This window comes from Xenopus laevis, chromosome 4L (genome assembly GCF_017654675.1).
Source record: "Xenopus laevis strain J_2021 chromosome 4L, Xenopus_laevis_v10.1, whole genome shotgun sequence".
NCBI lineage: Eukaryota > Metazoa > Chordata > Amphibia > Anura > Pipidae > Xenopus > Xenopus laevis.
Window position 1 is genome coordinate 13182640 of NC_054377.1, and position 144179 is coordinate 13326818.

Genomic DNA, 144179 nt, shown 5'->3' on the forward strand with positions numbered 1-144179 from the left:
TTGCCTAGGGCCAGGTTCAGCTTGGTGCCAGCAGGGTTGGCCTGTATTCTACTAGCCTGGCAGGTAAAAATTATGATTGGTCCCAATGTTATTAATAGGGAAAAAAGATAAATATATAGGAAGGCCGGTATTTTTTTCCAGAAAAGGTGGCAACCCTAGATATTTATCTTTTTTCCCTAATAACATTGGGACCAACCATCATTTTGCCAGGCCTGGGGCAACCCTAGTGTTGGCTTGTCATAAAGTTTTCCAGAGGCCCAAACAATGGTCAATAAGCTGCTGGTCCCTGTGTGTCCCACTGAACTGAAGCAGCTCTCAGTATTTCTTGGGCCTCTGTCTGTTCTTGACTTGCCCTATTTACACTCCCAGTCAGGATTTAGGCCCAGTGCCGCCTCAGCCCCCCTATTGCACAATACGTGTTGTTTACACTCCCTCGTGGCGTTTATTGAAGAAGGGAGAGGGTTGAGGTGTAGGACAAACAGACTGTACAACATGAGGGGGGTAATTGGAGGACTGACGAGGGGCCCACTTCACATTTTACAGACAGGCTTGTTGGCAGGGAAGTTTTCTCCCGCAGCGTAGGGGTTAGGTGGAATGACATCACCCTAGCGCTGGGCCTTCCAGCGGTTGCTATGGCAGCGCTACTGCGCTACGGACGCCAGGCGGTGGCGCTGTTGAGCCGGTCGCGATCTGATATCGGCTGGTTCTGTCTGTTTCCCTCGGGCGGCCCGAGCGACATGTTAGGAAGGGAGCGGGCGGCGGTGTGTGCGCGGCGGGACCGAGCGAGCCGAGGAAGCCGCGTTGTGACAAGTATGGACTCTCTAGCGCGGTGCTGAGCGCCCACAAGTCCCTGCAGCCGCCCTGGGGATACGCGGGAAGGAAGGTGACGGAGCTCAGGGCCGGGACAAGATGGCAGCGAGCTGAGTATGCAGAGGGGCCCCGCGCACTGCCTGACATGTCCGGCTCAGCCCTGCACGTTGCACCTACTGCTGCTCTATGAAGGTAACGCGAGGGTGTGGGGAGGAGAACTAAGCGGAGAGTGTGGGGAGAGCGGGACACGAGGGCCACAGGTTGTACATTGCTCAGACTCCAACTTACTTACAAATGTGCGTCTGGCTGAGCTGGAGAGTTAGGGGGTGAGTAGTGTTTTACTGACTGACACTGTGGCCAGAGAGCTTGCTGAACTACACAGGCACTTAGTGCTTCTGGGCTCAGCAATGGAGGAGAAGCAGAAGCTCAAGGGGAACTGAGAAGGGGAGTGAATTTCTCAGAATAGTGATCACTAGTGAGTAGGGCCATCAGCTGGGAGCGAGCGATCAGGAGGCTGTTGGACTAGAAGAGCAAGCGATCAGCTGGGACATGAGCTACAAGGGGAGCGAGCGATCAGGAGGGCACAGAAATAAAAGGGGAGCGATCAGGAGGGCACAGAAATAAAAGGGGAGCGATCAGGAGGGCACAGAAATAAAAGGGGAGCGATCAGGAGGGCACAGAAATAAAAGGGGAGCGATCAGGAGGCCAGAAATAAAAGGGAGCGATCAGGAGGGCACAGAAATAAAAGGGGAGCGATCAGAGAGGGCACCGAAAATAAAAGGAGAGCGATCAGGAGGGCACAGAAATAAAAGGGGAGCGATCAGGAGGGCACAGAATAAAAGGGGAGCAACACTCAGGAGGGCACAGAAATAAAAGGGGAGCGATCAGGAGGGCACAGAAATAAAGGAGAGCGATCAAGGAGGGCACAGAAATAAAAGGGGAGCGATCAGGAGGGCACAGAAATAAAAGGGGAGCGATCAGGAGGGCACAGAAATAAAAGGGGAGCGATCAGGAGGGCACAGAAATAAAAGGGAGCGATCAGGAGGGCACAGAAATAAAAGGGGAGCGATCAGGAGGGCACAGAATAAAAGGGGAGCGATCAGAGGGCACAGAAATAAAAGGGGAGCGATCAGGAGGGCACAGAAATAAAGGGGAGCGATCAGGAGGGCAACAGAAATAAAAGGGGAGCGATCAGGAGGGCACAGAAATAAAAGGGGAGCGATCAGGAGGGCACAGAAATAAAAGGGGAGCGATCAGGAGGGCACAGAAATAAAAGGAGAGCGATCAGGAGGGCACAGAAATAAAAGGGGAGCGATCAGGAGGGCACAGAAATAAAAGGGGAGCAACACTCAGGAGGGCACAGAAATAAAGGGGAGCGATCAGGAGGGCACAGAAATAAAAGGAGAGCGATCAGGAGGGCACAGAAATAAAAGGGGAGCGATCAGGAGGGCACAGAAATAAAAGGGGAGCGATCAGGAGGGCACAGAAATAAAAGGGGAGCGATCAGGAGGGCACAGAAATAAAAGGGGAGCGATCAGGAGGGCACAGAATAAAAGGGGAGCGATCAGGAGGGCACAGAAATAAAAGGGGAGCGATCAGGAGGGCACAGAAATAAAAGGGGAGCGATCAGGGAGGGCACAGAAATAAAAGGGGAGCGATCAGGAGGGCACAGAAATAAAAGGGGAGCGATCAGGAGGGCACAGAAATAAAAGGGGAGCGATCAGGAGGGCACAGAAATAAAAGGGGAGGCGATCAGGAGGGCACAGAAATAAAAGGGAGAGCGATCAGGAGGGCACAGAAATAAAAGGGAGAGCGATCAGGAGGGCACAGAAATAAAAGGGGAGCGATCAGGAGGGCACAGAAATAAAAGGGGAGCGATCAGGGAGGGCACAGAAATAAAAGGGGAGCGATCAGGAGGGCACAATAGAGCGATCAGGAGGGCACAGAAATAAAAGGGGAGCGATCAGGAGGGCACAGAAATAAAAGGGGAGCGATCAGGCAGGGCACAGAAATAAAAGGGGAGCGATCAGGAGGGCACAGAAATAAAAGGGAGCGATCAGGAGGGCACAGAAATAAAAGGGGAGCGATCAGGAGGGCACAGAAATAAAAGGGGAGCGATCAGGAGGGCACAGAATAAAAGGGGAGCGATCAGGAGGGCACAGAAATAAAAGGGGAGCGATCAGGAGGGCACAGAAATAAAAGGGGAGCGATCAGGAGGGCACAGAAATAAAAGGAGAGCGATCAGGAGGGCACAGAAATAAAAGGGGAGCGATCAGGAGGGCACAGAAATAAAAGGGGAGCAAACACTCAGGAGGGCACAGAAATAAAAGGGGAGCGATCAGGAGGGCACAGAAATAAAAGGAGAGCGATCAGGAGGGCACAGAAATAAAAGGGGAGCGATCAGGAGGGCACAGAAATAAAAGGGGAGCAAACACTCAGGAGGGCACAGTAATAAAAGGGGAGCGATCAGGAAGGAGAATAAAAGGGGAGCGATCAGATCAGGAGGGCACAGAAATAAAAGGGGAGGCGATCAGGAGGGCACAGAAATAAAAGGGGAGGCGATCAGGAGAGCACAGAAATAAAAGGGGAGCGATCAGGAGGGCACAGAAATAAAAGGGGAGCGATCAGGAGGGCACAGAAATAAAAGGGGAGCAAACACTCAGGAGGGAAATAAAAGGGGAGCGATCAGGGAGGGCACAGAAATAAAAAGGGGAGCGATCAGGAGGGCACAGAAATAAAAGAGAATAGAAATAGGGGAGCGATCAGGAGGGCACAGAAATAAAAGGGGAGCGATCAGGAGGGCACAGGAGGGCACAGAAATCAGCGATAGGAGGGCACAGAAATAAAAGGGGAGCGATCAGAGGGCACAGAAATAAAAGGGGATCAGGAGGGCACAGAAATAAAGGGGAGCGATCAGGAGATCAAACAGAATAAAAGGGGAGCGATCAGGAGGGCACAGAATAAAAGGGGAGCAACACTCAGGAGGGCACAGAAATAAGGGGAGCGATCAGGAGGCACAGAAATAAAAGGGGAGCGATCAGGAGGGGCACAGAAATAAAAGGGGAGCGATCAGGAGGGCACAAGAAATAAAAGGGGAGCGATCAGGAGGGCACAGAAATAAAAGGGAGCGATCAGGAGGGCACAGAAATAAAAGGGGAGCGATCAGGAGGGCACAGAAATAAAAGGGGATGCGATCAGGGGAGCACAGAAATAAAAGGGGAGCGATCAGGAGGGCACAGAAATAAAAGGGGAGCGATCAGGAGGGCACAGAGAAATAAAAGGGGAGCAAACACTCAGGAGGGCACAGTAATAAAAGGGGAGCGATCAGGAGGGCACAGAAATAAAAGGAGCGATCAGGAGGGGCACAGAAATAAAAGGGGAGCGATCAGGAGGGCACAGAAATAAAAGGGGAGGCGATCAGGAGGGCACAGGAAATAAAGGGGCCAACGACTCAGGAGGGCACAGAAATACAAAGGGGAGCAACACTCAGGAGGGCACAGAAATAAAAGGGGAGCGATCAGGAGGGCACAGAAATAAAAGGGGAGCAACTCAGGAGGGCACAGAAATAAAAGGGGAGCGATCAGGAGGGCACAGAAATAAAAGGGGAGCGATCAGGAGGGCACAGAAATAAAAAGGGGAGCGATCAGGAGGGCACAGAAATAAAAGGGGAGCGATCAGGAGGCACAGAAATAAAAGGGGAGCGATCAGGAGGGCACAGAAATAAAAGGGAGCGATCAGGAGGGCACAGAAATAAAAGGGGAGCGATCAGGAGGGCACAGAAATAAAGGGGAGCGATCAGGAGGGCACAGAAATAAAAGGGGAGCGATCAGGAGGGCACAGAATAAAAGGGGAGCGATCAGGAGGGCACAGAAATAAAAGGGGAGCGATCAGGGAGGGGCACAGAAATAAAAGGGGAGCGATCAGGAGGGCACAGAAATAAAAGGAGCAGGGGAGCGATCAGGAGGGCACAGAAATAAAAGGGGAGCGATCAGGAGGGCACAGAAATAAAAGGGGAGCGATCAGGAGGGAACAGAAATAAAAGGGGAGTGAGCACTAAGTTAGAAGGTTGTTAAGCTACAAGGGGAGTGAGTGGTCAAGAAAGGACTGTGAGGACCTGAACTAGAAGGAAATCAAGGGCTCTGGGGTTGAACAGGCGTCGAGCTAAGGAAAAGCGAGTGTGTTGTGCAGTCACATTTTAAACTTAATTTGACCCCCCCTATAACTGTGCAAATGGTTTTAATAAAGTGCACACAAATGATAATTAGTGCACTCAAAGCTCCAACAAACTAAAAGGAACATTTGAGCTGAAAATGGAGCCAGTGCTGTGGGCCCTGGAGCCCTACTGACGCTGGAATAGCAGCCCCCCATGGCTCCATAGTAGCTTATTTTTATACACTATTTATAACAAGGAACACTACATCTAAATGCATGTGACGCCCTTTCATTCTTTGCTGAAATTCTGCACCCTTTTGAAGATATTTCAAGAATTCCTGCTCCCCTCCCTAGCAGCGGGGCTGGTTCCCTGGCACATGCATCTACTGGGGCTGCGGTGGAGCTCAGAGAACCGACTCTCATGCGGTGGCTCATTGCAAAAAAGTAAACCCGGTTACTGACCAGTTCGTTTTACTTCGAACCAAGGACGAGAATCACAGAGTCAAGGGAATTTAACACTTTTTCCATATTGGTTTAAAGGAGAAGGAAAGGCTAAAATTAAGTAAACTTTATCACAAAGGTCTATATAAATATACCAGTAAATCCTCAAAGTAATGCTGCTCTGAGTCCTCTAAAGAAACACAGCATTTCTTTCCTTCTATTGTGTACTCATGGGCTTCTGTATCAGACTTCCTGTTTTCACCTTAAACCAGAGCTATGAGTGAGCAGGGACAGACTCGAGCAGGAAGTGATGTCACCGCCAGCTAATATGGCAGCTGCTATCCTAAACAAACAGAGAGAGCTTCTAGAGCTGTTTACTCAGGAATGGTAAATCATTCTACAGTATAAATATAGTGTTATAGCTTGCACTATTGTGGCTAATCTATTGGCAATAAACTGCTGTGGTAGCTTTCCTTCTCCTTTAAATGAATTGCTCACTTTCATGGTAAGCTTTTAGGGTAAGGTCACACAGGGAGATTTAGAAGCGACTAATCACCTCTTCTTTGGGGCGACTAATCTCCCCAAACTGCTTTCCTCTGCTTTCCGCCTGCTTGAATGAAAAATCGCCAGCGGCATGGCACTCGCAGTGCTTCGTTTTCTGAAGTTGCGTCATGAGAAAACTTTGGGCAACTTTGGAAAATGGAGCGACACGAGTGCCATGCCGCTGGAGATTTTTCATTCTTGCAGGCGGAAGGCATGGGAAAGCAGTTTGGGGGGAGATTAGCCGCCCCAAAGAAGAGGTGAGTAGTCGCCGGGTGACCTTACCCCGAATCTCCCGTGTGACCTTACCCCTAAGTGTTATCATGTTAATGTGCCTCCCTGTGTAAGTGAATTGCTCTGATAACCACTAGATAAACTGGCTCTGTTGTTGGTAGTTGAGAAATACCCCAGTTCTTTCCTAATTGCACATATTTCTGCTCTTCTTCAGGGAAAACCTTCTAAAAGCAGATCCCGCTCAGTGTTGAGATTCATGATTGTTGATGATCAGGCGTTTTTCTAAGTGCTTTTTTGTAGTTGAGTCAACATGCCGTGGCCTGATGGGTTTGATGGGGGGGGGGGTGGAGATGAGGAAGGCGTGATGGAGGTGTTAGCTCGGAACTGCTGAGCCCATCGCATTCCACAATGTTCTGGGGCTGTGACTGGCCAAGCTTTCTGTCCAGCAGAGCAAAACGATGGCAGAATGGGGCTGCTGTTCTCTCCTGTTCACTTGTGGTATCAGTTTACTTGTGGCATCAGCTCCTTAAAAAAAAAAAGAAAATGTTACTGACTTGTGGCTGTTCCTCACATGCCTTTGTGTATTTTGGAATCTTGCCGCTGCCTCTGTTCTTGTGTATCACGTACAAGGGCATGTAAAAGTTCTCTTAGAATCCCATCATACTCTTTAACATATTATCAAGGTTTAAAGCATGCTGGGAGGCGTAGTCTTGCAGCATCAGTGCTGGATTTGTACCGATTACTCAATAGACATTTGCCCAACTCTCCAGGGCCAGTGGCCAATTGACGCAAGAGGTGCCTCCAGTAAGAGCATTGTGTACACCCAACTCCTTGTACTATATTCATGGATCGTTGTTGGAGGCATTAACCCTTCCCCACAACACCCTGCAACACATTTAACCTGCTGATTTTAATATTATTGCTGGTCTGGAAATGGTTAAAACCTATTATCCCCCACCCCCAACTCTGAACACCCTGTGTCAACCTTCCTGCTATTTAATTACGGTGTAATATGAGCCGGCAGAATTAAGGATAATCTTTCTGTCATATAACCGCAAGATGATAGCCATTGCACTGGCCAGGAGAATCTTCATTGGCAAATGTCACCTGCGTCCGTAATTAAATTTAAAGGGGCAGGGCCGCAGGCAGAAGTTTCCAGAAAGGTTTATGTCCCCTTTAAAGGAGAACTAAAGCGTAACTAAAGAAGTAGGTAGAAATGTTGTACATGATGTTTTGTGCTTCTGTACCAGCCCAAGGTAACCACAGCCCTTTAGCAGTAAAGATCTGTGTCTCCAAAGATGCCCCAGTAGCTCCCCATCTTCTTTTCTGCTGATTCACTGCACATGCTCTGTGCTGCTATCACTTACTTACTATGAACACATAGAATATAAATGTCACAATATAAGGCTGATTAGTAATTAATACAGATAATTACTACATGGCAGCACAAAACCAGTGCAATTAGCATCAGAATTTAATAATCAGCAAACCTGTAGCATCAGCTTATATTACAGCCAGGGAAGCTCATTTTCTGCTGGATAATTAGTGACGAGCCCTAAGCTTAGCTTCTCAACAGCCAATCAGAGCCCACTGAGCATGTGAGTGTCACAGACACTTTCCAAGATGGTGACCCCCTGTGACAAGTTTGAAGTCCTGGATCATTGCTGCTATTGACAAGCTGACACTTTAGGCTGGTGTAATAAGTGCAGTATATAAAATATGGCATTTTTAGCCATATTCATTTTTAGGGTTTAGTTCTCCTTTAAAACCCCAGCGATATTTCCGAGCGCTTACATTGTTATATTGCTAGGTATTATGTACACACGCTCCTAGTTAATCATTTCTGCTGTATATGTTGGAAAGCTGGAAAGACTGGAACAGATGTCGGAGGCTTGTGAGATTTTTGCATTCGTCAAATACTTTGAGGCTTCGTTCAAACCTTAGTGGTAGATTTCCAAATACTTCCCATCTTGTGTAATAACAGCATATAAGGTAACAGTTACTGGATGAGAGGAGGGGATGCTGTTTTGTGACACACAAAGTATGCTGCCTGCCATGTGGCGTAACATTGGGTGGTTCGCTCATCTCCCTCTCATTGGCCAGTTCTAGCCGTGCCAATTTTACTAGACAACCAGCCAGACTGACGTTTGGTTACAGAAATGTTGCGACTGTCAAGAAGTAATATGTATGAAAAGGCAGTACGGGTGCTTTTGTCGTTTCCTGTTTATGCTGCTCTAACGAACACGGTTTGAACAAGGCAGTAATTGAGTCGAGCATGACACCCAGGCTTCTGTCTCCACAACAGCAATTTAGCTCTTATATCTCGTTGAGTCTGCGTTGTGTCTACAGGGTAGCTTGTACGTTGGCCAAAGCCTGCGGGTTTTTTTTTTGCTGTTGAGAAATAAGGCAGAAAGGTATAAAATAACAGACAAGCCCATGTAGATTTGCCTTGTACAAATAAATAAAAAAAGAACCAGTTGTCGAGGGATGACTTTAGGAAAGAGGGACCCGTAGCTTTGCAGGCCCCATCAGGAGGTACAATTATATATATCAACATCTCCTGATGGGGCCTGCAAGGCTAGAGGACCGTCTTTTCAGTACGTGAACTTCAAACTTTATGATGGGGGTCAGGGCAAATGCTCAGTGTTTACCAATCATCATATTCTGGGCAGCCCGTGTCCATCTGGCAGTTTTGGGCAGACCATTTGCCTCTGCAGTGGGTGGTGGGCCTGACTCGCCCCAGACCAGCCCCTTTGATGTTCTCTGCCCTCTGCAAACCTCACTGTTTTTCCAAAGCTGCTTTATATATGTAGAAATGCCCTCTCCGATGACCTCAAGGATGTGCTGATCAGACATGCATATTATAAGTGAATGTTGTGCGGCAACCCAATGTTGAGCCTGGGTTGGGTGAGGATGGGTTTGAGTTGGCACGTGCCTCACTAGTTCCCAAGGTGTGGGTTCAAAGCAGTACGAGGACGGTGCAAAGTAAAGGGAAATTGTTCATAGTTCATATTTATTGTCTTATGTATCTTTGGAGTTATAGGAAAATGACTTGGGGCCAAATGTTCTAGTATCTATAACCTTTTTATTAGGGATGCACCAAATCTGGGATTCGGCCGAATTCCCTAATCCTTAGTGAAAGATCCGGCCTGATACTGAATCCGAATCCTAATTTGCAAATGCAAATTTGGGGAGGGAAAGGAATAAGTGGGGAAAAATCTTTTACTTAAATGTTTTTTAAAAATGATTGGCCGGTAAAAATGATGGTTGATCCCAATGTTATTAATAGGGGAAAACATAAATTATATAGGAAGGCCGGAATTTTTTTCTGGAAAAGGTGGCAACCCTTACTGCAGCCCTGAGACCTCCCTGTGTGCTGTTGCCCTTAAACTTTATTTGCCATAAAGGCTGGCCTTGCATTGTTTGTCTGATACAAAGCTAAGAATTCTCCATTCTTTCCTAGTCCAAGAGAGCAGCCCTTGGAATGTGGGCTTCAAAAGATCTGGGAGTGTCTAACGTTAATGGCTTGATTGCGGTTGCAATGTACTCTCTCAGATCAAGTAAAAATAGTACAAAAATGTGAATGTTCTCTTTACACTTACACTTCATGGATGTCAAAATAGCTGCACACTCCCTGCATTTATTTGGGCTTCTATGAGTAGTGCCGGTGGCCAAAATGAAATGCAGAATCTGGATAATGACAGCTGGGAATTGTGTATAAATTGGTACGTGTATAGAGATGCATTTGATATGCAGTTTTTCTAGGGTCGGTGGTAGGGTTGCCACCTGGCCGGTATTTTACCAGCCTTGCCGGTAAAAATGATGGTTTATCCCAATGTTATTAATAGGGAAAACAGATAAATATATAGGAAGGCCGGTATTTTTTTCCAGAAATGGTGCAACCCTAGACGGTGATGAACTGGGGGTCCTGTTCAAAGACTGAAAAGTGTAGACCTTCATTCCACCATGTGAATGGGATGTTGCTATGATCAAGCCCCCTTTCTCTATATTGAACCCTGAGCTCCGTGTATTTCTTACTGTTGAGAAAATGTTTATCGAAACCATATTTTTCAACTTTACTTGAGCGTAGAATCGTTTATCATCAGGAGCAGTCACATTTGTAAAAGTCAGATGCCAGACAGGAGCCAAAGAGGTAGACGTCTTATATAAACTGGGATTGAGTAAATCCTGTTTATAATTTTATGATTAAATCTTGCATTCTTTTAGACCGGGCTCTTAGCTTTTTATCCTTTCGTTTGGACTCTCTATTAAAAACATAACCAAGCCTCTTTGCGACCTGTTAATGGTAAAATCGGGGTCAGAAAGTGACCCCTGCAGCTGTCCCTGTTCACTGTTGCAGATGCCTTTTGCGTATTATTACTATTAACATGTATTTTTAGAGCACCAACATTGAGCAGCGCTGTAAAATATATGTGTTATTGTAAATGTTCACTGAAGTCATAGTAAAAGAAAACAAAACGAAATAAAAGAAACCCAAAATTCCAAGTAATTTGAAGTTTCAACTAGTGATGGGCGAATTTGCGCCGTTTCGCGAATTTCGCGCGAAACGGCGAAAAATTCGCAAAACGGCGCCGTTTTTGACACCGGCGTCCGTTTTTTCGGAAAAAAATTTTTTGACGCCGGCGAATTTTTTCCGCGAATTTTCGCGGGCGTTTTGCAAATTTATTCGCTGGCGGTGAATCGCGCAAATTCGCCGCAAATTCGCGCCTGGCGAATAAATTCGCCCATCACTAGTTTCAACTAATTGATTCATGAATATCTAGTGAGTTTGACCTGTTCTCTTTACCTATTCCTTCTGCAATTACAGTGTTGTGCCATACAAATGATTGCTAATTGTAGTCATTAGCAAGGAATTACACATTTCAGAACATATCCTATTGATGAGTGGGGGATACATTCCCTTAAATGGCACCTAAAGTTACAAATCAGAAACATGGATTTCACCTCATTTATCTTCTACATCATTAACGTAGAATCCCACAGAAGTACAGTATCTCGTATATGGAGACATAGGATCTTACAAGTATACAGTAAAGGTGGCCATACACGTGCAGATTCAGGTCCTTTAGACCAATTGGGCAGCTTATCTGCCTGTGTGTGGGGCGTTCCGACGGGCCTCCATGACCGATGTCTTGGCAAAATCGGACAGATATCGATCGGGCAGGTTTGATTTTCCCCTGCGATTGAGGAGGCTGATGTGGTCCTCGTCCCGTCGGCACCTATTCACGTCGTCGTACTCTAGAGCCGAACGATTGGATTCGTCAGATATCGCCCTGCCCTGCATCTGTGAAAGATCTGCTCGTTTGGTATGGCCAACTTAAGACTTTATGGGTCAGTCCACATTTTATACTTCCTTGTTTTGTGACAAAAAGTCACACGGTTTCCATCCCCGCCCCTAAGTTGCATATGCAAATTAGTATTCGCTTTGGCGGGGGAGAAAGATTTTGCTGAATCCCGAACCAAATCCGGTGCACTTTGCCGTTTCAGCAGTCTGGTTGCCAGGGTCCAACTTACCCTAGCAACCATGCATTGATATGAATAAGAGACTGGAATATGAATAGGAGAGGGGCTGACTAGTAGTATGAATACATTTGTAACCTTACAGGGAAAAAAAACCCCATGTGAAAGCTGGAAAGAGTCAGAAGAAAAAGGCAACTAATGAAGACCAATTAAAAGTTGCTTCGAATTGGTCATTCTATAACATACTAAAAGTTGAGCGACTCCCATAAACCGTAATTATTTTGCTAACTATATGTAGCAACACCAACCTTGTTGATAAATGCTGCAGAATACATGTTTGTTCCTAAATTTGTATTAAAGCTCAAATGACTCCAATATACTCGGCAACTGGGACACATCTATGGTTAACTATATAGGTATAGGTATAGGTATAGGATCCCTTATACGGAAACCCGATATCCAGAATTACGGAATGGCTGTCTCCCATAGACTCCATTTTATCCAAATAAGCCACATTTTTAAAAATGATTTCCTTTTTTCTGTGTAATTATAAAACCGTAGCTTGTACTTGATCCCAACTGAGATATAATTAATCCTTATTGGAAGCAAAACCAGCCTATTGGCTTTATTTAAGTTTTAAATGAATTTCTAGTAGACTTAAGGCACGAAGACCCATATTACGGAAAGATCCGTTATCCGGAAAACCCCAGGTCCCGAGCATTCTGGATAACAGGTCCCATATCTGTACTTGCATCTACTGTTGCCATCTACATTTGTATGTTGCTGTTGCCTTAGAATTGTGGAAGCCATGGAAATCACACTATGACATTATAGCTTAGAAATAAAGAAATATTTCGTTTGGACTCTCCATGCTTGGCCAGGAGTCAGTTCAGTGCAAGAGAAGAGGAGTCTGACTATTCAGAGAAATACTGCTGTAAACAATCCCTTTCAGATCCGCAGTGGCCCATGCCAGAACGGCTGCATTTGAAAGGAAGGAGACACGGCCACCTGAGTAACAGGAAATACACTTCCTTATTCAAGCACAGAATAGACTAGATTTTTTTTTATTTTTTTTTTTTTACCAAAAACAGCTTAAAAGGGGAAGGTTGGTGGTTGACAGCAATATTTTGTAAAACAATTGTAATCGATATTTTGCATTCAATGATTCATTTTTTATAATTCTCCCTTTTATCCAGACGCCTCTCGTAGTCTGCTTTCGGTCGGATAGAGGATTCGAACATGGGTACCCGTAAGGTTAAAGTTGTATCGTGCATGGCTGCATTTAAAGGATAGCTTTAAAAATAATATTGCTGTATACATACATGTGTGTGTGTATATGTATATATATATCAGTGGCTGCTATTGAGAAGCTTAGGGGAAATCATCAGAATGTCAGATAGAAGCTGATATTACTGATCTGGATTCTATACTGCCTTGTACAGGTATGGGATCTCTTATCCAGAAAGCTCTGAGTTATGGAAAGGCCATCTCATATCATCCACATTTTTAAAAAATGACTTCCTTCTCTGTCATAATAAACCCATTTTCCAGATACCCGTTATCTAGAAATCTCCGAAAAGCCATCTCCCTCAGACTCAATTTTATCCAAATAAGCCACATTTTTAAAAATGATTTCCTTTTTCTCTGTGATAATAACAGTCGCTTGTACTTGATCCCAACTAAGATATAATTAATCCTTATTGGAGGAAAAACCAGCCTATTGGGGTTATTTAATGTTTACATGATTTTCTAGTAGACTTAAGCCACGTAGATCCAAAGTATGGAAAGATCCATTATATGGAAAACCCCAGGTCCCGAGCATTCTGGATAACGGGTCCCATACCTGTACTTTATCTCAGCTAAGATATAATTAATCCTTATTGAAAACAAAACCAGCCTATTCAGTTTATTTAATGTTTACATGATTTTCTAGTAGACTTAAGGCACGTAGATCCAAAGTATGGAAAGATCCATTATATGGAAAACCCCAGGTCCCGAGCATTCTGGGTAACGGGTCCCATACCTGTACTTTATCTCAGCTAAGATATAATTAATCCTTATTGAAAACAAAACCAGCCTATTCAGTTTATTTAATGTTTACATGATTTTCTAGTAGACTTAAGGTATGAAGATCCAAATTATGGAGAGCCCCAGGTCCCGAGCATTCTGAATAACAGGTACCAGGTCAGTTAATTGACAGCAGGCCAGAGTGTATACTTTTAATCAGTAGAAAAGAAGATGGGTTGCTACTGGGGCATCATCGTAGGCTGAGATGTTCATTGCTAAAGGGCTGGGCCTGTAGAACAGGACAAAACATAAGGTGGCGTATTTATTATGTGGGATAATACATCACACACCACCAGGCTTCACCGTGTATAAAACGGCGTACATTTTTAACTTTTTTTTTTTTTTCTCTTCGAGTGACTTCTGTCAGAAGCAGTGTAAAATAACGTTGGCAAATCTGGCATTCGCATGGCGTAAATTAAAACACACCTTGATAAATTCTTCATTTATTTTACACAGCATTTGCAGTTTTTTTTTTTTTGGCGAATTTCATTTTATACAACATAATAAATGTGCACACAAGGTGTAGCATGTCTAGCCTAAATGATTATTAAGCGTTTGTTTCTCCTTTATCCTCCTAAACGGCCGTCTTCTGAGGCCACTACTTTAATCTTGCATTATCGTAGCCCTCCTAATGTGTTATAAGTCTTTTAAAATGTCACACCTGAATGAAGGTGTCTCACTAGCATGAGCTGCATGACTTTAAAAACGAATCTTTGCGTTGGCAAGAATTGTCACAAATCTGTTGTCGTATCTCTCTGCTCGCTCGTGTAGAATATCTCTGTACAACTCGATGTTGGAGAGGTAGTCTGTGCAGCATTTTATTGCGTTATTCTCTGACGGATGTCAGTCTTGTTAGGTTTCCTGTGTTCCAAGGTTTTTAGTGGTCCCAGGAATGCGACAAATAATCACTATCATACTGGCTTACTGGAGATAAAGAAAAAAACAATTTTTTTTAAACATTTTTCTGCTCCATCATGCTGAATTCTACTTCTAAATGCCGTGGGTGGAATCAGAGAAGCCATTGTAATACATTGCTTGGTGCTAAAATAAATGATTGAGAGCATTCGCTTCTGAGTACATTTAATCACATGAAGTCACAAGATTTCAGTGCCCTGCTTTTCTGTTAAATATGATATAATTTCCTTTTTTCCCCTTTTTTGTTACATAGCACAGATTCGCATGCCTTCTCTCTTATCTTCCTCTTGCCCTCTGTGTATTAAACCATATGACATCAGCTGTGCCTTTGCTATCGGCCTGCCCATGTGATTGGCTATTTACAAAGATTTTTTTGTTGGAAATTCTCTTTATACCGCATTCTGATTGAGCTGGCTGATTTGAAAGTAAGTACAGCTGAAAGCACCGTACGCCATTGTGGGCCGATAGGATTATAATTACTACTTGGAATAAACTAGGACACCAAAACTGGTTTTACCCTAACTCGTGGCACGATCACATAGGGGAAGTAGTGACTAATGAATTAAGTAGGTCAGCACACATTGTCTTGATAATAAGAGTGTTGACAATTCTGATATTGTATCTGAGTCTTGTATAGGGCCCCTTGAAAATGTGAAAATTAGCCCTGTTCTATTGTAACTATTGTCACAGTTAGAATCGTATGTTTTGGTTTAACCAGTAGACCTAGTTTTTTGCCCATAATCATGTGTATCTTTCCGGAGCCCTCCTGTCTGTTGTGTTGTGAATATAAAAGCAGTTATCCCGAACCAGTGGCTCGTGAACCAGCCCCTTGGCTGTTGTTCCCAGTGGCCTCAAAGCAGGTGCTTATTTTTGAATTCTTGGCTTGAAAGAAAGTTTTGGTTACATAAAAAACATTTGCATTGCCAAACTGGGCCTCCTGTAGGGTGCCAGTTCACATAAGGGCTACTAAATAGCCAATCACAGCCTTCATTTGGCATCCCCGTGAACTTTTTTCATGCTTTTGTTGATCCCCAACTGTTTAATATTGTCAGACTGGGCCTCCTAGTGCCCAACAGAGACCCTGGATTTGAAAGCCCACTCTAACTTTTAGACAGTGCTAAATGTATGCAATAGGTGTCTTGGTGGTGGAAATAAGAAAGGGATGGTGCATATTTTTGTCTTACTTGGGCCCAGAAGCGCTGGGACTTACTGGGAGATCATCTGATACTCTGGCGATGTCCATGTTGACCCAGGCCCACAGATCAGATGGGTTTTCTGAGACCAATGTGTGGTCGGTCCAGACTGGGGAAGTACACTTCTCCTCTACCATAGTGGAACCCCCTGTCTTAGAACCAAGTAGCGTATTGAGACGGAAGATGCGGGTATGGGTTGGATGCCTGTCCTACAGCTGGTTCGTGTTGGGTGCAGATTAAGGTTTTTTGGGTGCAGTTTTTCCTACTTGTTATGGCTGAGTGCATTCTTAATAACAGACATCCATAGGTTTGTATACCCTGTTCAGAGAAAGTCTGCAGAGATATTTTACTAACACAAGTGCTACCAGCACAATTTAGTCACCAATTATCATTTCTATTAAAAGAAAATAAAAGCAAAAATGTGCTGCTGGTCACTGCACTGATCTAATTTAGCACCTGCGCTCATAAATCATCATCAACAAACGTATCTGGAATAAGCATTGCTCTGTACTAAATCTTTTCAAGGTTCAAATTTATTTGAACTACAGGGCAGCCCTTCTTGTTAGGATACGTTCACCTTTTCACACTAACCTAGCTAGGAGGGCAATAACTTCAAGTTTGGGACCTTAGCATGTGGAAGCATGTTATTTACTAGGCAAACCATGCTGAATGTAAACGGATATGTTTATACCCTTTACCCTGTAGGCCTGAAGGTCAATTTTTGTGAATTATGAGCAGTGACTGTTTTATTCCGAGGTAGAAATGCATCATTTTTATGTTTATATTCTGACAGGAGTTCAGTCGACATAGACTCATAGTCCGAGTGCCATATTAGCACCGTGGTTCAGTGGTTAGCATTGCTCACTTTTCTTTTTCTTAGTCTCCCACACAATTACATGAAGGCTACTCAATGTATTCATCACCATTTCTGTAAAATATTCATACTTTTTAGTTTCTCCATGTTATGCCTTCTTGTTGTAGCCATTGTCTGCTTCCAAAGATATTTCCCTCGTGGATTCTCCGTTTTTGTTATATACTTCTGTCTTTCACCACCTTCTAAGGTCTTGTTGAATTTTACAGTGGCTTTTGTTATTTAGATAAGGGATGTGCGTCTTTTCCCAAGTAGTGAGCAAGATGAAACACCAACTGTATATGTTAATGAGGAGGAAAAAGTTTGGGGAAGGATGTCTTGGTCTCATCAGTAGACTTCCAGTTAGACATCTCTGTTTTAGACCCTCTTCCTCCATAGTTGTCCTACTCAACCGTTATTATTTCATTACTGTCATACTGAAGTTAGACATTTCTGTTTTAGACCCTCTTCCTCCATAGTTGTCCTACTCAACCGTTATTATTTCATTACTGTCATACTGAAGACATTCAAGACAACACAATATTCAAGGTAAGGTGGACTAGTGGAGAGCAGTGGTGGTCAAAACATCCCTATCTGCCTGTCACTGCTTTTGATAGTAATGATTGACAACACAACGTTCACAGGTGGACCTTGGTGCCAAAAATTTAAAATTGTCAAAGGCAACAATGGGTTTTGGACCAAAAAAACACAATACCAAATGCCTCTTAAACACAGGCATGTTTTCCATACTCTAGGAGCAAAATATCTTGCCAAGAAAGTGGTGGGTGACGCCTTGTGCGTCTTTTTTTGCATTGGATAGCGATCTGTAGCTAGTAAAGTACACTCGCTTGATGCAGTTCATTCTTTACTAGTAGGGCTTTAGTTCTTAAAGAGCTTGATTTTATTCAGTCTACGGCTGTCCTACTTATCTATGCTGTGAGCTTTATATCTCTGATACTATACCCATATGCTCAGGGGCCTGATCCAAGTAAGCTGATACCATGTTATATATTAAGTTGTATAGCATCTGCTAGTTGCGCAGGCCCGACATTGGAATCTCTTGAAGTTGTGAAATGAATTAAAGAAGATTGGCTATTTGAGCCTATTTAGAAACAGCCTCCGTTCTTTTATGTTCTGTGCTACTTGGACGCTGAGCAACCTCGAGGCGAAACAGCGAGAATTATAAATATGCACTTTGTTTATCCGCTGCTTGAAGGGAGTCATATCTCAAAATAAAAAAGTGGGACTGAGGAAAAATAGGTTCTGGGAGTCAAGTTAACTGAGCCTTTTTATTTTGTGGAGACTCATTTTCCCTGTTATTAATTTCATGGAACAGAAGTGAGATGGCGTGTTCTTTGTCAACAGTAGGCACAAAAGGGAAAACAGTTGCCGTGTGTGCACAGCTTTGTTTACCAATAACAGCCGTGTACATTGGTTTCTCTTGATGTTATGTGCCAGAAGCCCAGTTGCTATGTAGGCTTCAAAAACGACCGCTGCAAACTGTTTGGGCAACGTGTTTTCTGTACTGTAGGTTTATCTCTGTGTAAAAATTTGTTTCTCTGACTTGATAATACCTGTTCCATATATTGATTTAATATTTACTTAAAGGGATACTGTCATGGGAAAACGTTTTTTTTTTAAAAAAAAACGCATCAGTTAATAGTGCTGCTCCATCAGAATTCTGCATTGAAATCCATTTTTTTAAAGAGCAAACAGATTTTTTAATATTCAATTTTGAAATCTGATATGGGGCTAGACATATTGACAGTTTCCCAGCTGCCCCAGTCATGTGACTGATTCAGTTTCATTAAGTAGGAGAAATAACAGCCTGCCAGAAAGTAGTTCCATCCTAAAGTGCAGGCACAATTCACATGACTGGGGCAGCTGGGAAACTGACAATATGTCTAGCCCCATGTCAGATTTCAAAATTGAATATAAAAAAATCTGTTTGCTCTTTTTTTCCATAACAACCCTCTCAAACAATGATTAGTGTAAAAAATGAAGAACTCATTAAAAGTATTTGATTACCAACATAAACCTTAAATCGTGTTATCAATACCATTGGTTTAAATATAATTTTCTCTAAAGGTAGCCATACACCATAGCCAAACTAGCAGATCTTTGGCCAAGCAATTGGATTACAATGACAGGCATACCCGCTGATGGGACGAGGACTGCATCAACTATCAGTCCTCGATCGGGTGGGAAAATCAAACCTGCCCGTTCGAGATCTGGTCGAATCTTGAGCAGATATTGGTCTACTTGCAGAAAAGCTGCTGAATTGGTCTAAAGCAGGGGTGTCCAAACTTTTTTCTCCAAGGGCCATATGCAGTAAAATACACAGACAACCGGGCCACTCACTCGAGGTGAAGTACGTATTGCCTCTAGAGTCCATGTACATGTAAAGCTTTATTTTGGTCTCAGCGCCTTACCCCCACCCAAACCGCATCAATTGCGCTCCCCATATCACCTCCAGCACCCTGCAACACCACTTCATTCCTGCCTGTATTGAGTCTTTAATCCAGCGGCCATTTTCTCTGTATTACTGGCACTGGCTTTCTTCCTGCTCTAAATGTGCATGTGCGCATAGCCCCTCCCACCTGACCTCTCCATTCATGCGGTGGCTGCTACTTTCATTGAACGCAGATTCCTCTCTACTCCGCACGCGCTGATCATGTGCGGGCCATATTCTGGTATATTTTTGGAATTTGCCGCGGACATGGGCGTCCACAGAAAATTTTCCAAGTAAGCTAGTATCAAAAAGGGTAGCATCCCGCCCACAACAGACAAATAGATATATATGTGTGTGTGTCTGTATGTAAAAAAATACCATAGCCACAGTTCATACAAGAAGCTATTAACAAATTTGCCCAAGATCACAGTTTTCTACAGTTCCTTTTTCGTGCTAACTTTTTCATTTTCTCTATGAACATATTTTTCATTCTCTTTCTGTTCTCTCTGTCTTCTTCCTCCACCCACAACTTTCCTGTTCTGTTAGTCTATTTTATCTTCTTTTCTTTTATACTTCATTTTTTTCTCCCTTTTCCTTGCACTGTGGGAGCTCCAAACCTAACAGCAGCTCCCCTTTTACTTCCCATCCCTGCTGGGCCTACGGGCAGTGTTTTAATGGACACAGTGAAAGGGCAGAGCAGAGCCAGCCTGAGCCATCTCAGAGTCAGAGCCCATAGCAAACAAAATTCACCCCAGCCCCAACTCTCAATAAAACGATACACCCTGTGCCAGGGACAGGTGTCACAGAGGTGGATCCGCAACTGACTGAGGGAATAGGGACACACATGGAGCAGAAGCATTCAAGCAGATCACTAGTGTTTCCGCACTGTTCTCCTCGTCCGCCGCGATAGGGCTGCTGGTGGAGACCGTGGTGCTGCCGTCTGACTCTCCTCGGATGCATTACCTTCTCCTTTGCTCTTGCGAAGAACTCCAGGGGACAGTTTCTTTCCCCATCTTAAAGGCAACCCCGCCCCCAAACCAGGGGATCCAACCATCATCCAGCCTCGGATGCAGGGAGGGGGTAACTTCTGGGAGGCATCAGGCAGAAAGTATCGCACTGGCAGCACAACGCATTCCGTAAGCAAGGCAGTCAGAGTCAGACGGCAGCGCCATGGCCGCGGGCCAATTAAAAATGGGTCGCGGCCCGTAGTTTGGACATCCCTGGTCTAAAGGACCCAAATCGACAGTTTAAATCTGCATGTGAATGGCCACTTTTAGGTTTGGTCGCACAGATGGTTAAGCCACTGGACCATATGTTATGTAGCTTGCTTATCTCTGGATAAAGCATAACACAAGACTTACGGAACAAAACACTTGGTGCTGCTCAAGTTCTGGTTTAGGGAAAACTCCTCTGTAAAAAACAAATATTGTAGCTCATCTTCAAGTACACTTGCAATTGCCAAAGGGGCATATTTTTTCAAGCTGCTACTTAACTGCTTCTATATGTTAAGCCGTTTTAAGACAAAACAAACACCATATTTAACTTGTTTGCACTTTATTTGCATTTCATATACATGATAATCTCTGAGGGGTTTCTTAGTAGACTTTGAGCTTGCCCTGCATTCCTTTGCTACAGAAGAGAGAGACAGTGACGAAAGAAAAGGGCAAAACATTCTTGTGCTTGCTTAGCATGAGCCCATAAAATAATACATGTGTGAAATGCCGAATCCAGGTATGGAGATGGTTAGATAAATATCTTTGAAGGTTGCAGCATGTGCTGTCAAGTATTGAGAAGTTGTTTGTAAACCCTGGTGCCCCTCCTGTTTCCTCAGCTGGTTGGACACATGGAGCTTAGTTCCTGTGTTTTCGAGAACATGTAAAATCCCCAAATACTGAAAAGTTTAAGGAATCCATGGGCCAGGTCATTGTGCAGCGAGTTTCCTGCCCGACAACATTATTTGAATAGTCTGTACTTCAAGCATAGTTTCTTTGTGCCAAGATATCCTTCACTAGAGGCAACTAAAATTTAAATTTTTCTGATTTTATTTTAATGACTGTACTCGTTTAAATGTCAATATACCCTTAAAGACTGCTGACTTGTGCATAGCACAAGGCTATAGCTATCTATGGGCATAGTGTTTTGGCATCTGTGTATAAACTATAAGAAAATGTAAGGCACAGTCTCTACTACGAAGAGTGCCTTTTATGGCTCCTATCTGGTTGTCTATCAGTAGTAGTTGGAAATTTCCAAACATGTGTTTGATCGTAACTCGCGTTGTGCAGTTTTTTTTCCATGGTTTTAAAACATCCACCTATCTTGCCCCCTAATTAATGATGACCTCAGAGATGGATGTGGGCAGAGACTTTACTGAAGGGGGCTGGCTATGGATGATCATGTCGATGGAGGGGTTGGGATATGGGTCGTGACATCAACGGAGTGGGAAATCCCTGCTAAATTTAGGCCTGAGACCTGTGCTTGGAGTTATTTTTCAACTCATACCTACCAAACTAGGCGGACCCTCATCCTCAAGATTCTTTTTGAAGATTTATAATGCAGTAGGCTCATGCAAGGTGATAAGGCTGTTTCAAATGCCATGAAGACAATTGCCATTTTTGGCAAAGCTAAAATTGCAAGTTGAGCTAGTATTGCCTTCATAGAAGCAAGGGGAGAAAAGGCAAAGAAACCTATGTACACACAACTCTACATGCATGTTCCAAACATGCTGCTTATGTCATTGTATACATATTGCTTTGTCTGATATGAAATGTTCTGAATTCATGTATATTGGTAGCTAAGCATGCTGGCATTTTATATGTGATTATTTTCACTGAAAGAAATGTTAGTACTAGGATTTGTGACCTTCTCATGTGTTGTAACGTTCACACCATTGTAAATCGTATTACTTACATGGTTTTAGACATTTCTTTGAAAGCCTCTACAACTATATAGGTGAAATATAAGTATATTTACACTTTGTTTTTGTTTTTTTCCCCCACAGGTATGGCCTCACAAGTTTTAGTGTACCCACCGTATGTTTATCAAACCCAGTCAAGTGCCTTTTGTACGATAAAGAAACTTAAAGTTGAACCAAGCAGTTGTTTGTATAACAAAAGGAGCTACCAACGGACATACCTGAATGCTAGAAGCATTGGATTTGCACAACTATCGAACAAGAATAGGGCTCCTTTCCAGACAAAGAATACAGCCGACAGACCTCGTCACCAGGCCGCTGTGTCTAAGACAAGTCCTATCGCATTAAACACCAACACAGGTGCTTCAGGGGACCTCGCAGCGCAGGCGCAGCAGGATCCAAAGGGAGCTTGTACAGTTGGAACGCCAGAGAGTGGGTCCGATTTGTTAGATGCTCATCAACGATGTGGATTAAAACGTAAGAGTAAAGACTTTGAAAACCAGACTGGCACCATGCAGATCGTTGACGAGTTGTCCATACTGCCTGCAATGCTGCCAAGCAATGCAGCCAACCAAGTGACTGTTGTGGCAACCACTGGAACTGCTAAGCAAAGTACAGCGAGTGGGGATGGGGACTATCAGTTGATGCTACGTGAAGTCTTGTGCTCAGTCAAAAATACCTATGAGGTGCTTGACTTTTTGGGTCGAGGAACCTTTGGGCAGGTAGTCAAGTGCTGGCGACGGGGAACGAATGAAGTGGTAGCAGTCAAGATTTTGAAGAATCATCCTTCGTATGCGCGTCAAGGGCAGATTGAAATGGGCATCCTGGCCAGACTGAGCAACGAGAATGCGGATGAATTTAACTTTGTGCGTGCGTACGAATGCTTTCAGCATCGGAACCATACCTGCTTGGTTTTTGAGATGTTGGAACAAAACTTGTATGACTTTTTGAAGCAAAACAAATTTAGCCCTCTGCCCCTGAAAGTTATTCGGGCCATCCTGCAGCAGGTGGCTACTGCACTGAAAAAGCTCAAAAGTCTTGGATTAATTCACGCTGACCTCAAACCAGAAAATATCATGTTGGTGGATCCTGTTAGACAGCCTTACAGGGTGAAAGTAATAGACTTTGGCTCTGCAAGCTATGTATCAAAGACTGTTTGTTCAACCTACTTACAGTCTCGATATTACAGGTAAGTTGAAGAGCACTTGTTGACGACATTATGTTGCATTCACTGTACATTAGGTTGTTTTTTGAACCCTTGAACTAGTTTGCTTTTATGCTTTAGGTAAGAGCTCTTTACTTTTTCATGTCTACTTTGCATGTTGACATTACATACTTTTTAACATGTTTAGCTCATGTCTTGTTTAGCTCACCCTTACTAAGTGGGCTGATCCGTGTTAGGTTTGTTGTAAGAAGAATATATACTTGTCTGGTGTTTGTCTGTGGTTCAATGATAACAGCTGCGCATGTCTTCCTGTTTGGCACAATATATTATCACTGAATATTATTGCATGGCCTCCATCTAATTGTTGTTGGCCCTGGATTTTAGGATTTTTGGTGGACTCTAGGAGGCCCAATCTGATAATTGAGAATTATCCTGGTTATTTAATGAAATGGAAAGTCAAGTTCACTGTAGGGAACCCAAAATGCTTTAATTTGCTGCTTATTTTTCCCCAAATGGATGTACCAACCAGTGAACTTTGCAGAATTGTGCCAACTTAGTCTACATTTCCCAGTTGGCCCAGGTAGACCGTATGGCCAGCTTGTTTGCCCAGTGGTGTTTACCAATAAATTTGGCTTTCATTCCCATTTAAAGGGAATTAAGGCTAGTTTTTCACAAAAGTTTTTGTGCATAAAAGTGGTGGTAAACTGGTGGAAAATACTTTCTCCAGGCAGGCAGTATTTGATTGACAGCTGAGATTTTTAAATGAGCTTAAAACAGCTATGAATGCTTAAATAGAAAAAAGAATGTGGGTATGTTTAATTTTAAAAGGACTTTTATTATACAGATTTTTATGTCTGGCTGACAGGTCCACTATAAGGATTGTTTCCAGTTGGCTAAGTGGATTTTCCTGTGGGATTGTTCCTGGTGTTGTGTCATCATGGTGACTGTGCAAATGAAATGTTTACAATGGTAGATCTGTATATGTGACATTAGCCTTCAGTTATTCAAACCCAATAGTCTTACACCATTGCAGCAGCTGTTCTTCCTCTGTAGTTATGCATACGAGTAAAAGCTGCCATGTTGCTGTTTGTCTAGAAAAGCACCATTTTGTATTTAAACAGATGCTTCTTGTCATTGCCTTTTATGGGGCACGGGCAAGCATTTCAGTAATAATTCCTGTAAAATTCACTCACTGCCTATTTATAAGTCAAGGATCACATCTTATAAATAGGGAATTCATTTATTCATGTAGCAGTGATGAACCCTTGTACCAATGAAGAATGGTATCCTCTTCTTTCACTTTAAAGGGATACTGTCATGGGAAAAGAATTCTGCACTGAAATCCATTTCTCAAAAGAGCAAACAGATTTTTTATATTCAATTTTGAAATCTGACATGGGGTTAGACGTATTGTCAGTTTCCCAGCTGCCCCAGTCACGTGACTTGTGCCTGCACTTTAGGATGGAACTACTTTCTGGCAGGCTGTTATTTTTCCTTCTTAATGTAACTGAATCAGTCTCAGTGGGACTTGGCTTTTACCATTAAGGGTAAGGCCAGACGAAGAGATTCGGGGAGATTTTGCCGCGTGTGCATTAGCGCAGACGATTTTGAGCTGTAGCCTATGGGGAAAAGACGGTAAGGCAGTTCGGGGAGATAGTTGCGCAAAAGACGTGGCGATAAGTTGCCAGGCGACAAAATCTCCCCGAATCTCCTCGTCTGGCCTTACCCTAAGTTTTGTTCTTATATCTACCAGGCAGCTGTTATCTTGTGTTAGGGAGCTGCTATCTGGTTACCTTCCCATTGTTCTGTTGTTAGGCTGCTGGGGGGGAAAGGGATGGGGTGATATCACTCCAACTTGCAGTACAGCAGTAAAGAGTGACTGAAGTTTATCAGAGCACAAGTCACATGATTGGGGGCAGCTGGAAAACTGACAACGTGTCTAGCTCCATGTCACATTTCAAAATTTAATATAACAAAAAATCTGCTCTTTTGAAAAATGGATTTCAGTGCAGAATTCTGCTGGAGCAGCACTATTAACTAATGCATTTTGACAAAAAATTTTTTTCCCATGACAGTATCCCTTTAATGCTCCTACATTATATGTATCTCTTCAATGAAAATAGGAGAGCGATCATCAAAGCAAACAACTGACAGTTCGGCATCCTTTTTGCACCAATATCTAATCCTTGCCTGCAAATAACAAGTCCTGGCTCATTATGTCAGCTCCTTAGTCGCAGTCCCAGCATATCGTTTGCGACTAATGAGTTACCAGGAGATGGCTCTTTTAAATGACGCTGCAATTCCCCTCCTAGCAAGACGATGCTGCTGCTGCTACTGCTTTTGTTTTGAAACAGTCGCTGCTTCTGTGAGCTGTAAATCTGGTCGTTTGCCGGAGGATCTTGTTTCCATGAAAAGGGAACATACCCTTCATCTTTATTACTACTGTTTTTTTTTTTTCCTTATCATTGACGACTTTCGCAAACCATGTCTCAGTGCCGACTGTGCGAAAGGGGAAGTAATGCTAAAATTCACGTTGGTTATTTCATATGCAGACTGCTGATTGACACTCCAGTCAACAAGTCGTGTTGCCTAGAAGTTTAAGGCAGAAGCATTGACACATGTCATGTTTATTCTTGTGGTTGATGTCACCCAGCACGCTAGGGCCTTCCCATCATTCCTGTTATTTTTATCACTTGCTCAGAGCTAAACTGCCTTTGTTTTGAGACTATTACATAATTTCGTGGCAGTTTGATTGCTCTTACATAATAGCAGGTATTGAGCATTTGGGATCACTATGGGTTTCAAGTAGCGATGAGCTGGTCGACAAACAGTTGACCCGCACCAGAACCTGACCCGTCCCTTATAGGGGTGGTTCACCTTCAGGTTAACTTTTAGTATATTATAGAATGGCCAATTCTAAGCAACTTTTCAATTGGTCTTTTTTATTTATTTTTCATAGTTTATGAATTGTTTGCCTTCTTCTACTGACTCTTTCAAGCTTTCAAAAGGCGGTCATTGACCCCCTCTAAAAACTAGGGACGCACCGAATCCACTATTTGGGATTCAGCCGAATCCTTTGTGGAAGATTCAGCCGCATACCGAACTGAATCCGAATCCTAATTTGCATATGCAAATTAGAGGCGGGAAGGAAAAAGTGGGGAAGCATTTTTTTACTTCCTTGTTTTCTTGTGAAAAGTCACATGAGTTCTGTCCCGCCCCTAATTTACATATGCAAATTAGGATTCAGATTTGGTTCAGCCAGGCACAAGGATTCAGCCGAATCGGAATCCTGCTGAAAAAGGCAGAATCCTGGGCGAATCCTGGATTCGGTGCATCCCTACTAAAAACAAATCCTCTCTAAAGCTTTACTTTTTATTTCTCATCTTTCTGTTCCCACCCTCCCCTATTAATATTCCATATTCTCATTCAAATTGATGCATGGTTACTAGGGTAAATTGGAGCCTAGCAACCAGATTGTGGACACTGCAAACTGGAGAGCTGCTGAATAAAAAGTGAAATGACTCAAAAAAAACCCCCACAAATAATAAAAAATTTAAACCAATTGCAAATTTTCTCAGAAAATCACTCTCTACATCTTAATAAAAGTTGAATCAAAGGTGAACAACCCCTTTAACCATCCACACCTGACCCTAACCAGGTGGACCTCCCTATTTATAGACACGTGCCTGTCCTGCTCTCATGTTACGGAAGAGGCGGGTCATGAACACGTGAGTCTATAAAAACTGCAGACTGGAGGCAGAAGCCAGTACAGTAATAGCGACCTGACAATCTTGTGCGGAAGCCGGCCTGAACCCGCCCTACCTGCTGGTTTCAGCCCAGCACGCACTTCAATCGTTTCAAGATACTTCAAAAGCATTCATTAAAGGGGACCCGTCAGCCAAAAAAAAAAATATTCCAAATCCTATTTTATAACACTAGCCAAGCAAACTTAACTTTAATTACACTGTATAAATTATTTGAATCTTGTTTCCATCAGTCTGGGAACTCATAATTAAAGCAAGCAGGCAGGAGCCATTTTGTGGACACTGTTATTAAGGCAAGTCTTGTATCATCTCAGAATCTTGTTTGTGCACCAGAATGGGGGACCTGATGTCCATCCCCATGCCCTGTTATTAAGGCAAGTCTTGCATCATCTCAGAATCTTTTGTGCACCAGAATGGGGGACCTGATGTCCATCCCCATGGGGGACCTGATGTCCATCCCCAATTAAACGGTGAAGAGATTGGGGAGAATGTGGGGAGAGCAGTGACATCTAGGAAGTGCTGAATGGAAAGTGAAAGTAATTGCCTGCTCCGCCTCTATGCCTAAGGCATAGTAGAGGGGGCAGCCGATATTTGATTGACATTTGAGATTTTTAAACGTGTTTACAACAGCTATGAATGCTTTAATAAAAAATAGAATTTGGATTTCATTTAATTTGAAAAGGACTTTTATTATACAGTTTTTATGTCTGGGTGACAGGTCCACTTTAAATCTTTGTTGCAATATATAGGGCAAAAAACATATGGATAACATTGCCCTTCAACTCAGAGCCATATATTCGTATGAGGCTTCAGTTGACCTTTAACAGCTCATTACGAGAGACATAATATCCTACCTGGCCTCTCACAGAAGAATTGTTCTTCTGGGCCCTGGTACCATTGGTTTTTTTTTAGTTTATTTTGTCTCCCAAGAGACCTTGCGTCCTGCCGGGCCTCTCACTAGAGAAAATGTTATTCTATCACTCTGAAACACACATCACTGTAATGTAGCAGCACTGCTTAAAATAGGCTCCTGAGCCCGGCCAAGGCATGTTGACTACTATAGATGGTGAGGCTTGTCTGAGTTGAAAAAAGACAGAAGTACGTTGCTGAGAGGGTTCATTTGCTCAAGGTCAGCATGTTCTAAAAGTAAGCCTCTGTCATTCCTAGGAGTAAGCTTCATACTGGGTAGATCATGGCTATGCAAAGTCAAGAGCCTCATCAAACCAGAGAGAGACCCTTTTCTGAACCACTTATACATCCGCTGTGACCAAGCACGGGTTTTTTTCTTCTTAAAGTGCTTGGGCTAAAAGCAAACTTTTAACGTACGTTGCCGTTTGTCTCCTATGAGTACCACCGACATATGCAACTGATTCAGTTCTGTGGATACCATTCATTCCAATCCAGGGTTTTATAAAAAATATACAAACCACCACCCAGTTAGTGGTGTTGTTTTCATTAGAGAACATGACGCTTATAATACATATTCATGGCTTGGGCCCAAGAGCCCAGAATAGCGGCAAATATTTTTCTTTAAATGAAATATTAATGGTTTCCAGTTATTGGAAAGACCGGGTGATCAGTGGCTATGATTGATATTGGAAAGACTAGATGATCATTTGCTATGATTGTTATAACTTGGGGTTCACTTGGTTTTTTTTTGTTTTTTTACCTTTGAGCAACATTCAGTTGTAAAGCTAGTTTGGAAAATGTTCTGGGTGGTAAAAAATAAGCGATGTGATTGGCCATTTGGTCGCCCCTTTGTGGACTGGCAGCCCTCCTGGAGGCTCTGCTTGGCAGTACACTTGGTTTTTATGCAACCAAAACCTGCCTCCAAGCCTGGAATTCAAAAATAATCACCTGTTTTGAGGCCACTGGGAGCAACATCCAAGGGGTTGGGGAGCAACATGTTGTTCACTAGCTACTGGTTAGGGATCAATTAAATAACTTGTCTTGTCAATGATAATTATTGCATGAGTTCAGGGGATCTCAACTAGAACAATGGCCCACCACCGTCAATATTATCTGTACCATTCCCAACATTAAAAAGGCAAAATGAGCCAAAATAAGGTTTTTATGAGCTAATATTTTCATTGGCGCTAACTCTATGGCATGATGGGTTACACCTCGGTGGAAAGGAGGCCACTGTGGTAGACAAAATTATTAAGGGCAGTGGGGTGTTTAAACATGTTTTTTTTCTCTCAAAAATGCATCAGTTAATAGTGCTGCTCCAGCAGAATTCTACACTGAAATCCAATTTTTAAAAGAGCAAACTGATTTTTTTATATATTCAATTTTGAAATCTGACATGGGACTACACATATTGTCAGTTTCCCAGCTGCCCCCAGTCATGTGATTTGTACCTGCACTTTAGGATGGAACTACTTTTTGGCAGGCTATTTCTCCTACTTATTGTTAGGGATGCACCAAATCCAGTATTCGGTTCGGGATTCGACCAGGATTCTGCCTTTTTCAGCTGGATTCGGGTTTGGCCGAATCCTTCTGCCCGGCCGAACCGAATCCTAAATTGCATATGCAAATCGGGACAGGGAGGAAAATCATGTGACATTTTATGTCACAAAACAAAGAAGTAAAAAATGTTTACCCCTTCCCACTCCTAGTTTGCATATGCAAATTAGGATTCAGTTCTGTATTCGGCCGAATCCAAAATAGTGGATTTGGTGCGTCCCTATTTAATGTAACTGAATCAGTCTCAGTGGGACCTGGATTTTACTATTGAGTGTTGTTCTTAGATGTACCAGGGAGCTGTTTTCTTGTGTTAGGGAGCTGCTGTCTGGTTACCTTCCCATTGTTCTTTTGTTAGACTGCTGGGGGGAAAGGGAGGGGGTGATATCACTCCAACTTGCAGTACAGCAGTAAAGAGCGACTGAAGTTTATCAGAGCACAAGTCACATGACTGGGGGCAGCTGGGAAACTAACAGTTTGTCTAGCCCCATGTCAGATTTCAAAATTGAATATAAAAAGATCTGTTTGTTCTTTTGAGAAATGGATTTCAGTGCAGAATTCTGCTTGAGTAGCACTATTAACTGATGTGTTTTGGAAAAAAAACGTGTTTTCCCATGACAGTAGCCCTTTAAACTAGACAAGAGGAGGATGGGTGAGTAAGAGAATTGTAGGAAAAGGACTATAAATAGGGACCTGACTTTGGCTTTTATTTGGTTTTATTGGATTTGGAACACAGGGGGGAGGGAAATACTGTGAAGAATCCTTTGTTTCAGTGAAATCTACGTAACGGTATACGTAGTACTCTCTGATGGAAAACAAAAGTGCTCACAATTGTTAAATGTGTAGTATTAGGAAACATGACTATAACATTTTTTTAAGAAGGGATACAGGGAAAAATACTGGAGGCATTAGTACATTTATCTCTAGTACTTGTGTGAGTGAGCATTTTGGGAATAGCAATTATAACATGGCTTCCTTTAAACCTCATATACAACGATTAAAAAAAGTGACAAAGTCCCTAGAGTTTAGATGTTTAAACTTTTGCTGGATAACTTCTGTATCATGTTAACTGGGACCATCATTTCATAGGGTTAATCACTGAAGGCCAATGGAATATCTTTTAAATGCTTTCAAACACATGTAAATATCTTTATATTCCCTTACGAAACAATAGAAGACAAGGCAAAGCAATCCTCTGTGGTTTGCAATAATGTGCAGCGTTGAGATGGTAAGAAAAACACATGCATTTAAGGAATTCAAGTTAACCTGGGTCATCTGAAATCTTACGTACAAGGATGGCAATAGTGCATGCAAAAAAAAAAAAAAGAAGAATTCAGGTAAGCAAAGACTGAAAATGGAAAGGGTGGTGCTGAGAAAAGTAAAACATCCCAAATATTTGTTTTAAATATATAAGCAGCAGACAAATAAAATCTGAAGGGTGTGGGGTTGCTCAAACACAGTCTGACAAATTGGCACCGGTCTCTTCTTTGATAAATGTGTGAAGTTGTAAACACCCTTTTCTGACTTTCAGGAAAGTCTTGATAAACGTGGAAAATATCAAACTGCTGGGAATCCTTCAAGATCCCAATAGGTGTTAAAGGGATACTGTCATAGGAAAACATGTTTTTTTCAAAACGCATCCGTTAATAGTGCTGCTCCAGCAGAATTCTGCACTAAATCCATTTTTCAAAAGCGCAAACAGATTTTTTTTATATTCAATTTTGAAATATGACATGGGGCTAGACATATTGTTAGTTTCCCAGCTGCCCCTAGTCATGTGACTTGTGCTCTGATAAACTTCAGTCACTCTTTACTGCTGTACTGCAAGTTGGAGTGATATCAACCCCTCCCTTTCCCCCCCCCCCAGCAGTCTAACAAAAGAACAATGGGAAGGTAACAGCAGCTCCCTAACACAAGATAACAGCTCCTAAGTACAACACTCAATACTAAAAGCCAAGTCCCACTGAGACTGATTCAGTTACATTGAGTAGTAGAAATAACAGCCTGCCAGAAAATAGTTCCATCCTAAAAGGCAGGCACATGACTGGGGGGCAGCTGGGAAACTTACAATATGACTAGCCCCATGTTAGATTTCAAAATTGAATATAAAAACATCTGTTTGCTCTTTTGAGAAAGATTTCAGTGCAGAATTCTGCTGGAGCAGCACTATTAACTGATGGGTTTTGAAAAAAAACATGTTTTCCCATGACAGTATCCCTTTAAATCAGCCCCTAAATCATTTGAACCTAAAGAACAACTTTGTGAGGTTCGTATTTTCAGCCATTGCTAAATGAACCAAAAATATCCGTTGGTAAAAGGACACAATAACCAAATACATAAACTGTTGAGAGAAGCAAGAAGGTCCAGTGAGTCAGAAATACAAAAATATTTATTTGGTCCTTTCCAAAACATTTTTTTTTTTTTTTTTTACATCCTTAATGTAATAATAATTTTCTTTCCAAATGGAACATTTTCCCTTTTCAAAAAAGCATTTTCTGTTTTGGTGTAAATATTATTCTGGGCAGCAGCACTTTTAGCCTTTCTAACGAACGTGTTTACAAACTGTGGTTTCAGCTGTATTACGAAATCCGCCACTGATTTTTCTTGCAAACCTCCGATATTTCTTCATTAGCAGCGTCTAGAATGCTTGGAATTTATACTGCCTGTAAATGGATTGCACCTTGGAGTGTTGCAGCACTAAGTCCTTTGTTAATTAACCTCCGGCTGAAGACCTGCCAAACATTCCATAACTCTCAGCCTTAGTGAATGTATCGACCATTTTTTTCTTGCGACAACAAACGGTGACCAGATCCACACCCAATAAGTTAAAATTGTTTTCAGTAAGTCCTGCTTTATGTTATGATTCTGCAAAGAATTCAAGCTGTAAAAATAAGCTAAATAGCCCCAGATCGCATATCTCACAAATATGCCCCAATCCACATGCTCAGGAAATCATTTTTCCCCTGACTGCAGTGGAAAGTAATCCCTGCGATCCTTTCTTTAATTAAATGTAAGTTTGCTCTTATATGTTATACCTCCCTTCTCATGATTGAAAATATCTCAGCTCTGCCATTTTCGCTACTGCTGATGCTCATTCACGCAGAGCATTTTAAAAAATATATTGATCAGAGGAATGTTAGTTCAGTTTGGCCCAGGCTATGACTGGCCTACCAGTGGGCCAATCCAGATTTAATATACCCAGATTTGATAAGCCTATGGTGGAAACAAGAAATAAATTATAGTGATTATCCATGTCTCGGGCCTACCTAGAGATACTGTGGTAAACCAGTCCAAACTGTCATGGGAAAACATGTTTTTTTCAAAACGCATCAGTTAATAGTGCTGCTCCAGCAGAATTCTGCATTGAAATTAATTTTTCAAAAAAGCAAACAGATTTAGTTATATTCAATTTTGAAATCTGACATGGGGCTCAGGGCCGGAACTAGGGGTAGGCAGAGTAGGCACTCCTAGGGTGCAATGGTGGAGGGGCGCAAGGCACGTACTTACTCCTACCCCTAGTCCGGTCCCTTCTCTGCCGACCACCCACTGTCCCATCTGTGTATGCATGCAAGTACGCATGCGTCAATTTGCGCATGCGCAGAAGCGTTTTTGCGCATGCATAGAAGTGGTTTTTCGCGTATGCACAGAAGCTTTCAACCAGCCAGCGCAGCAGCCAGGCAGGCTGCCTAGGGCGCCTGTCCGGCTTGGCACGGCTCTGATGGGGCTAGACATATTGTCAATTCCCCAGCTGCCCTCAGTCATGTGCTAATAAACTTCAATCACTCTCTACTGCTGTACTGCAAGTTGGAGTGATATCACCCCCTCCCTTCCCCCCCCCCATTAGTCTAACAAAAGAACAATGGGAAGGTAACCAGACAGCAGCTCCCTAACACAAGATAACCGCTAAGAACAACACTCAATAGTTAAAGCCAAGTCCCCCTGAGACTGATTCAGTTACATTAAGTAGGAGAAACAACAGCCTGCCAGAAAGTAGTTCCATCCTAAAGTGCTGGCACAAGTCACATGACTGGGGCAGCTGGGAAACTGACAATATGTCTAGCCCCATGTTAGATTTCAAAATTGAATATAAAAAAATCTGTTTGCTCTTTTGAGAATTGGATTTCAGTGCAGAATTCTGCTGGAGTAGCACTATTAACTGACACGGTTTGAAAAAAAAAAAAGCATATCCAGACAGCCACAGGTCCCAAGCATTCAGGATAGCAGGTCCCATACTTGGACGGCTTTAGTCACTAAATCTCTGCTTCAAGAAAGCAGTTTTCTTCTAGCAGTGGACATGACACCATATACGGCATGACCTCACTGCCAAACAATACAAGCACTCTCTTAGATGTATAGCAAGCCTGAAATATTCATGCCATATCTCCTTTCTTTCATGGTGGAACTATTGTACAATATAAATGTCCCATAGCAGACAAAACGTAATCATAGAAAACCCTTTGAGAAATTAAAAAGCACTGTTCGTTAGGTGACAGAACTTTTTCTGATTATGTGTATATATATATATATATATATATATATATATATATATATATATATATATATATATTTTGTTTAAATTATTAGGAAAAACTTCATCACAAAAACCGCATCATTGAAATAGGCTGATTTCAGGCCCTATGTAGACAGTGCTCTCCTCTTCTTTTCGCAGCTAGAACCTTGATGTTGGCTACAGCTTGAACAGACGCTGATTTTAGCGAGAAAATTTGTTTTTTGCCGAAATCAGCCAAGTGTGTTTGTTCCGGAGCCAACACAACAGTTCCAGAATGTGAAAAAAAGAGGAGGCTACTGTCCACATAGGGGCTGAAATTGGCCTACGTATTTCAGGAGGCTGGTTTTAGTCCATGTGTGCCACTAGCCTTAGGCTAGGGACAGACAACGCACACGCCTAGAACCCGCAGCTGCCCAATGTGCGCGCACCCAAGTACATTGCTCCTGCTTGGGTTCAGACAGACGCAGCACATTTTGGCACCGGAGCGGAAAATTTAGCATTTTATGCCGAAATATGCCCCAGATTGGGTGCAGCAATGTACTTGGGTGCGCATACATTTGGGCGACAGCGGATCTGCTTCATCAGTCCCTAGTCTTGGAGAAAACAGCATACCAACCAAGAAGTTTAACATTAGTAAAGGGGATCAACTACATTTAGAACTTTTTTTTGACTCCAGACTATATGTACTTGACATAAACAAGAGTTACTAGAACAAAAGTTCAGTAGCCAAAACCATTGCAGAAACACAGTAGGTATAGGGGCAAATTTACTTACCTCGTAGATTCGCCAGGGCTGCGCAAATTCAGGAAGATCCGAAGTTGCGCACAAGTTACGGATCATTTGCAAAGTTGCACTAGCGATGTTACGATCAGCGGTTCGAAGTTGCGCTAGCGATCGGAAATTTGCATACGGCGTGCAATTAAAGTACAATGGCCGTATATGCAGCAGAAAACCCATTACACTACACAAGGCCAGGGAACCTTAGTAAATGTATTGTAATGCCCTACATATGTGCCCACAGTATAGTTTAGGTGCCATATGTTATCAAATGTAGGGGGGAAGGAGGGTACCCTAAAAAAAAATTCGCTCTTTTACAGCCTATCACCCTTAAAAAAGTAAAAGACGCCAGCTTTTTTTGGCTCTTGGAAGAAATTTCAACTTTTTTTTTGGAGCAAGCCCTATCTACTCTATTGCACTTTGCCTGGTCTGAGGTGGCGAAGCAAAGTCAGGCGCAAGAGGTAACGTTCGCGAAAATCCGCAACTTAGTGAATTAGTGTAGTTACGTCCCTTCGCCATAGGCAACTTCGCCTGGCGTAAAGGTGAGAAGTAGTGCTAGAGTAGGTCCAGTTCGCTAGCGAATTTACGCCAGCTAAATTACGTCACGCTGGCGAATGTTCGCTAGCGTTAGCCACTTCGCCCTTTAGTAAATCTGCCCCATAGTCTCTGCTGGCAGTTTTTAGGCAGCAGGAACATTCCCTGTACATATTGTCGGGTGGAATTGTACAGAAAACTCTCCCAATGAGACCCGTGTATAGGGGTGTTTTGACTTGTACTATCTTGGAGTCATTATCTTCTGGAAATAGGTTTTGGTATGCAGCTGAAAAGCAAAGGCCAGGGAGGTGAGACAAGAGAGCACTGAAGGGCCCTAGTTTTTGTTGAGACTTTTACATCCAGTTAATCCTACCAGAACCACCCAGTAGATAGTGAGGTGTATGAAATTTCTTGAGAGACCAAAGGCTTCCAATATGACCTGCTCTTGATAAAATCATATAGCCCCAAAGAGCCAGGTTTATCATCAGTAATGTTATAACTGTACACTTCTTCAGTTAACATTTGTTTACTCTGTATAGACAAGTAAAAAATCAGGCCAGTCATTCCCAACTATGATCCTCTTTGATTCCTCTAGAAAGGGTCTGTGTCACTCAGTTTGGCGTGCCGTCGAGCTTTATACAGGCGAGATTAACTGCTTTTGCAGCAGGGATTGTCTCAAATTCATGCCCTTTTGCAGACTAGTGTTGTCAGGCATATAATTCCCTACACTTCAGCATTTTCATTTAGTTATTGGCACTAATTTGGGCTCCCATGATTCCTTTAGCCCAATGAGCCTTTCAGGCATGTATGGATTTCAGCCAAAGCATCGGGCTCTAAATAATTCAAGTGGCAGCTGCGGTGTCTATCTTATATTACAGGTCTTGGGATAGATGGCGTATTTTATTTGGCTAATGCTCTCATAGGATCCCCATGGATGGGATAGCTTAAATAAAATACACACAACAAAACATCGTTGCCTTGTTCCCGTAACTGTTAAAGGAACTTTTTACGGTACAGAGGAACGTTCGTATTTATTAAGAGTCCAAAGTTTGCGTTGGGTTCATTATTAGTTCTCCATAAACCTTAATGAGTACAACGTAAGCGCTCTTTTAGAGTTATGTTGCCAGCATGTTTTAGTCCTGCAAGCAATTACTGAACTGTGGTACAGCCTTGAAAAACATACAAAAAAAATGATGTTTAATGAGCTGCTTCTAAAACTTTCCAAAGGGCCCCGTGTTATGGTAGTTTGGTTTCACTCAAGTTAATCATTTGTAAATCTAGATTACATAAGAGATACATGAGAAAACACGCACGCACGCTAGTCTGCTGCATCATTCTCATTACAGCTTGGGATTTTCCAGTTGTGTCAGGTTCCCATTGTCCCATTCTTCTTTTTGTACATTCCCCTCTGTATTTTTTTTTTTTTTTATAAATTTTTGTGAAAGTTATACAGGGACAGGTGAGGCTTATTACACAAAAGCTCATTATTCCTTCTTGAGCATGGAGAGTAGAGCTAAACATTTACCCTTGTTACTACAGTGACGATGAAGACTTAATAGGGTGGAAAGAAAAAGATCATAATATATAAAGGTAATATGTAATGTTTAAACGACACGGAGGGTGTTCAGTGAGGGGTGGGGAGAGATTTTGTACAGTTTTGGGACACCGCATCACTAGGTGCCTCATTGGGGGAACTTAACTGTCATATACAAATAAGAACAGTGAGCAGTAGTAACCTGCTCTGTTCCCACCAAGGCCCGAACCAACCCACCAACCTGCTCCTTACCGAACCAAACCCTTAATGGAAAAAAAAAACCCTACCCTACATAGATCCCCCTCCCTGCTCCCCCCAGCATAGGTGTGACCCTTGGTAAATGCCCCCAACGCTTTACTCACCCCTCGGAGCAGATAATGTCCAGCTGAGTTCACAGCGTCATCTTCTTATCTTCGGGAATAGAGCAGTGTATCGGCGCATGCACAGTTGGAGCAATATTGTTTTGTGAAAACTGCGCATGCGCCGAAAGTCACAGAAATGATCGAAGCGCCAGAAGAAGACCCAAAGATTACCGAAGAGAAAAAGATGGCGCACGGGAACTCCGCTGGACAGAATCTGCACTGAGGGGTAAGTAAAGCGTTGGGGGCATTTGCCAAGGGTCACACCTAGGCTTGGGGGGAGCAGGAAGGGGTGTCTATTTAGGGTGGGGGGGGACGTTTTTTTTTTATTAAGAGTTTGGTTCTCCTTTAAGCTGTGCACAAGTAATAAATATCAACAGGGGTTGGGGCAATTTGACCCCTTTATTGCAGCATCCCATAGATCCTCAATGAATGGTGGCCGTGTTTTATTGGTCCCTGCCAGAAGCACAGTAGGAGGTGGCTAGCCAATCACAACTCTGTATTCACCTAGATATGGTCCCTATCCTACAACCCAAGTGCTCAGTGCCGCTGGCTCCCATGTCCAACCTGGGAAAGCAGCCAACAGATAGTGGAACAGATGAGATGGACCAGTATGGTTTGGGGGGGGGGTAGTATTTTCAAAAAAGCTGCCTAAAACACAACTTTTTCTCAGCACATTCCTTCTATATTTAGAGGTGTATAATGTAGGGATGCAACGAATCCACTATTTTGGATTCGGCTGAACCCCGAATACCGATCCGAATCCTGATTTGCATATGCAAATTAGGGGACGGAAGGGGATAACATTTTTACTTCCTTGTTTTGTGGCAAAAAGTCATGCGATTCCCCTCCCGACCTTAATTTGCATATGCAAATTAGGGGTTGGTCGGGCTGAAGGATTCGGCCGAATCCGAATCCTGCTGACAAAGGCCGGATCCTGGGTTCAGTGCATCCCTAGTATAATGCATTGGCACATTATTACTTTTTACACAATATGTCCCCTTAAAGGTATCCCCAAAACATCAGATCTCTGCATTTACATGGGTGTCTGCAGAAAATTTTCTAGAGGGCAGCAAGTAAGCTAATATCACATAGGATAGCATCCTACTGAAGACGAACCTATTCATGACAATGCAGAAGATTGCCTAATTAAGGCTTGGCTTCAGGTGGGAAGTATAAAAAACTGTGTGTTGTTGGGAATTGAATTTACAAACAATTTCTTGGAACTAGCTGGAGAAGTCAGCCATCTTGCTGGGGTTATAAGAATTCTTAGGCTAGGCCTTACTAGGAGATGCCATGTGTCCAGGGGAAAACTGGTTGTCCTTCTCTCTGGAATTTCAAATGCGCATTCTGAATATTCCAGCTAGTTTGACGGCTTGTTTATCCCAGTGAAGAATCCAGTTGCTGCTAGCGAGGCCCCCTCACATGGAAAGTTCCCCCGTTGCTTTACACCAACTGATTGTCAACAGGAAGCTTTTGTAACGCAGTCAACCTTGTTGTTGTAAGATTTATCTCTAGCGTTGGTTATAGCACAGTTAAAGGGGTTGTTCACCTGCAACAACTAGTTGTTTTCAGATAGATCACCGGAAATAACGACTTTTTATATTTTCTGTGTGTCAGTTTTTCTAATATTGAAGTGTTGTCTTTTTCACCTTCTAAACCAGCTCTGGGAGGGGGGTTGCCGACCCTCTAACCTGTTCTAAATTGATACATTAAAGGTGGCCATACACGGGCCGATAAAAGCTGCCGACAGACCGTGTCGGCAGCTTATTGGCCCGTGTATGGGGGCCCCCGACGGGCTTCCCCGATCGAGATCTGGCCGAAAGTCGGCCAGATCTCGATCGGATGGGATTAAAAATCCCGTCGGATCGCGGCCGCATCTGTTCGTTGATGCGGTCCCGCGATCCGACCGCCCGTTTGGTGAATGTTAGGATCCGATCGTTGGGCCCTAGGGCCCACGATCGGATCAGCCCGATATTGCCCACCTCAAGGTGGGCATATCGGAGGGAGATCCGCTCGTTTGGCGACATCGCCAAACGAGCGGATCTATCCGTGTATGGCCACCTTTAGTTGACACATTTCTTATCTTTGTCCCTGCTGAGCAGAATCCCTGAGTTTCATTACAGGCAGCTGTTAGAATTGATACAATAGTTGCTAATACTCCAGAGATGCTGCTGAGAAATGGATCAACTCAATGTTGCAAAATTGTAACAGTTCAGAATCTGCACCTGAATTACTGAGCTGCCAGACTCACACAACGTGTGTAGTTGTACCCCCGATGTCATTTTTATCATTAAAACCGGATTTTTTTTTTTTTTTTTTGCAGTTGCTAATAATGGAATATATTTTTCATAATTATGGCATTGCATCATGTTAACCAGGGCTCGGCGGTACAGTAAAACAGCTATTTATAGCGGGTCCCATCAGAAAAATACTCCTAGTGCACCGTATTTATTTAACATGGCAAAAATGTGCAAATTGAATATTCAACTTGCTGCCTTTGGCTGACATGGTTCAGAGTTTGTAAAGAATGTCGTTCGAGCTCATCCTACCCTCCATTTGTTTCCCCAAACACAGTGTTTGTATAGTTTAGACATTCTATCACCAGGAACGCTTCCTGATTCGAGTCGAGAGGAATTTTTCCATGACTCAAATTTGACTTTTTTTTTCTCCCCCCTCTCATTTTCATAGAGACGCCCACATAGAAACTGTACTTTCGCGTGAATGATTCAATACAAGATGAGTTATGCTGTACATTCCTAGTAAAGCCCAGAAAAAAAGGAAACATTCACTGTTTTACTTTAATCCTGTTTTGGGGGGGGAATTAAAGGGCATGTAAATGCAAAAAAAATAAAATCCCATTTTTACTTTCTTTAAAGGGATACTGTCATGCGAAAAAAAATTTTTTTCAAAATGAATCAGTTAATAGTGCTGCTCCAGCAGAATTCTGCACTGAAATCCATTTCTCAAAACTGCATACAGATTTTTTTATATTCAATTTTAAAATCTGATGTGGGGTTAGACGCATTGTTCTTTCCCAGCTGCCCCAGTCACGTGACTTGTGCCTGCACTTTAGGATGGAACTACTTTTTGGCAGGCTGTTATTTTTCCAAATTAATATAACTGAATCAGTCTCAGTGGGACTTGGCTTTTACCATTAAGTGCTGTTCTTAGATCTACCAGGCAGCTGTTATCTTGTGTTAGGGAGCTGCTAACTGGTTACCTTCCCATTGCTCTGTTGTTAGGCTGCTGGGTGATATCACTCCAACTTGCAGTAAAGAGTGACTGAAGTTTATCAGAGCACAAGTCACATGACTGGGGGCAGCTGGGAAACTGACAAGGTGTCTAGCTCCATGTCAGATTTCAAAATTGAATATAAAAAAATCTCAGGGCAGAATTCTGCTGGAGCAGCACTATTAACTGATTCATTTTGAAAAAAAATTTTTTTTCCCATGACAGTAACCCTTTGATGAAAAAGAAACATCTCCAATACTAAATTTAAGCTGCCTGTTTGGCCCTTGCAAAACCAGTGGACTGCTTATCTGCCGGTGTATGGCCCATGAGGGCTGGCTGATAGGTGATTTAACCCTCTGCAAGTTTAAATCAATTAATTTTTCAGTTTAGCTCTCCTTTAACTACCAGTCCTAGCAGCGAGAATTTCAGTTATTCAATCGCTCAGTTGAACATTGTAATTGAAACACCCATACAGCTCTTTGCTTTATGCTGTTTTTTTCTTTTCATTCCCCCGTCTAGCACATGAGTGCTTTTGTTGAACTAAACATTATACCATTTAAATGCTTATGAGTCATTTGGAGCGGTGCAGTCTTCCCTCTGCCCTTTCTTTGGTCACAGTTGGTGGAGAGAACATTCCTCCTGAGATTGCTGCAGGAGGCCCTCTTACTGAAGTCAATTTTCCGTAAAACAGGTAGCAAAAGTATGAAGACAAAAGCTTTGTGTATACGTGCAGCTTTCCTCGTTTGTTTTGCATTTATTGTTGCCTTTTTTTTTTTGGCTGAGTCTCTCTTTAACTAAGGTTTGACAGAATTGGGCAACATGCACATGTAACTTGACATTGTCCTCAAAATGCTAATTATTTTATATCATGGGCAATGAAACATTTCACACCTAAGCTTAGCCTCTCAAAAGAAGCCCAGGGCACACTGAGCATGTGCAGTGTCACTGACACTCAAAAGATTGCTTAAAGGAGGCATATTATATAAAAAAACAGGAATGTGCCAGTGCATTAAAGTCTTTTAGATATAGAAGGAATGTGCTTGAAAAAGTTGTGTTTCTGATTACTTTATTGAAAATATCGGCAAAATCTCTACTAGTTCTGCCCATCTTGTTCCATTTCCTGCTGCCTCCTTTCCCAGGCTGTGCAGGGAAGCTGGTGGCACACAGAACTGTAGTATAGAAACCAATCAGCAGTCAGGGTGAACTGAAGCCTTCCGTGACTGCAGGGCTGTGATTGGCTGTCCCCCTCCTACTGTGCTTCAGGCAGGAACTGTTAGGACTCACCCACCTTTAATTTTAAACACGAACAGGAACCATAGCAGATCTTTAGGGAGCTCCAATAAAGGGGCTTTTTTTTTGAGATAATAGTCATTTTTGGCCAAAGGTAAAACCATCACCATGTAATATTCATTATTGTCTACAAAATGGGGAGGGGGGTAATTTATCCTATATGTCTCCTTTAACAAAATCCAAGATGGTGAGCTCCTGTAGACAATTCTGAAGGCCTATATTACAGCTTCTGAACTTCTGTTCTAGTACAGTAAGTTTAGAATATAGAATACACTACAGGTATAGCATCTGTTTTCGGAAACCCAATATCCTTAAAAGTCGTCTCTCATAGGAAGCAAAACTAGTCTTTTGAGTTTATTTAATGTCTACATGATTAAGGTATGGTCCGATACCTGTATTTCTACCCCTATTGACTTTTAAAGTTTAGTTCTCCTTTAAACAGAGACTGTTTTTCATGTATATTTTTATATATCCTCTCTTTAGAACAGCAGAAGCACAGCACAGGAAATTTCGTGCAACAGCGGCTCGCACGGCTCCGTTGTTTTTGTCAGTTCGCTCCCAATATAAATCTGATCTGCGCGCCCGTGACGTGAGAGCTTGCTGCTGCTGCTAAACTGTTCAGAAGGATCCAATTATGAAAGAAATAAAGTTTCAGAAAGCCAAATGTTGCCTATGGGAATTACTTCCCATGACGCAGTTCTATAATGTACATCTGCGATATAAATCAGGATGGTGCTGCACCAAGCGCGTGTGGTCCAAGATGAAATAGTTACCGAAACTAGAAAATCGTGTCAGCCGGGCTTCGTCTATGGGGGTGTAAATGTCATTAGTGCAGTTAAATTTGTAAAAGGACAGCTATACCCCCAAAATGAACACTTAAGCAATTTATATCAAATTAAGTGGCATATTGAAAAATCTTACCAAACCGGAATATATATTTAAGTAAATATTGCCCTTTTACATCTCTTGCCTTGAACCACCGTTTTGTGATGGTCTGTGTGCTGTCTCAGAGATCACCTGACCAGAAATACTTCCAATCCCTAATTTAATTATGCAAATTAGGATTTGGTTTCGGTTCAGCCGAATCCTACTGAAATAGGCAGAATCCTGGATTTGGTGCATCCCTACTATTTTAAGATACACACGGCCCAACGACAAATCTCACTGAACTGCCTTCTCGATGGAAATCATCGGCGGGATGGCACTCGGAGTGCTTCGTTCTCCGAAGTTGCCTTACGAGGAAACCGGCGATTTCGGAAAACGAATCGCTCAGAGTGCCATCCCACCGGCGATTTTCATTCTAGCCGGCGGGAAGTCAGTTTGGGGAGATTAGTCTCCACGAAGAAGAGAAGATTTGTCGTGGGGGGGGGACTAATCTCCCCAAATCTGCCCGTGTGTCTCTGCCTTTAAGAGTATTTATTAGATGATTGTGTGCTAAAAAGAAAAAAAAAACTCTTGTGTTCTTGTGGAAAGTAATTTAGCCACAATGCTGAGCACAAACCATTTGTTCTGCTCTGTGTCCGTTATGTATTATACACAAATAGAACCCATGTGTTGAAATGTCTATTTATTTACACCGGCCTGTTCTTGCCTGTTGTCTCCATCAGCACCAAGAATAACCAAAGCAGTCTTCGTGTCTGCTGAAGTGTTGCTGGCTTTTCAGAGTATTTTCAGGCTTTTATAGGCATGATCAGCTTGTGTGTGAGGAATGGAAAGCACATGTGTCGGTGCAATATGCACTGTGCTCACAATAATGATCTTGAGATGCAAGTATGTAGTTTACTGTCAAATTCCTCCATTCTTACACTGCTTAGATCTTGCCAAATGGTGCCGCCCAATGAAAATGAAATATAATAATGTCTTGTTTGTTTAGCTATAAATATAATACGACTACCCCAAACTAATTTAGGACTGGCCCCACTATGGCCACATTCTAATCTAAAGAGCCTCCTGAAAAAAAGCCTTTTTTATCATTAGCACAAATTGTTTACTTGAGAAAAACCATAATCAGCACATTCTATAACTTGTAAGTTAAATATTAAGTTATTTCTTATAATTCATTACATCAGCACTGCCACTTAAAGGAGAACTAAACCCTAAAAATAAATATGGCTAGAAACGCAATATTTTATATAGTGAACTTATTGCACGAGGCTAAAGTTTCAGCTTGTCAATAGCAGCAATGATCCAGGACTTCAAACTTGTCACAGGGGGTCACCATCTTGGAAAGTGTCTGTGACACACACATGCTCAGTGGGCTTAGTTTGGGGAGCAACGCAAGCATGAAAAATGTCCCTGGTTGGTGCAAAATAAGGACTGTGATTTGTTATTTGGTAGCCCCTAGGTGGACTGACAGCCTACAGGAGGTTCTGTTTGGCAGTGCACCTGTTTTTTGTTTTTTTTTTTAGCAACCAAGACTTGAAATTTGAAATAAGCCCCTGCTTTGAGGCCACTGGGAGCAACATCCAAGGGGTCGGAGAGTAACATGTTGCTTGTGAGCCCCTGGTTGAGGATCATTGCCTTAGGGTAACAGTGAATGGCCCTTCTAAATAAAATTTCACAAGGTGCCGAAAGTCTCTTCTGTATATTATATTGTATATTCCTTATAAATGCAAGTCATTTAACTATAGGGTACTTGGGCATTCCAATTGCTTTCAGTAAACTAAGGCGGTTGGCTGTTCTTCAGCCACTGTCTAAATTTAGTAACAAGGTAAAGTGTGAAAATAGATGGGAAATATCTTCCCCGTGGCACAAATAGTCACAAATTTGGCCTCAGTGATACGAATGAAATTCAAAGAATGCAGACAGGATGGCTTCCTGATTTCACTTGTTTTTCTTCTGAAACAGTTGGTTTGCTTGGAAATCACACGTGTCCTTAATTGCTTGGGCAAACCAGGGGCTTTAAATGCCTAAAAATATTATCAAAAAGGCGTTTTAAGGATTATGCGCTGCAGAAATATTAGTAGCTGCTGCTTGTAGCTGTCTTAAAAAACTGGATTCCGTTGCGGGGGGCATAATTGTCTGGACCACAGAAAACAGTGAAAACTATTTCTATATGACTTCAAGCGGCGGACCTTCCAATTAAGCTGGGGTGGTTCTCCATCAGTGTAGACAACACCCCATGTGCCATCAGCCTTACAGTAACGCAATGTTTGTGTATATACTTGTTAATTATCCCAGAGTGGTCAGTGTAATCTCATTTGCAGTAATACTTTGTCACTCCCTTAGGAAAATGCAGTCTCGTTTAAGTACAGGTTGTTAAACTGTTTCTCCAAAGTGCTCCCAGGTTTACTCCAAACGCAGCCCCATCAGAAGCTCACCGTGCAGTTGCATTGACCTCTTCCTTATTACAGTTTATGCTGATTTTTCTGTTAATGACCAAGAAAATTATTTGGAAATTTCCACTATTGTGGAAATGTTTGTTGTGTAGCTTGTTGTCCTGATAGAGGCTGCACCTTATGGCCGTAACTTCTTTGGTAGACTTCTAAAGGGTTAATGTTTGGAAAACTAGAAATGTCGGCTTATATGGTTGTCTACTTAAAGTGGTTGTTTACATTGAAATGAACTTTTAATAGAGTGATATTCTGAGCCATTGAGCAATTGGTTTTCATTTTTTATTATTTGTGGTTTTCAAGTTATTTAGCTTTTTATTCAGCAGCTCTCCTTGTTCCACAATCTGGTTGCTAGGGTCCAAATGATCCCAGAAACCATGCATTGATTTGAATAAGAGGCTGGAATTGGAAGGTGCGAAATAAAAACTAGCAGTAACAATACATTTGTAGCCTTATAGAGCAATTAATTTTTAGATGTGGTCAGTGACCCCCATTTGACAGCTGAAAAGAGCCAGAAGAAGGCAAATAGCTCAAACCCCATAAAAAAGAAAAAATGAAGGCCAATTGAAAAGTTGCTCAGAATTGGCCAGTCTATAGTATACTGAAAGTGAATCACCTCTTTAAAGGGTAAGCTCAGCATGGCCGAAGCATTACCAGGATCTAGTGTGTGTTCTAGACAGCTGGCAGGGACCTTAAAATACTAATGGAGAATCTCGTTTCAGCGCGCTGCTGAATGTTGTCTTAATAAAGAGTATGGTTATTACAAAATGTTCCAGTCCAAATAAGAATGTTAAGATTTCAAGCCATGGGCAGTTACTTGGAATAAAAAGGCCTTGAACACAGTGTTCTAGACCCCTGACCACATTACAACTCTGATCTGTAATTTGGGCTGATATTTTTCCATGAAATAACACCAATCCCCTGTTGCTCAGACTTCTTATATTGATACCCAAAAAAAATTTATCTCTTTATTCCTTAAATTTGGAAAAAGTACAATTTAATTTAGAGGTTTTTAGAGAATAAAAAAAATTATTTTGTATGTATGAGAGAGTGCAATTTGCTGTACAGGCCAAGCACAATCAAGGATACCTGTTATATGCACAAGATACAGCTTAATATGTGCTTGAACCAAGTGCATTTCATTAAGTTTTCAGAAAAGTGTTTGAGGAGCTTTGAGAAATCAGATTAAGGCCAGATTGAACATCTGTCATACATCTGCCTTATGAGCCACTAAAATATTTCAATTGGTAAGCATCAATGTCCGTCGTTTGTATGTTTCTTATTAGGTAGGGCACTTGCTGTCGGACTTCAAGCTCTCCTTTAAGGGTTACCCCTTTGGTCTGCCCCCTCTTGGCTAATAACAAGGTTACAGATATAACAAAAATATTGATTTGAGCCATTTAGCCAGACTAGTCTTCATCCCAAATTTGAGCGTCAAGCCTGTATTTCAGGTGTATCTTGGAGTAGAGTCCTGCGCGGGTCCATTTTTTGGAACTCGTACCTGCAATCCGCAACCCACATTCTTACCTGCTTGGACCCGCTACCCGACCCGCAAGTACCTTATCCGCGACCAGCTGACCATCAAGAATCAGGAACTGCTGTCATTGTAAACCGGAAGTGGCATCATCTGAAGTCAACGTGATGTGAAATAAAAATTGCTATTGACCCACGGCCCAACCCGCAGAACAATCGATCCACATCTGTACCCGCACCTAGAACTTCTACCTGCAACCCGCAGGGTACCGCAGGTTTTTGCGTGTAACCCGCAGGTACCCGACCCACTGCAGGACTCTATGGGGCAAATTTACTAAAGGGCGAAGTGGCTAACGCTAGCGAAAATTTGCCAGTGTGACGTCATTTTGCCACTTCGCCGATTTACTAACGGGTCGCAGGCCTAAATTCGCTAGCGAAGTAGATGACTCTAGCGCTACTTCACACCCTAACGGCAGGCGAAATTGCGCTCCGGCAAAGGGACGTAACTACGCTAATTCACTAAGTTGCGGATTTTTGCGAACGTTACCTCTTATCGCCAGACTTTACTTCGCCACTTCAGACCAGGCGAAGTGCAATAGAGTAGATAGGGATTGGTCCAATAAAAGTCCCAAAAAAAGCTGGTGTCTTTTACTTTTTATAGGGTGATAAGCTGGAAAAGATCGAATTTTTTAGGGTACCCTGCTTCCCCCCTACATTTGATAATATATGGCACCTAAACTGTACTGTGGGCACATCTGTAAGTCATTAGAACACATTTATTAAGGTTCCCTGGCCTTGTGTAGTGTAAAGCGTTTGCTGCTGCATATATACGGCCATTATACTTTAACTGCACGCCGTAAGCAAATTTGCCATAGCTAGCATAATTGCAAACCGCTGATCGTAATATCGCTAGCGCAACTTCGCAAATGATCGGTAACTTGTGCACAACTTCGGATCTTCGTGAATTTGCGCAGCCCTGTCGAATCTATGCCTGGCAAAGTGCGGCGAAGCCAACGCGGGCGCAACTTCGGAGGTAAGTAAATTGCCCCTATCTTGGAGAGCATTTTCCCATTGGCCTTCAAACTGAGCTCCCCTCCACCACTGTTCCAGGCACAACCAGAGGAACCACTGGTGTAGTAGAGTAAAACCTCAAGATCGTCAATGCAAGTTCATCTACAGTATTGACTGGCCGTGTATAATACTCGTAAAGTTTATTTAACGATAGTCCGGCACGCTGTTTTTGGGGACCAATGCAAAAGCCAGCAATAAAGGTCAGCAGCATCTGCGTGGGAGAACTCGTTTGCGTCAGCTGTCGCTTATTAACTTTTATTGGCACCATTTGTTTTTCTCACTGCAGAGGTTTTTCTAGTAAACATTCATTATACACGTGACGATTTCTTTGGGGGGGGGAAAGGAAGAACGGGAAAGAGGAAGAAGGAAAGAAGAACAGAGGAAACTAGTTGCTAAATTTTCATTTGGCTTGAAATTCTGAAAATGAATGCAGTAGGCGTTTGACTAGGTAAGACCTTCAAACGCTGGCTCAAAAGAGCAGACTTTTATGTCTCCTGCTAAATAATGGGTTTTTATACACCCAACAGTTCAAGTTTGCCGACACAGAGTCACGTCGTTAATATTTAGTTGGCCTTGGAGAAGAGTCCATTTTACTGCTCATGTCCACAAAAGGAGAGCTAGAAACGCTACACATTAGGCTTTGGGTTTCTTTAACCACAGCCACTACACTACTATAGTTCATATAAACAAGCTGCTGTGTAGCAATGGCGGAATTTGAAAAAAGTCTATATGGCACAGGATAAATAGTGGATAACAGATAACTTTATGTTCTACAGAGCTTATCTGCTGTGTGACCTGAGCCTTTTCTCCTTTGAATGGCTGCCCCCACTGCTACACAGCAGCTTATTTATTTAAACTATAGTAGTGTTTCTCAAGCAAACACAGCAGTTTTACCAGTGCAGGGCAACATTGCATTAAATTTTTTATTACTTTAAAACTATTTCAGTTTTTGATGTTACTGTTCCTTTATAGTTGCCCCTTTCCCGCAACCGGCCATTGGGGCTTAGATCCAATTCACATGGGATCCAGGCTTCTTTTGACAACATGCTGTTTGTCCATAGCATGACATGGGAAAGTTTACATGTATAAGTACATCTTAAATGACTCGCAAAGCCAGTGTTTCACCTGTTATGCATGAGGTTAATTATCTCAAACTGTTTTCTTAGCCATTAAGGAGCCAACGTGGTCTGGCTACAGCAGGAAAAACAACACTCCTCTGTTTAGACAAGCTCCGTGTCCTTGACACAGTCCAAAAATGTTGACGTCACGTTTAGGTCACCATCACGGCTCCCTTACAGTCTATGGCATTTGTTTGCACGGCTATGGGTTACCGACTTGGCTGTGGAAGTGGCCAATGCTGCTTCACATTCTCTCCCAAACACCAATAAAAGCCTGTGTTCTCTGTGTTTTACTTTAGTTTGTTTCCTTTTTTTCAACTGTATGTTTACTTTGTTTTTCTTTTACCATTATGTAATCCTTATTTTATAGGGCAAAAGTTTTGATATGAAACATAACAAAAGTGGTGTAAAGGTGATACCTTTATTGATGATAATGACAACAAGCTTTCCAAAGCTTACTGTGATTACCCTCTTAGATAGCTGATAAAGGTATCGCCTTTACACCACTTTTGTTATGTTTCATATCAAAACTTTTACCCTGTAACCAACTAGTGATATGCGGATTGAGAAAAGTTCAACCCGCTCCTACCCTCCCTCTTTTTTTTTTCCTCCCTCTTTTTTTTCCTCCCTCTTTTTTACCCTCCCAACTTTTTTCCCCTCCTTTTTGCCCACCATCCTTTTTTCCCTTCATCCCTTTCTTCCTCCCTCTCTTTTCCCTCCATCCCTTTCTTCAGCTCTCCCTCCCTTTCTCCCGCCCTCCTTTTATAGCCCCGCCCCAGCAATGACATCACAAAAGGGCTGGCAGGCGCACGCCTATAAATCTGTAAGTAGGACTCCAGCTAAGTTAGCTGGCAGGGAGGCCATCCTGCTTGTGACCCATAATTGCGCAGCAAATTTGGCCCAAACCCACCTGACCCGCACTTCACTATAACTAGGGATGCACCGAATCCAGGATTCTTTTCGGAACTTGGCCAGGATTCGGCCTTTTTCAGCAGGATTTTGATTTGGCCGAATCCTTCTGCCCTACCAAACAATCCTAATTTCCATATACAAATTAGGGGCAGGGAGGGAAATTGCGTGACTTTTTGTCACAAAACAAGGAAGTAAAAAATGTTTTCCCTTTCCCACCCCTAATTTGCATATTCAAATTTGGTTCGGCATTCGCCAAATCTTTCACGAAGGATTCGGGGGTTCGGCCGAATCTAGAATAGTGGATCCGGTGCATCCATAACTATAACCAACCTAACATGGCACAAAACCTTTAACCTTTATCTGTGATTGTTTTACTGCCATCACATTAATGTCCAACCTCCAAGCTTAGTTATTTTTCATTTTCTGGTTGTTCCCCCCCCCCCCCCATAGCAACCAGTCATATACTTTCTGCTCTCATTCTGACTGCATTCAGCCAATCACGTTTACTACTGTCTGGTTGCTACTGGTTACTGTACTAGAATGTGTTTGTGTTACTACAAGGTTATTTGTCAAGTTCTGCGGCTTTTCTTTTGCCGTTACCCTTAGGGTAAGGCCACACTGGGCGTTTCGGGGAGATTTAGTCCCCTGGCGACTGATTGTCTTTGCGGCAACCAATTTCCCCGAACGCCTTCCCTCACTCTGCGCTGGCTAAAATGAAAAATCGCCGGTGCTAATCACACGTGTCGATTAGTTTTCCGAAGTAGCCCAAGGAGTCAACTTCGGGCGACTTCGGAAAACGAATCGCCGCATGCGATTAGTGCCAGCGATTTTTCATTTTAGCCAGCGCAGAATGTGGGGAGGCGTTCAGGGAGATTGGTCACCGCAAAGACGAGGTGATTAGTCGCCAGGCGACTAAATCTCCCCGAAACGCCCAGTGTGGCCTTACCCTAAGAGTAATTCAAGTGTATACTCAGCCTTCTAGATATAAATCTAAAAATTGCACAAATAAATTCCATCTGGTCCTGAAAAGCGAGCAGGCAAGTCAATAAACTCCCCATGAAAATATCACGGATTGTTTTTTGTAGGTTCTCTCTCCACTTTTTTTAGTTGCGACAGTTGTGGTTCCCTGTACACCCATGCTGTGGCTCCATCCTCCCCCACCTCTAGCCACAACCTGCCATGCAGCACGTAAGCCGGCCCTTATCAAGTGTTCCAGTTGCTTGGCTAGTGTTTTGTTACAAGAACAAAGAACAGGACTGGCTGAAAAGCCTTAAATCCACTAGCCTTATATTGTGAAGCCTGGCTGACAAGCTGTTTCTTTTACCATAATATTCCATCCATGTGCGACAAAGCTTTGGTTTAATGTAGGGATGCACTGAACCCACTATTTTGAATTTGGCCGAACCCCAAATCCTTCGCGAAAGATTTGGCCGAATATGAATCCTAATTTACATAAGCAAATTGGGGGTGGGAAGGGGAAAACATTTTTTAGTTCCTTGTTTTGTGACAAAAAGTCACGCGATTTGCCTCCCCACGCCTAATTTGAATATGCAAATCAGGATTCAGATTCGGTTCAGCCAGGCAGAAGGATTTGGCCGAATCCTTCTGAAAAAGACCGAATCCTGAATTTGGTGCATCGCTAGTTTAAAGGGGTTGTCTGCCTTTAAATTAACTTTTAGTATAATGTAGAGCGTGATATTCTGAGATAATTTATATAATGCAATGTATATTTCTTTATTATTTGTGGTTTTTGCATTATTTAACTTTTTATTCAGCAGTTTTCCAGTTTGGCAGTCTGGTTTCTAGGGTCCAAAATCCCCTAGCAACCATGCATTGATTTGAATAAGAGACTGGAATATGAATAGGAGAGGCCTGAAGAGAAAGATGAGTAATAAAAAGTAGCTATAGCAATAAGGGACAGGTTTATCAAGGGTTGAAAATTTGAATTTTTGAGGTTTTTTTTATGGTCAAAACTGTCACATTCGACTTGCTATTCAAATTTGATTTGTGTTTTTAAGAGATTTATCATACTCTGGTCCTTTAAGAACTCAAATTCGACTATTAGCCATCTAAGACCTGCCGAATTGCTGTTTAAAATGGGAGACGTCCAGGGATCAATTTTGAGTTGTTTGCAGCCTTCCTGACATTCGAGAAAAAACTTGAATCTAGTTTTTAAAATTCAAATCAAATTCAATTCGAGCCTTCAGGTCAATTACATCCATCCGAGTTTAAAAAACTACATTTTTTTAAAATACATTTTGACTTTAAATTTATGGTAGGGGAGTTTTTAAAAACTCACATGAATTCGAAATTCGACCTTTGATAAATGTGCCTCTAAATGTGTAGCCTTACAGAGCATTTGTTTTAAACATTTGAAAACTGGGAAGAGTCCGAAAAAGAAGGCAAATATTTCAAAAATTATAAAGTTGCAGGCCAATTGAAAAGTTACATAGAATGATCCATTCTATAACATACTAAAAGTTAACTTAAAGGAAAACTTGGGAAAACATGTTTTTTTGAAAACATATCAGTCAATAGTGCTGCTCCAGCAGAATTCTGCACTGAAATCCATTTTTCAGAAACGCAAACAGACTTTTTTTATATTCAATTTTGAAATCTGACATGGGGCTAGACATATTGTCAGTATCCTAGCTGCCCCCAGTCATGTGAATGGTGCTCTAATAAACTTCAGTCACTCTTTACTGCTGTATTGCAAGTTGGAGTGAAATCACCCCCTCCCTTTCCCCCCCAGCAGCCTAACAACAGAACAATGGAAAGGTAACAAGATAACAGCTCCCTAACACAAGATAACAGCTCCCTGGTAGATCTAAAAACAACACTTAATAGTAAAAGCCAAGTCCCACTGAGACTGATTTAGTAGGAGAAATAACAGCCTGCCAGAAAGTAGTTCCATCCTAAAGTGCAGGCACAAGTCACATGACTGGGGGACAGCTAGGAAACTGACAATATGTCTAGCCCGTGTTAGATTTCAAAATTGAATATAAAAAAATCTGTTTGCTCTTTTGAGAATTGGATTTCAGTGCGGAAGTCTGCTGGAGCAGCACTATTAACTGATACGTTTTTATAAAAAACATGTTTTCCCACGACAGAGAACCACCCATTTAAGTCTTGATTTGAGCGGAAATGGTGTATGAAATATAATTGCTGGCTGATGTTAGATATATGTGATGTTACTGTGCATCCAATGTTACCGTAAGGACATACAGCCCCCAGCACATCAAGTCCGTGTTTGGGACTCAAATATCCTCCAAAGGCATGTCACATTTACAGTCCATGGGGTCACAGCATGATAGGCAGATAAAACTGGAGCATAAAAAAAGTTTAAAAAAGAAAAAACAGACGTCATCTGCTATATATGAAGGTCGAAATGCGTCATTTTCCCATCAGGATCAAGCAGGTTATGGTTGTGGGCATGTTGGCAAGTTAATTTGCCTGATGATTGTTTGGGCTCATAGATAGCGGAAATTATATCTGCAAGTTGCAAATTGCTTGTTTTGTGGACATGCCTACATTGAATGCACCGACCTTTTCTTCTTTAAAAAACAAAAAACTTCAAATTGTTGCTATTCTTAAAGACCAGGTGAGTTAAAGGGGGTTGTTTGCCTTTCAAACACTTTTTTCAGTTCAGTTGTTTTCAGATTGTTCCCCAAAAATCAAGACTCTTTTCAGTTACTTTCCATTTTTTATTTTTTACTGTTTTTCCAAAATCCAAGTTTAAAGTTGAATGTTCCTGTCTCTGGTGTTTGAGTCTGGCAGCTCAGTAATAGCGATGAGCGAATAAATTCACCTGACACAAATTCGCAGTTCACCACCGGCGAATAAATCTCCCGCGAAAATTTGCCGCCATCAATTTCTGTTTTTCCCGATTTTGCATGAAAATGTCAGATTTTCACGGTTTTTCGGTGAAAATGTCAGAATTTCCAGATTTTTCCGTGAACTTTCCGATTTCATGATTTTACTGTAAATTTATCATTTCGCGGATTTTCATTTTTCAGTGAAACGGGAGAAATTCGCCCATCACAGCTCAGTAATTCAGGTGCAGACTCTAAACTGTTACAATTTTGCAACATATAATTGATACATTTCTCATCAGCATCTCTGGAGTATTAGCAACTATTGTATCAATTCTAACAGCTGCCTTTAATGAAACTCAGGAATTCTGCTCAGAAAGATAAGAAATGTATCAATGAAATGTATCAATTTAGAACAGTTTACAGGGTCGGCGACCCCCCTCCCAGAGCTGCTTTAGAAGGTGAAAAAAGACACTTTACACTTCAATATTAGAAAAACGGTGACACATAGAAAGTGTTATTTCTGGTGATCTATCGGAAACCAACTAGTTGTTTTTTAAATAATGATCTGATGGCAGCTCTTAAGGTGTCCATACACGGACCGATAAACCTGCAGACAGACCGCGTCGGCAGCTTATTGGCCCGTGTATGGGGCCCCCCGACGGGCTTCACCGATCGAGATCTGGCCGAAAGTCGGCCAGATCTCGATCGGATGGAACAAAAAATCCCGTCGGATCGCGGCCGCATCTGTTCGTCGATGCGGTCCCGCGATCCGACCGCCCGTTAGGCATCGTTAGGATCGATCGTAGGGCCCACGACCGGATCGTATTGGAGTCATGTGACTTTAAAGATAGATGTTATCCAAATAAATACATGCACTTCGATTTGATTCTCCTAAACTGCTAGGATCTACTGATGTGTGGGTCACGTTTTTCTCGCCCCACACCTGCCCCCTTCCCGACCCGAACCCAGGCCAGCCTGCTCAGTCCCCTCTTTTTCTAGACCCGCGCCTATCCCACCCTGCAGTGATGTCATGAAAGGGGCAGGGCAGGCGTGATTCTGTAAATTGACGGACCAAAAGCTGCCAGTGTGAGGTTGTAGGCGTTTTTTTTGCGGTAGTCGGGCAGAACCGTGCCTATCCGCAGGTTTGAGAGGGCCCGCACATGACTACTATGACCCCCCCCCCCAATTTGCTAATGTTAAATGGGGTTGTTCACCTTTAAATTAACTTTTAGTATAATGTAGAGAGTGATATTCTGAGACAATTTGCAATTGGTTTTTATTTTTTAATATTTGTGTTTTTTTTAAAATTATTTAGCTTTTTATTCAGCAGCTCTCCAGTTTGGCAATTTCAAGTTGGGATGCACCGAATCCAGGATTCGGTTCGGGATTCGGCATTTTCAGCAATATTCGGATATGGCCATATCCTTCTGCCCAGCCAAATCAAATTCTAATTTCCATATGCAAATTAGGGTCAGAGAGGGAAATTGCGTGACTTTGTCACAAAACAAGGAAGTAAAAAATGTTTTCCCCTTTGCCCCCCCTAATTTGCATATGCAAATTAGGATTCGGTTCGGTATTCGGCGGAATCTTTCGTGAAGGATTCAGGGGTTCAGCTGAATCCAAAATAGTGGATTCGGTGCATCCCTATTTTTGAGTAATAAAACAAATCAATAACAATAAATCTGTAGTCTTACAGAGCATTTGTTTTTAGATGGAGTCAGTGACCCCCATTTGAAAGCTAGAAAGGATCAGAAGAAAAAAAGCAAGTAACTTAAAGTATAACATATAAATAATGACCAGTTGCAAAGAAATAGCTAGGAACCACATCACCAGCTGCATAACTTCCATGCCTTCTGTACATTGCCCACTTTATATTTAGCCCCGTGTTAATTTGATCCCGGCACAAGTAAAGCTTACAAACAATCTAATATTAAACGCAGGGCCTCACAGAAAGGGGAGAGCTTGGTAAACAAAGATTCCGTTCCTATCACGTATGTAATCATGTAAGCAGGCATAGAAACTGAGCATATTGTGAAAGGTGAATGCACAAAAACACTGCCAGTTACCACTAATGAATTGGCACAGGTAGAGATGGGTGCTCTTCTGCAGCTGAAAAAAAACGATGGTTAAGAATCAGCCGAACAGAAACTCTATACAACCCAAGGGGAAGGAGTGGGTGTCAAAAAAACATTTCTGCATCTCTGTAACATTGGGAAGTTTTGATGGGGAAGGAACAGTGGTTTTCCTTTTTAAGCAAAAGTGTTTTGTTTTTGTGGGGGGAAAAAAGGCTTTATATGTAATTACGGTATTTTTGAATCCAGGTGTTGCAGCTGTCGCAGCTCTAGGGCCTGTTACACTTTGGTGGTTATTTTTATGTTTGAGACGCAGTTTTGAGAACCCGTTAGCACGTGAACCAACAAAATGTATCTTATTGTGCCTGGTTGTAGCCACAAGTGTTGTTCCACAATGGCTCCACATTACACGAACACTGTCTGAATTGTCCCAAAAAAATTGTGTGTGTGTGTATATATATATATATATATATATATAACCATGGAAGCAGGTTCGCACTCTCAGGACTTAAAAATCAATTTGTGGTTTTATTAGAGGAAGAAGGGACTTGACGTTTCGGTCAGCAAATATCTATCTCTATCTATCTATCTATATATATATGTAGATATAGATATATATAGATATATATATATATATATATATAGTTGCGAAGACGAAGCCGCACTCACTGGACTTACAAAGCAATAATCAATTTTATTGGCACGACTGACGTTTCGGCTGGAACACCAGTCAGTGCGGCTTCGTCTTTGCGACTTTAAATTCCGTTTTGGAGGACAGCACCCAGGCAACTTTAACTACTATTTTGTGAGTGCCGATACATCTACTTTTGAGAGATATATATATATATATATATATATATATATATATATATATATATATATATATATGTGTGTGTTTACAAATCGGATTGGAGCACTTTGTCGGTCCCAGACTTAGTCCATATGCATGGACAAATTACATAAGAAACAAAAAAGTCCAGACAAATTCCAGGATTTTTATTGTACAATCACTAACGTTTCAGCTGTATCTCAGCCTCCTTCGAGGGAATGGTTTGTGTCGTGCACCCGGGCAATGTGGAGTTTTTAATTGCAAGCGCTGATTATCTATGGATTATATATATGCCATATGCACACACTACATAAGTGTAATGAGCCCTGGTGCCAACAGATCTTTATCATCTTGGTACAACAAAGGATTGTTTTCAAGTCCCTGTGTGCAACAGCAATTTCTTTTTCTTTTTTTTGTCAAATATAAATATATATATATATATATAGATATATATATATATATATATATATATATATATATATAATCTATTAGCAATAAACGTTTTCCACCTCCTTTAAGCTATAGCTGCTTTCCTGATCATTCTGATCCAGCGGCAGGGCAAGTTAAGTGTTAAATCCTGATTATAGTGCATGTGGGTGTTAAAGTGTTGCACAGCCAGGGAGCACAGCATACGCTCTGAACCAACTGTTTGCCACAAGCCTGAATGCTGGCCAACGCTGCAAGTAGAAGGTTGTGTTTGATTGCTCTGGGCTGCCGGCCGTGAAGGTGGACTTTGTACAGCAGAACACAGGCTTTTATAGCGAGCGAGCAGTACTAATGGATAAACACCACTGACTCCACCTACAGTTAAAAAGTGGTGTAAAAATCCACATAAGTGCGGAATGTACAGACTCCTTACACACCATCTACCTTGAGTTTAATAACCCTCTCCCACCCATACACTGAGACAGCATCAGGAGTGTGTATAAGGGGTCCTTGCTTCTATATGATCAGAGGGGACAGCTAAGTGGGTATCCTGTTGTCCTTTATTAGTATTGTTTCAAAGACTTTATAACAGTCATTAGGGCATTTTCAGCCATCGCTTGTTATTATCCCTTTCCTATACTTGCTTTACTTGTACTGGCAGTGAAAGGGTGACTGGGGCTGTAGCTGAACTGTTTCCGGATTCCCAGCTGCCACTTCCAGCTGCCGGCCTCTATCACCTGTGCTGCACTTCAGCTGTTGCTCACACTCTTATGGCTTACATACAATTGGGAAATTCAATTCCTTGCAGGGGTCGCCCTCCCTGTGATAACTGAACTTTTTGGTGCCTGAAGGCCTCTTTTCTTTGTAAATGATCTGGAATGTGAAAAGGTATTATGGCTTCCTTTAAGGACCCCCTCCCGAATTCTCAGCAGCACAGGGTTTGTGGGTTTACATTTCAAGCCAAACAGGCGGAGATTTTGTTATTGAGATGGCTTTGGTTTCTGCCTCAGACGAATGACTTGCACAGGTGACCTAATGGCTAGTGTTCCCATTGCAGCCTTAAACGAGACCAGTAACACACACAATCCAAATTAATTACAACTGACATTCGAGTGATTCAATGCCTGTGAAAATATTTCCCTTGACAAATTCGTCCTGCTTTTGCTCATAGTGCGATGCCTGCAGGCATAGTTTAGTCCCCAAAAACTCCCTACTTTTTTAGGGCAGAGAAACACGCTGCTATTTCGGGAGATTAGTCGCCCAGCGAAAAATAGCTTCTTCTTTGGGCGACTAATCTCCTCGAAAAGCCTTCCCACCGACTAGAATCTAAATCGCCAGTTTAATGACACTCTGAACGCTTCGGCTTTCCAAAGTCGCCCGAAGTTTCCTTGTGAGGCAACTTCTTTGGGCGATTAATCTCCTCGATAAGCCTTGCCGCTGGCTAGAAACTAAATCGCCGACGTGGTGACACCCGGATCGCTTCCGCTTTCCCAAGTCACCAAAAGTTTCCTTGTGAGGCAACTTCGGGCGACTTCTTCGGGCGATTAATCTCCTCGAAAAGCCTTGCCGCTGGTTAGAATCTAAATCGCCGTTAGGGTGGCAGCTTTCCGAAGTCACCCGAAGTTTCCCTGTGAGGATGCACCGAATCCACTATTTTGGATTTGCCCGAACTCCCAAATCCTTCTTGAAAGATTCAGCAGAATACTGAAATGAATCCGAATCCTAATTTGCAAGGATTGGAAAGGGGAAAACACTTACTTGTTTTGTGATAAAAAGTTACACAATTTCCCTTCCAGACCCTAATTTGCATATGCAAATTAGTATTCGGATTTGGTTCGGCCGGGAAGAAGGATTCGTCCGAATCCTGCTAAAAATGTCCGAATCCCAAACCGAATCCTGGATTCGGTGCATCCCTAGAGGCAACTTCGGAAAATTAAGAGTTCCGAGTGCCATCCCACTGGCGATTTTCATTGTAACTGGCGGGAGGCAGTACAGGGAGATTAGTCGCCTGAAGAAGAAGCGATTTATCGCTGGACGACTAATCTCCCGAAATAGCAGCGTGTGTCTTAAGGAAACTTTAGATCATGGATAGAAACAGGTGGCCTTACAAACTGAAAGTAAGAGCATTAAAACAAACTCGTTTCTAAAAATGGTTTGTTTCACTGTATCACTTCCCTGTTTTATAGCTGTACTAATATCATCAAGCCAGAAGTGCAAACTACATTTACTTCCCATCAGGTTAAAGCACTAGTTTGCCTTTAAATTAACTCTTTAGGATGATGTAAGAAGTAAAACCATTGCCGTTGGTTGGCGTTCCACCTTTATAGTTGCTAGGATCCAGTTTACCCTAACAACCAGGCAAGTGGCTTGAATGAAAGACTAGAAGAAGGGTCTGAGTAGAAATATAGTAATGAACAGTAATGATAAAATTGTAACATCACAGAGGACTGTTTTTATGTCTGCCGGGGTCAGTGACCCCATATGAAAGCTGGAGGAAGGCAAGTAATCGAAAAGGTATAAAAAATAAAGACAGTATCATAATTGACTAAGGATAGGGTACAGTTATGGAAGCTGTTGTCCAGAATGCTCGGGACCTGGGGTTTCTTGATAACGGATCTTTCTGTCATTTGGATCTCCATACCTACTAAACAATCGTAAACATTAAATAAACCCAATAGCCTGGTTTTGCTTCTTATAAGCATTAAATTGGTGTTTCACCATATGTCTTCTTCTTCTGAGGCTACAAATTTATTGTTAATGCTACTTTTTATTACTCATCTTTCTGTTCAGGCCCTCTCCTGGTCTCTCATTCAAATCAATGCATGGTTGCTAAGTTCATTTGTACCCTAGCAACCAGATTGCTCAATCTGCAAACTGGAGCGCTACTGAATAAAAAGCTAATTTTGGATTATATGGATAAAATGGAGTCTGTGGGAGATGGCCTTTTCATAATTCAGAACTTTCTGGATAACTGGTTTCCAAATAATGGATCCAATACCTGTAATTTATAATTTAAAGGTGAACTACTCCTTTAAGTGATTTTAAAGTTTTTTTTTTATCTACTTTACTTTAGCTTGAATACAGTTGTTCTTTTCTTCCCTAGTTTACATATACATCTGTTTTTTTGTGGTTTCAGAGCTCCGGAGGTCATTTTGGGATTGCCATTTTGTGAAGCCATAGACATGTGGTCCCTGGGCTGTGTGATTGCAGAGTTGTTCCTTGGATGGCCGCTCTACCCTGGGACGCAGGAGTATGACCAAGTAAGTGCACGGCTGCGACAATATATCTGGGGAAGGGGAAAAATAATGTATTAATGCATTTAAAGGAACAGTAACACCACAAAATTGTTTTAAAGTAATGAAAATATAATGCAGTGTTGCCCTGCACTGGTAAAACTGATGTGTTTGCTTCAGAAACACTACTATAGTTCAAATAAACAAGCTGCTGTGTGGCAGTTGGTGGAAATTTAAAAAAGTCTACATGTCACAGGTTAAATAGAGGATAACAGATAACACCATTATGTTCTACAGAGCTTATCTGCTGTGTAACCTGAGCCTTTTCTCCTTTGAATGGCTGCCCCATTGCTACACAGCAGCTTGTTTATATAAACTATAGTAGTACTTATCTGTTATCTACTGTGTATCCTGTGCTTGAATGGCTGCCCCCATGGCTACACAGTAGCTTGTTTATATAAACTATAGTAGTACTTATCTGTTATCTACTGTGTATCCTGTGCTTGAATGGCTGCCCCCATGGCTACACAGTAGCTTGTTTATATAAACTATAGTAGTACTTATCTGTTATCTACTGTGTATCCTGTGCTTGAATGGCTGCCCCCATGGCTACACAGTAGCTTGTTTATATAAACTATAGTAGTACTTATCTGTTATCTACTGTGTATCCTGTGCTTGAATGGCTGCCCCCATGGCTACACAGTAGCTTGTTTATATAAACTATAGTAGTACTTTTCTGTTATCTACTGTGTATCCTGTGCTTGAATGGCTGCCCCCATGGCTACACAGTAGCTTGTTTATATAAACTATAGTAGTACTTATCTGTTATCTACTGTGTATCCTGTGCTTGAATGGCTGCCCCCATGGCTACACAGTAGCTTGTTTATATAAACTACAGTAGTACTTATCTGTTATCTACTGTGTATCCTGTGCTTGAATGGCTGCCCCCATGGCTACACAGTAGCTTGTTTATATAAACTACAGTAGTACTTATCTGTTATCTACTGTGTATCCTGTGCTTGAATGGCTGCCCCCATGGCTACACAGTAGCTTGTTTATATAAACTATAGTAGTACTTTTCTGTTATCTACTGTGTATCCTGTGCTTGAATGGCTGCCCCCATGGCTACACAGTAGCTTGTTTATATAAACTATAGTAGTACTTATCTGTTATCTACTGTGTATCCTGTGCTTGAATGGCTGCCCCCATGGCTACACAGTAGCTTGTTTATATAAACTATAGTAGTATTTTTCTGTTATCTACTGTGTATCCTGTGCTTGAATGGCTGCCCATTGAATGGCTGCCCCCATGGCTACACAGCATATAATGTATATATATAATCTATTTTCTGTGTCTGTTTCCCAGATCAGATATATCTCGCAGACGCAAGGGTTACCTGGAGATACGCTATTAAATGCGGGTACCAAAACATCCAGATTCTTTTGTCGTGAGCCGGATGCTCCATACCCCAGCTGGAGGTTAAAAGTAAGTTCTCACTGGATGTTCCTTTTTTGCCCGTCTGTGTGCACATCTGTTAAATTAAATTTTGCAGCTTGGGGGGTAAGTGTGTTCTACATTTAGACAGCTTTCCCGTTGTTAAAGTGTGTTCCCTGGTAAAAGAGACAAAAGACTGTTCTCACTGCATCGTTTATGGTAATTTCTGTGGATATGACACATGCAGCTGACATTTATTCATGTTTGGAGTTTGCCATAATTACAGTCAGGCCTGTGTCTCTTCTCAATGCAATAGAAACACATAGATCCCTCTCATTGGCTTAGTGCATTGTAAAGTGCAAGCTTTCAGGGCCCTTCCTTGGGCATGTGTTATCCGCAATACAGTGCGCTGCAATAGTGTTTAAATAATGTTATAATGAGCATCTCTATATACTTTATTATTGCGCTTCATACGTTTTTCTTTCCCACCAGACGTTGGAAGAACACGAAGCAGAAACAGGAATTAAGTCAAAAGAAACTAGGAAGTATATTTTCAACAACTTGGATGAAATTGTGCACGTAAGTAACGGCGTGTTCCTAGTAAGCTCGTTAAGCTCATTATAGTATGGTTTTGTTGTGTGTTTGGGGACTTTTTTTGTGTTGACCATAATTATAGTACTGCTTAGCCCAATGTCCAAATTGCTTTATATTTAAAAAAGCCAAAAGTAAGATTCATAAGTTTAAAGGGGATGTAAACCCAAAAATTTCAATTTCAATTTAAAATGTATTTCTTTGTAAGTACAGTACATTTGTCGACAATACTCATGGATTTCATGGTACAGGCATGGGACCTTTTATCCAGAATAGGGATGCACTGAATCCACTATTTTGTATTCAGACAAACACCCAAAACCTTTGCGAAAGATTCGGCCGAATACCCAACAGAATACATATCCTAATTTGCATATGCAAATTAGGGGTGGGAAGGGGAAAACATTTTTACTTGTTTTGTGACAAAAAGTAACGCAATTTCCCTCCCGCCCCTAATTTGCATATGCCAATTCGGATTAGGTTTGGCCGGGCAGAAGGATTCGGCCGAATCCTGCTGAAAAAGGCTGAATCCTGGCTGAATCCCAAACCGAATCCTGGATTCGGTGCATCCCTAATCCAGAATGTTCAGGGCCTGGGGTTTTCTGCATAATGGATCTGTCTGTAATTTGGATCTTCATACCGTTAAGGTGGCCATACACGGGCCGATAAAAACTGCCGACAGACCAGGTCAGCAGCTTATTGGCCCATGTATGGGGCCCTCCGACGGGCTTCCCCGATCGATATCTGGCCGAAAGTCGGGCAGGGCTGAAATTCCAGTCGGATCACGGACCGCATCTGTTCATTGATGCGGTCCTGCGATCCGACCGCCCATTTTCCTTTCATTATGATCTAATCGTTGGGCCCTAGGGCATCCAATCGGAGCAGCCTGATATCGCCTACCTCAAGGTTGGCATATCAGGGAGAGAGCTGCTCTTTTGGCACCAAACAAGCAGATCTCTCTGTGTATGGTCACCTTAAAGGAGAAACAAACCCATACAGGTATGGGATCCATTATCCGGAAACCTGTTATCCAGAAAGATCAGAATTACGGAAAGACCATCTCCCATAGACTCCATTATAATCAAATACAACATGCATGGAGTATCCAAATTACAGAAAGAGCCGTTATCCAGAAAACCCCAGCTCCCGAGCATTCTGTATAATAGGTCCCAAACCTGTACTAGAAAAAACCCCTACCCTGCTTAGACCAACCTCCCTCCTCCCCCACAGCCTAACTACCCCTCTGGGCAAATGCCCCTAATTTTTTATTAACCCCCGTGCAGATCTGGCCTCGGGAGTTCACAGGCGCCATCTTCTTTTTTTCGCTCTCCTTCGGAATATGAGCAGAGTTTCTGCGAATGCACTTTTTTATAGGCCCCTATTTGCTCTGCCCCTTTTGTGAGATCATTGGCAGCTCGGGTCTAATAAAGGCACCCGGAAGTCGGGAGGGCGGGTCGGGAAAAAGCCCGAACCGCACATCACTAAATCAGGTGGCTTCTGCTATATTGTTTTGAAAGTCCGAACTTCCAGGGATGAGACTAGAGAGGGACAGAGACACAGCATAAGTTAAATGATAACATTAAAGATAAATGTTCAGTTTAGCATCAGTCCTTTCTGTGTGCATGTTTATTATATATACCGGTAGGTGCCTCAGTGACAGGTGTTTTACAATATGTATACGATGCTGGCAGGTTTTTTTAGTGGGCTCCAGCTCGTAGCAGCCAGCCTTTAGTAGAACAGTTAACCATTTAATGTGCCTATAGACGTAGAGATCCACTCGGATCTCTCCCCAATATGCCCACATTGAAGTGGGCGATATCAGGCTGATCCAATCGTAGGCCCTAGGGCCCAACGATCTGATCATAATGGATCCGATACGGCTGTGCATAGACGCACAGATGCGGCCGCAATTCAACGGGATTTTTTAACCTGCCCGATTGAGATGATATCGGTGTTGAACATTTAGACTTGTTGTGGATTTTTGAACCGTCTCACAAAATATATTTTGTTACAGGTGAACATGATGGTGGACCTGGATGGTAGTGACTTGATGGCAGAAAAAGCGGACAGAAGAGAGTTTGTAGCCCTGCTGAAGAAAATGTTGATGATCGATGCTGATAAGAGAATTAGTCCAGTCGATACCCTGAGCCAATCATTCATTACAATGAAGCACCTCTTGGATTTCCCCCACAGCAACCAGTAAGTGACCTGCAGTCCCCAAATAAAGCCGGCAATGCACTTTGAGATCCGCTTGCTGAATCTCTGCTCAGTTTCACACACTGAGCCAAATCAGATCACACTGGGGTTTATGTATCCCTTCCTTTTATTTAGTATTTAGTGACAGCATTGCAAAATATTTGTAATATTTTTTTTATTTCCTCTAGTATCATAATCCTTTTTCACATCGATACAGAATAAGAGTTAGGTAATACAGCAACTAGGGATGTAACAAATCCAGGATTTGGTTTGGGATTCAGTCGTTTTGAGCAGGGCCGAATCCAAACAAAATCACGTGACTTTTCATTTAGGGATGCACTGAATCCACTATTTTGGATTCGGCCAAACCCCCGAATCATTCGTGAAAGATTTGGCCAAATTCTGAATCCTAATTTGCATATGTAAATTAGGGATTGGAAGGGGGAAACATTTTTTGCTTACTTGTTTTGTGACAAACAGTCCCTCCCCATCCCTAATTTGCGTATGCAATTCCAGGTTCGGTTCAGCCGAATCCTGCTGAAAAGGCCGAATCCCAAACCGGGTGCATCCCTACTTTTCATCTCCAAAACAAGGAAGTAAAAAATTTGATCTTTCCCCCCTTGTTTCCCTAATTTACATATGTAAATTAGGATTCGGCCAAATCTTTCACAAGGGATTTGGATAAATCCAAAAATAGTGGATTCGGTGCTTCCCTAACAGTAACCAATATTGGGAGCAGAGGAATAAGAGAGCAATGATTCCATCGAATTTGATGAAAAAAAGAAAGACCTTGAAACCTTTTCTTTTTTTTCTTTTTACAAACACCAAATGAACTGTCTCTGTAGCCAAAAGTTTGTTGTATAAGCCATAAGCAGTACATTTAATTAATTTATTTTCTTCCGACAGTGTGAAATCATGTTTCTATATTATGGATGTTTGCAAGGCCCGCCCTAACCTGGGTGATACAGCCAACCACAACAAGACCTCCATCATGAGACCGATCACATCCACAAACATGGGCAGCATGTCTGCTGGCTTCACCAAAATTGGTTCCGTTCGGGGTCAGGTGAGTAAAGATGAATGTTTCAAAGGCAAGAAATTAAAGGGGTTGTTTGCCTTTGAGTCAACTTTTACTATGATGCAGAGAGTGTTATTCTAAGAGAATTTGCAATTGGTTTTCATTTTTTATTATTAGTGTTTTTTGATTTTTTTCGCTTTTTATTCAGCAGCTCTCCAGTTTCAGCAATCTGCTTGCTAGGGTTCAAATTACCATAGCAACCATGCATTGACTTGAATAAGAGACTGGAATATAATTAGAAGAGGGTCTGAAAAGAAAGATGAGTAATAAAAGTAGCAATAACAATACATTTGTAGCCTTACAGAGCATTTGTTTTTTAGATGGGGTCAGTGAACCCCCCCCCCCCCCCGATTCAGAACAGGATAGGAAATAATGAAAATGTATTATTAATAAATAAATAAAGTGCAACCGCGTTGGAGCGTGCGTCCACAGTGACGTGGGGCGAAGTGGCCGACTGGGTTGCCTGGGCGCCCAGTCGGACTGGCCGGCACTGATTGCCAGTTTCCCAGCTGCCCCCAGTCATGGTACTTGTGCCTGCACTTTAGGATGCAACTACTTTCTGGCAGGCTGTTGTTTCTCCTACTCAATATAACTGAATGTGTCTCCGTGGGACCTAGATTTTACTATTGAGTGTTGTTTTTATATCTACCAGGCAGCTGTTATCTTGTGTTAGGGAGCTGCTATCTGGTTACCTTCCCATTGTTATGTTGTTAGGCTGCTGGGGGGAAAGGGAGGGGGTGATATCACTCCAATTTGCAGTACAGCATTAAAGAGTGACTAAAGTTTATCAGAGCACAAGTCACATGACTGGGGCAGCTGTGAAACTGACAATATGTCTAGCCCCATGTCAAATTTCAAAATTGAATAAAAAAAAATCTGTTTGCTCTTTTGAAAAACTGATTTCAGTGCAGAACTTGCTGGAGCAGCACTATTAACTGATACGTTTTGAAAAAAAACATGTTTTCACATGACAGTATCCCTTTAAGGTGAACCGCCCCCTTAATTGCTGTTTAAAGGGTAACTTCACCTAACCCGGTGGGGTTTTTTTATAATGTAATTGTAAGAGAATTTAGATATTAAAGGTTTTGAATGGATCATGAGTTGTAAAGGAAATTGTTATTGAAAGCAAAATCAATCCGACTGCTAAAAAAAACCTCTGGGACTAGCGTAACAGGCGCAGGAGGCTTAACCTGGATGGTTCAGTGATCCATTATACTATATTGCAAAATGTCACCACATTATATGAAGCTGGCTTTTATTACTCACGTCTTTCTGTAATTCTTATATTATGTCTCCAGCCGCCCCAAGCATGTTCACCGTAATGGCTGTATTCATGTATTTAAACCCTGAACCTTATTAGTGTCAATGCATGTATGTGTGTCTGAGCCCTCTAGTGACAGAATCTAAGAATGCTTTTTATGCTTAAAGGAAAACTATACCCCCCAAACAATGTAGGTCTCTCTAAAAAGATATTGCATAAAACAGCTCATCTGTAAAACCCTGCTTCATGTAAATAAACCATTTTCATAATAATATACTTTTATAATAGTATGTGCCATTGGGTAATCATAAATAGAAAACTGCCATTTTAGGAAATAAGGGCCGCCCCCTGGGATCTTACGATTCACGGTGCACCCAAACAAACCATACAGGTTAGGTCACATGAGCCAATTAACAGGAGTTTCTTCCTGTTACAGTTAGAGCTGCAGTATTTCTGGTCAGGTGATCTCTGAGGCAGCACACAGACCATCACAAAATGGTGGTTCAAGGCAAGAGATGTAAAAGGGAAATATTTACTTAAATATATAAACAAGTTTGGTAATATTCTTTAATATGATATAAGCTATCTGTTGATTAAGTATTCATTTTGGGGTATAGTTTTCCTTTAAAGGATCAGTAACATCAAATTTTTTTTCATTAAAAAATTTGTTAGTGTAGAACGAAAAAAAAAAACACAGACATATTAAATTTTTAAATGTTATAAGAAATAACTTACCGAAACTCCGCTTGCGCTCCTCTTCAGAAAAGGCGATCCATCGTGTGGCGCTCGATTTCTTCTCCCTGCTTTCCTTATAGGAGATAGCCAGGGAGGAGAAATCGAGCGCCTCATGATGGATCGTCGCCAGGAGGAGCAGTGTAGAATATGTGAGATCTCTTTGGGTGCACTCTCTTAAAAAATAATCCAGTATGGCCTCTGCAGAATTAAAATACCATTTGCATTGTTAACTACAGACATTACCATATTGTTCATGCTTTATAGTCCTGTGTTGGCAACAAATAGTCAGTGGGGGTCATTTATCAACACTGGTCAAATTTGCCCATGGGCAGTAACCCATGACAACCAATCAGATTGCTGCATTTATTGTTCTACTTGCAGCTGGCTTTAAAAAGCTAATGACTGATTGGTTGCTATAGGTAACTGCCCAGTGTTGATAAATGAGCCCTGTTATGTTATGACAAAAGTAAGGGGAAGCTGCTGTCACTGAGCAGATCTTGAGTCCTGTCTGTTGTGTTCAGTGATGCTTGCAGCTGTTTAGTAGAGCCTGACCTTTACCCCTGATGTAACCAAACATGTCTCTTTATGTTTCAGGCTTTAACATCATCAGGGCATTCTGTTATACACCATGGAATACCACTGCAGGCAGGGAGTGCTCCGTTTGGTTGTAACGATGCTTTTCAGCAAACCTTGATTTTGTGCCCTCCAGCTATCCAAGGTAAGTCACCTTTCAACTGTCACCTGAGGGTGATGCCGCTCACTGCAGCCCCTTTATTACTAGGAGCCAGATTTTAGCCACTGAAATATTTCCTGAGAAAAATAGAACTGAAAAAGTCTGTTAAGTCAATTGTTTCACATCTCAAACACGTTATGTCCCCACATATAGTCATTTTTATGGTAGTGCTAGAATATAGGAAGCCTTGGTTTAAAGGAGAACTCAAGAAGAAGTAGCTAAAATTGTTTTACATTATGTTTTGTGCTTCTTTACTAGCCCAAGGCAACGACAGCTCTTTAGCAGTAAAGATCTGTGTCTCCAAAGATGCCCCAGTAGCTCCCCATCTTCTTTTCTGCTGATTCACTGCACATGCTCTGTGCTGCTGTCACTTACTGAGCTTAGGGACCCACTCACAATATATAGTACGCATAGAATAGAAATGTCACATTATAAGGCTGATTAGTAATTAATACAGATAATTACTACATGGCAGCACAGAAACCAGTGCAATTAGCATCAGAATTTAATAATCAACAAACCTGTAGCATCAGCTTATATTACAGACCAACCTCATTTTCTGCTGGATAATTAGTGACGACCCCTAAGCTTAGCTTCTCAACAGCTGCTCAGAGCCCACTGAGCACTTTGCAAGATGGTGACCCCCTGTGACAAGTTTGAAGTCTTTACTGCTAAAGGGCTGTGGTTGCCTTGAGCTGTACAGAAGGCCAAAACATAATGTACAACATTTCTAGACACTTCTTTAGTTAGCCTTTAGTTCTCCTTTAAAGGTGAACCACTTATTTAATAACCCGTGTTTGATGCTCCTAGGAATGCCATCAAACCATGGAAAGCCGACGAGTTACTCGGTGAGAGTGGACAATGCGGTTCCGTTGGTTACACAAGCCCCAGCCATACAACCGCTGCAGATAAGAGCAGGTGTACTAACTCAGGTTGGTTTGCTAGAAGTTATTAAAGATTCTCAAACTCTTGGTTTACAAATAAAATGCAATCTATGCACTATAGCTGCTAATTAATTATTTTTTTAATTTCGAAGGCCTGGTCTAATGGAACTCAGCCAATCTTAGTTCCTGCTTGGCAACAGATGACAACGCTTGCGTCCGACACCTTGATTGGACCACAGCGACTTGGAGATTGGGGGTAAGAGACAGAGATCGAATGACCAGACCGTGCCATTTCCACTTCATACTTGTCATTTTGACTTTTATACACTAAAGTATATGTTTTTATTTTCCTCCTAGGAAAGTAATTCCACATGGAAATCATTACAATTCTATGATCATACAGCCGATTATAACGAACCAAATGACCCTGTCCGCCCCTCAGCCGCTCAGTTTAGGTATTGCACACATGGTGTGGCCTCAGCCTGCAGCTAACAAGAGGAATAAATTGTATCAGAACAGGTAATGAGCCGTTAAAATATAACCTGTTACATCCTGTTTATTAGTACAGGTATGGGATCCGTTATTCGGAAACCCGTTATCCCGATAGTTCCGAATTCCGGTAAGGCCGTCTCCCATAGACTCCATTTTATCCAAATAATCCACATTTTTAAAAATCATTTCCTTTTTCTCTATAATAATAAAACAGTAGCTTGTACTTGATCCCAGATATAATTAATCCTTATTGGAAGCAAAACCAGCCTATTGGGTTTATGTAATGTTTATGATTTTCTAGTAGACTTAAAAGAACAGTTTTGTGTAAAAATAAAAAACTGGGTAAATGGATAGGCTGTGCAAAATAAAAAATATTTCTAATATAGTTAACCAAAAATTGGCTGGATGTCTTAACATAATAGCCAGAACACTACTTCCTGCTTTTCAGCTCTCTAACTCTATTAGTCAGCGACTAATAATAAAAAATAAAAAATGTTTTCAATATAGTTAATTAGTCAAATATGTTATGTATAAAGGCTGGAGTGACTGGATGTGTAACATAATAGCCAGAACACTACTTCCTGCTTTTCAGCTCTCTAACTCTGAGTTAGTCAGCGACTTGAAGGGGGGCCACATGGGACATTACTGTTCAGTGAGTTTGTAATTGATCCTCAGCATTCAGTTTAGATTCAAAAGCAACAGTTATGACCCATGTGCCCCCCCTCCTGTCTCTGATTGGTTACTGCCTGGTAACCAATCAATGGAAACCAAGACAGCTGAAAAGCAGGAAGTAGTGTTCTGGCTATTATGTTACACATCCAGTTACTCCAGCCTTTATACATTACATTTTTGACAAATTAACTATATTAAAACCATTTTTTATTTTGCACAGCCTATCTATTTACCACATTTTTATTTTTACACTGAACAATTCCTTTAAGGTATGAAGTTCTAAATTACGGGAATATTCATTATCAGGAAAACCCTAGGTCCCCAGCATTCTGGATAACAGGTCCCATACATGTAGCATTTGTTTTACATAGTAACAATGCAGTCCTCGTATTAAGAACCTTTAAGTATCCCCGAAACTAGGTTTAATGTTACAGTCAGGTTTACTTTACTTCTGGAAAATTGATAGTCGACTTTTTATGGCTGATTGGTATTGTCAGAGTTTCCTTCTGAATAAAAGCAGCTCACGTAGTCTGGACTTACTCTCAGAATCAATTGTTTTATACAACAAACAGCAAAATTGTTTATTCTCTACACTTGCTTGGAGGGGAGGTTCTTTGACCACTTTGATGGTAGGTCGTGTTAAATTGAATGTCAGACCAGAATGCCCAAAACTGTCAATGCCACATGTCAACGAGCGCACTGTAAATTGGCTGTCAGCATTGGAAATTTTGATTAAAGGAGAACTAAACCCTAAAAATAAATTTGCCATATTTTATATACTGTACTTGTATATTGTGACATTTCTATTCTATGTGTACTGTATATTGTGAGTGGGTCCCTAAGCTCAGTAAGTGACAGCAGCACAGAGCATGTGCAGTGAATCAGCAGAAAAGAAGACGGGGAGCTACTGGGGCATCTTTGGAGACACAGATCTTCACTGCTAAAGGGCTGTGGTTCCCTTGGGCTGGTACAGAAGCACAAAACATAATGTACAACATTTCTAGCTACTTCTTTAGTTAAGCTTTAGTTCTCCTTTAACAAAAAGTGTCCCTTTTAAGATAATATGGAAACTCATATAGTCAGAGGTGATTATTTACCTTGCTGTTTTCCCGTGACAGGATTAACACAATTCAGGACATTGTTGTCCACAACCCTGTAGCGGCTTCTCCAAAGATCTTAAGTAGCGAAAGCACCAGAGTGGAAGAAAGCAGTGCATTACTGCAGGACAATCAAGAGGAGAAGGAGGAAGAGCGGAGCTCCAGTAAGAACCCCCAAGGGCCGGTCCCTGACACCTCTATCCAACAACAACAACAGGCCATAGTCATTGGGGATTCACCTAGCCCTACAGTAAGCGTCATCACCATCAACAGTGACACGGATGAAGATGATCCGGAGCAGACACTGTCACTCAGAGAGTAAGTTGCTGGGGTCATAGGAAGGCAAAAAATGTACAATTTGGTTCAGGAAAATAAAAACATTATTTTTAGCTGACCTGTCTTCAGTCACAGCCTACTGTTGTGGTTGAGGGCAGAAAGGGAAGCTTCTGCCGGCCGAAAACTGCTTTTGGAAACAAACTGAAATTGAAAAGAAAAAAAATTCTTTTGCTACTGATATTTTTCAGCTTAGTTTAGCTTTACGGAGTTGTTCAGTGTAAAAATAAAAACTAGGTAAATAGAGAGGCTGTGTAAAAAAATAAAAACTGGGTAAAATAAATAGGCTGTGCAAAATAAAAAAATGTTTCTAATAAAGTAATAAAGGCTGGATGTGTAACATAAGAGCCAGAACACTACTTTACAGCTCTCTTGGTTTCCACTGATATGTAATTAGGCTCCAAATGAACAGGCTTATTTTAAAGAAATATATATATATATATATATATATATATATATATATATATATATATATATATATATATATATATATACACACTAGACAATGTCTTTAGTTTAAGACTAAACTCAGCAATTCTAAGAGCAGTAATAAAACATAATAATATTGCATTTAAAGTACTCTCAGTATGTTCTGTGTATAAACCCATTTATTGTACAGTGCTGCAGAATATGGTGCTTTGTAAATACATAATAATAATAATAATAATAATGCTTTCACATTGTAGATTAAATGAATTGACAGCACATGGGCTTTTTTTCAGGTGTAAGCGCAGTCTGGATTGCGATACCTGCCAGAGCACGCTGAATGTTGAAAGAGTTTGTTCCCTGAGTAGCCCTGACAGCACCCTGAGCACCAGTTCTTCAGGGCAGTCAAGCCCATCGCCATGCAAGAGGAGAAACAGGTAACTGGCCCAAAGTTAGAGCTTAATCTTTAGTTCCCCCAGCCTGATTGGAGCTGTGGAAGTCTTTAGAGTCAGGGCACACAGGCAGATTCAAGGAAATTAGTCGCCCAGCGACAGATCTCCTCTTCTTCGGGGCGACTAATCTCCCCGAACTGCCTCCTCTGCCTTCCCACTGGCTAAAATGTAAATCGACGGCGGGGTGGCACTCAAAGTCGCCCGAAATTGCCTCACAAGAAAACTTCGGGCGACTTCCGAAAACAAATCGATCCGAGTGCCATCACGCTGGCAATTTACATTAGCAGGGGAGGCAGTTTGGGGAGATTAGTCGTCCCGAAGAAGAGGAGATTTGCCTGTGTGCCCTGACCCTTATAGTGCAGGATTGTGCTAAGTACAGGGCTATACCTGTGCTGTTATAGTATACGCTATGAACACTCCAAACTCTCCAGTTTGCAATTTCAGCAATCTGATTATAAAATTACCCTAGCAACCATGCATTGATTTGAATAAGAGACAGAAATATGAATAGGAGAGGACTGAATAGAAAGACGAGTAATAACATGTAGCAATGATAGTAAATGCATTGCCTTACAGAGCATTTGTTGTTAGATGGGGTCAGTGACCCCCGTTTAAAAGCTGGAAAGAATCAGAAGAAAAGGGCAAATCATTTAAAAACTATATTAAAAAAATGAAGACCAATTGAAAAGTTGCTTAGAATTGGTTACTCCATAACATACAAAAAAGTTAACTGAAAAGTGAATCACCCCTTTAATGATTGTTCCAGCATTCCCTCTTGTGTAGCAGTATTTGTTTCCCTCCGGCACCCGAGCCCTAACAGCAGGTTACTCCCATTACTTTTACAGCATATCTGATGAAGAACCAGAGAGCGGCTGTGACACTGTGAATGGCTCCCCAAGTTCGGACTCTTCAGGACACGACAGTCCGTTTAAAAGCAACTTCGTCAGGGATTCCAATCAGAACACAGAGTCTCGGACTCCAGAGAAAACGGATAGCAAGCCCGCAGTATGCACCGTGGTGGTGCCACCCATCAGGATAGAAAACCGCCGGTTTAACTCTCATCAAGTGTCAAACAAAGGTAGAACATTTCTCACTACACATAACTTACAGACCATTACATACTACACATAACTTACAGATCATTAAAGGGGAAGTAAAGTCTAAAATAGAATAATGCTAGAAATGCTGTATTTTGTATACTAAACATAAGCATGAACTTAATGCACCACAAGCCTAATCAAACATATGAGTTATGCTTCCAAATTAATCAGATTATAACTTAGTTATACATCTTTGCAAGACCAAGACTGTGCACATGCTCAGTGTGGTCTGGGCTGCTTAGGGATCATCATAAATTATCAAAACAGCACAAGTCAAATAATATCTGCCAGTAGCCAATATAGTAATATTGTTTTTTTCTAGGGGAGTAGAAGGGATTTTTTACACAACAGTGTTCCTGTTGCTTTAATGATCGTGATGTGTCATGTTATATATAACCCATTAGAACACACTGTTGGTCATTTATCAACACTGGGCACATTTACCCATACGCAGTAAACCACAGCATCTCCAAAAGGGGTTAGAGATAGGGATTGGTGAATTTTTTCGCTTTGTTTCGCTGCGGAAATGACGCCCATAGACTTGAATGACGCGCTGCGCTACAAAAAATGTTTTGCCGCCCCTTGGACTTTAATGGGCGTCTGCAAATTTTTGGCGAAACAAATGGGTCAAATTCGGCCATCCCTAGTTAGAGATAACCGCACACCTTATAACAAAACCCATGGCGACCAATCAAATTGCTGCATTCATTGTTCTATTTGCAGCTGGCTTTAAAAAGCTGATTATTTATTGGTTGCTATAGGTAACTGCCCATGGGCAAATTTCCCAGTGCTGATAAGAGTTCCACTGTGGCACACCAGGAGACTTGTTGTCCGCCTTTAAATTTCTAATACCATTTATAACAAATCTCCTCGCATCGCTTTCCCATCCGCAATAAAGTATTTGGCAGTTTACTTCATTAGGCAGCACTGTGTTTTCCAAAGTGTTCCTCTATTTGAGGTAAAACTCAACTAATCGGTAAGGATATGTTTTCCAGATACAGTGTGTTATCCTGTAATTAAAGGCAGATCTGCGCCGGGTCGGATAAACCATCCAAACTCATTGGGGAGTCGTCACCAGAAACTTACATCAGCATTCCAGCATCAGCCACCTCTGAATTACAGTAAAGTAAGAGCTTCCATATTCCTTCAGATAAATGGAGAAAATTGACCCTGCTGGTCTTGGGGGTCAGAGTCTGGAGCAATTTTTGGTATCTGGAGTCAGATTCGCCAAAAATGTTCCAACTCCTAATAACTAGTAGAAGCACTCAAAAAAGAGCCATTCAAGCTGGAAAAAAAGAGAAAAGTCACAGGTTACATAACAGATAAGCCCTGTCCAATACAATGGTGTTTTTATCTGTTATTTAACCTGTGCCTTTTATCTTCTTTCCAGCTTGAATGACTGCCCCCATGGCTTCACAGCAGTTTGTTTATATAAACTATAGTAGTACTTATCTGTTATCTACTGTGTATCCTGTGCTTGAATGGCTGCCCCCATGGCTACACAGCAGCTTGTTTATATAAACTATAGTAGTACTTATCTGTTATCTACTGTGTATCCTGTGCTTGAATGACTGCCCCCATGGCTACACAGCAGCTTGTTTATATAAACTATAGTAGTACTTATCTGTTATCTACTGTGTATCCTGTGCTTGAATGGCTGCCCCCATGGCTACACAGCAGCTTGATTATATAAACTATAGGCTTCTTTCTGAAGCAAAAACATAGCTTTTTTTGCTACCAGTGCAGAGCAACAGTTGCATTATATTTTAATTACTTTGTTACACTTTCAGTTTTTGGTGTTACTGTTCCTTTAGAAACAGGAGTCGGAGGTACCATAAACTGAAGAATCAAGTTGAGTCGAGTTATTTATGTACCGACTCCACAGCTCGGCACACACAGTTCATTCACCAAGTGGAATTGTTATAATTGTAGCTGTGGTAATACAAGTGGAAGTAAATGTTTCTATTGGTTGCATAATGGGGTGCGTTTAGGATGTCCCCTTGGTGCCTGTGTACCCCAGAGAGAGACAAACCCTTTTCTCTAATTTTTATAGAGCGACACAGACCTCCTCACCCAATGGGTAATTGGCTAATGGAGGCAAACTCTGCTATGGTCTCTGTTGTCCACTATGTGCAGTTATTATTCTTGTTCTGTGGACTTACCAACTGGGGGTGCCAAGACCATGGGGAAAGGAGGTGTCTTGTGTTCTTTTAATTCAAGAGAAGTAAAGGATCTGGCAGTGAGTGCACAAAATTCTCATATTTTTAGGATTCAGCCGAATCCTAGATTCTGTGCGACCCCCCATTGAATCAGTCTCTACATATGAAATAACCTATAGATTTTTTTGTGTATTTTAAAGGGGAACTGTAAAATTTAACGTAAACTTTGGCATATTGAAATAAGAAACTTTCTAAATACAATCAATTAAAAATTTGGTAGGTTTCTGAAATAATCAAGTTCATCTTCACTATTCCTCTCTCAGCATCTGTTTCTCTTCATTCTCTCTTCATGCAGCAGTTGGGTGTCAGATAATCATTGACAGTTAAATCCAATATATCTTATGGGGGCCTCCTTTTGCCTAGAGGGAGGTATTAGAGCTCACTCTATTAAAATCACTAGAAATCCTGTCTATCTACATGCAGAATTTTTTCGCAAAAGGCAGTTATTTCGTTAGTTCATCTTCTCTATCCCTCTCTCAGCATCTGTTTCTCTTCATTCTGTCTTCATGCAGCAGTTGGGTGTCAGATAATCATTGACAGTTAGATCCAATATATCTCATAGGGGGGTCCTTTTGCCTAGAAGATGTATTCAAGCTCACTATTAAAATCACCAGAAATCCTGTCTCTCTACATGCAGAATTTGTGCAAAAGGCAGTTATTTTGTTGGATTTTCTTTGTACTGGAATCTGTTATTTGAGTGAGCTCTAATACATCTGCTAGGAAAGGAGCCCCCTATAAGATACATTCATCTGACACCCAACTGCTGAATGAAGAGAAACAGATGCTGAGAGAAGAATACTGACGATAAACTTGATTATTTCAGAAACGCCACCGAATATTTAATAGATTGTATTAAAAAGTGTCTTATTTCAGTATGCATGAAGCTTATATTAAATTTAGATTTTCGCGATAGTTCTCCTTTAGATACGGATTGTAAAAGGTCTTTTTCCTCTTGTGTTTGGCAGGTGCAGCATTTTGGATCCGGTCACCAGGAATGGAATGGAAACTACGGGCACCTGAGGCAGCAGGCTTATATGCAACCGACAGTTGCTAGTCACCATTTCACCCTTACACACGGCAGCCCAACCCACAATGCACTGCACGCACACCTGGCAGGAAGCACTCACATTGGAGGACAGCCTGCTATACTCTCGTACCCACCATCTGCTTCGCTGAGCAACGCTGCACCCGTCGCCCATATTCTTGCCTCTCCGTGTACCTCCAGACCTATTCTACAGCACCCGACCTACAATCTCTCTCACCCTAGCGGCATCATTCACCAAGTGGCGCTGGGCATCAATCCCCGTCTCTTACCTTCCCCGACCATCCATCAGACTCCCTTCAAGCCAATCTTCCCCTCCCATTCGTACATCACCGCGTCTCCGGCTTACGCAGGATTTCCAATGAGCCCCACCAAACTCAGCCAGTATCCGTACATGTGAGAAGATCAAAGATTCAGACTCGTTTCAAAGAGAGAAAAAAAAAAACCGAAAGAACATGGCCTTTTAATAAATTTGCCATGGCACAAGAATAATAAGGATATTTTTTAAATCATGGAGACTTGGGTGCAATTTAAACAATCTTGAGCTTTAAAAAAAAGAAAAGAAAACGAAAAAAAAAAAAAGAAATCACTTTTAATGTGTTTTGCACATTTGGTATAAATCGTCTTTGGTCGTGTTATCTTCTATAGTAAATCTAGACAGGTGACTTACAGGGGGGGGCGGGGAGAAGCCCAATTTCCCCCCCACCCCTGCTATTTTTTTATACAATTGCCTTCTAACTTGTGCAAGACACGTCTACATTTGGGAAGCCATTCAGTGTACAGGTTTAGAGCAACAAATGCACACACACTATCAGCAGTGTCCTGGTAAGTCGTTTGTATTGCGTGTGTCTTGTTGTATCCGCGTCGGGTCTTCATATCGCATGAGTCCTTTTTTTTTTTTTTTTTTTTTTTCGTTGCATGGGCAGAACAGAAAGTTGCCTAGACCTTTGCTCTTCAATGTCGTAGTCCTAATAACGTTTATCAGCTGCATCGTAAACTGTTCCCACACATAGTGCCTTAAATATTTGAGGTTTGTCGATGTTACTACTTAATATTATTCATGTCGAGTTCAGCACTTAAAAACTTCAGATCTGCTGATAATATATCTATTTTTTTTTTTTTTGGATAACATGAGTAATGCTCAGCTTTGGATTTTTTTTTTCTTTTTGTGTGTGTGTGTGTGGTATGATTTTATGGCGTGGGTGTTTCGTTAACCAATCTAACTCTACTGTCCCTTTATCAGAATGAGACGTAGATGTAGCAAGTGGTCTGATTTAAATAGGAAAGACTCCGGCTGCACGTTTGGTGATCATACGGTCAACAGGCACTACAATATGGTCCAAGCCGATCCTAGATTTCCTTGTGGTTTCCTTAAAGGAGAAACAAACCCTTAATAAAAAACAAAACCTTACCCTATATAGACCCTCCTCCCCCCCAGCCTAGCTGCTACCCCGGAAAAATGCCCCTAACTCTTTACTTACCCCTCCATGCAGATTCTGTCCAGCAGAGTTCACGGGCGCCATTTTCAGCTGCTTCAGAATGAGACTGCGCTTTTGCAATTTTCATGAGTTTCGGCGCATGCACAGCTGACGCAAAACAGAAAATTGCTCCAACTGCGCGTGCGCTGCTTCGCCGGTCTTATTCCGAAGAGAAGAAGATGGCGCCTGTGAACAACGCTGGACAGAGTATGCACAGAGGGGTAAGTAAAGAGTTAGGGGCATTTGCCCGGGGGGCAGCTAGGCTGGTACAGAGGAGCGAGGGGGGTAGGGTTTATTTTTATTAAGGGTTTGTTTCTCCTTTAAAGGAACAGTTCAGTGTAAAAATAAAACTGGGTAAATAGATAGGCTGTGCAAAATAAAAAAAATTATCTAATATAGTTAGTTAGCCAAAAGTGTATAAAGGCTGGAGTGACTGGATATCTATCATAATAGCCAGAACACTACTTCCTGTTTTGCAGCTCTCTAACGCTGAGTTAGTCAGTGACTAATAATAAAAAATAAACAAATGAAAAATGTTTTCAATATAGTTAATTAGTCAAATATGTTATGTATAAAGGCTGGAGTGACTGGATATGTAACATAAAAGCCAGAACACTACTTCCTGATTTGCCGCTCTCTAACTCTGAGTTAGTCAGCGACTTTAAAGGGGAACTATTAAAAAATGAATATAAGTTTCATCGTACTGAACTTTCTAAATACAATAAATTAAAAATTCTGTACCGTTTCTGAAATAATCAAGTTTATCTTCACTATTCCTCTCTCAACATCTGATTCTATATTGAAAACATTTTTTATTTTGCACAGCCTATCTATTTACCCAGTTTTATTTTTATGCTGAACTGTTCCATTAAAACCTTTGTCCACTCGGACGAAGCCGACTCTCTACTACAAGTAGAAGCCATGATGGTTTTTGGAAGGTGGGCTTGGGTAACCTCTGCGGCTACGGTAGAAAAACAAACAAAGCATCAACGCGTTGCCGTGCAATGGATTGCTGTCCCTTCCAGCACTGAAGAGGTTAACGCAGAACGACTACTTGGGCAAAACCGTACAGTATTCGATGAATTTGAACCCGATTTCTGCTATAGAAGCTTGACAAGAAGTGAGTTTTGGGGTGCAATTTCTTTTAAAGTTTAAAGTTTTTATGCATGTCAATTTTAAGCCTCATATTTTTTTCGTTTTACGTGGTTTGGTGGTGACTGCTTATTTAATACATTCCGTCAGGGACATGAAATTCTGTGCTGATTTTTATTATTATTATTATTATTGTTTTTAGACTTGTGTTTCCCATATCAAGTTGCTTTGTTTCTTCCGCAGCACCAAAGACTTTAAAATCATCGATTTTCTGTAATTAAGCATTTTTAAAAAGCTAATTTTTATTTTTTTTTCCCGTTTGCGTAGACCTAAATTATACTGTAGTATAGCGGTGGGCTTTAAAGAAATGGTATGGAAACTAATTTTATGTTTTTTTGGGTGTGTTTTTTTTTTAAGCTTTGATTAAGTAATAAACCTACCATTTATCTTGAATGTATCATAGTTAAGCTGCTATATATAAATATATATAACGAATGCCACTTTGGATAGCTGTGAAGTTTAGCGACATATCTAGTTACGACATAGCCGCCTTATTTCTCGTTCGAGTCTACGATTATATCCAAGTGTAGTGGGGTTCTCTGATTTTATCGATTTTTTTTTTTATTTACCTTCATGTTTTTCGGTGTGTCCTTGTAACTACTGTAATGTAAATTATGAAATCTAATGGCATATGTTATTTTTTTGGGTGTGTATTCTATGCATCAGTATTTTATCTTTTTTTTGAGCTCATAACTGCATTTAAGTGGGTGTATTGATGTAAGTTAATTTTTTTTTAATGTTTTCATATTGCTGTTGTGTAAACTTTTTAGAGAAAGCTGTACCTTGCAGGCTTGATTTAACTTTTTTTTTTTTCGTTGTTTTTTTTTTTAATGATGGAATCTACAGATATAAGTAGCATTGACTGGAATCATGAACGTTTCAGATTGAATATTTAGCTTTCCTAGTAAGGGTCAGGGCACACGGGCAGATTCGGAGAGATTAGTCGCCCGGTGACAAATCTCCTCTTCTTCGAGGTGACTAATCTCCCCGAACTTCATTCCCCTTGGCTAAAAAGAAAATCGCCAGCAGGATGGCACTCGGAGCGATTTGTTTTCCGAAGTCGCCCAAAATTGCCTCACTTTGGGCGACTTCGGAAATCGAATTGCTCCGAGTGTTGTCCCGTTGGCGATTTACATTCTAGCCGAGGGGAAGGCAGTTCAGGGGAGATTAGTCGCCCCGAAGAAGAGGAGGAGATTTGTCACCGGGCGACTAATCTCCCCAAATCTGCCTGTGTGCCCTAACACCACTATTCCGTTCAGCCCTAATCCCCAACCGACTGTCCATAAGCTATTGACCCCCCACTTTTCTCTCTCACCCCCAGCAGTGAAGAGGGCTGTACGTTTCATAACCCCCCAACACGTGGTGGTATTAACACAAGCAGTGTTTTATTTAATGAATGTTGCAACTAAAATGTGCCTATACCAAGATTTTATAATATATATATATATATATGAAAAGAAAAACAGTATTGAAATAAAAAAAAGTGGGAAAACGGCATTACGTTTTTAATCACCGGGTATCAGACTTTTTCACGCTGTTTTGGTAAATCCTCACTATGCATTTTGTACGGCACTGTCCGATCCTGTTATAGCAACGGTATGTGCAGCGTGATGTCATCGTTTGATCTCGTATATGGATGTAGCACTTAATAGCAGACCCGCAAGAGTTCTAGGCCGTCATCAGGCGTAAATGGGGAGCCAATCCAAATTAATTGATGTTCCCCTGACTTAAGGTGGCCTCTTTCCCTGATATATGGCCACATTGAAGTGGGCGATATCGGGCTGATCCGATCATGGGCCCTAGGACCCAACGATCGGATCATAATGCATCCAATACGGGCGGTCAGATTGCGGGATCCGGCGGGATTTCGGACAGATATCGATCGGGGAAGCCCGTCAGGTGGCCCCACACATGGGCCAATCGGCAGCTTTTATCGGCCCCCTGTATTGGGGCCTTTAGGTTCTGCCTCTCTTAATCACACAGTTGTGATGTTAAAATATAGCAATATGACATTGTACGTTCCCAGTGCATTATACAACATAGTGTCCCCTGGGTGGAGGCAGATGTCCGGCTTTTTATAGGTAAAGAACTCTTCTGTGAGCCTTCAGTGTCTTTTTGAAATGATGGTACAGGTATAGGAACTGTTATCCAGAAAGCTCTGAATTACGGAAAGGCCGTCTCTCCCATAGACTCCATTTTATCCAAATAATCCACCTTTTTTCAAATGATTTCCTTTTTTTCTGTAATAATAAAACTGGATCTTGTACTGGATCCCAACTAAGATATAATTAATCCTTATTGGAGGCAAAACCAGCCTATTGGGGTTCATTTAATGTTTATAATTTTCTAGTAGACTTAAAGGAGACATTTTATGTAAAAAATATGAATGTACCAGTGCATTATACTCATTTAGAAGAGTTGTGCTTTAAAAAGTAGTGTTTCAGGCTGATTTATTGAATATTTCTGCAAAACCCCTAATAATCCCTCCCTTCTCTTCCACTCCCTGCTCCCTGAATTCCCAGGCTGTACAGGGGAGCTGGCGGCTCTCAGCTCACTGCACTGTAGAACAGGAACCAATCAGCAGCTAGCAGGACCTGATAGGGAACTGAAGCCTGTCTGTGCTTGTGTGACTGCAGGGCTGTGATTGGCTGTCTCCCTCCTACTGTGCTTTTGACAGGGACTGTTAGGACACTCCCACCCCTCATTTGAAACACAGACACTGACCAGAGAACTATCTATGGGGGCTCCAAAAAAGGGGCTATTTTTAAAGATAATATTACATTTTAGCACCATGTAAAAGCAACACCATATAAATTATTTATAATTGCCTACAAAATTCGTTTTTTTTTTTCATTTATGCTATATGTCTCCTTTAAGGTATGGAGATCAAAATTACAGAAAGATCCGTTATTGGGATAACCCCAGGTCCCGAGCATTCTGGATAACAGGCCCGCATACCTTTACATCATCTATCTCCTCTCTATGGGATATATTTATCAAAGAGTGAAGTTAGAGATCACCACAGTCAGCTAGAGTGAAATAACGCCTCTTTTCATTGATTTCTATGGGGGTTTTTTTGGGGTGAAAGTTCACCCTTTGATAAATACGCCTTTAAAAATCCTATAGCAATGAATGGAGAGGCAGTATTTGACTCAAGCGGACTGTGGTGATCTCTAACTTCACTTTTTGATAAACATACCCCTATGTGTATTGGGTTTCAGTTTTAAAAATAACAGTGTGTATCTACCCCACCAGAGTTAACAATATCATGTATGGTGGGGGGGCGTTTCTCATGAAAACATTATATTTTGCAAGCTCCTAAACTCTTGACAGGCAATAAAACGTTGCTACTATCTAATAGACTTGTATAGGTTCAGTGTCTGAGCTTTATGTTAATGGTTATTAGGATGGAAAGGTGGCGTCTTACTATATGGGGCCCATTGGTACCCAATAAATCCTAAGGAGCAGATTTATCAATGTTTCTTATTCAACTTTAAAATCCACTTTATCCCAATCTCAAATTCAAGTTTGCGAAGCTCCAGTTTTCAACGATTCTACATCGCCAAAAGCTCTCAAGAATTCGCCATGTAAAAGCTGGTGAGTTCACGGAGTCACAAAATTGCAGCTATTTTTTCCCCCCTTCAAGTTTAATTCAAAATTTGGCAGACTCGTAGAATGTGATTTTACTCCGTTTGGGTTCATATTTTTATGCGATCAAGTTTTTGAGACTCAAGGTTTTTTAAGCGATATTCAAAGTTTTCCAAATTTTATTTTAATGAAAACAAAAAATTTCGAAAATTCAAGTTTTGATAAATCTGTCTCCCCGAATCAGCTCTTGTGTTTGTTTTCAGACCTTCTGTGTGTATTATAGTCACAACATGGAAACCGAACACATTGCTAAATCCATCCAGCTAAAACCTCTCAAGCTTAGAGAGATGATTCCATAAGATCTAGACTCTAGGGTATCCTGTTCCTTCGGGTGCTACGGCCTCCAGCCGTTTTTCTAATAGGTGGGTTGTCAATGCTGGTGAGACTAATGGCACCAAAGGTGTTGGTCCATCTTAGACAGCTGTCTGTTTTTTTAGTTTTTTCATAACGGACTTGGTTTCCAGAAGATGTCTACTTTTAATCTCCGTATCCTGAAGCCTTCCATCAACAGTCAACTTGCCTGGAGGGGGCTTCATCGTGATCGTTTAATCGTACGGGTTACAAAAACCCAAGTGTTGATATTATATGTCAAAAACGGCATCCGGCTAATGCAACATGGAAACCCTAGATCAGTGGTCGGTAATGCACCAAAGCTACAAAACATAGAGAGCTAGGTTTCACGCCTTTGGGCGCCATCAACAGCAATAATAGACGGTGACTCCTCTACTAGACTTTGGTTTCATTGGTGAGACATCAGTAGGGTGACCTTGAGAAGCCGTAGCCTTTTCTTTTACTAAAGTTTGTAATTGTTCTTCTTTTTGTTTTAATAATGACTACTGCTCTGTGTGTACCAGTGTAGACTTTTAATGAAACTGTGTGGGGGGTATTTAAATTCAATAACCTTTAGGGTTCCTTTAGGTTAACATTGCCCTTTAGAATGGGAAAATAATTACATGTTTTATAAAGAATATTCAAGAGCAGCTTAGCACCCATACAAATAAGGCTTTTTTTTTATGTGTGCTCTGCTGTGAGTTTATAAACAAATGTTGATGGTGAGGTCCATTTGTGACCAAGTTCCTCCTGCAACTTTCTTTTGCAACTAGGGTTGCCACCTTTTCTGGAGAAAAAATACCGGCCTTTTTTCCCTATTAATAACATTGGGATCAACCATTGTTTTTACCGGCCAGGCCGGTAAAGTACTAGCCAGGTGGCAACCCTACCTGCTACGCTAGAGAGTAAATAGAAGTACTTGGAGGGGGTCATAATTCTTTCTTAGAGAAAGTATTCACCTGCCTGGTTCAATGATCATGCCAACTGCTCCAAGGCCAGTTATGTCAACTCGTTGGGTCTGGTGGGGCGGCACCAACTTGAATCACCCTGATTCCCAACAATCATCTCATTTACCATTTTGAATGGAGAGGTACCAGTTTTGCAACAAAGTAAGAAATACTGTCCAATGCTGGGGTGGTTTGGCAACTATCTTGATGAGGCTTTCAGTTGTCTGAAAATGGGAGTTTTATGGGCAAGTTGCAAAGCAAGAAGTCATACGCCCTTTTATCGAAACGTATTGGGCTTACCTGAATTGAGTTCACATTGGATTCATGGAATGACTATACGTCCTTTGGTGGTTATTATAGATCAGTCCATATGAGGACGCTGGGCATGGTAGGAAGGCCATCAATATCACAAAGGAGTTCATGAATCCAGTGAGAGGAGGTTCAGATAGTGGATAGTAAAATGCAAACTTGATTATTCCTTGCCTCTCCCGTTTGGTGCCCAAAAATACCTTCCTTTCGGGATTCATAGAAATCTTCACATGTATGGAAATTTCAGTGGATCCAGGCGGGAAGTGTCATCACCCTTAGGGTTTATATTGATTGGTTTTATATTGAGTTCCAAGGAGCCCATTTGTGTTGAAGTTTTTAAAGGACAAGGAAAGCTACCAAGGCGGTTATTGCGAATATCAACAGTGCAGGCTAGTACACCATTTTTATTCTTTAGAATCCTTTTTCATACCTGAGTAAACAGCTCCAGACACTGTCTGTTTGGTTAGGATAAGAGCTGCCATATTGGCTTGGTGTGACATCACTTCCTGCCTGAGTCTCTCCCTGCTCACTCATAGTTCTGGTCTCAGATTACAACAGAGAAGGGAAGGGATGGAAGAGGAGCAAACTGAGCATGCTCAAGCCCTAGAGGTTTATTTATATAGACCTCTCTGATAAAGCTTACTTCATTTTAGCCTTTCCTTCTCCTTTAAGCATCAGGGATGTCCCTGTTGCTGATTTGTGTCCACTAAGAAGAATGGAATGGAGGTTCATTTTATAAAACCTCGGATCACATTAGACAATAGGAAGTCTAGGCCGACCCAAAGATCCAATTACAATGTATCCTCAAAATCATTACCCTGAAAACCTCGGTGTCCTTTTGTCTTTTAATCATTTATTTGAAATAAAACATCACATGGCACTAATGATGTGCGCACCCTCGCCCCTAATTTGCGCATTTTCTACTAAAAATGTCTATTTTTTTTTTCATTTGGTTTATAACTCATTCAGGGGGTAAAATATGCTACTGTACTAACTGATCTGTTTGGAGTCGTTATTAATGAACTCTGTATTTACTGCTAATTGTGATTTCAGCTCGCGCCAATGAAAAGTTAACTCACTGCAAGTTGTAGGACTGTTTAGAAAATCGATCTCTTTTTTTTTTTGTTGTTTCATGACCGAGTATTTGGAATTGTTACTGTTTTCACCATTTTTAGAATTGTGGCTTTTATTATTATTATTATTATTATTTTGTATTTGTTTCAAAAAAACTGAAAAAAAAAATCGGCTTTTGATTTTTCTCTGCTACACTAGTTTTGCCATGTAGCAATTGCACTGTGCAATATTCTAATATGAGGACTGGGAAACATTTGTATGGATGTATGTCTTGTTACAGTTTGCGATAGTATTTCTCTCTAGTTCTCAGTGATTTCAATGTGACCAAGGTTTTCTGGACTTTGTCACAAAAAGCGGGTTTTCCAGGTTACTATTTTGGTGAGTGTCAAAAAATAAAAAAAAATTAAGAATTTATGGTGTATTATTGTCTAAATTCACTTTGAATTAAAATATATATTGCAGCAATAACTGCCTCTGTTTTTCTTTGCTTTCCTCTGTTTTTCTTTGACAAAATATGGGAGAAATGGTAGAAAATTTCAGGGAAATTCAGCTGTGGCGCTAAAGCTAAAATCATTGGGGGTTTTCTGCCATTGAAAAAAGAAATTTCACTGGGAAAGAATGAAAATGTAGTGTAGCTTAGTGTACAGGTATGGGACCTGTTATCCAGAATACTCGGCACCTGGGGTTTTCCAGATAAGGGATCTATCCGTAGTTTCGCTCTCCGAACATTTTCTACTTAAATTTATCTTAAATAAACCCAATAAAGTTCTTTTCCCTCCAATAAGGATTAATTATATCTTAGTTGGGATCAAGTACAAGCTACTGTTTTATTATTACCTAGAAAACATTTTAAAATTATTAGATTTTCTTATAATGGAGTTTATGGGAGATGGATTTCCAGTAATTCTGAACTTTCTGGATAAGGATTCCATACCTGTACCAATAAAATGATCAAAAACGAGGATTCCGGCAAAATAAGTCTACTTTTTGAGGTCATTCATGGTCTGACTGGAGCAGTGGGACACAAGGAGACATCTTGGATGACGGCTCCCCGGTGGGCCCTGTCCAACACTTTGAAATAAGCCCTGTCCTATGCTACTTTATCTACCCCTAACCCTAATTCTGCACACCTTCCTTTTCCTAAATAACCTTTTGTTCTAAAGATGGGAATATATAGTTATTACCTTACCAAATGAGCAGATATATCTCTAAAGCTCTGTCTCTGAGGTCACATCTGACCTCAAAACCTTTTTTCCCCCCACATTTCAACTAGGTCACATTGCGTTTTGGCAAAATCCAGGTGTCTTCTGGCACAGTTCTTGAGTTGAGTCCTACGTGGATCCAATTACTGAAACCCAGAACTGCAATCTGTCAGACCCTCTGAAAGTGTCCAGAAAGCTCTATTCTGGTCACATCTGACAAAAGTTCAAAGCCATATGTGTGTTGGATATCCACCACTCCCTACACCAATATTTACAGGATTCAGGGCCTGTTCCCTGGTAGAAATCCCCCTGGTACCCATAAATTGCTCCAACACACACTGCTTTACTGCTCTCTAGAAATACACCTGATGCACACTAATTTTTATTGACAGAAAAGAACATTAAACAGATTGCACCTCCTGTCCAAAAGGGCTGCTCTCTGATATTCTAGTGACTGTCATCTTTCTACACTGATGGAAACTCCCTCCCATTGGCTACAGTTGTAGGAAGTCTCCCTTCACACAAGCTGCATGAACCTCTCTGCTAAGGAAGTTCCTGTCCTTGTGAGACAGAGCTAGGTTGCTGCTTGTTGTGAGCTGAAGTACAGAAAGGGGGCAGCAGCTGTACTTGTGGCAGTGTATGTGGTTTCTGTTACCTGGCAGTTTGCTTTATTGGCCATGAGGTGTTGGGCTTCCCTAATCTTTATAAAGGGAAGGGACTGTGTGCTCACTCTCTTTGGATCTCTCCTGTTGGAGGAGGTGGATGGTGCTTAGAGCCTCAGTTGGAGGTAGTAGGTGTAGCTAGTGTGTTATAGTTTGCTCATTTTCATACTCCTGTGTCACCTATAATCATCTCTTGTCTTTAAAGCCCATGGTACCCCCTTACATGTATGTATAAGTGCATGTGTGTGCTATAAATGTGTGCTACAAAGGACCCTACTGGAGAAGATGATTTGGGTAGAAGAGAAAAGTTTTTGCTGGGATACCATAAATTCCAGTTATTCCATGAGAACATCAAAGTGGAGCATCAACCTTCATGGAGGCCTTCAAGGCAGTTGCTTTAAAGGGGTTGGTCACTGTACAGAGAAGTCTGCCAACCATGTCTCTCCTTGCACCCTGAGTAACTCCGGTTCATCCCACTCCCAACAGAGCACCACAGAATTGGGTTACCAACGGTGATGATACATGTGAGGTATTGTCTAACTGAAGATAAAGTTGAGGCCTCCCAGAATGCTCAGGGATTCCGTTACAAGAAGCAGCTTTTAGTATAGATTTAGTTTTTTTGTGTGTGCCATGTAACAGATATAGCCTCCCGCTGCCAGGGAGTGACAAGAAAGGGTTACAGGTGCATCAGGGAAGTTCAGTTGGTCCACACCAACCAAGCAGAGTTCTGCTTCTATTCTATTTGCAGTAGTTCCTTCAAAGCTCAATGCCGGTTGGTTGCTATGTGCTACCAAATTGTCATGTGATTTGGCCATTTGTTAAAAACTGTACCTGGGAACCCTGAATCTATTTTAGCTCAAGTGGCTATTGTACCCAAATTCAATTAAAAACCTGTTGGAATAAATTTCTTCTTGCTTTGAAATGCATCTACCGTCCTCCAGTCCTTGGGGAGTACCTTCTTCTCAAATTGTATTTTTGCCTGCAAACATCTCTATGAACAACCATTGATGTCTCCTTTTACTTGCACCCCAGCAGTGTGTCCTCTTCATAAATATTCCCATCCCCAATAGTTCCTCTTCAAATTATCTCTGCACCTTCATTGATGAGCTCACATCACCTTCCACCCCAAGCATGCCTACTCCTAACATATTTTGTCTTCAAAACTACTCCACAGCAATCCTAGCAAAGACTCCTCTCCACCGTGTGCTTGTGGCTTCACCATCTGGTCCTCCCAAAGATGATGCCCCTTGAAATCCTATATTAATGCTCGGCAGTGAGGAAAGGGATGAGGAACCTACCTGTTAGTATCAAGTTTTCCCTGTGGCTGAAGATAGTGGAAGAGCACAATGTAGCCCCAATATTATGTAAGGTCCTGCCTGAGAGTGTCTATAGTCTCTACACACTAAGCCAAAATGAAGGATCGTCTCTACTTGACCCAAATTCAGGGTTAACATTAAATGGGGGCCCTTTCTCTTTGGCTCTCCACTGTGTTCCAGAGCCTAAGGAAAGAAGACCTCAATAAAGTCATGGCAATGAATCCAGATAGTCAGGAATGGTCCACATTTATTTATGGATATTGGAACATTGATTAGAGTTGAGGGTTGTGATGGGTGTTAGTGTTCAGTCCTGCTACCAAGCTGCCCCACGCACTAACACTAATTGTGCTCAAAACAGATGAAAACTTTGGATTCCCCAGTTAGATGGCTGATAAATTTGCTCCCAGTTTTTTTTTATTAACAGAGAAACCAAAGAAGGCCAATAATATTAAATTGGTGAAATGCAACTTTTTTAAACGTCCTTTCCACTTCAGCTTTCCTATTAACTGGAATCATCAGATACTCCATGTTTGACATCTTCTCCGAGAAATAATTTAAGATTCATAATTTATATAATAAATGTATATGATATAAAGAAACACTGCCTCTAAAACCTCTTGACAAATATTATAAAGTTTTTGAAATCAGTCTAAAATTCCCTTTTTTGCTAAAAAAAATAAAATAAAAGTTAAATTGATACCCAAATACTATTTCCATGTCTTATGGGGACATATTTATAATTTTCCCTTCATTGGCACAGTTTTGCACAGGCAAAATAACCTTTTTACAATGACAACAAATCCATAAACAAATCCAATAATTTTTTGCGCCGAATTTTGTCAAAAATTTTTGCCGCTTGGTAAATAAGGGGATAATGTTGCATTGTGCCATAAGTCTCCATATTTTGGCACAATGGAAACAACTGATAGGTGATAGGTGTTTACCGTAAACTTGTGCATTTTTGGTATGAAACTTCAGTCCAAAATTTTTTGTTTAAAGGGGGCATATACACAGCCATTAAAATTCAGGGCTGGTTTATTTGATTTTGAGGGTCCAAAAATTTTTGGAATTTGTTTTTCCAGAAATCATGGTGGAAAATGCAATTGACAAAAGAAAAACATGCCTTCACAGAGAAAACCAGTTGGTTGCGACAAAAAAAAAAAGCAGATTTTCAGAAAAAAATTGCAATTTTTTCAAAATCCAATTTTGAAACTTAATATATCCTCTCTTAAAAACTTTTGCAATTTTTTTTTTTAGAGCTCCCTCTACTGTTCTGTCAGGGTTGGGACAGGACAGAAAGGCACAAACGTACTCCTGCAGAAAGCATCTCCGGATGTTTCCCTGCTCAGTTCCAGGAGACAGGACAAGAGGGATAGAAATGAGCAGAAAATCTTCCGGGGATATTTCCTACGTTAGTACTGCGCCTGGACAGAACAGCAGAGGGCGCTCCTGTAACACATTCTTATTAATAGCAGTGTAAAAACTGCTAATATTGTGAAATCTAAAAAAAATTTGCTAAAGTGCTCCAAAGAGCACTGTGGGCACTTTTACATTAAGTTATACATTGTGTTTAATAAATATGCCCCTTCAATGAAAGGTATAATATTCCTATGAAATACATACTGGCGTTCTGCTTAATATGTTGGCTTTGGGCTACGCCCCCCAGAAAAATCATTAAATTTGTATCCGCAATGGAATACTGCATCCCGGAAATTACCATCACCCATTCCTACGGTTTCTCCTAACATTTAATCATTCCAAGCTCAAGCGTGGGATCCTTCCTTATTCAGTATTTTGCTTAGGATCGAGTCGTAATGTGGACTGAACACCATTTTGTTGTAGTTGACGAGGCGGAGAAATTTCACCGCAATCTCCTCCAGTTCTTTCTGAATGGGTCCAAGTCCACTTGGCAAGGCCGGGAGAGACCGGAGGCTGCTGGAGCCCAAGGAGTTGAGCAGAAAGGTCTGAATTCTGTTGTCTGCAGAAAAAGAGAGGACAATGTGGACTTTACTATAGGTCCATCCAGATAAAACATGTAGATCTAGACATTCCTCTCTACAGGAACGACTCGTGCATGGCCACTTTCTACTTATCCAGCTGAAAACACGGAATCAGGCAGTTTAAAAAATCCCATTGACTAAAGCAGACAAAAAAGTTGACCCGCACCAGACCCTAACCCGCCTGCTCCCAATCTGAACCTTCTCTCGTAGTGAAAGGGGGGTGGGGCAGAAGCGTGCCTATAAATAAACATTCCCAGAGGAAGATTCAGCACAGGAAGGTCGCGGGTGGGCAGAGCGAACCACCAACTGTGCGCGGAAGTCGGCCCAAACCCCCTCGACCTGTGGGCTTTAGTCTGGCCCAAACATCACTAAACCACATGCCTATGGCAGAATAGTGGGGGGCGTTAGGCGTATACTTTTTTTGCCTGCCTACCCCTAGTTCAGCCCTTCTATAACTCCGACTCAGGCAGGTGGCCGAAGGAGTGGGGAATTTATTGCTTTTGATAGTCATGGGCCGAGGGCAGTTGGGTGGTGGATGGATGAAGAGCCCAATGCATGAAACCCCCCAATCTGTTTGTCACCTCATTTGGGGTGGAAAGATTAAGAACTGGGGTACACAGCACTGTGTCCAGGAGCACATCAACATTCTAATATAGTCTTCATAGTCATTCTAATATAGTCCTCATCCAACTGGTTTTCTTAGGACCAGGGGCCATACAATCAAATCATCCCAATTCCTTCCATCATCCCAATTCTTGCTCTTTATACAGCAGGCCGTACAGCTGAACTTTGCAATTACCTATTAACCGATAAACCTGATTGGAGGGGCTTCCCACAGTCTGGATCTGCCCTTTAAGCGCCGCCTCTCTCTCGGCTGAGAATGGAGTGAACCCATGTTGAGCGAGTGAACGGTTTAACTCAAAGCAAATCTTCTCACTCACAGTCGCCAACACGTCATTTGTATTGATGGGTCTAACAAGAAACAGAAAAAGCATTGGCATCCGTTGGCTAGTATTTATTTGCACTGATCTTACAGGGCTTTACGTAACGGTGGTAAATCCTGGCTCTCCGACATGCAACCGTCCAACTTTTACCATTCCCCAACAGTAAACCACCAATTTTGTAATGCAAAAGTCAGACTTTAAGGAGCATTGCAGTCTTGGGGTACAGGGTCGGACTGGAGCATTGGGGGCCCATGAGGTTCCAAACTTCCAGACTGCCGGCACGCTGTGCATTGCGGCTAGGGATACACCGAATCCACTATTTTGGATTCGGCTGAACCCCTGAATCCTTCACTAAAGACTCGGCTGAATACTGAACTGAATCCTAATTTGCATATGCAAATTAGGGGTGGGAAGGGGAAAAATTTAACTTCTTAAAAAAAAGTCACACAATCTCCCTTCCCTGCCCCTAATTTGCATATGCAAATTAGGATTTGGTTTGGCCAGGCAGAAGGATTTGCCCGAATCCGAATCCTGCTGAAAAAGCCCAAATCACGAACTGAATCCTGGATTCGGTGCATCCCTAATTGCAACACATAATTTTTTTATTAAGAGGGGCGAGTCTGTTTTTTTCCCAGCATCCTTCCGACCCTTTTGGGGTACCATTTCCAAAAATAATTAAAATGTGCAGAGAAAAGCAACAACATTTACAAGGGGATAACATTTTCTTTTTAAGCCTATGGACATTAAAATTCACTTTCCAACCTCTGGGCAATTATGTGAGCTAGAGAAGACCGTTAATCAAATTTACATTCACCCTTGTATTAAAAACCTCCTCCTTATCTGTAAATCTGAGATACAGGCAGCAGTTACCACAAGGGAGCCCTCGTTTATTCAGGGCTCATTATTCCTGTTTTAGCAAGTTATTATTATAAAGGCATGGGCCCTGCCTATCTCTCAAGAGAAGGTTGTTAAAAATTAGGTTTTCTCGGCCATAATATCCTGTGAAATAATCATGGTTTTGGCAACTTACACAGAGCCCACGTCCTGTAATAGGACTTTAATAACGTTCTTTATTCTGTCCTGGAAGTCGTGGTGCCCAGAAAGGGCAGCGCCGGCGGAATTATGGGTTATTAAGAGCAAGGACCCCAGAAGAGTAAGCTGAGCAAGCTCCATCTGCATTTCTTGGAAACGGATTTGGTCCATTAACAGAGTCTGGAGGTGGAAAGGAAAAGATCAGTAATGTGTATATCAGTCCTCGTCTCCCCCTGGTGTGTTATCCACAAGCTTATGAAGAAGAAAGGACTGTATATAAAAATAAAAGGTTGACATTGTTAATTACACACTGGTGGGACCTTGACAGTTGAAACCCCCCTCTCCCAGTGCCAATGTACTGCCATAATTTGGAAAGCGCACTCCCAAAAGAATAAATGCTGAGGTGCCAACCCAATGGAGATTGCCCAAATGAAGCCTACTGGTAAATATAATGCCAAGCAGATATATGGGTTGCACATTTAAAAAGTCAAAGATTTATTGTAACAAACACTTACATATTGGCGAGCCGCCCTATGCGTTTGACCATTGGTGGTCTTCATCCGGGGGCAACAACACACATCAAATACAAAAAAGATAAAAAGGGCAGGAACTGTTTTGCCCCTGATGAAGACCACCAACGCGTAGGCCGGCTCGCCAATATGTAAGTGTTTGTTACAATAAATCTTTGACTTTTTAAATAGACTAAGGGGAACATTTACTTAGCTCGAGTGAAGGAATAGAAGAAAAAATACTTTGAATTTCGAATGTTTTTTTGGCTACTTCGACCATCGAATTGGCTACTTCGACCTTCGACTACGACTTTCGAATCGAACTATTCGACCATTCGACAGTCGAAGTACTGTCTCTTTAAAAAAAACTTCGACCAACTACTTCGCCACCTAAAAGCTACCGAACATCAATGTTAGCTTACGGGGAAGGTCCCCATAGGCTCTCTAACAAATTTCTGATCGAAGGAAAATCGTTCGATCGATGGATTAAAATCCTTCGAATCGTTCGATTCAAAAGGATTTAATCGTTCAATTTTTCCTTCGATCGTAGGAAATGCGGTAAATCCTTCGACTTCGATAATTGAAGTCGAAGGATTTTACTCCGACAGTCGAATATCAAGTGTTAATTAACCCTCGATATTCGACCATTAGTAAATGTGCCCCTAAGTGTGCAATCCATATATCTGTTTGCCAATGTAGTGCCGGCACTCGCCCGTACCTCCGGGAACAGCTTGTGCCTATGATCCCATGAGAGCAGTTTGATGTAGGCCTGGTTCAATACAGAGACAGGACACAGAGTTTTATCCGCTGCTTCTGTAGCTACTGGGCCGGATTCTTCCGAGCGTGATGGAGCGAGGGTATCGGCGACCTCCTGCAGCCACTTTGTGACAATATCAAGTGAACCTGCAGCAGAATCGTAAAGACATTTAGAAATTCAATGACATCTTCAACTAAAATATCACTAAAATTATATCTCTTCCACAATATGAGAGAAGAAATCATCACTATTTTTAGGGACGCACCATATTCTTAATTTTTAGCACTACTTAAAGGAGTTGTTCGCCTTTAAATGAACTTTTAGTATGATGTAGAGAGTGATATTCATTCTGCAATTGGTTTTCATTTTTTATTTCTGGTTTTTGAGTTTTTTAACTTTTTATTTAAAAGCTTCCGTAATCTGGTTGCCAGGGTCCAAATGGCCGTAGCAACCATGCAATGATATGAATGAGACTGGAATATGAATAGGAGAGGCCTGAACAGAAAGAGGAGTAATATAAAGTAGCGATAGCAATACATTTGTAGATCGAGGAAAAAATGTGTATTAGTGGGATAAATCCAGGCAGCCAATTGAAGCTGCAAAATTCTTTATTGGGGAAGTGTCCCGCGCGACATGTTTCGGGTTATGCCCTTACAATGTGTTCCTAATAAAGCCTAAAATTGACCTTTGGTCTGTGAGCCCAATGCATTCTGGGTGTTAGGCTTAAAGTGGTAAAACCATTACAAAATGACATTGTCTGTGCGGCCATTCTTATCATTATGTGAAACATATAAACCAGTAAGAATTTCTTTTGTCCATCTACTGGATCTACTAGAATACATGTTACTAGAATAAATTATACTAATAATAGTGGGTGTGCCACTTGTTACAACATGTGTACGTGAAAAGTGTTCTTTGTGCCATATAAGCTAATTAAAAATACATCAAAATTGATCAAAAACAAGTAGTGCAAAATTACAAAAAACCTATATATATATATATATATACAGGATAGGGTTTCAAACAAGTATAAAAAAGTCCATATTCATTCGTAACTCCAGGTTACTGCTCAGCGGCCTGACCTGTGTTAAAAGGAAATTGCATTATCCCTGTCCAAAACATTTCCTGTAAGTTGTTAGGTGACTCCTTAGTCAACATTAGCATTCTATTAATATACCATATAACTTTCATAGTGAGCCAGTGTATTAAGCTAAGCATTATGTTTAACTGAACTGTACTAATCTCCTGTGGCAAAAGGCTTTGGATGTCTATACTACAAAGCAATGTACCCGGTTTAATGCTTTGGATCTGGCCCAGTTTTGTGAGTAACGCGTTGGTATCTTTTAAACAAGTGGGGATTGAAAGTACCAGATCTTGAATGTGGTAATCTACAAATTTGGAAAGAGGTTCCAATATGGAACCAATTCCTGAAACCATAGGCCTCCCAGGCGGATTTACTAAGGTCTTATGTATTTTAGGTACTACAAAGAGCATAGGAATCCTAGGGAAGTCTGTTGTCAGGAATTCTTTGGTAGATGTATCTATGATGCAATTGGTATATGCAACTGATATCATTAAGTCAATCAGTGTTTTCAATGTGTCGGTTGGATCATTGTCTGCCAATTAAGGTGGAAGGTTTTGGAGGTGGTACCTAAACCCATGAGGGGAGGGAACCACAACAAACTGTTGTTACAGAGGAAGGCACAGTGGATTAGGCGCCTAGAGAGCGTTAATCCTAAGGGAATGAACAAAGTACTCAACCTGACTTGTTTCTTATAGAATAAGACATAAAGATCAACATGATCTCCTTCCTTTTTAGGAGACTTTGATAGACAGCTAGATGTTTGACAAGAGTGCCTGGCACTATCCTGATTGGTCCAATGCCACAGGAGATTAGTACAGTTCAGTTAAACATAATGCTTAGCTTAATACTGGCTCACTATGAAAGTTATATTGTATATTAATAGAATGCTAATGTTGACTAAGGAGTCACCTAACAAGTTACAGGAAATGTTTTGGACAGGGATAATGCAATTTCCTTTTAACACAGGTCAGGCCGCTGAGCAGTAACCTGGAGTTACAAATGAATATGGACTTTTTTATACTTGTTTGAAACCCTATCCTGTATTTATATATACAGTAGGTTTTTTGTATTTTTGCACTACTTGTTTTTGATACATAATGATGTATTTTTAATTAGCTTATATGGCACAAAGAACACTTTTCACGTACACATGTTGTAACAAGTGGCGCACCCACTATTAGTAGTATAATTTATTCTAGTAACATTTATTCTAGTAGATCCAGTAGATGGACAAAAGAAATTCTTACTGGTTTATATGTTTCACATAATGATAAGAATGGCCGCACAGACAATGTCATTTTGTAATGGTTTTACCACTTTAAGCCTAACACCCAGAATGCATTGGGCTCACAGACCAAAGGTCAATTTTAGGCTTTATTAGGAACACATTGTAAGGGCATAACCCGAAACATGTCGCGCGGAACGCTTCCCCAATAAAGAATTTTCCAGCTTCACAAATACACATTTTTTCCTCGATTTTTCGTTTGGGATACTAACACAGAGTATTCTGTGGGATGAACAATACCTTTCTGTATGGTGAGATACAGTTGTACCTATCTGAATTGAGCAATACATTTGTAGCCTTACAAATTTTTAGATGGGGTCAGTGACCCCCATTTGAAAGCCAGAATACCCGATTTTACCTTATTTATTATTAAAAAAAAAAAAAAGCTTGATTTAATCGGTTTGGGTAAAAACTCAATAAAATCGAGTGAAAACTCGAATAGTGCAATTTTTTTCCCCAGCTTTTTCCTGAAACCCCCAATTTTTTAGATTTTTGCGCAAAAAGCCCGAAATAGTGGGATTTTCAGACTAATACCACAGAAACTTCCAAATGGTAGTCTGAGATGATGCATTTTCAGATCCCGGCTTTTTGCAGCATTTGAGTTTTTTTTTAAAAAAAAAATATATATTCCATATATTCCAGTTTTGCCCCAAAAAGCTCAATCAGATAAATTTGGACTTTAGTAAAGAACCCCCTAAAAGTTAACTTAAATGTGAACCACCCCTATAAGATTAGGCAAAATACCAAAATGAATCCAAACCCTAATTTCTATGTTTGTATTGGATGAAAATAAAAAATTCATAAATTTTGAACCATAAAATTGTCACATTCAGTTGTCCAGAGCTGGACTTTAGACTAAGTCCGTAGGACACATACCTTGTTGCTTTTCAAAGAAATCCTGGAATTTTTTCCTTTCATACTCCACGGACTGCTGCATCAAGTGCGGCCGGACGCTACTGATGGTAAAGTTAGCCATGTCCACCTTCATCAGGTCCAGGACTGAAAAGATTGCTCTGCAAAACCCAAGAGGTTATGAAAGGGAATCTGACTTGTAACCATGGAGGCAATAAGAGGACAGGGGACTTAGAATAACGACCCATAGTTCTAATCTTAGAGTAGTAGAAGCAGTACTCTAGGTTTTGATGAGGAGCACCAAAAAACATCGGGTTGCACAAGGTTTTAGGAGGAACAATCACTTTCAGTCTTAAAAGGATGGTAACTCCCGAAACTTCATGTCATCCTCATATCAGCAAATTTTATGAGGTTGGTTTGCTGGTGGATCATATTAGATAGTTAGCTACTGAACCAGCTTGTAGCTGAAGTCTTGTCTAAGTTGGCTTTGTCTCCCATAACCCTCCAGTAGTGTTATAATACAAAATGCCCAAAAGAATGTAGCCTTTGCATTTCCTATCTAAACTGCTCAACTGTTACCCGAGAGCTCTTCACGCTTCTTTCTTCTATTATTAGCCAAAAACATTGGTCCCTCACCTGAATAACGCTATGGGCTCTTTAATATGCCTGAGCTTTCTGATCTCCTCATCCCTGGCCGGCGCACACAGCGTCCCCATCAGGCCAATGATAAAGTCAGCCAGCCTGGGGATGTTCAGAGCTCCGTTGTCTGCTTCTTGCTTGATGAGCTCCAAGTCTAGAACCTCGTTGATTTGGTTCCTTAGCCGGGTGTGGCCAGGTAGCAGGAAGGAAAAAAGTGTCTGAAAGAGAACACACATAGGATTTTAAGATTTTTTCAGGTTCCAGCCATCATTGACTAGGATTAGATCAGGCTTTCCTCAGCTCATTTGGAAATCTTGTCAGTACATGACATTATAAATGTATTCCTTTGCCTGGGAAGGTGGTGGAGAATGCGTCTGCTAAGCAATATGGCTGCCTCTCGTATCTCTCTCATATCAGTCTATTTGAAAAAGATAAACCTCAATCTATAGACACAATACATTGTTTCACTCAAAGAAGGGGCAATTTGCCGTTGTTCTAGATCAGAAAAAGAGTTGGGGAGCAACACAAGCATGAAAAAGTTTGTGGGGGTGTCAATAAGAGCTGTGATTGGCTATTTGGTAGTCCTTATGTGGACTGGCATTCTAATTGAAGGTCTGTATGGCAGTTCCCCTGATATTTAGGCAACTAAAATTTGCCTCCAAGACAAGAATTTTTTTTAAAAAACAACACCTGCTTTGAGGCCACTGGGAACAACATCCAAGGTTGGTGAGCAACATGTTACTCCAGAGCCACAGGTTGAGGACCACTGTTCTGGATCATGTTGTGTTGCTGTGACGCACATTGTACTTACCTCTTTTATTTCCCCCAGCAGTATAATGGCATGGTCGTACACGGGAGGGTCTTCTTGGAACTGTGCTTCGAAGCAATCCCAGAATGCTTTGTGGACAATGTCCCGTACATGCTTCTCCAGGCTTTGCATGAGAAGGTCAAGAAATATCCCATTTAATACAAGGAACACAGGACATAGTTGTGTCATAGAATAATCCCTTATTTCCCATTATTTCATATAACACACTGCTAGTTTAAGTTCTACATTTCCCCTGGTCTTCTGGGTCATCCACAACAAGAACTGGTCAACCATATGGACATGTATACAAGGGGTACCATTGCGACATACATCCTGGGTGGCCACCCTTACACCCATAGCTCCATTGCATCTCGTTTGTGCAAATTAAGTGTCCCAGGAGACTGTGACCTTGACAACTAAATTGTGCTCCCTATCTGGATTGGTTTAAGTGGATAACAACACAACTGCATGAAGAAAAGAGCTAATAAGGAGAACTGTGGCTGCTATTGCCTGAGACAATGGTGGTTATGGAATGGCGAAACTAGAGGTATAAAGAAAATACAAAAAGAAAGGATAATAAGCAATAAATCTATAGTCTTCTTTAAAGCTTGAACCATACAGGCCACTCTTGGGTAGGCAGTAGTGGTGTGCAGGTTGAGAAAGATTCGACCCGCACCCAACCCACACCTAAACCTAACCATATCGTGATAAGCGAGCCGGGCTGAAACCTGCGGGTTTACCCGGGGTTCGGGTAGGTTTGGGCTGGCTACCGCAAAAAATCTTCGGGTTAGGGTCGGGTGTGCATCAAATTTTTCTTGCGACCTTGAACGAACAGCTTTTGGCTTCCATTGCCTGAATTTATAGATTCTAATCTGCCCGGGCATGGGTTGATAAATAGAGGGGATAGAGCAGGCCGGGCCCGGGTTTGGGGTGGGAAGTGGCAGGTTAGGGTCGGGTGCAGGTTGACCCTCACTTCACTATAACCCAGCCGTCCACCACCCAGACCCAACCCTAACCGCCCTTCCACCACCCTCACCTGACCCTAACCCGGCGCACCTCCAAATTTATAGACCCCTGCCTGCCACACAATGATGTCACAGAAGGGGAGGGGGCACACAGGCATGAATCTATAAAACAGCTCACTGTAGGCTGAAGCCGGCACAGTAAGGTTGTGGGTTGGGAAAACAAAAGGAAGAGCTCAACCCGAACCACCTACGACCCAACAATTGCATGCATAAGTCAACCAAAACCCACCCGGGTCCCACGTTGATCAATCACATCCCGCACATTACTAGTGGCCAGACTTCTTAAAAATATTGTTTATCCTGGTACTTAATACAAAGAGGAGAAGTGATGAGTGTCTCAGGCTTCCTACCTTCCCTCTGGGGGTTCCTTAGGTTTGATCTGGAAGTCTCCACTGAGTACAATCTCGTGTGCCAGCGCCATGTTGGTGACTCCTTTTGCCGCCTCCATCAGTTCTTCCACAGAAATGAATCGGGGTGGACTTGCTGCAGTGGGTAAGTAACTGTATCACATTGAGAGCACCTCTAACAAGTAGGTGGCACTGATTACACCAAAGTTTTAATCTGGTGAATTTCTGACCAAAAGGGTGTGGGATTTGACTTATAAATAGGCCAGGTATTTCTCAACATTGGAGACAAACATCACTGGTGGTGAATTGTGCTACAACAGCGCCACCTGCTGCTCAGTTCCAGACCATGTGATGGTCAAGAAAGTTGGCAGGAGAAAGAAGAAATGAGGCTGCTCTGATGTTTTTCTGGTTAGGAGAGGTTTGAGAAAAGTTATCTGAGGTTTCTAATGGTTTTCCTAAGCAGAAGAACATCAGAGCAGCCTCATTCTTTCTCCTGACAACTTCCTTGACCATCACATGGTCTGGAACTGACCAGCAGGTGGCGGTGTTGTAGCACAATTAATCCATATTAACGGTACATGTATCCCTTAAAGGGATACTGTCATGGGAAAAAATGTTTTTTTCAAAATGAATCAGTTAATAGTGCTGCTCCAGCAGAATTCTGCACTGAAATTTCTCAAAATAGCAAACAGATTTTTTTATATTCAATTTTGAAATCTGACACGGGGCTAGACATATTGTCAATTTCCCAGCTGCCCCAAGTCATGTGACTTGTGCTCTGATAAACTTCAATCACTCTTTACTGCTGTACTGCAAGTTGGAGTGATATCACCCCCTCCATTTTTCCCCCCAGCAGCCAAACAAAAGAGCAATGGGAAGGTAACCAGATAGCAGCTCCCTAACACAAGATAACAGCTGCCTGGTAGATCTAAGAACAACACTCAATAGGAAAAACCCATGTCTCACTGAGACACATTCAGTTACATTGAGAAGGAAAAACAGCAGCCTGCCAGAAAGCATTTCTCTCCTAAAGTGCAGGCACAAGTCACATGACTGGGGGCAGCTGGGAAACTGACAATATGTCTAGCTCCATGTCAGATTTAAAAATTAAATATAAAAAAATCTGTTTGCTCTTTTGAGAAATAGATTTCAGTGCAGAATTCTGCTGGAGTAGCACTATTAACTGATGCGTTTTGAAAAAAACATGTTTTCCGATGACAGGATCCCCTTAATATTTTGGAATTCAAAAAACAAACGAATGTAATCTAAATGGCAAAATTGCATCGAATAGCACTCTCAACCCTTTTGCATTCACTTTTAATAACAGGGTTCTGTTATTTTCAGATTCTGATTTTGTATATTTTGCATAGTTTATATATATATATACAGGTATGGGATGCGTTATCTGGAAACCCATTATCCAGAAAGCTCCAAATTACAGAATGGCCATCTTCCATAGACTAATGTAATAATTCAAATTTTTTTAAATAATTTCCTTTTTCTCTGTAATAATAAAACAGTAGCTTGTACTTGATCCCAACTAAGATATAATTAATCCTTATTGGAAGCAGAACCAGCCTATTGGGTTTATTTAATTTTTACATGATTTTCTAGTAAACTTAAGGTATGGAGTGGGTTCACTTACCCTGGGGGGTGTTTCCTCGTTGAGGGCTGGGGGTGTTCTGCCGAATTCTCTTTTTTACTGATTCCTCTGGGTTTTCTGCGCTTCTTTCTCTGTTGGAATCACCGGATTCTCCCTCGCTAGTACTGGGCTTATCAGGATCCAGCGGCATTGTCCTAGGATTTTTTAGCAGAATAGAGAACAATGAGCCTGTTCAGTTAACCGATTAAGCACCAGGCTGCCTGATCCCTCGCAGAAAAGACAATCTGTTTCTTCTACAGCGGCAGGTTTTACAACGAAACAACTGATGGCCTAATTATGAGGCCAAAAACATAAACACCAAACGAATCTTGTAAAATTATTGTTATTTACTGTACAGGTATGGGAACTGTTATCCGGACACCCGCTCTCCAAAAAGCTCTGAATTTCAGAAAGGCCGTCTCCCATAGACTCCACTTTATCCACATAATTCAAAATTTTTAAAGGGGAACTATCGCAAAAATGAAAATTTAATATAAGCTTCAGCATACTGATATAAGAAACTTTCTAAAAACAACCAATTAAAAATTCTGTACCGTTTCTGAAATAATCAAGTTTATCTTCACTATCCAATATCCAATATATCTTATAGGGGGGCTCCTTTTGCCTAGAAGATGTTTTAGAGCTCATTCTTAAAATCACCCGAAATCCTGTCTCTCTACATGCAGAATTTGTGCAATTTTGTTAGATTTTGTTTGTACTGAAATCAGTTATTTGAATGAGCTTCTAATACATCTGCTAGGAAAGGAAGCCCCCCTATAAGATATATTGGATCTAACTGTCAATGAATATCTGACACCCAACTGCTGCATGAAGACAGAATGAAGAGAAACAGATGCTGAGAGAGGAATAGTGAATATAAACTTGATTATTTCAGAAACGATGTAGAATTTTTAACTGATTGTATTTAGAAAGTTTCTTATTTCAGTATGAGGAAGCTTATATTAAATTTCCATTTCTGCGATAGTTCCCCTTTAAAAATGCTTTCTTTTTTCTTTGTAATAATAAAACAGTCACTTGTACATGTTCCCAACTAAGATATAATTAATCCTTATTGGAAGCAAAACCAGTCTATTGGGTTTATTTAATGTTTACATGATTTCTTAGTAGACTTAAGGTATGAAGACCCAAATTATGTAAAGATCCCTTATCCGAAAAACCTCAGGTCCCGAGCATTCTGGATGACAGGTCCCATACCTGTATAATTAAATAAAACAAAGGGAACTTTTTTACACCATGCCCAAACCTTACCCCTTCTGTAGCATTAGCCTATAGGGGTGGGGCATGGGCTGAATATCTCCCAACATTTTGGAAATAAAAAGAGGGACAAAAAAGTTGGCATGCATAACTGTTTGACCATGCCTGTTTTTGTGGCCACACCCCTAATTACCACGTTCATTTTACAAAATTTGGCAGGTTATGAAAAGTTTGAACATACTTCTGTGTTTTTTTCAGTTATTTCAGTTTTGCTAATGAAGGTGATTTGCCCTTTAAGCTGTGAGTCTAACTTCTCCCAAGGGACCTGTTATCTTATCAAAATTGTTACAAAAGTATCTTATCTGAAGCTGTGGCTGTTCTTGGCTCTCTGCCAAAAGCCAAGGTTAGAAACATTGTTTCTTTTTCTGGCTGTTCAGTGCAGAGAAAAACAGGACTTTCCAGTACAAACGAGGGACTGCGGGTTGAGCTGTCAAATGAGGGACTGTCCATCTAAAAACGGGACAGTTGGGAGGTATGGGGCTGGTGTTGTAGTTCAGCTACATCTGGATGACATCACTGCTATGAATGGGAAACTCTAGAGATAATGTAATTTCTGGTACAGAATATAAGATTAGGAATGACAATTGACCATAAAGTGATGAGCAGATTCAGGGTGGTTCTGTGCAAATGTGACTCCCGGCTCCAGACAGTCGGATCTCGCTGTGATTGTAATTAGATCAGCTCCTCAGCAATCACTTTCATTGAATCAGTGTAAGGGCTCTTACTGACGAGCGTTTTTACCTGTGCTCCCCTGCGTTTTGTTTTTCTGCGTTCAGCCGCAGGGGAGCACAGGAATAGACGCATTCTATTTTTTCCAATGGGGCTGTACTCACACAGGCGCGTGTAGGCGCCGAACGCAGGTTGAGACGCAACATGCTGCATTTTTCCTGCGTTCGGCGCCTACATGCGCCTGTGTGAGTACAGCCCCATTGGAAAAAATGCGTCTATTCCTGCGCTCCACTGCGGCTGAACGCAGGAAAACGGAACGCAGGGGAGCGCTCGTCAGTAAGAGCCCTAAAGAGTGTACAGAGTCCAGCTCAGATCTCCCCACTTGGACTTGCTGTGTTTGCTCTGCACTGGGACCCTGCAGAATGGGACACGCCAGAACATTCTCCCCTAATTTAATGGGCCCATTCAGGCCCGGACTGCCAATCTGTGGGTTCTGGCAAATGCCAGATGGGCTGCTATAAGGTCCCATAGACAGTCACTATTTAGTGGGCTGGTGGAGGACTATTTGGGCCTCTGTGTACTTGGAATGCCAGGGCCTATTTTGACTCCCAGTACGGACCTGGGCCCATTTATTAAACCTCTTCTGGTCGATGTTTTTAGGAGAAAAATTGAAATTTTGTTGGAAAAAAAATTGAATTGAATTGAAATTTATGACTTGGGGCAGTTGGGAAATTGACAAAATGTCTAGCCCCATGTCAGATTTTAAAATTGAATATAAAAAAATCTGTTTACTCTTTTGAGAAATGGATTTCAGTGCAGAATTCTGCTGGAGCAGCACAATTAACTGATTCATTTTGAAATTTTTTTTTTCCCCATGACAGTATCCCTTTAACTTTTAGTATGACGTAGAGAGGGATATTCTGAGACAATTTGCAATTGGTTTTCATGTTTTATTATTTGTTGGGTTTTGAGTTATTTCGTTTTTTATTCAGCAGCTCTGCAGTTTGCAATTTCAGAAATCTGGTTGCTAGGGTCCAACTTACCTGAGCAACCATGCACTGATTTGAATAAGAGACTGGAACATGAACAGGAGAGGCCTGAATAGAAGGATGAGTAATAAAAAGTAGCAATGACAATAAGGGGGTTATTAACTAAACTCCGAATGCAAAAATCCCCAAAAATGTGTCATTTTTATAAAATAAAATCAGGCTTTTAAAAAAATCCCGAATTTTTCGGAATTAATAAAACCCCGAGGATGGAAACGTCTAAATCAGAAAATCCGGCATCTCAGCCCTGTTGAGGTTGCACATAAGTCAATGGGAGAAGTCTCAATAATATGCAAATTAGGGGTGGGAAGGGACATAAATTTTTTACTTCCTTGTTTTGTGACAAAAAGTCACGTGATTTCCCCTCCCCACCCCTAATTTGCATATGCAGATTAGGATTCGGTTTGGCCGGGCAGAAGGTTTTCGGCCAAATCCAAATCCTGCTGAAAAAGGCTGAATCCTGGATTCGGTGCATCCCTAAAAATCAGAAAAAACGCGAAAATCAGATTTTTTCCCCACAAAGCAAATTTTCGGGAAAATGTAATAATATATAAGCGTAAAAAACCCGAGAGGATTTGATCGGAGTTTGTAGGAGAACATTTTGAGATAAAATCGGAGTTTGATAAATAACCCCCTAAACAGAATTTGTTATTTTAGATGGGGTCAGTGACCCTCATTTGAAAGCTGGAAACAGTCAGAAGAAAAAAAACGACAAGTTAAAGAACTATAGCAAAGTAAATAACGAAGACCAAGTGAAAAGTTGCTTAGAATTAGCCGTTCTATAACATATTAAAAGTTAAATTAAAGGTAAACCACCCCTTTAAACACCAAACCAGTTGTAATTCAGCAATTTCCGACTGTGTAACGTATCTCTGTGTTGCCTTTGCCTGAATCAAGTCATTTAATGAAATATTAATATTTACTCGTCCTCGACTCCCCTCCAAGGCTGGGGCTTTCGTTCAAGTATTTCTGTTGACGTCAGACAGTTATATGGAAGGGTCCAATCAGGTTTCACAGAACTGGAGGGGGCGCTGTTTTTATTATCGTGTACAGAGCAAAACTCACGTTATCTTAATAGGACGAGAAAGACGGCAATTTCCACTGATGTCGCTCAGAAATAAACCTAGTCGAGAAAACGTTCAATTTTTTTTTTTTGGTGTTACTTGGCCTTTAAATGAATTGCTGGCGCAGACTATAGTGTCCCAGTGAGACACAGTACTGGATATAGAGAAGAAAAGGAAACGTTACTCACCAGCCCCTCTGTGAGCGCAGAGTCAAATTACACTCAGTTGATGGGAATACGTTAAAGGCCAAGCGCAACTGAACTGTCACAGTCCAGCAGGAACAGCCCTGTGTTTAACCAATGGTTTCTCCCACCATAAAGAGCGAATCTGCAGCAGGACAGCGACAGGAATCCAGTTACTGACCGCGGGGGTGTTTGTTCAGCTAAATGGATTTTTGGAGCAAGGAGACAGAAGATGCTGCAGGACTCGTTTGGGTGAAGCTCATTCTGGACTGCTGCAGGCTGTATTTACGGAAGCTGGGCTGAGGCATGCTGGGAAATGTAGTTTAAACACATAATGTGTTGCCTTGTTTGCATGGAAGCATGACACAGGGCTTTTTTTAATTTCTGCAAAGCGCCTTTAGCCAATAGTCCGAGGTCTGGAATGCATGCCTCTCTGTGATTGGCTGCTGCAACTCGCTGTGCTCTACTCTCATAGGCTGTTTCTTTCCTTACTCCCCTGTCTCGGCTCTTAATCATCCACTGAAATATTAATGCAGCTTTTGTTCCATGCCGGAAGATTTAACCCTGCAACCTTCTGTAGAAACTAGCAAGAAAGGAGAGGGATACTGTATAGCCTTTAAATCACAAATCATTATATAGGGAATAAGGTACCCCCTAGTGTAAATGATAAGGATATTAGAAGTCACTGAGGGGTTTTGTGACCATATAAAGGCACAAAGGCTGCAGGCTGAGTTATACAGGGAACTCTGAGTATCACTCATGTATTATAAGGGATAATGTACCCCCTACTGTAAATGATAAGGATATTAGAACTCACTGACGGGTTATTCTGTGACCATATAAAGGCACAAGGCTACAGGCTGAGTTATACAGGGAACTCTGAGTATCACTCATGTATTATAAAGGATAATGTACCCCCTACTGTAAATGATAAGGATATTAGAAGTCACTGAGGGGTCCTGTGACCATATAAAGGCACAAGGATACAGGCTGAGTTATACAGGTAACTCTGGGTATCACTCATGTATTATAAGGGATAATGTACCCCCTACTGTAAATGATAAGGATATTAGAAGTCACTGAGGGGTTGTTAAGTGACCATATAAAGGCACAAGGCTGCAGGCTGAGTTATACAGTGAACTCTGAGTATCACTCATGTATTATAAAGGATAATGTACCCCCTACTGTAAATGATAAGGATATTAGAAGTCACTGAGGGGTCCTGTGACCATATAAAGGCACAAGGATACAGGCTGAGTTATACAGGTAACTCTGGGTATCACTCATGTATTATAAGGGATAATGTACCCCCTACTGTAAATGATAAGGATATTAGAAGTCACTGAAGAGTTGTTCTGTGACCATCTCAAGGTAGGAGGCCAAAGTTGTATACATGTCATTGAACTCCAATGTGACTTCTAATATCATATAGAACAGGAGTATATTATGTTTTTATAATGCACAAGGTTTAGTGAGTCGGATGTTTTAAGAAGTAGTTGTTGGGTCTACTCCTGGATAAGAGAACTGTCCCTGGAATGTTTTGTTGCATTCAATGTCCAAATGAATGATTTGCAGTAACATAAAAAACACACCAATCAATTGGTCTTCATTATTTATTTTTCTTACATTTTTTTTTAAATAATATGTTGTTTTCTTCCGGCTCCTTACAGCTTTCAAAGGTTACCCCAGCAACCAGAGCACTGAAATTACAAACTGGAGAGCTGCTGAATAAAAAGCTAAATAACTGAAAAACCACAAATAATGAAAAATGAAAACTAATTGCAAATTGTCTCAGAATATCACTCTCTACATCATACTAAAAGTTACTTAAAGGGCATGTAAAGGCAAACAATTAAAACCCCATTTGTACTTTCTTTAATGAAAAAGAAACCTATCTCCAATATACTTTGACTAAAAAATGTGTACAGTTTTTATAAGAAACCGGACTGTATGCATTTACTGCTGTGGATAGGAATTGTCAGACAGTCCCTAACTGCTCTGCAGGGAAACAATCATACTTATGAACAGCAGGGGGAGCCCCCGCCTTACTTCCCAGCCATGCAGAACGCAAACAGCTTTGTTTGTTTCCCTGTTTTGATCATTTATGATGGTACCTAAGCAGCCCAGACCACACTGAGCATGTGCACAGTCTTGGTCTAGCAAAGATGTTAAACAAAGTTACAAGATAGTGACCCCCTGTAGCCAACTTTGAAAGCATAAATCATTTGTTTGATTAGGCTTGTGGTGCAGTAAGTTCATGTTTATGTTTAGTATTTAGACTTTACTTTCCCTTTAAAAGGTGAACAACCCCTCTAAAGGGGAAGTTCTGTATTTTATACATGAACCTATTTAAAGTAACTTTTCAGCTGGTCTTCATTATTTATGGTTTTGAAAGTATTTTCAAAATACTTTCAAAAACCTTGTTCTCTGCATCCAGCAGTTGGCAAACCACGCAGAATAAACCTGCCAGTTTTAACTTTCAATTGGCAAAAAGTCTTTATTAAGAAATTACTTACCGATTCTCTGCTTGCGCTCCTCTTCAGAGACGGCGACAGGGCGACGATCCATCATGCGCGCTCGATTTCTCCTTCCTGCCTTCTATAGGAGATTGCCAGGGAGGAGAAATAGAGCGCCGCACGATGGATCGTCACCCTGTCACCATTTCTATGTTACTGGTCCTTTAATAAAACATCAAAGCTCCAATCTTGCTAATACAATTAACACCTAATTTAATGACATTGTGGATCATGATAAACAGATTATGCTGATTGGAGCAACATTCCAGAGCAAGGGGAATAGAAGGTGGAATGGTGTTCCCCCAGCAGGAGAAAGCAAGCAGGAGTGCAAGGTAAATTACACCACAGTCAACATAGGTGCAATTAATGGGGATGTAAAGTTCTCCTAAAACCAGTGTCAAACTGGGGGTTTGGGGACACTACAGCCCCTAGTTCCCTGCCCCAGCTGCAACCCCCCACCAGTGTGTAACTTTATCACTTCAAGAGACTAGAGAAGAGCATTTAGCTTGGAGTGCTTCATAGGTAAGAAAGGTATCACTCCTAGATCTCCTACAGTAGGTATTGGATTCCCTGTTTCAGCCAATATAGAAAGTCCTCCAGGTTGTGGAAGTGAGTCAGGTGGAAATTACCCCATAGTGGGAGGTTCCAGGTAAGTCCAACAGGGCCATTTTGGAGGATTCTCAAGGTGTGAGTCCATGCTTTATGTGGTGATGGGAGAGTACCACGTCTGCAAGCTTTCAGTGTGGTACGTTTTTAAGGCCTTCTAGTGATCCCACTAATGTGGCTTGTAATGTCATATTGGGCTTGTATGGGTCAGGATGGTACCACCACTGTAGATCGTATAGCTGGGCTGCAAGGTAGTATAGTTGAAAGGTAGGCACAGCAAAGCCTCAGTCTTCTTTTTCTGCCATCAATTTTACCCAGGCAATTCTAGGGGTTTTTTTTGGTTCCAGATAAACGGGAGAGCCAGGCGGTTGATCCTTTTGAAGGACTGAGGAATAAGGATTGGGGTATTGTGTAGGTGATATAGGAATTTGGGGAGATAGATCATCTTAATATTAATTCTCCCCCATAGAGTTAGTAGGAGGTTTGCCCAGGCTGGTAGGTCATGGGTAGGGATGGGCAAATTTATTCGGCAGGCGCAAATTCGCTGCGAAACGCCCCCCAACAAGTCGCTGGCGTTAAAAAAAAAAAATTCGGAAAAAAAAAACGGATGCCGGCAGCGAAAAAAACGACGGCGCAGTTTCGCAAATTTTTCAGCGAACCGAAAAATTCGCCCATCACTAGTCGCGGGCAAGTTTTGCGATTATAGGGGCCCTGTAACCGTTTTATCAACACAAACCCAAAGCCTTTGTGATATTTACTGTACACAATCATTTGTGATGTAACGACACTCCTGCACTGCTCAATAGCCAACCAGGTTTCATAACCGGCCCATAAAAAAACCATTAACATAAAATATTTAAATCCAAATGTAGCTGGTCCGTCATACTGCAACACGGAGACGTTTTATAAATTAAGAAATATTTGTAAAAGTTTATTAATGTGCAAAAAAACCAAAAATTAGTTATTCAATATATTAACAGCTTCCTATTTACAAAAAGACACAGTAATTTGTATAGATAGAGGCCGCTACGTGTATACGCTGCTCACGCGGTCGCCAAAGTACTGGATAAAAGTCTCTGGGTGGCTCTTGTAGAACTGGCCCAGGAGCCGCTTCTTCTCTTTGGGGGAGAGACTGTTGTTCTCATAAATGGTCTTCAGCAAAGCGCAGAGTTCTGTCCGGGTGTTGTTCTGCGCGGCCGAATCAAATTCCCTTTTGTCCACTCGCTGGCAAAAAGTATAACCTGCAGCCACATAAAGGGAAGGTCAGAGACCGCAGTGATTTCACATTATACAGTTTCCAATTAAGACTCCAAGTTAAAGGAAACAGTTTAAATTAAAATGAAGGCTTGCAATTTACTTCAATATATTAGCAGTTTTTGCACTGCCAAAGCAAAGAATTTGAAAACAGTGCCACCTGCTGGTCATTTTGGCTAAATGGACAGTAGAAAATTGAGCTGGTGAATCTCAGTAACATCAAAAGACTTTTCCTTTCAAACCAACTTAAGGGGTTGTTCACCTTTAAGTATGATGTAGTGTGATATTCTGAGACAATTTGTAATTGGTTTTCATTTTTTAGTTATTATAGATTTGAGTTATTTCAATTTTTATTCAGCAGCTCTCCAGTTTGCAATCTGGTTGCTAGGGTCCAAATCATCCTAGCAACCATGTATTGATTTTGAATAAGAGACTGGAATATGAATAGGAGAGCGGACGGAATATAAAGAGGAGTAATAAAAAGAAGCAACAACAATACAGTTGTAGCCTTACAGAGAATTTGTGGTTTTAGTTAGGGTCAGTGACCCCTATTTGAAAGCGTCAGAAGGCAGCAAATAATTGAAAAAATAAAATAAAAAAATAATTGAAAAGTTGCTTAAAATTGGCCATTCTAGAACATACTACTAGTTAATATAAAGGTAAACCACCCCTTTTATTACTGTAGGCAAAATGAACAGCAGGTGGAGCCGTTTTTTTAAAAAAAATTAGTCGTTCACTAAAAGCACAATAGATTGACAGTAAATACATTTGTGAGATATTCCATAGATCTGTTCATTTCAACAATGTAAAGTTTAGTAATGTAGAGCATACGTTCCACACAACCAAATACTAATCAAATATACAAAATAAACTAAATCTAAAGCTCTGCCATGACATAAGGATAAGACTGATATCTCAGCAATTATATCTCACCCGAGGAAAATTTATTACCCAGAAATTTAAGTAGGAGACTCTTGTCATGTAGTTATTTTTATATTTGTTGCTAGGTATGGGACCTATTATCCAGAATGCTCGGGACCAGGGGGTTTTCCAGATAACTGATTTTCCCGTAATTTGGATCTTCATACCTTAAGTCTACTAGAAAATCATATAAACATTAAATAAACTCAATAGGCTGGTTTTGCTTCCAATAAGGATTAATTATATCTTAGTTGGGATCAAGTACAGGTATGGGACCTGTTATCCAGAATGCTCGGGACCTGGGGCTTTCTGGATAACAGATTTTTCCGTAATTTGGATCTTCATACCTTAAATCTGCTAGAAAATCATGTAAACATTAAATGAACCCAATAGGCTGATTTTGCCTCCAATAAGAATAAATTATCTCTTAGTTGGGATCAAGTACAAGCTACTGTTTTATTATTACAGAGAAAAAGGACATTTTGAAAAAATTTGGATTATTTGAATTAGGCGGAGTCTGTGGGAGATAACGTTCCCATGATGCGGAGCTTTCTGAATAACTGATCCCATGCTATACCTAAATTCCATGCTCTCAAATGAACCCAACTCCTTATGAATAATTGAAAAACGTAGGCCCATTTTTATTCCTTTGTAGTATAAACTGCCATTATCCTGAAAATGACTAAATTGCAATAGCGCTCAGGGCACCGAGCAATAGAAAACATTCGTTTCAAGGGTTTACCTTCCCTTTAAATTGCTAGAAACATTTTAATTCAAAACTTACATAAAATTCTTTTTTTTTTTGCATCATGGAAAAAAAAAAAAAAAAAAAGAATTTTTAGAGAACAAGACTAGAAATTAGAGAAAGGCACATGTCTTAATGGGGTTGTTCACCTTTAAATTAACGGTTAATATGATGTAGAGAGGGATATTCTGAGACCATTTGGAATTGGTTTTCATTTGTTATTATTTGTGGTTTTTGAGTTATTTAGCGGTTTATTCAGCAGCTCTCCAGTTTGCAATTTCAGCAGTCTGGTTGCTAGGGTCCAAATTCCCCTAGCAACCATGCACTGATTTGAATAAGAGACTGGAATATGAATAGGAAAGGGGACTGAATATAAAGATAAGTAATAAAAAGTAGCAATAACAATACATTTGTAGCCTTACAGAGCAATTTGTTTTTTTTGTTTTTTAATATAGATGGGGTCAATTGAAAAGTTTCTTAGAATTGGCCATTTTAGAACATACAAAAAGTTAACTCAAAAGGTGAACGACTCCTTGAAGAATGGCTGTAAATGTAGTTACCGGTGTCTCTGTCTGGATCAGTTCCTTGCTGAATGGCAACCAGTTTGTCGCTGACCATTTTGTGCAGGGAGCCTGGGATCTTAAGTAAAAATACAAACAAGCGAGTGGTGAGACACATTCACTGTATACAAAAAAAATGATAACACCCCCCCTTATGTTTTATTTGTTATATGTGTATATTCTTATATAATACACAAAAGACATGAATATCTTGTAAATTATATCCTTATAAACGGTGAGTAGTGATGTCATCAGTTATAAACTGTGAGTAGTGATGTAATTTCCGTCACATGACTCACTAAAATTTGTGTATTATAATTAATAAAGTTCCCCCAGTTGTAAAACATGAGGATATTATAAGTTACCTCAGAGTTCCATGACCTGTAGAAAAACACTCGGCCTTCGGCCTCGTGTATTTATACAGGTCATGAAACTCCTCGGTAACTAATAATATCCTTATATTTTACAAGAGGGGGTACTTTATTCACTATATAATACACAAAAGCCATGAATATCTTGTAAATTATATCCTTATAAACGGTGAGTTCTGATGTCATCAGTTATAAACTGTGAGTAGTGATGTCATTTCTGTCACATGACTCACTAAAACTTGTGTATTATAATAAATAAAGTACCCCCAGTTGCAAATTATGAGGATATTAGAAGTAACCTCGGAGTTTCATGCCCTGTATAAAAACACTCGGCCTTCGGCCTCGTGTTTTTATATGGTCATGAAACTCCTCGGTAACTTATAATATCCTTATATTTTACAAGAGGGGGTACTTTATTCACTATATAATCTACAGTCTGGTCATTTCCCTATGGGACCAGACTGTAAATTATATCCTTATAAACGGCTCGTTCTGACGCCAGAACACGCCATTTACAACAGGGGTCCCTGGCCGCTGAATTTGACGCTGCGCATCCAAATTGGACACGGACCTCTCCCCTCCTGACATTTCACATAAAATGTAGATTATAATGCATAATGTGCCCCCTACTGAAATTTATAAAGATATTAAAGTCACCTTCGGCCTTGTGCATTTATATGGTCACATAACTCCTTGGTGACATAATTGGGGCTCATTTATCAACACTGGGCAAATTTGCCCATGGGCAGTTACCTATAGCAACCAATCAGTGAGTTGCTTTTTGAAACCAGCTGCAAGTAGAACAATGAATGCAGCAATCTGATTGGTTGCCATGGGTTACTGCCCATGGGCAAATTTGCCCAGTGTTGATAAATGAGCCCCACTATCTTTATAAATTACAGTAAGGGGTACATTATCTACTATATAATACACAAGAGCCATGAATATCCTGTAAATGATATCCTTCTAAACGGTGACTAGTGATGTCATCAGTTATAATCGGAGCTTAGCGATGTAATTTCTGTCACATGACTCACTGCAGCTTGTGTATTATAATAAAGTCCCCCTTGTTGAAAAATACAAGGATATTAGAAGTCACCTCGGAGTTTCATGACCTCATGTTTTAATATGGTCACCTCACTCCTCAGTAACTTAACTTTATATTTTACAAGAGAGTTTACTTCATTTACTATAGAATACACAAAAGCCATGAATATCCTGTAAATTATATCCTTATAAACGGTGAGTTCTGATGTCATCAGTTATAAACAGTGAGTTCTGATGTAATTTCTGTCACATGAATCACTGAAACGTTTGTATTTTAATAAATAAAGTACCCCCAGTTGCAAAATATGAGGATATTAGAAGTCACCTTGGAGTTCCAATACCTGTATAAAAGCCTTCGGCCTCGTGTTTTTATATGGTCATGAAACTCCTCGGTAACTTATAATATCCTTATATTTTACAAGAGAGGTTTACTTTATTCACTATGTAATACACAAAAACCCATGAATATCTTATCCTGCTAAACGGTGAGTTCTGATGTCATCAGTTATAAACGGCGTGTAGTGATGTCATTTGTCACATGACTCACCGAGTATTATAATAAATAAAGTACCCCCTGTTGCAAAATATGAGGATATTAGAAGTAACCTCGGAGTTCCATGACCTGTATAAAAACTCGGCCTCGTGCTTTTATATGGTCATGAAACTCCTCGGTAACTTATAATATCCTTATAATTTACAAGAGGGGGTACTTTATTCACTATATAACATCTGTTTGGCTGCCCGCTCAACTTTAAAGGCCCAGCAGAAATAGGTCCTTGTTTCTTTAGTCATACTTGGGGTTGGACTGGCCTATCACAGATCTCCGGATGTGCCTTTAATTCCATTTGGCATTGTTTAATTGTTATGAGTGGGCACCGGATGACTGGTTCTGTGTGGCCCCTAGAAGACCCAGTCTGATGTCATCATCTTTAGAATTAAGAAATGGTACATCCTTTTCTTTTACAATAAAGGGCACAGTACTCCATATACAAATATACTCCCCCCTGACCCCAAATCTTCAGAGGAGCACGATACAACAACTGGATGTCTTACTTTAAACACATCCTTGTGATGGTCCAGAATGAACAATACCAGCAGGTCACACTTGCCCTTGGACAGACTCTTATTGTTGACAATGGCTCTACAGAACATTCTTTTCACCGTCATCCTGTTGTCAGTCTAGAAAAGAACGCAAGTCAATTTGTTAGTAAAGAATTAGGTCCTTGAAAGCACAAGCAGCACAGAGGGAGGCCCCACCTACTAGGCGATTCCTGCTTATTATTGGAATACTCAATATTACCTCTTCATTCAGCCGGAACTCCGAAGGGTCTGCGGCAAGAGCCATAAAATACAAGAGGCGTCGGAATTCCTCGCGGCTCGGGGAATCCAAGAGCTTCAGGCAGAGCTGCGTCGCCTCCAGAGCTGGTTCAGTCTTTCCATTCACTAAGAAGAGAGACAATGTTGCAGGAGTTTGTATGAGATGATGGGCAGGTAGAAACTAAATCACAAAGCACTAGGGATACACCAAATCCACTATTTGAATTCAGCCGAATCCTTGGTGAAAGATTTGGCCGAATATCAAACCCTAACTTGCACATGCAAATTAGGGGCAGGAAAGGAAAAAGTGGAAAAAATTCTTCTTTTGTGACAAAAAGTCAGTTGATTTCCCTACCCGCCCCTAATTTACATAAGAAAATCAGGATTCGGTTTGGCCAGGCACAAGGATTCGGCCGAATCCTGAATTCGGTGCATCCCTACAAAGAATGTAGCAAATCACCCAGGGCTTCCAGCACTTACAGAGCAGTGTGTGACCAATAGAAATAATCATTTGCAAAAATCAGAGCTGTTGAGTCGGGAGCAATTTTGGGTATTTGGAATCGGAGTCCTAATAACTTTAAATACAAGCTTTGACAATAATCCAATCAGGTTTAAGAGCTTCTATGAAGCAGGATATGGCAGAAGCAATTCTGTGTCTAAGAACAACACTTTAGTTAATGTTGGATTACATTTAGGTTTTCCAATTATTTATGTCGTTTAACTTTAATTTTGGTTTAGCATTACCAAACAATGTGGTTTATATTTTTGAGCTTTGGCAGTGATAAAATGCCTCGTATATTGTTGTATTTAAACTTCTTTCTGTCAACATAGAAAATGAGTGTTTTAAAGTAATTAACATTTAATTTACTGTTGCGCTGCACTGGTAAAACTGGCATGTTTGCTTTAGAAAGACTACTATAGTTTATATTAAGCTGCGGTGTTGCTATGGGGCAGCCATTCAAGATGGGGGAAAAAAGGAACAGGTTACATAGCAGATAACCGATAAAATACCATTGTATTGGACAGGCCTTATCCGTTATCTGCCGTGTAACCTGAGCCTTTTCTCCAGATTGAATGGCTGCCCCATGGCAACACAGCAGCTTGCTTATATAAACTATAATAGTCTTTCTTAAAGGGAACGTAAAGTCTAAAATAAGGCTAGAAATTATGTATTTTGTATACTAAACAAAGTTACTGCACCACAAGCCTAATCAAACAAATGCTTTCAAAGTTGGCCACAGGGGGTCACATCTTGTAACTTTGTTATACATCAGACCAAGACTGTGCACATGCTCAGTGTGGTCTGGGCGGCTTAGGGATCGTCATAAATTATCAAAACAAAGGTGCTGGAGTTCTGCATGGCTGGTAAGTAAGGCGAGGGCTCCCCCTGCTGTTCATAAGTATGATTGTTTCCCTGCTCAGCAGTTAGGGACCGTCTGACAATTCCTATCCACAGCAGTAAATGAAGGAAGAATTTCACTGCATACAGTCAGGTTTCTCATAAAAAATGGTGCACATTTTTTTAATTAAAGTATATTGGATATAGGTTTCTTTTTCATTAAAGTAAAAATGGGATTTTATTTTTTTGCCTTTACATGCCCTTTAAGCACAGCTTTTACCAGTGCATGCTAACAGTGTATTATATGTCAACTACTCTGATACACTTTCAGTTTTTGGTGTTACAGTTCCTTTTAAAAATAAAAAAAAAAAAAAAAAAAAAAAAAAAGGAGTCTGACTGAACCATGAACTAAAAGTTGAAGGATTTATGGGCGTCAAGTTTCGGACGCCCATTGACTTTAATGTATTTGGTCAAAATAGGCTGGCGTCAAAATTGACGTGTTTCGAAATAATTTTGACACCCATTGACTTCAATGCGTTTCGCAATTTTTTTGCCGTGTCATGAATTTCGTGAATTTCTCTGCCAAACGGGACAAATTCTTCCATCACTAGTTCCTACCTCTCCTTGGGGACAATTTGTTCTGTTTGCCAAATGCATTAAAGTCAATGGGCGTCCAAATAATCTTGACGCATGACAATGTTAATACGCGAGACTATTCTGACGAACGCCCAAATTTTTTCGACATGGCGGATTTTCAGAAATGTATTTGCCGGCGGTGAAACGCGGAAATTCGCACCTGGCAAATATATTCGCCCATCACTAGTTGGAACACAAATATTGTAGTAAATTGCTGTATGTCAATAACTTGGTACAGAACACACCCCCTACTTACGCCTCACTAGGGGCGCCAGTTATACGGGCCGCGTCGGCAGTTGCTTTACAAGAGAACAAACTGTAACAAGTCCTAAACGGCTGGTTAAATAATTTGCAGACAATTAGCACTTCATTATATAATATGGAGATTAGTTTTGCATCCCATCCACTTTAATCCCACTAATCTTACCCAATTTTTTAAAAGCGGATTCAGAGCAATTTTAGCATGACTCTGCCTGATAAGTAGCACATCAATTAGAAGTCGCTTGCATTATAATTAGCTGCTAGAGAAGGCAGCGCAAGCTCCATTAACCCCCGCCTTTAGTAGCACTGGAAACACATGCACAGAATAAAGTAATTCGTAAAACAAGGGGCCAGCGATCAATCCCTGTTTTTAGGTCGATTCTGGCCAAAATTGCTAGAGACAAACTCTCCAGAAACCAAAATGTCTTCAGAAACCGAACTCCTCCTACGGAGCGAGTTGCTGAAAATACAGAAACTTCACAAGCCCTGGCCATGAAATAGTAAAGGAAGGTCAAAATACAGGTTGCGCCCCAAGATGCAGTCGACGCTACAAGACTTTGCGACCGGTACTAGAACTGGGCTAAACCCAAGCGTTTGAATTCAGAAGTCAAAATCATTTTAAATCAAGGTTGAACATTCCTTCTTTGTCCCAGGTTCTGCCCTACACTACATATCCAGCTATCACTAGCCATGGAATATTTGTACTGGTTCCTTTTTTATACCAACTTGCTCCTATCTCTCACATTCCCCAGTAGTTTATTTACACTGTACTTGTCTGTACTTTAGACCCATTGCAATTGGGTCCTCCCCTGCCCGCAGTCGATATCTTGCTTAGCTTTAAATGATAAAGTGAAGGTGAATTTAGAAAGTCGTATACAGTACAGGAAAGCCATGAACTTCAGAAATCTGGACAGAATAATGGCTGTAAATCCCAGGCAATAGCCATAAACACCATCTGTGATTCTATAGTGAATGGCTGAAACATACCAAGAAGCTCGGCGATCCCAGTATGGATATCAAATAACTGGTTTCGTAGCAGAGGGGCCCTGTTTTGGCTGTAGTGTTTGCCGATGGTATCAAACAGCAGTAGCTTCCATTTACTGTCCGGCGCCTGCTGCTCTGGCAAGTTCCGGCTCACGTCTACCACCATGTGGTCAGGCAGAAAATCCAAGCAGTCCACAGCAGCTGAGACCCACTCGTCTGCCCTAGAACAGAACACAGGGAGGACGTTAAAATTGTTGTATTGAAAGCCAAGTGGAGCTGGATATGAGACATAAGCAAACATATTTGGTAAAGTTGCAAAGTTTCATGGTCTCCCCCTGCCTATAAACCGGATAAAATGCAGAAAGTAGTCTGAGAAGATCTGTCTTGATTGGGTAGCGAGGTTCTTAAAGGGATACTGTCATGGAGAAAAAAATGTTTTCAAAATGAATCAGTTAATAGTGCTGCTCCAGCTGAATTCTGCACTGAAATCCATCTCTCAAAAGAGCAAAAAGATTTTTTTTATATTCAATTTTGAATTCTGACATGGGGCTAGGCATTTTGTCAATTTCCCAGCTGCCCCAAGTCATGTGACTTGTGCTCTGATAAACATCAATCACTCTTTACTGCAAGTTGGAGTGATATCAACCCCCCCCCAGCAGCCAAACAAAAGAACAATGGGAAGGTAACAGCTCCCTAACACAAGATAACAGCTGCCTGGTAGTTCTAAGAACAACACTCAATAGTAAAAACCCATGTCTCACTGAGACATATTCAGTTACATTGAGAAGGAAAAACAGCAGCCTGCCAGAAAGCATTTCTCTCCTAAAGTGCAGGCACAAGTCTAGGGGACATGGCTAGGGGCAGCTGGGAAATTGACAATATGTCTAGCCCCATGTCAGAATTCAAAATTGAATATAAAAAAATCTGTTTGCTCTTTTGAGAAATGGATTTCAGTGCAGAATTCTGCTGGAGCAGCACTATTAACTGATTCATTTTGAAAAAATTTTCCCATAACAGTATCCCTTTAATAAATGGTGGAAGAATTAAGACCCAAGAGTGTGCTGGGAAGATCCAATGAAGAGATGGGTCCAATCAATTCCTTTGATCAAAAATTTATTTCTACACCCAAATCCCCACCATTTTTTTTTTTACTTGACTAGATAAACCCTATAGAAGTTCTGCTTGCTCTGTAATCCTATGTTTATGGCCAGATTAATCCCATCTCATCAGAGATAGGCAGATTGAGGATGGTGGGACTTTACCAGCCACACAAGGGCTACAATTCAGGCATCCCTTGTAACAGCAGAACCGCAAGCCCAACCCATTAAAGATGTTCTCTAGAACAATTTACTGGGGCACAAACTTTATTTCAGCATCGTTGACCAATGGTCAAAAACGTTGGAAGAATTAAGAGGCAAAAATGTTGGGAGTATTAAGTGGAGACACATACTGAGCATCACTGAAGGCTTTGAGGATCTCCCGGTCCAGGTAGTTACTAGTGAGGTTGTGATCTTCTTCCTTCACATTTGGGATTCTGGGAGCGACTGGAGTGTATTCCAACAAGGAATCGAGCAGAGGTAGATCTACAAGCTGCAGAAGTCGGCGTATGGTCTGTTCTTGCCAAACTTCAGCAACGACTAGTCGGGTTAGAAAGAGACAGTTAGTACAGAACCATGAACAGTTAATTTAGAAACCCAAAACATCTTATTTGCATGGCAGCAGGTCTTCTGCTTGAGCAAGAGAGTGGAGAAAGAGGGGGGATTGACATGAGGTCCAAAGGGGGCAGATGCCAGGCCAAGAACTACTTTGACTCTGGGCACAGTCAGCATAAACGTGAATGAGCAATTCATATAAAGGCTAATTGATTCAACCCTGCCCTTTGGGACGCTGGCTCTGATCCTGAGAGTATGTAGATTCCCAGCCATAAAGCAAGATAAGACTTGCGGGATTCAGAAGTGGACCAGACAGGGAATAACTGCCCCAGTTCTAACAGCAAAAACATTGTTTTATTATTTATTCTAACAATATCCCTTTTAAGGCAACATGGCATATTGGATATCAGTCTGATCAGCTTGTGGGCTGAATCCCAGAGCCATGCGAGTAACTGACTGCCCAACCTGAGCTTTACCTAAAGGCTGCCTTTCCCTGCCTCTACTACTCCCCAGCAATTTGTTGGAGATTTGCCAATTCTTAGCAGCAGCAAGGGGTGCTTCTGTAATGATTTTTATGATGTTGTTTTTATTTATAAATGACACTGTTTACACTACAAATAATTCACTTTACAATATAAAATTTCATTCCTGAACCAACAAGTGTATTTAGTGGTAATATTGGTGTGTAGGTGCATCTCAGGTCATTTTGCCTGGTCATGTGCTTTCAGAAAGAGCCAGCACTTTAGGATGGAACTGCTTTCTGGCAGGCTGTTTCTCCTACTCATTGTAACTGAATGTGTCTCAGTGGGACCTGGATTTTACTATTGAGTGCTGTTCTTAGATCTACCAGGCAGCTGTTATCTTATGTTAAGGAGCTGCTATCTGGTTACCTTCCCATTGTTCTGTTAGGCTGCTGGGGGGGGGAAAGGGAGGGGGTGATAACACTCCAACTTGCAGTACAGCAGTAAAGAGTGACTGAATTTTATCAGAGCACAAGTCACATGACTGGAGGCAGCTGGGAAACTGACAATATGACTAGCCCCATGTCAAAAATTTAAAATTAAATATAAAAAAAATCTGTTTGCTCTTTTGAGAAATGGATTTCAGTGCAGAATTCTGCTGGCGCAGCACTATTAACTGATGCATTTTGAAAAAAAAAAAAAAAATTGTTTTCCCATGACCGTATCCCTTTAAGGGATGTGCCGCCCTACATACAATAGTGCAACCGCACACAAACATTTTCCTCTGCTTCAACAAAAAAAGGGCCAACGTCGTCAGAACCGATGTGAATTATAGATGAGACTAGAGCAGTGACGAGCGCAAGCAAGACTGTCATTATACTGTATAATAAAGGAGAATTACATAGGAACAAAGCTTTAATCTGCGCTGCATTCAGCAGGCGTGTTTGTTACTGGGCCACAAATGTGCCTTGGGGTAAATAGTGGAGCGTCCTTACATTTTCCTACCAAACCAGACTTCTGTTTATGTAGCTACATCGCACGGAGATTAACCACTTACTGTGCAAAGGGAAACCGCCCCAGAGTGAGGAGTGGTTTAAAGGGGAAATACAAGTGGTTTAAAGGAGAAAACTCATTCTACTTTGGCAGAATCAGAATCACCCCTACAGGCACCCTTAATACACAGTATTGTTTATAGGAATAAAAACATGGTTGAGCACAGAAATAGGACTGTTACAACTCATGCAATGTATCCAGAAGGGTCTGCAATTTAGGGGGGGACTTACCTTTGGGAGGTAGGTTGGACGTGAGGTTTATGTGTGTTGGGTCTGCAGGTGTCAGACTGAGGTTATCCCAGAGATCTTCCAGGCTTGGAGACTGTAGTGATGCAGATTGGAAGCTCGAGTGCTTGGGTCTGTGGGAGAATAAAGAGCCAGATTATTGACGAGATTATTCCTTAAATTGCACAATTAAAATGCAACGTGTGCTGCAAGTACTTTCTTAGTAACAGGAGCATTATTAGAAGTGGGATCCAAGAAGTACCTTAAACTCAAGGCAAGTGACTGTAGCGCCGGCCATAAAGCTCCGAGCCAAACGGGATAACACTAGGGACCTACATAGACCCCATCAATGGGATCTCAAACTTGTCTGATATCTACAAGGCCGATTCCCTGGCAGGTTTCAGTGGGCTAAAAACTGGCCAATGAGCATTCACCGTAGCCTGTAGGCAGCCAATGCCAGTCCTTGAGAGGCCTGGTTAACTTTAAACAAAGAAATATATTGATTAAACAGAATGATAAAATAGGAAGGCTACTGTGTCAAATCTCCCCAATCGGTTACAGTGTAACATTCTAGTTCCCACAGTTGATTATTAACAGAAGGAACAGGCCAAAATGTATCAATACCGTAAAAAAAAAAAAATATATAAAAATCATACAGGAACCAATATATTACTTTCCAGAATGTAACAGGTCCTACTGACTTTAGCCCTGGAGAAATAGTGCAGAGAACTTACTGCCCATAAACTGGGTTACACTCATTGGCACCCACTGCAACGACGTGACATTCTCATAACCCGCAGCTTCAGAAGACAAGTCAAACCGCCTCGACTAGATAATTACAGACACAGAGATGACAAAGGGAAGATTCTACAGAAGACACGGGTTTGTTTGAACCTGCTCTCAGGGAAACCATCTGAAGTGGAATTTAAACGGATACTATCCAAATATAGTGACCGATAGCAACCGAAATCATTACACTAGGGGGGTTATTTATTATACGCTCAATGCCAAGAACCTGAAGAAAAAAAATTCTACTATAAAATCTGAATTTAGTGGAATTTTTTTTTTTTCCGGGATTTATTATACCCAGAGGATGAAAAAAGTCAGAATGTGAAAATCCGCGTTCTCAGAACTGCCAAGGTTGCATTTTAGTCAATGGGAGAAGTCTTGAAGATATCTTGATCTGCACTGGGTTTCGGACAATAATCCGAAGACTTTGTGGCTTTCGGGCAAAAATGGAGTAGAAAATCTGAAAAATTTGTAAAAAATTTGTTTTTTTCCCCAACATAGACAATGCTGTCAGGAAAATGTATCAATAAATAAGGGGGGGGGGAGAAAAAAAAAAAACCAAAAACTTGTGCCAATTTGGTCGGAGTATTTTTTTTTTTTTAGAAAATATTGAAATAAATTCAGACTTTGATAAACTGACCTCCACTCAAAACCGAGAACCATGGAGTCTGAACACAAAAGAAACACAATTAAAAAGCCAAATTGGCTAATGACCCCCCAAAAACTCCTGTAACAAGACCTCATTGCTAAAGTGACCCAATGAAGCCCAATCGGACTGGTAATGTTTCACCAATCAGGTGACAAGTGATCCAACGCAGCAAACTTGCACATATATCAGATTGCTGCCCTTGACCATTTGTAGCAAAGCTCCAGGTGGAGCTGCTAAGAAGATGTTCCTGGAACACAAATACCCAAACCATATCCTTAAGCTCCAGGACAGCTTTCTTGAACTACATCTTAAACTGGATGAGGCTCAAGAAGGATTATCTCCAATTAGCCAATTACCCCACACCCAGAAGGTGTTCGGAATGAAAGAAATCAAACCACACATGGTCAGCCAACAACGTCCATCAGAAGTATTGTCCTATGGCACTATTATTGCATCTTCTGATCAGCCAAGAATAGACACCATGGCCTGTCTATAGACACCATGGGGGGGGGGGGAGTTTGGAATCAATCACTTAACATCGAACAGGACCAAATAATTGCCCGACAAGTTCTCAGCAGCTACAGAGGTCCTCCATACCTTTGAGGCGTACAACGTCCATTACTTTTCTCCACCTGGACGCCAAGAAGGTTTGAAGAGTTTAAAAACCGGTATAGGCTACAGCTACTGTCCTCAAACACAGTCCTCTTCTTCTCCCTCCCAAACATGCAGGCTGTCACGATGGGCTCAAACACTTTGCAGTCCATGAGGGCCTGGCACACGCGCACCACCTTGGAGCGAGGGATATCCATATCCCCAAAGTACTTGTGCTGCACCAGGTGAGCAAACACAACGTCCACAGCCTCAGAGCCGATGAAACAGTCATGGTGGTACTTCAAGTGGTGGCGCCTCTTCTTCACTTCCACCTGCGTGTAAAGCACTTGAATGATGCTGCTCCAGATATACGTTGCTCGGAATGGTCTATGGCTTCCGTTTGGACCTGGTAAGGAAGTAGAAAAAAAAATAAGAGTCAGGAACATGAAGTAGAACAGTTTCTCCTTATAATTCTATTGACCTATACACCACTATTGGCTTACAGATTTTCTGGTGGATATGGAAGTTCTATCTAAGCAATGGACTCAACTACTTTCCAAGTCATGAATCTCAAAGGGTTCTCAAACATGGAGATAAACCATAGCACGTCCAACTCTGAGACATGGGCTCCGCAATAAAAAGCAAGATGGAGGTCAAAAAGCCAATAAATGAGACTTGAACTGTGCAAGCAATTGCTTTGGATACAAAGAGGTTCAAGAAAACAGCCCCAAGCAAATTGCTAGGTTTGCCTCTACTCCTAATGCACTTTATTACCCAAGTATCACCTTTAGCCGGGATAAAAATAACAGGCCACTAAATACAGGACTCTTTTTATAACCTGGGCAAGTCAATGGACCTACAGTTGCCTCAGCTTGTACAGGGCCCCTAACTGCACTGAATCCCAGTTGAGGCCGACTTTCTAACAGTCAGAAAAGGGGGAAAATATACCCCATGACAGCTGCTGATAAAAAGCTATAAATGTACTGAATACACAGAGTCAATAATGTTATTCATTACCCGCAGCAATATTCTATAGGATGTCACCTTTTTATAGTGTTTGTCTTCCTATTATCTTCATGTAAAATGTACAGCAAGAAGTTAAACAGGTCAATAAATGCATTTTATACATGGAAACAAGGGCACGGGAAAGGATAGAGCGTTCGGAATGAGCATCGGCACACACACACGTAGTTATAAGGTGCCAGGCCGGCATGGGAACAGTTTTGGCACCAGGTGACAGTTTGATCCGGCAGTAAATACCTTGGTGTCCCTTCCCTCTCTCTCAGTCCAAAGGTCCCATTTGCCACATTCCTTGGATCCTTTCAATACCTTAAACAAGGTTATCTGGCCTTATCGGAAAAGCTTAAGCGTGGTGTTCCTGCGGCATGCGCCAGTTATTGGTTTTAGATCCAGACCCGGACTTGCCCTCAACCAGACTTATTTCAGGGTCACATTATGCTCCAATTCTTCCGCTCTGCTCAGCCCAATAAGGATAAACGGGGGAAACTCATTTCCATGCAACAGGGAAAGAGGTTATTGGATCAGAACATTCTCTGCCCACACAGATTTGAGAGAGTGGGAAATGCCATACAGAATAAGATCCGCTCGTTTGGAGAGGTCACCAGATCTTTCCCCAAACTTATAGCCCTAAAGCCGAAGGATTGGATTACAATGAAGAGAATCAATTAGCCAATTAGGTCCTAGATCGCAGGAAAAAAAAATCAAACCTACCTGATCAATATCAGGCGAGTTTTAGCCCAATATTGATCTGGGGACACTTTGGAAGCCCCCACAAATGTACAGATAAACTGCCAAATCAGTCTAAAGGTCCCAAATCGGCAGTTTAATTCTGCTCATGTGTGGCCACCGGCACCGCTACTCAGCTTGCACATTGTTTTCTGCTGCACACCAAGGACAAAGTTCTGTTACAGGGGTGATTCACCTTAACGTCAACTTTTAGTATATTCTAGAATAACCAATTCGAAGCAACTTTCAATTGGTCATTTTTTTTTTTTTTTTGGCTAATGCTTTTCAGTGGACTCCATCTAAAAAAAAAAACCAAACAACTGCTCTGTAAGACTACAAATGTATTGTTATTGCTACTTTTTATTACTTCTCTTTCAATTCAGGCCTCTCCTATTCCAGTCTCTTATTCAAATCAGTGCATGGTTGCTAGGGGAATTTGGACCATAGAAACCAGATTGCTGAAATTGCAGAGCTGCGGAATAAAAAGCGAAATAACTCAAAAACTACAAATATAAAAAAAAAAAAAATGAAAGCCAATTGCAAGAATATCACTCTCTACATCATACAAAAGTTAACTCAAAAGGTCAACAAACCCTATAACAGAATATTTAGAAATAAATCCCAAAACACGGCTCCTCCTGAAGAGGAATAAGGGGACACGGTCACAAACGTGTTTAGCTATGGGGAGTCAGATATAATGGAGACAAAAATCAAGTATTCCAGACCAAGGGAGAAAGGTTAGATACAAGAAATAGATTTATGCTCTACTAAAGGGGAAGCAAACCCTTATTTTTACATGAGCAGAACCAAACCTTCCCAGATTGTTCATGTCCAAACAAGTCAAACTCTAATCAGAATCTGCATTAAAATCATTCCTGCGTGTTAAAGCAGTTCATGTGATGAACATACAACAACCAAATCTGGTCAAACCAGCAGACCTGGCCCTTTAATGAACAGATTTAATGGTTTCAGTTATTAGTAAAGGTATCGCAGAGCAAGGCTGTCCTGGTCCCTTTTGACACTGCTGGTTCTGACTCTTGAAACAATTAATACAGGTCTCTACAACAAGAGAACAGAATACAGGTCTGATTAGCAGCTGGCTTTTGCTGCACGGTTTCCAGAGTTAGAACCAGCAGTGCAGAAAAAGAGACAAGACATGCTGCTTTTGGGTTTACAACCGGCCTGGAGTGTTGGTTTACTTTAGGGAGGAGGGTTCACTTGCACAAAACAAAACTACTTTACAGCCCAGACATCTGCGGCTCCTAAAATACACACAAAGGGGAAAAAAAGCTGCTGTTCCAGGGATAATAATAATGACATTCCACAAGTGCATTCGGAGAAAGCCACATACCTAAAGCAAATATTCCAGCAATAAGGAATTCAGGGATTGCTGTAGAAAGAGACAGCAGCAATGAAGGATCCCATCTAATAGACACGAGAATAATTAAATATTGATTGCACGTGTCAGCTTAGCACACGAGGGGTTAACCCTCAGCCGAGAGGCAACAAGACTTCAGTAACTGCCCTTAGACAGCCGGTCAGACCAGATGCAGAGCCTCAGGGGGCAGAAGGAAAGATTCGGGGAATGTGCAAATTGGTCCAACAGACTTTTTTTTTTTGTAAATTGCAGTCGAAATGATCCAGTGGAAGAAGCTGACGAGGGAAAAAATGCAGCAGAAGAGGAAACGAGCTCCAATTTGAAAACAAACGTCTGAGCCGCAGCACATGGGAGCGAATGGAACAGGCTCAGACCTAGACGGAGCCCCTCTCAGCCCAGACACGGGGCCACCCAAGGGACAACTACAATGTACAGCCCTTATACAGTGCTACACAATATGTTGGCGCTATATAAATACATGTTAATAATAATAATAATTATATCCCAATGGGAAGGTGGCAGATTAGTTAATATACAGGTATGGAACCCGTTATCCAGAATGCGTGGGACCTGGGGTTTGCAGTATAACCGATTTTTCTGCAATTTGGATCTCCGTACCTTAAATCTACTAGAAAATTAATAATCCAGTAAGGATTAATTATATCTTAGTTGGGATCAAGTACAAGCTACTGTTTTATTATTACACAGAAAAACAATTTAAATATTTTGGATTTTTTTTTTTTTTTTTTATTAGAAAGAAGTCTATGGGAGAATGCCTTTCCAGAATTCGGAGCTTTCGGCTATTCTATACCTGTACAGAATAAGGAGGATCCACTCGAATGTCTCCCAGATAATGCGACATTGAGGTGGACCATATTGGGCTGATCCGATCGTGGGCCCTAGAATGAGAATGGAGGCCATACGGGCAGTTGGATTGCGGGACTGCATCAATGAAAAGATGCGGCCGCAATCAGACGGGATTTTTTTGCCCTGTCCGATCTGCATCTGACCGACTTTTGGGCAGATATCAATTGGGGATTGGTCTCTCTGTAGCTTTTACAAAGAGAACCGTGTATGGGGGGGCCTTAAAGGACCAGTAACAATTTTTTTTTAAAAAAAATTTGTGTTTCTACATAATGGAAAAAACCAGCAAGACACATTTAACTTTAAATTCGCAAAGTCTTTTTTAAGTAATAACTTGCAGATTCTCCACTTGCGCTCCTCTTCAGAAATGGCGACGATCCATCGTGCGGCGATTAATTTCTCCTCTCATCTCCTATAGAAGGCAGGGAGGAGAAATCGAGCGCCGCACGATGGATCTTCACCCGGTCGCATTTTCTGAAGAGGAGCGCGAGTGGAGAATCATTAAGTTATTTCTTAAAAGACTTTTTTTCGTACCACGGCGATTGCCCGTTTAGTTGGACGGGTTAAAAGATTTATATCAGCTAACAACAATTGGTCTGCATGTATTGCCTATCTGACGACATCAATGGGAAACTGTCTACTATTTGTCAGACATAACTTTCGTATAATTTCTGTCCTGGCCAGAACATCGTCCGATTTGTTCTTATAATAACTTTATTTAAGGCTAGCGACATACTAAGATCCGGGGAGATTTTTCAAAGTCGCCTCACAAAGAAACTTCGGGCGACTTCAGAAAACAAAGTGCTCTGAGTGCCATCGCAAATCTAGCCAGCGGGAAAGCTTTTCGGGGTGATTAGTCGCCCGAAGTAGAGGCGTGTGTCAGTAGCCTAATTGGAATGTTTAGTGGCAGGTCCAGGGGCGCTCGGCCAATGAGGCGCTCACCTCATGCGGCAGCACCAGATATATTTCCAGGGCAGGAAAAAGCCGCTCCTGTACAGACACCTCTGTATAAGGCTTGTGACACACGGGCAGAATCAGGGCGATTTAGTCGCCTGGTGACTAATCGCCTCTTCTTCTGGCAACTAATCTCTCTGCTTTCCCGTCCGCTATAATGAAAAGTCTCCTGCAGCGATTCGTTTTCCGAAGTCGCCCGTTTTCCAAAGTCGTCTGAAGTTTCCTCGTGAGGCAACTTTGGAAAACGAAGCGACGCATGTGCTTTAGCGCAGGAGACTTTTCGTTATTGCGGATGCGAAGAAGTCGCCAGACGACAAAAACTCCCCGAACCTGCACGTGTGTCACAAGCCTTAGTTCTACTGAACTCTACCTCCCCTGGGCAAATACAGAACAATATACTTAACCCCTTGTCTTCTGATCAGTCTCTGCCCCAGGTGAGACTAATTTGCCTCCAGGAATCACACTAATTAAATCACAATGGGTCAGTCTCACATGAAAACAAATGACGTTCCCAATATGGACAATGGGAGGGAAAGCTGAGCAGCCCCAGTGCCTTAAACCAACACCCCAGACATATAAAAGAAGGGCAGGAGAAACCCACTCACCCCTGTCTGAGAATCCATTAAACTCACACCCAAGACAGAGCAATTAGCAAACAAATGAGATGAATGCTGCAGACTAGGCTGGTATCAGTGACGCCATGCACAATGCCTCCCCAATTAATTGCCAATTAGCCTGAGACAGACAAGAGAGATGTAACCCTTTCCCTCAGTACATAGAGCAGAGAGTGTGAGGAGAGATCAGAGACATGCGGAGAGACTTTGCCCATTAGAGTGAATGGAGAGAAGACTCAGTCACAGTCACTAATGGAACAAACAGCAGGATCAGAGCCGACACTAATGCTACAGACGGTTACACACTTTATCCCGTTACCAAACGTACCCGGGGGTCGCTGCGAGGGGCTGTAAGTCGCACACAGATCCAGGGCGATCGCTTTCTCCCGCACAGTTGCCATTCCGCTCTCCTACAGCCGCACTGAGCCGGGGGCGGAGCCGCCTCTTCTCTTCTACTACAGCGGGGGCGGGGCTAGTGACGTTGCGCACATGCTTATCAATAAAGAGACGTTTGGCTTGTGCTCTGTGCGCTGTGCCCGGTCCATTGCCTGAGATTAGCTCCTATTTCACTACTATTCTGTATTCCCTAATTCCTCTCATTCCCTATTCCCTTCTATTCATCATTCCCTCTGATTATAACATGGATACATAGTTGCTTTGAGTTAAAAAAGTAGAATAGTCCCTTCCATGTTATTCCCAGCAGCACATGTACACACAACTATACAGACCTCTCTACAATCTTACATACTGTGTATATATATAATACACAAAAGTCATGAATATCCTGTAAATTATATCCTTATAAACGGTGACTAGTGATGTTATCAGTTATAAACAGTGAGTTCTGATCAGGGCCGGGCCACGCCGCATGGGCGCCCAAGGCAAGCCGGGACAATACAGCGCCGGATCAGTGCAAGTGAGCATGCGCGAATCGGCGCTCGCGTGCGGTCCCCTCTCTGACAGACCGTTTCTGCCCTTTTCTTTTCTGCGCTACTGTGCATGCGTGCGAACTTGTGTTCGCGCATGTGCAGAAAGAAGAAGACGTGTGTATTATAATAAATAAAGTACCCCCAGTTGCAAAATATGAGGATATTAGAAGTTACCTCGGAGTTTCATGACCTGTATATGGTCATTTATTTGGTCATGAAACTCCTCGGTAACTTATAATATCCTTATATTTTACAAGAGGGGGTACTTTGTTCAGTATATATATAGCCCTGGACCTTGTGCTTCCCAGGATGGGATCCAAACAGGGCCAGAACTAGGGGTAGGCAGAGTAAGCACTTGCCTAGGGCGCATGCGCATGCACATGAGGGGAGGGGGTAGAGTGTACCGGAAGGGCTTCACGTGGCCAGTATTCCTGCACGCGCTGTGGATGGGGCGCCAGGGCTGGTCGGGTTGCCTGGTGCGCCCAGCAGTCCTGGCCCGGCCCTGGATCCAAACCATTCAGGCATTAAAGGGGTGGTTCACCTTTAAGTCAACTTTTAGGCTAGAGACACACGCTCAGATTCAGGGAGATTAGTCGCCCGGCGACAAATCTCCTTTTCTTCGGGCGACTAATCTCCCTGAACTGCTTCCTGCCGGCTAGAATGTAAATCGCGGGCAGGATGGCACTCAAATTTTTTTCTGAAGTCGCCTGGAGTTGGTTCACTAGGAAACTTGGGCGACTTCGGAAAACGAAATGCTTTGAGTGCCATCTCGCCGGCAATTTACATTCTAGCCGGCGGGAGGCAGTTCGGGGAGATTAGTCGCCTGTGGAACAGATCTGTCGCTGGGCGACTAATCTCCCCGATTCTGAGCGTGTGTCTCTGCCCTTAGTATCTTACAGAATGGCCAGTTTTAAGAAACTTTTCAATTGGTCTTCATTATTTATTTGTTATAGTTTTTGTAAATTATTTGCCATCTTCTTCTGACTCTTTCCAGCTTTCAAATAGGTCTCCCCATCTAAAAGATAAATCCTCTGTAAGGCTACAAATATATTGTTATTGTTACTTTTTATTACTCGTCTTTCTATTCAGGCCTCTCCTATTCATATTCCAGTCTCTTATTCAAATCAATGCATGGTTGTTAGGGGAATTTGGACCCTAGCAACCAGACTGCTGAAACTGCAAACTGAGCTGCTGAATACAAACTCAATACCCACAAATGATAAAAAATGAAAAGCAATTGCAAATTGTCTCAGAATATCACTCTACATCCTCCTAAAAGTTAAAGGGATCCTGTTATCGGAAAACATGTTTTTTTCAAAATGAATCAGTTAATAGTGCTACTCCAGCAGAATTCTGCACTGAAATCCATTTCTCAAAAGAGCAAACAGATTTTTTTATTTTCAATTTTGAAATCTGACATGGGGCTAGACATATTGTCAATTTCCCAGCTGCCCCTGGTCATGTGACTTGTGCCTGCACTTTAGGAGAGAAATGCTTTCTGGCAGGCTGCTTTTTTTCCTTCTCGATGTAACTGAATGTGTCTCAGTGAGACATGTGTTTTTACTATTGAGTGTTGTTCTTAGATCTACCAGGCAGCTGTTATCTTGTGTTAGGGAGCTGCTATCTGGTTACCTTCCCATTGTTCTTTTGTTTGGCTGCTGGGGGGGGGAAGGGAGGGGGGTGATATCACTCCAACTTGCAGTACAGCAGTAAAGAGTGATTGAAGTTTATCAGAGCACAAGTCACATGACCAGGGGCAGCTGGGAAATTGACAATATGTCTAGCCCTATGTCAGATTTCAAAATTGAATATAAAGAAATCTGTTTGCTCTTTTGAGAAATGGATTTCAGTGCAGAATTCTGCTGGAGCAGCACTATTAACTGATTCATTTTGAATTTTTTTTTTCCCATGACAGTATCCCTATAACTCAAAGGTGAACAACCCCATTAAGAGATACAGAGTGGATAGAGGAATGAAGTGGAGTAACTAACATACAGGAGACTGGTCCTGGGGGGAAACATGAGAGCGAGGGGGTGTGAAAATGTTTTTTTTGGGGGGGGGGGAGTCCCAGCTGGTCATAGATCCACAGCTGGTTGGATAGTAGAGAGAATTGGGATGGACATTTGGGGCGCAGTGATTAGACACCAGGGTGAAACTGACACTCGGCCCTGAGGGCGACTAGTTGTCCCTGGATAATGTTTGGACATTGGTGTGTTTAGTAGAGATAGTAAGTACCAGTATTTCCCATTCATGAAAGTGACCCCCCCAAGCTTTGTGCCCTAGGCACATGCCCACCTCTAGTTCTGGCCCCGCCCCTTACATCATTCTTACTGCCCCGCCCCCTTGCATCACAGTCTCCCACCCTCCATAGAAGTTGGAAATAAGCAGAAACTAGTGATGGGCGAATTCGTCCCGTTTCGCTGAAAAATGTGTAAATTTATCACAATTTGCGAAACACATTGAAGTCAATGGGCGTCAAAATTATTTTGACACTTTTCGACACCCGTGACAATTTTTATAAGTGCGCCTATTTTGATCAAATGCATTAAAGTCAATGGGCGTCCGAATTTTGACGCACGACTATGTTTATGTGAGCGACTATTCTGCCCCACGTCCAATTTTTTTGACCCAGTGGATTTTTTTGCCGACTAATTTTTCGCGGATTTATTCTATAATCCCGGAAATCACAGAAAAAGATCAAACTGACCAAACTAACAAGGTGATACAGCGCTCAATACCCCATTTAAGGATACAAGTATGGGACCTGTTATCCAGAATGCTCAGAACCTGGGGTTTTCTGGATAACGGATCTTTCTGTAATTTGGATCTTTATACCTTAAGAAAATCATGTAAATATTAAAGGGATTGTTCACCTTCTAAACAGCTTTTCAGTTGAGTTGTTTTCAGATTGTTCTCCAGAAATCAAGACTTTTTTCAATTACTTTCCATTTTTTGTTTTTTTACAGTTTTTTTTCCAAAATCTAAGTTTAAAGTTGAATGTTCGTGTCTCTGGTGTTTGTGTCTGACAGCTCAGTAATTCAGGGGCAGATTCTGAACTGTTACAATTTTGCAACATTTAGTTGATACATTTCTCAGCAGCATCTCTGGAGTATCAGCAACTATTGTATCAATTCTAACAGCTGCCTTTAATGAAACCCAGGGATTCTGCTCAGCAGGGACAAAGATAAGAAATGTATCAACTAAATGTATCAATTTAGATCAGTTTAGAGAGTCTGCGACCCCCCCCCCAGAGCTCTTAGAAGGTTAAAAATTAGGCTCACACATCAATATTAGAAAAATGGTCACATATAGAAAATAGAAAGAAAATGGAAAAAGTCTTTATTTCTGGTGATCTATCTGAAACCAACTAAACTGAAAAAAGTATTGGAAGGTGAACAACACATTTAAATAAACCCAATAGGCTGGTTTTGCCTCCAATAAGGATTAATTATAACTTAGTTGGGATAAAGTACAAGCTCCTGTTTTATTATTACAGAGAAAAGGGAAATCAAAATCAAAATTTGGATTATTTGGATTAAATGGAGTCCATGGGAGATGGGATTTTCGTTATTCAGAGCTTTCTGGATAAAGGGTTTCTGGATAACACCAGGCCTGCATTTACAAATCCTTTCCCACCCAGGTCCCCCTTCCTTTCCCTGTCTGCATCCACCTCCCTTTTCCTTCCACTCATTGTCCGTGTTGCCTCCCTTCCCCTCCTCATCTGCATTCCCGTTCCCTTCCCCGTCTGCGTCCATCTCCCCTCCCCCATCTACATCCTCTTCCCCTCCCTATCTGCTTCCCCCTCCCCTTCCTTCCTCATCCATGTCCCCTTCCCCCTCTCCTTCCCTTCCCCATCTGCGTTTCCCCCTTCCCCGCCTACATCCCCATCCCTTCCCCATCTAGGTCTCCCCTTCCCCGCCTACATCCCCCTCCCCTTCCCAGTCTGCATCCCCTTCCCCCTCTCCTTCCCCTCCCCATCCGTGTCCCCCTCCCCATCCCCGTCCGCATCCCCTTTCCCGCCCTACCCGCGTCCCCCTCCCCTTCCCCCTTCTAGTCTAAGTCAAGTCTAGGGTTGCCATCTGGTCGGTATTTTACTGGCCTGGTCGGTGCAAAAGATGGTTGCTCCCAATGTTATTAATAGGGGAAAAAGATAACTATATCGGAAGGCCGGTATTTTTTTCCAAAAAAGTTGGCAACCCTCCCCTTCCCTGTCCACATCCTCCTCCCCATCATTTCCCCTTGTGCATCCCCCTTCCCCATCCGAATCCCCCTCATCTTCCCCTCTCCTTCCCTTCCCCATCCACATCCCCTCCCTATCTGCTTAAAAAACATTGGTGCCAGGGCCCGCCTTTACAAGTAAAAAAAATTGGGGCCCCAAAAAAATTTAAAAAAATAAACGTGTTTGCGCAGGCAGCCAATAGAGATGGAAGTTCCTGTGTTACTTCCCAAGCACAAAACTGCTGCTCCATTCATGCTCCTCTAACTCCCTCTTGTACATAAAGCCATTTAATGCTTCTTTTTCTTCCTCCTTTTTATCGGACCTGCTTGGCTTCTTATTGTTATCCCCAACACTCACCATTGCCCCTGTCACTTCGGCTGGCCGCAAATCTTCGGTGCTCGGAAGGGGGGCCCGGCTCTTTGAAAAGTGCAGCACTGCCGGGCCCCCCTTCATGCCCGAAGGGCCTGGGACACTTGTCCCCCCCTGATGGCGGCCCTGAGCCTATTAGAATTCAGAGAATTTTGGGTAGGGAGTGTGTAACATAAAGAGAACAGCTGTATTTGGCTGCCTAAGACAATAGTAATGAAAGTTCCTTTATAAAGACAATGACATGGAATGTAAGGTGTGAGTACTACGATGCTGTTCTCCCTATACGATACTTCATTTTTATGAGTCGGAACTGCATTTTTATTCACATGCCTCTATCAACAATTTCGTAAAAATGTTTCCCGCATCTTCAGCCTTGTATAACCCTTGTTATATAGTTATAGGGTTGGTTCACCTTTAAAATAAATTGTATATTGTAGAATAATTAATTCTAATCAACTTTCAATTGGCCTTTGTGTTTTTATTTTTACAGTTTTTGAATTCTTTGCCTTCTTTTCACTTTCCAGTTTTCAAATGGGGGTCACTGACCCCACCTTAAAAACAAATGCTCTGTAAGGCGACACATTTAGAGGCCCATTTATCAGTCCGAATTTACAGTATCTCATTCTTTTCTGAAAAAGATTCCGACCAAATCCGCACAGTTTTTTTCCCTTTACTTATCAATACATTTTCCTGAAAACATAAAAAGAATCGTGAAAAAAACGAATCATACAAAATTTTCGGATTTTTCACCCGAAAACTTTTCGGATTTGAGGCCAAAAACCACAAAATCTTCGGATTATTGCACGAAACTCAGCGCAGATCGAAATATCTTTGGGAATTATCCCATTGACTTATATGACTCTCTACATCATACTAATAGTTAATTTAAAGGGGAACAACTCCTTTAACATCTGCCATGATACAAACAGAATGGGGTCCGACTATTTCTGGCACCATAAAGACTTGAGCTCAAGTATATTAAAGGGATACTGTCGTGGGAAAATTATTTTTTTCAAAACGCATCAGTTAATAGTGCTGCTCCAGCAGAATTCTGCACTGAAATCCATTTCTCAAAAGAGCAAACTGATTTTTTTATATTCAATTTTGAAATCTGACATGGGGCTAGACATTTTGTCAATTTCCCAGCTGCCCCTGGTCATGTGACTTGTGCCTGCACTTTAGGAGAGAAATGCTTTCTGGCAGGCTGCTGTTTTTCCTTCTCAATGTAACTGAATGTGTCTCAGTGGGACATGGGTTTTTACTATTGAGTGTAGTTCTTAGATCTACCAGGCAGCTGTTATCTTGTGTTAGGGAGCTGTTATCTGGTTACCTTCCCATTGTTCTTTTGTTTGGCTGCTGGGGGGGGGGGTAAAAGGAGGGGGGTGATATCACTGTAACTTTCAGTACAGCAGTAAAGAGTGATTGAAGTTTATCAGAGCACAAGTCACATGACTTGGGGCAGCTGGGAAATTGACAAAATGTCTAGCACCATGTCAGATTTCAAAATTGAATACAAAAAAATCTGTTTGCTCTTTTGAGAAATGGATTTCAGTGCAGAATTGTGCTGGAGCAGCACTATTAACTGATTCATTTTGAAAAAAACTTTTTTCCCCATGACAGTATCCCTTTAAGTACAAGAAGGGGATGGAAAGGAGCAAAAAGTGGAGCTTTGTACCTGCTGATACTGTATAATCAGATAAGGCCATGCCAGGGGACTAATGACTTTGCCACTCGTGTGATTTGGCCTCATATAAAACAAAGGGATGATAAGACCGGGCATAATTTCCAGGTAAGTCAGTGACAGGTCGGCCGTGTATATTACTGGTATGGGATCTGTTATCCGGAAACCCATTATCCAGAAAGTTCCAACTTGCGGAAAGGTCGTCTCCCATAGACTCCATTTTATGTAAATAATTCAAATTTTTAAAAAACATTTCCTTTTTCTGTGTAATAATAAAACAGTAGCTTGTACTTGATCCCAACTAAGATATAATTAATCCTTATGGGAAGCAAAACCAGCCTATTGGGTTCATCTAGAGGCACTTTTATCAAAGTTTGATTCATGTGAGTTTTTAAAAACTCCAATTAATCCGACCAACAACATTTTTTTAAACTCGGATAAATTAAATAAACCCGAAAATTCGAATTCGATTCAAATTTCAAAAACTCGAATGTTAGGAAGGCTGCAAATGGATCCCTGGACCTCTCCCTTTGACTTAAACAGAAATTTAGGTTTTAGGTGGCGAATAGTGGAATTTGGGTCATTAAAGGGCCAGAGTATGATAAATCTTGAAAATCAAATTAAAATGTTTTAAAAACTCAAATCGAATTTGAATAATTCCCTAGTCGAATCTGACAGTTTTGACCATAAAAAAAAACGAAAATTCGAATTTTCAATCAGGCCCTTGATAAATCTGCCCCTTATTGTTTACATGATTTTCTAGTAGATTTATTGGATATATGAAGGGTCGAATTGAAAATTCTAAGAAAAATAATTAAAATTTCGAGCTACTTCAACTAGGGAATAGTCCAAATTCGATTTGAAAAATGTGAAAATTCGAATATCGAAATGTATCATGTACTGTCTCTTTAAAAATTCGACTTTGCCCATTTGCCATCTAAAACCTGCCGACTTGCTGTTTTAGCCTATGGGGGACCCCATCGAACCTAATTGGAGTCAATTGGTGGATGTTTTTTTTTTGAAAATACTTCGAATCAAATTCTATCAATTCGATGGAACAATTCGAATACAGCCTATTCACCCACAGAAAAAAAAACGTTAATTTTTTTTAAAGAATTTTCGGGTGTTTTTTTAGTCTAATTTCGACATTATGGGATTTCTAAAAAAAAACTCCCATTACTTCGAAATTCGACCCTTGATAAATCTGCCCCTTCAGGTATGAAGATCCAGATTAAGGAAAGATCCGTTATCCGGAAAACCCGAGGTCCCGAGCATTCTGGATAACAGGTCCCCTACCTGTACATAAGTGGACATTACAGTTATTCTCACGCTGCACCTGTCCGTATATTTGGTTTATGTAAATATTCTCTCTTTGTTGAACGTGACCTAATGACGCTGAGAAAGTCGTGTCATCACAATTTTTTATTTTTATGGTTTTCTAATGATGTACTTTTCTTTTTTCTTTGTACTATGGGAACCACTGGCAACAAACATTGAGCTGAAGTGGGATTCTGCAGCAAAACCGGTTCTGAGCGAGGATTTCATGTTTTCAGGGCACGGCCTGACAGTTCCACTTCACACCCAGGTGACAGTTTGTGACCAGAGTGAAACACTCCCTCTCCCCTGGGCTGCGGCTTCCTGTACCAACTACAACTACAGGACCTATTATCCAGAAAGCTCGGGACCTGGGGTTTTCGGGATACCTTCATACCTTTAGGGGTTATTTATCAAAATCAAAAATATTTTCTGCTACAAACTCCGCTCAGGTTTTTTACTCTTATTTATTATTCAATTTTCCCTGAAATTTGCTTTGTGGGAAAAAAAAAACAAATTTTCATGATTTTTTCGGATTTTTCACCTGAAAACTCTTCTTTTTTGCCCAGAAACTCCGAAAAACTTTGGGGTATTGCATGAAACCCAGCGCACATCAAAAAATCATTGGGACTTCACCCATTGACAGGTCTGAGATGCTGGATTTTCTGATTCAGACTTTTCTATCCTCGAGGTTTAATAAATTCTCGTGATTTTTAATTTTTTCCGAAAAAATCACAAATAGTTTTAGGATTTTTGCATTTGGAGTTTAGTAAATAACCTGAAAGTCTACTAGAAAATCATGTAAACATGAAATAAACCCAATAGGCTGGTTTTGCTTCCAATAAGGATTAATTATATCTTAGTTGGGATCAAGTACAAGATACTGTTTTATTAGAGAAAAAGGAAATCATTTTTAAAAATTTAAATTATTTGGATAAAATGGAGTCTATGGGAAACAGCATTTTCTGTAATTTGGAGTTTAAGGAAGGATAATGGATCCCATGCCTGTACTACACACTGCTTGTGCGCCGATCCTATTGCATGTAGAGCCCTAGGGCCCAACGATTGGATCCTAACGATGGCTAACAAGGGGTCGGATCGCTGGACCACATCAACGGATTTTTAGTCCCGTCCGATCGACATCTGGCTGACTTTCGGCCCGTGTATGGCCACCTTTAGTATGTTACAGATTGGCCAATTCTAAGCAACTTTTCAATTGGTCTTTACTATCTTCTTCTGACTCTTCCCAGCTTTCAAATAGGGGTCACTGACCCCATCTAAACAAAAGTTCTGTTAGTTAACAGGTTTATTATTATTGCTTCTTTTGATTACTCATCTTTCTATTCAGGCCTCTCCTATTCATATTCCAGTCTCTTATTCAAATCAGTGCATGGTTGCTGGGTAACTTGGACCCTAGCAACCAGACTGCTGAAACTGCAAACTGGAGAGCTGCTGAATACAAAGCTAAATAACTCAAAAGCCACAAATAATAAAAAATGAAAACCAATAGGAAATTGTCTCAAAATATCACTCTCTATCATACTAAATGTTATATTGAAGGTAAACAACCCTTTTAAAGGGCCGCACACACTCACAGACGATCATAAACTTGTGATGGGAACTGATCAGACTGCGTAGTGACAATTTGTTTCTCTATCAGAATGTGCTGCTGCTGATGATGATGACACACCAACGTCCCATTTAGCTGCTAAACCTGATTTGCATGGGCCATGCGTATACACAAAAGGCTTCCGCACACTCCTCCTAATCAGTTTAGCATAAGCCAACACCATCTTTTGTTCATTGGAGGAGGAATTAAAGGATAAAACAGAAATACAGATAAGTGAGTTTGCCTTTCTCATTCATATAGATAAGGACCAGAGCTGGAATAAGCCTATGTTTGTTCCCACGTTTGCACACTAACTAAGAAATAAGAAAAACAACTTCAATCAGGAAACTTTAGGCAACTTCAGAAAACGAAGCGATCCGAGTGCCATGGGGCGCTCCGCCAATGAGGCGAGCTGAGTTGCTTGCCTCAGGCGGCAGCGCCAGACAGAATTCCAGGGGCAGCAAAAAGCCGCTCCTGCACCTTTAAGAGCCGAATTTCCGGTTTTTAAACCGGAAATTCGGCTGCGCTATTGCGAGAGAGCGCAATTGCGCTCTCCGCAATCGTGTTCCTGCCTCCCCTCCCGACAGGTAAGTCGGTGCGGGGGCCGGCATTGCAGGAGCCGCCCCAGAAACGGCGCTGCGAGTGCCATCCCACTGGCGATTAGATTCGATTGTAGCCGGCGGGAAGGCTTTTCGGGGGAAATTAGTCGCCCGAAGAAGAGCCGATTAATCGTCAGGTGACTAAATCTCACCAAATCTTCCCATGTGTCTCTGCCCTTAGAGATCTGAAAGGGAAGAACAGGTAAATGAATATTATATGAGGGCTACGATGGCTTTGATACTCAAAGCAGAGGTGCCAATCAGTGGCCTTACTTCACCCCTCCATCTGTCTGGAAGAATAAGGTAATCCCCAGCCTGTTTGGGGTAAGGAGAGACATGGGGCTGGTCTGGTGTTAAACTGATTGGATAATGTGCCCAGCATGGTGTCAGCACCTAAAATCTTCTTCACAATCCCCTCTGCCCTTGGAACACTTGGCCCTTGAGCTGGAAATTGACTGGGTTATTAGTATGTGTGCTGGGGTGCAGGTGAATGTACAGGGTGCGAGGGGGTCACCGTGGGATACAAACCAAAAAAAAAAATGCAAAAAAATAGCAAAAAGGTTTAAAAGTACAAAAGCATTTATAAGGCCGAGGTCGGTCCCTTACATCCTAATAAATGCTTTTGTCATTTTAAAACTTTTTTGTTATTTTTTTTGGGAATACTCACATTCTTTTTGGTTTGTGTATTGTATGCACTCTAAGGGGCCGATTCACTAAGCTCGAGTGAAGGATTCGAATGAAAAAAATTCGAATTTCGAAGTATTTTTTTGGTACTTCGACCATCGAATTGGTTAAATTCGTTCGAATACAAACGAAATCGAACGAATCGAACGAAAAATCGTTCGACTATTTGACCATTCGATAGTCGAAGTACTTTCCCTTTAAAAAAAACTTCGACCCCCTACTTCGGCAGGTAAAACCTACCGAAGTCAATGTTAGCCTATGGGGAAGGTCCCCATAGGTTTGCTAACCTTTTTTTGATCGAAGGATTTTCCTTCGATCGTTGGATTAAAATCCTTCGAATCGTTCGATTCGAAGGATTTAATCGTTCGATCGAACGAAAAATCCTTCGATCGATCGAACGAACGTTTAGCGCTAAATCCTTCGGCTTCGATATTCGAAGTCGAAGGATTTCAATTCGAGGGTCGAATTTCGAAGTATTTTTTACTTCGAAATTCGACCCTTAGTGAATCTGCCCCTTAGACTGGGATGAACTGTGAGTTCTTTTCCCTCATTTTCTGTCTACTATTAGACTTTTATTTACTTAGGTAGTGCCTACAACTCAATTGGCATTTGTGCACCGTAATCATATTTTGCCCGTGGTCACAATGGAAGTCAATATAAAGTCCATGGATGGAGCAGAACACATGTTTTGAAGGTTTGTGGCCCTGGTATTAATAGTTACCTGGTTTAGGACAATAAAACAGCAATAAACGGCAATAAACATAGATTTAGAGTGGATCCTTGAATGTAGCACTTTGCCCGCTGTAAATAATTCCCTCTGTGCTGGGCCAGACATAAATATCTTTACAGGTATGGGACCTGTTATCCAGAATGCTATGAACCTGGGGGTTTACGGATAATGGATCTTTCTGTAATTTGAATCTTCATACTTTAATTTATATTTTTTTAATTTTTTAATTTATATTTTCTGAAAAAAACTCAGACCAAATCCAAACGGGTTTTATGGGCTTATTTATTAATACACTTTCCCAAAAATTGCTGGAAAAAATCGTGAAAAATCCGATTTTCACGATTTTTTCATCTGAAAACTTCAGGGTATTGCCAAATATCTAGCGCACATCAGAAAATCATTGGGACTTCTCCCATTGACTTATATGCCACCTCTACAGGTCTGAGATGCCCGATTTTCAGATTTTGACTTTTCCCATCCTCTGGGTTTAATAAATTCCCGAAAAATTCGTAATTTTAGGGAAAAAAATCAAGAATTTTCCGTGATTTTTGCATTCGGAGTTTAGTAAATAACCCCATAAGTCTACTAGAAAATTATGTAAACATTAAATAAAACCCAATAGGCTGGTTTTGCTTCCAATAAGGATTAATTATAGCTAATGGTGGCAGATTCACTAAAGGGCGAATTGTCGATGGTGACCGATTTGTACAGGCGCAAATTCGCTACTACTACGCTAATTCATTAATATGCGCAGTTGCGCCCTGGGCGCCGAACGCTGGCGACTTTTCACTAGCGTTATTTTGGCAGTGCGAACATTTCTCAGCGAAAATGCGCTAGCGTTTGTTTGTGGCCAGCGAAAATCCACTAGTGATCTTCCGATTAGGTCAATTTGCATACGGTGGGTAATTTAAAGTTGTATAGACGTCTTTATTATAAATGTTGGTGCAAATGCTTGAAGTTACCACTTTTTATTACAAATGTCCAGGGACAAGAGAATTAATATAATGCCCACTGTAAAATTAATGTTCCATGTGTTATGAAATGTCTGGAAAAAAAAAACGGTTACACAAAAAAGTTTAAGTCAGGACTTTTGCAGGCAATCCCGCTTAAAAAAAGGAAAAGTCGCCAGCGTTTTTTGAACTGTAACGCAATTTCGGCACACAGGATATGATGCAAGTGAGGAAGAAGTCGATACTTTTTTAGCACTTCGCCTGATTTGAGGTGGCGAAGTCAAATTTGGCAAAAGAGGTAACGTTCAGTAAAATCCGCACTTTACTGCATTTGCGGAGTAACGACCAATCGCGAGAGTGAAAAATCACCTGGCGATAGAGTGAGAACAAACGCTAGTGATGGTCTCTTTCACTAGCCAATTGACGCCTGCGCCTATTAGTGAATTGGTGATGTGGTTTCTAGCGTGTTTCACTTCACCCTTTAGTAAATCTGCCCCGTGGACTTTCCACCATATTGTCTCAGTGTTTGTATTTATGTGTATATGTTGGTTTTGGCTACTACTCCATTCCATCCCGTGTAATGACTATGGATGAGATTGGCTGGTGAACGTTTCTGGTTCAAGCCCCTCTAGAAGGTCCAACCTTTGGTCAGGTCCCCACCATAACTTATTAAAAGGGTTGTTCAAATTTAGATTCATTTATTTAGCAAATCTCCAGTTTGAAATGACAGGCATCTGGTTGCTAGGGTCCAAATTACCCTAGCAACCATGCACTGATTTGAATAAGAGACTGGACTATGGATAGGAGAGGCACTAAAAATAAAGACAAATAATAAAAAGATAGCAATAACAACACATGTGTAGCCTTACAGAGCATTGTTTTTTAAATGGGGTAGGTGAAGAAGAAGAACGTCAGGAGAAAAAGGCAAATAATTAAAAAAAATCTATAGAAATGAAATAATAAAGACCAATTGGAAAGTTGCTTAGAACTGCCCATTCTATAACATACTAAAAAGGTGAGCCGCCTCTTTTAAGGGGTCCAGATATGGATAAATACCAGTATATCAGTCATTTAGCTACAGTTCCAAAATGATGTAGGACAGCAAATACACATTTACCCAAATCTTCCCGTTGGGCCGTCAGGTGTATCTGGGACAACAAACTGACATTCTCCCCAACTGAATTCCCTCTGCCACTGATTTGTTTAAATAGATTTGAGTTGCATCTCAGGGCCAGCTTTATATTTCCACCACTTAAAAGTACATTAGAGACAAAATAGAAATGTATGGATTTCTATTAACCAGTAAAACAAAAAGTCAATGGCAGCTTTGTTCTGCCTCAGTCTGTGGCGCTAAAGGGTTTCGGCCGCCCACGTCTACAGATATGTGATTTATATGAATATGTATGAACATCGCGCTCTCTCTCAATAACAACTGAATAAACTGCAATGAACTGCATTAAACAATGGACGGCTGACTACAAGTACAATACACTACGAGGCCCATTTATCAAAGTCTGAATTTACAGTATCTCATTTTTTTCTGCATGGGTTTTCCCCCATACTTATCAATACATTTTACCAAA

At 41.4% G+C, this 144179-nt stretch overlaps 3 protein-coding genes across 5 annotated transcripts; 1 reads left to right on the forward strand and 2 right to left on the reverse strand.

Annotated features, from left to right (window-relative positions):
• Positions 1–607: 607 nt before the first annotated feature.
• hipk3.L (homeodomain interacting protein kinase 3 L homeolog) lies at positions 608–77181 on the forward strand. 2 transcript variants are annotated; one of them, XM_018257441.2, is made up of 16 exons: positions 608–1002; positions 22134–23235; positions 59861–59984; positions 61323–61442; positions 61884–61970; positions 63997–64181; positions 65085–65244; positions 67847–67970; positions 68796–68917; positions 69022–69125; positions 69203–69388; positions 71152–71448; positions 72186–72326; positions 73187–73419; positions 74437–74567; positions 76626–77181. In XM_018257441.2, the coding sequence occupies exons 1-16, from the start codon at positions 927–929 to the stop codon at positions 77100–77102; spliced, it is 3669 nt and encodes a 1222-aa protein (XP_018112930.1). In that variant the 5' UTR covers positions 608–926; the 3' UTR covers positions 77103–77181. The 2 variants fall into 2 exon arrangements, with proteins under 2 accessions (XP_018112930.1, XP_018112931.1); XM_018257442.2 differs by having other exon boundaries at positions 611–1002; positions 69227–69388.
• Positions 77182–89047: 11866 nt separating this feature from the next.
• tcp11l1.L (t-complex 11, testis-specific-like 1 L homeolog) lies at positions 89048–106260 on the reverse strand. Of its 2 annotated transcripts, none has more exons than XM_018256732.2 (10): positions 105658–105910; positions 101748–101899; positions 100106–100238; positions 98734–98854; positions 97920–98140; positions 97308–97444; positions 94024–94208; positions 92795–92976; positions 91620–91792; positions 89048–90798 (listed from the first exon to the last, which is right to left on the reverse strand). In XM_018256732.2, exons 2-10 carry the CDS (start codon positions 101893–101895, stop codon positions 90584–90586), a joined length of 1515 nt encoding a protein of 504 aa, XP_018112221.1. In that variant the 5' UTR covers positions 101896–101899; positions 105658–105910; the 3' UTR covers positions 89048–90583.
• A 3748-nt stretch (positions 106261–110008) lies between these two features.
• depdc7.L (DEP domain containing 7 L homeolog) lies at positions 110009–129922 on the reverse strand. The gene is given in 9 exon segments (NM_001093234.1): positions 110009–110343; positions 112583–112661; positions 115054–115179; positions 115301–115443; positions 118541–118758; positions 119988–120174; positions 121934–122061; positions 123963–124362; positions 129841–129922. Coding segments are annotated over 9 exon segments (1569 nt in total). The 5' UTR covers positions 129914–129922; the 3' UTR covers positions 110009–110128.
• Between the last annotated feature and the right edge of the window lie 14257 nt (positions 129923–144179).

Coding starts and splice junctions, on each gene's coding strand:
- hipk3.L (XM_018257441.2), top strand. CDS start 927: ATGCAGAGGGGCCCCGCGCACTGCCTGACATGTCCGGCTCAGCCCTGC. Junction 69,126..69,202: donor CAGCGACTTGGAGATTGGGG/GTAAGAGACAGA, acceptor TATACACTAAAG/TATATGTTTTTATTTTCCTC. Junction 73,420..74,436: donor TCATCAAGTGTCAAACAAAG/GTAGAACATTTC, acceptor TATGTTTTCCAG/ATACAGTGTGTTATCCTGTA.
- tcp11l1.L (XM_018256732.2), bottom strand. CDS start 101,895: ATGCCGCTGGATCCTGATAAGCCCAGTACTAGCGAGGGAGAATCCGGT. Junction 100,239..101,747: donor ACGAGGAAACACCCCCCAGG/GTAAGTGAACCC, acceptor TACCCACTGCAG/CAAGTCCACCCCGATTCATT. Junction 91,793..92,794: donor TTACAGGACGTGGGCTCTGT/GTAAGTTGCCAA, acceptor GTTTCTTGTTAG/ACCCATCAATACAAATGACG.